Source organism: Medicago sativa, chromosome 3 (genome assembly GCF_051527215.1).
Source record: "Medicago sativa cultivar Bolivia chromosome 3, Bolivia_mono, whole genome shotgun sequence".
Classification (NCBI taxonomy): domain Eukaryota; kingdom Viridiplantae; phylum Streptophyta; class Magnoliopsida; order Fabales; family Fabaceae; genus Medicago; species Medicago sativa.
The window spans coordinates 91,022,593-91,136,337 of NC_140751.1; the positions used below are offsets into that span (position 1 = coordinate 91,022,593).

A 113,745-nucleotide genomic window follows, 5' to 3' on the forward strand; every position below is an offset into this window, starting at 1 on the left:
TGTTCCAACAATCTCCCCCTTTTTGATGATGACAAACAAAAGTATTTAAAATTGATCAATTGTTGTTAATCTAATTAACAAGTTGACTTTGGGGTTCTGAGGTTTGTAAGCTCAACTCCCCCTGAGTCTGATAGTCTTTAAGGTGAGGTTTGTAAGCTCCCCCTAAGTTCTATCCAGGTTAATTAAATTCATTTTGCGCAATAATTATTATCAGAGCTTAAAAGCAAAATTGAATCATTGAAAGAATTTACTTATAGATAAGAAGAATGGTTCAATTAACTTTACTTGAATTTTGATACTCCTTCGTTCATTCATAGCTTATACCAATAAGGTAAAAAGATAGAAGTTTTTCAAAAATTTCAAATGCCATTAATGGGGCTCAGAGCCTTTAAATACTTGTCACATATACTCCCCCTTTTGTCATTATCAAAAAAAAATTAGAATAAATTTGAGCATAAAAGACAAAAAGATATGAGAAAAACTCAAACAGGAGAGAGTATAAAAGAAAATGAACTAAATAAGTCAGAGCAAAAATCATGTATATTCAATTGTCAGAAGCAGCTAAACAGTCAGAATCAGTAAGCATTCAGAAGCAAAAGAAATAAGACAAGATGATTTCAGAAGCAAGGACTAAGAAAATAAAACAAACAACAAACAAAGAAAAACACAAGGGTGTGCAACTAAGGGTTGGTTTGTTGTTGTTTCTTCATCTCTTCCATTTCTTCAATCTTCTTCTTCAACAATTCTTCAAGTTGTTGTTGCCTCTGAAGAAGAGCTTGTTCCCTTTCTCTAGCTTCTTGCTGCTGCTGTGCCATCTGTTTCTTCAGAAGCTTACACAGCCTTGCTTCTCTGGTCAAGTAATCCGTTTCAAAGAAGAAAGGCTGGTTTGCCAAGAGCAGTGTAGAACTTCTTACTCTAAGACTCTGATTCAGGTTTTCCATTAGCCTTCTGACTGAAGCTTGCTTGACTCTGATGCATTTAGCCTTGATTTCTTCAATAACCTCAGCTGCCCGGTTCTGAAGAGATACCCAGGAGTCTTCATATGCACCTGTGAGATCAATCGTCCTTCTTTGATCCACCAGATTGTGCATCTGACTCAAGATTGTCAGAAGCTCAGAATTGATATATCCAGATTCCAGGATGTTTGTGGGTGGATGTTCAAGGATTTCAAGATCAGAATCACTGATTTCTAAGTCTTGAATAGGGTTAGGAACTGGAATGGTAAGGTGTGTTTGTGTGTTAGAAGATGAGGGCTGGTCAGAATCAATGTGTGTGGTGGAGGTTGAGGCTTGAACATTGACTAGAGAGATGTCAACATCCATAGGAGTTGGTTCAGGAGAGTGTTCAGGTAAAGGTTGAAATTCAGTTTCAGATGGTGGTTGTTGTGGTGAAGTTGTTGTTTGAGTGTTGAGTTGGGGGTCAGTGATGGCTATTGGTGATTGTGGGAGTGTTGTGGGTTTTTGTGGTTCAGGTGTTTGTTGATGAGGGTTTTCTGAAACAACTTTTTCAGAAGCAGCTGCTTCTGGAGTTGTTTCAGAGGCTTTTTCTGAGGTGGACTCAACATTTTCAGGAGGAATCATGTTGAGAGGTTGAATGCAAAGGGGTTGAGGGTTAAGGCGAAAGATAGAATCAATGACTCTTTCTCTCTGCTCAGCCAGTTCAGCTAACTTCTCATTAACTATGTGGCCAACTGGTTCATAAGAAGTTGACGAAGAGGGCTTATCGTTGGTTTTGGTTGATGTTGATTGGCTTTTTACTGGTTTTTGAAAAAGTTGAGCTAAGGGTACATCATCATCAGAATCATCAGAATCTGATAATGATGCGGATGCGGAATCTGAAGATATATTAATTACCTTTTCTGGTTCAGGATCAGAATCCTCTTTAGCAGATTCACTGGACACCTGCAACAGTTGCTTGGCTTCTGAAACTACAGACTCTCGTAGCTCAGCAGCAATTTCCAGAACTTTTTCAGCGGCTGCTTTCTTCTCTTGTAACTCTTTTAACTTCAAATCAGAAGCAGCTTGAGCTCTTAAGGTGATATGAGGAAAATCCTTGGTTCTCCTCAAGGCTGGCTTTCTCTTCCTCTTTGGTATAGCAGGTTGATCAAGAGAAATATCAACACCCATGATCATCCTGGAGTCCATGTCTTCAATGGCTTCTTCAATAGAAGGTACTGATGAACTACCAATTTTGAGCTTGTCAGCAGCAACTTTTGCCTTTTTAGTAGTTTGTTCAACCTCTAGATATTGCTCTGCAGTCATCTTCCTTTTTGACTTTCTGCCTCTGGCTCGTGGCAGAGCACCACCATACATTTCCTCTGGAATATCTTCCAATCTGATTCTCTCATTGGTTGCCTCAAAATGTTCCTTGATATAGTACAATTGCACTTCAATGGGATCCTTCTTGCAGATGGGTGGAAAGTCCTTCATAAGATCAGACATAACAAGTGATTCACTTAAATCAGTTTGAAGTTTGGTGACTTCACTGATTAGCTTCATATTCAATAGAGTATGAGCATTAATGAATTTTCCAGTTTTTGTGTCAAGTAGCTGATCTGTGAAGCCTTGAGATTGACTGAGACTGTTCAAGATACCTCCTTGATAGAATATCTCTGAGAGGAGTCTTCCATAAGGAACCCAGGGTTTATCCAATAGCTGACTCTGCTTCAAACACTCTACCAAGTACTTGAACACGTATTTGGGCACATTCACCTTTTCCTTCTTGATGAAGTGCTGGAGAAGGACCTTCTGAGCTAGATTTGGCTTCACACAGTCACCACTTGGAAACAGGGTCTCATTCTGAATCTTCAGAAGCATCTTGGTTTCCATGCTCAATTCAGCATATTTCTTCTCCTTCTCAGAATTGTAAATCACCAAGTTGGCTTGCTTTTTCCAAATGCGTTTTTCAGCAGCATCTGAAAGATCTATTCCAGAGTAGTATCCAGAGGCTGCAGTCTTGAGAACATACTCTATGTGCCATTGTGCAATTCTTATTGGAATACCACAGATGCTGGATCTGATTTCATCTTCAACAAATGGCGCAAGACCCATTTCTTCTCTTGTTTTCCCTTCTAATTCAGGATACATTAGCACCATTTGACTTTCCTCAGATAAGGATGCCGCTTTGTTGTAAAATTTTGCTCTTACCCAGAAGTGTCTAACCAGAGCTTCATATGTTGGTCCATTCAACATCCTGAAATAATCCATGAGTCCTTGCTCTTCATAGTAGCTTCTGATAGAACACCTATGAAAATTCAGAGAATCAAAGTCCACTGGATTCTCTATTTGAACTTGCAAATCCCATTCTTCCAATTTCATGCTTCTTCCTTTGTAGTCATATTCAGGGACCATTCTTGAAGTAGATACTGAATCCTTTCGTTGCGAGCTTGATGATGCCATTTGATGATTGACGAAGATTTGAAGAAGATGAAGATTTTTAGGGTTCTAAGGTTGAGAGAATGCGCTTACTTCGCAAGAGGTTTGAGAGCAAATGTGTTTGTTGTGAGTGAGTAGTGTGTGAATTGACAAAGTGTTAAAAGTAAAACGATTGCAATTCAAAAGAGACAAACAAACATAACATTAATGACAAAATTGGGGGCGCGTGAAAAGTACTTTCAAAGCTTTTTAAATCATCATTGCCCTTTTAGTTATACACCAACACATACAGGCCACGTAAGAAGTTCACAGAGTAACTACCAAGTTAGTGGGCCAGAAGTTATTTTTTTTTTTTTTTTAAAAGGTAACTTCCAACGTTTCCACTAATTCAACTATTCAGAAGCAATAAATCCAGCTTCTGGACTTCAGATGCTGACGTCATCATCAGAAGCGAGTTTTCCTCAGAACCTCAATAAAGAGCTTCTGATGGACTACTGCTTCTGAACTAACTTCAGAACCTAAAATCCTATTCAAGAGCAAGCAAGCATTTAATCAGATACAAAGTGCATGTTCAAATTTTTCTTTATAAAATCAAATCTTTCAACAGTTAAAGGCTTAGTAAATATATCAGCCCATTGATTTTCAGTATCAATGAATTGTATATCTAAAATTCCTTTTTGAACATAATCTCTGATAAAATGGTGTTTGATTTCAATGTGCTTCGCTCTTGAATGCAAAATTGGATTTTTTGACAAACAAATAGCAGCAGTATTATCACAATAAATGGGAATACTGTTAGCAGTTATCTGATAATCTTCCAACTGATGTTTCATCCAAAGTAGTTGTGTACAACAACTTGCAGCTGAAATGTATTCTGCTTCTGCTGTAGACATAGCAATAGTTGTTTGTCTTTTGCTAGCCCAGGATATAAGATTATCGCCCAGAAATTGACAATTGCCACTGGTTGACTTTCTTTCAATCCTATCACCAGCATAATCAGCATCACAGAATCCAATTAGCTTATAATCTAAGGATTTCCTATAAAGGAGTCCAAGATTGGTTGTTCCTTTCAAATACCTGAAGATTCTCTTGACAGCAGTCATATGAGATTCTCTAGGATCTGATTGGAATCTTGCACACAAGCATACACTGAATAAAATATCTGGCCTAGATGCAGTGAGGTATAACAAAGAACCAATCATACCTCTATACAGCTTCTGATCTACTTTAGTTCCTTCATCTTCTTTGCTCAGATTGCACGTAGGATGCATTGGAGTGTTCATCACTTTACAATCTTCAAGTTTGAACTTCTTCAGAAGCTCCTTTGTGTACTTTGATTGATGAACATAGACTCCATCTTTGCATTGATTGATTTGAATGCCAAGGAAGAACTTCAGCTCTCCCATCATGCTCATTTCAAATTCATCCTGCATTAACTCAGAAAATTCCTTGCAAAGAGATGCATTAGTAGAACCAAATATTATATCATCAACATATATTTGCACAACAAGAATATCTTTCCCAAGGGTCCTTCTGAAGAGTGTAGTGTCAACCTGTCCTCTCTTAAAATCATTTTTGATTAAGAAATTACTTAGTCTATCATACCAAGCTCTGGGAGCTTGTTTCAAGCCATATAGTGATTTCTTCAATTTAAAAACATGGTCAGGATATTTAATATCCTCAAATCCAGGAGGTTGCTTAACATACACTTCTTCTTCTATGACACCATTGAGAAATGCACTCTTGACATCCATCTGAAATAATATTATGCCATGATTAACTGCATAGGAAAGAAGTAACCTGATTGCTTCCAATCTTGCAACTGGAGCAAACGTTTCAGTGTAATCAATGCCTTCTTGTTGACTATACCCTTGTGCAACAAGTCTGGCTTTGTTTCTTGTTACTTCACCTTGCTCATTCAGCTTGTTTCTGAATACCCATTTTGTTCCAATAATGTTCTTGTGCTGAGGTTTGGGTACCAGATCCCACACATCATTTCTTTGAAATTGATTCAACTCTTCTTGCATAGCTAGGATCCATCCATCATCTGAAAGTGCTTCATCAACTGTTGTAGGTTCAATCATTGAGATTAGTCCAATCATTGACTCTTCTTGTCTGAAATGTGATCTTGTTCTTCTTGGACTATCTTTGTTTCCAATGATTAGCTCCTCAGGATGTGAAGACTTGTGTTTGAATGTGTTTCTGGGAGGATCTTCTTGATGTGAGCCATCTTGTGCTTCATCAGAAGCAGTTTCATCTTGCGCTTCTGATGTGGGTTCAGCTTCTGGACTATCTTCAGACTCAGCTATCTGATCAGGTTCTGGAGTAGCTTCAGGAACCTGTATCTCTGCAAAACTTTCACCCTGCTTTGAAGTTTTATCTTCAAGCTCCTTGTCATCAAATTTAACGTGCATAGATTCTTCAACACAGAGTGTTTCTGAATTATACACTCTGTATGCCTTTGACCTTTCAGAGTAACCTAAAAAGATTCCTCTTTGGGCCTTGGCATCAAATTTCTTTAGGTAGAGCTTGTTGTTCAGAATGTAACAAGTACATCCAAATTGATGAAAGTAAGAGATATTGGGTTTTCTTCCTTTAAAGAGTTCATATGCTGTTTTCTCCAAAATAGGTCTAATATAGATCCTGTTTTGAACATAGCATGCTGTATTCACTGCTTCTGCCCAAAAATGTTTTGGTAAATTGTTTTCATGAATCATGGTTCTGGCCATTTCTTGTAAAGTTCTATTCTTTCTCTCTACAACTCCATTTTGTTGTGGTGTTCTAGGAGAAGAGAATTCATGGAAAATTCCATGTTTTTCACAAAAAGCTTCAAATGGCTCATTTTCAAATTCTCCACCATGATCACTTCTGACTTTCAAAATTTTTGATTCTTTTTCAGATTGAATTTGAGTGCAGAAGCTACTGAATACATCACACGCAACATCTTTACTCTTTATGAATTTCACCCAAGTCCATCTGCTGTAATCATCAACAATGACTAATCCATATCTACTTCCATATAAGGATGCAGTACTTACTGGTCCAAATAAATCAATATGGAGTAATTCTAAAGGTCTTGAGGTTGAAACAAAATCTTTTGTTTTAAAAGATGATTTCACAATTTTCCCTCTCTGACATGCACCACAGAGTGCATCTGAATGATAGTCAATGTCTGGTAGCCCTTTCACCAGTTGTAACTTACTAAGCTTAGAGATTAACCTCCAGTTAGCATGTCCCAACCTTCTGTGCCACATCCATTTCTTATCATTCACTGATAGTAGGCAAATCACCTTCTGATCAGCCAGTTCAGAAAAATTGATTTTATAGACATTGTCAACTCTCTTTCCTTTGAACACAATGGATTTGTCTTCCTTGTTGATTACTGTACAGTTGGGTTTTTCAAAAAACACATCATAACCATTATCACAAAATTGACTAATGCTCAAAAGGTTATGTTCAAGACCATCTACCAACCATACATTATTAATCGAGGTAGAGGAGTTACCAATAGTTCCTGTACCTATGATCTTGCCTGACTGGTTGCCTCCAAATTTCACATTTCCTCCCTCTTTCATTGTTAGGCTGAGGAACATGGACTTGTCTCCTGTCATGTGTCTTGAGCAACCACTGTCTAGGTACCATGATCTTTGCTTTGGCACTGCTCTTAGACATACCTGCATCATTGACATTTTTAGATTTAGGTACCCATTGTTCTATGGGTCCTGGAAGGTTAGTACATAAGGCTTTACTCTTCACTTCTTGTACCTTGTGCTGTGAGTTGGATTGCTTCTGATTAACCATCACCTTAGGTTTTGGTACTTCAGAAGTAGTAACTGTCTTCTTCTGAAACTTAGACTTCAGAACCCCAGATTTTGGTTTCACCAGACTCTGAGGAATAGGTTCTGATCTTTTCAGGATCCTAACCTTTGAAGTTTTGGAATCAGATTTGATCATAGCCTTTGACTTAGAGTTCTTTGGCTTTGAAGTAATCTTAGCCTTAGAACTAGAAGCTTCAGGTTCTGATTGAACAACAGTTTCCAACTCAGCCCCTTCTGGTACAAAGAATGTTTTCAGACCTTCCTTGATGCATTCACAACAAGACTTTAGATTGGTTTTCTCCAGTTTCACTTCTGGAAAGCCAATTCCTCTGCCATTGTTCTTGTAAATGCTATAAATCATAGAAGCCACTCTGCTTCTGTCAATGCCAGATATAATAAAATCTTCAAGAGCAATTTCATGGTTACTTAAAGATTTTTCATTACACTTTTCTTGTAGCTTCTGACATAAGAACCTGAGCTGATCTTCATATGTTTTACACATGAAGTCAAAGCCCCTAAGTCCTTGTTCAGAAGCTTTCAGATCCAATAAAGTTGATTTTTGCTGTTGTACCAAATCAGCATATTTTTCTTTTAAATCCTTCAACTCATTGGTTCTTACTTCAAAATGTGTAAGAAGTTCTTTAAGTGACTCAACAAGTTCATCTCTGGGAATTTTGGAATATACCTCATTTTCATCTTCTGAGTCTGAATTTGACCCAGCTTCTGAAGTTGCTGTTGCTACCAACCCAACGGCTACCTTTGCATCTTCATCAGCTTCCTCTTTATCAGATCCAGATTCACTACCCAACTCATCCCAGGTTGCCATTAAACTCTGCTTAATCTGCTTCTTGAATTTGCTTGGTTTGAATGTAGACCTCTTTGACTTGTCCTTTGACTTTTCTCTTTGAAGATCAGGGCATTCAGCAATGAAGTGACCTGGCTTCTTACAGTTGAAGCATCCCTTCTGATCTTCTTTCCTTGAGCTTCTGGAGTTACCCCTTCTGGAGAGAAACTTTCTGTTCTTCTTGGCCAGATATTGAAGTCTGTTTGAGAGCATGGCCATTTCTGCAGCATCTGGTTCAGAATCTGAACTTGACTGTTCTTCCTCTTCAGATTCAACCACTTTGAGAGCTTTTGATGACTTGCCTTTGGATGGAAGAGCTATTGATTTACTCTTCTTAGTAGACTCATGTTCATTAAGACTTAACTCATGAACTTTGAGAGAACTAACAAGATCTTCGACACTTAAAGTGTTTAAATCTTTAGCTTCCTCAATGGCAGTCACCTTCGGTCTCCATCTGGCAGGTAAGCTTCTGAGAATCTTGCTTACATGATCAGAAGCAACATAGCTCTTCTTTAGAATCTGTAGACCAGAAACTAAGGTTTGAAACCTTGAGTACATCTCCTCAATAGTTTCATCATCCTTCATTTTGAATAACTCATACTGATGTACAAGCAGGAGAGCCTTTGCTTCTTTGACCTTCTTGCTCCCTTCATAATTTGAACAGAGAGAAGCAAACATAGCTTTAGCAGTGGATTTGTCACTCATCTTCATGTATTCTGCTTTGGGTATGGCAGTGACAAGAGCTCCTCTGATAATATGATGCTTCTTGTAAAGTTTCCTCAGTTCTGGAGTATGTTTCTTTCTATCCACAACAGCTCCTTCTTCATCAAGGACTAAACCACCAACGCCGTCTTCCAGAATATCCCACAATTCTTCATCTAGGCTCATGATGTAACTGTAAAAATTGGTCTTCCACCAAGAGAACTCTTCAGCATCTCCATTGAACTTTGGAACTTTTCCAACACTGGTTTTCTTACTATCACTATAATCATGTGAGACATTTTTATAGCTAGTATCACCATCAGGAGGAGGAGTAGTCATGTTTTTCTCAGATCTTTGACTGTTGCACGGTTAAGTGATACACAACAAACCAGGCTCTGATACCAATTGAAGGTGAGAAAAAACACAAGAAGGGGGGTTGAATTGTGTTTTGAAAAATTCTTCGTTTCTCTAAACAACTGAATACACTGATCAGAAGCTAAGTGAGACAGCTTCTGAAGTGATGATCAGAATCTAAATGCAGCGGAATAAAACAGAGAGAGAGAAGAAGAACGACACAAAGCAATTATACTGGTTCCTTCCACAATCCGGAAGTAGTCCAGTCCCCCTTGCACTTCCAAGGAGATTTCACTATGAGTAATATCTGATTACAAATGCTCAAGCACACAAGCAAGAGACTTCCAATGCTCAAGCACACAAGCAAGAGACTTCCAATGCTCAAGCACACAAGCAAGAGACTTCCTTTGCTCAAGAACACAATCAAGAGACTTCCTGCTCAAGCACAACTGCAAGAGACTTCCTAACTAAACAAAATTACACAGAAAATTGTTTAAGGTTGAACACTTGATATACAATCAGAGGTGCTCGCAATACAAATCAGATACAGACTCAATGGACTTAAGAATTTCTAAGATATGACTTTGAGACACAGAAATTCTAAGTGAATGCAGAACAATTTCAGCAGAGGTTTGGTACTTGTGAAAATCTTGTGAGTCTTTCGTTCAGCGTTCTTGCATTACCAAATCTCTAGGTCTTCACTCCTTTATATAGAGGTGTGAAAGAGACGTTGTGAAATTGCCAGCACACCAAAGAGTCGTTGTTGAAGCTTGATCTTTCACCAATGATCTTTTGCCTGATTTGGTTGTTGTCCTATGAAGAACAAATTTGAAATCCATTCCTTATCCAAAGGAACATCTATGCAGGCGAGACCGTATTCTGGAGCTGTTTTCTTGTCTTGAAGTGCAGACATAAAACAGAGTAGTGGAGAACGTGGTTGTACAATTCGTACAAAGTACAATGTCAACGCTTTCGTCCAAATTGCAAACACACACCTTCAAACACCTTTGAAATGACCGTTGCAAGCTCCACTAATCCTTTGTTTGTGTTTTCGAATCCAATAGACAGCTTTTGCATTGATGATTCTTCAATTCTTGATTCTTTGCAAATCCAGTTGATATTCAGCTTCTGGTGAAATGACTTCTGATGAGGCAGCTTCTGATGATGCAGCTTCTGATGATGCAGCTTCTGATGAGATGACTTCTGCAGCTTCTGATGATGCAGCTTCTGATGATGTGACTTCTGGACCTCTTGTCTTCAGGAGCACTATTCTTCAGGAGCAGCTTACTTCAGGAGCGCTATTTCTTCAGGAGCAGCTTGACTTCAGGAGCGTTTTTTCTTCAGGAGCAAGTTGCCTTCAGGAGCGTCCAAGCTTCAAATTTTTGTTGTTTCCATAGCTCTTTATTTGCTCATTCAGAACCAATGATGATGTAACTTTATACTTATGGTCCTGTACACTTGAACAAATATTAGCTAATCCAATTTACAATTTTTAATACCTTGTTATCATCAAAACTCTTTAAGGTTTATTGTTAAACACATTTTGTTCCAACAGTGTTGGATTTTTTCAATACATTTTAAATAAAAATTGTCGAAATTACAAAGGCCTCCGAATTGTCGGAAACGTCCTTGTTTAACCGGATCTCCCCCTACTGGTTTATTGCACAAAATAGTGAATTTTTATTAGATGTCAATGAATAATTAATTATTAGTTTTTGGAAATTTGGTATCCGACACAAGGATTGATTAATTAACGGAACTGATTTCATTATTCATTGAGCGGAGGGCTCAATTGAAGTTAGAGTAAATCTCTGTATTGATTAGCCAAACCACAAATATTATTAGCATCTAGAGGAATCAAAACTTGAGATGTTAAGACGAGTACACTCCGAAATCTCAAATCTCCATCATCAGAACGACCCCTAGATATTTAATGAATAATTAATTTAACAGTGGATTCTCTTTTAAATATTTCTTACCTTTAGTTTAACATTTCATATTTCAAATTCAAACTCTTTTTATTATTTTTAAGGGAAAACTCTTATTATTATTATTATTATTATTATTATTATTATTATTATTATTATTATTATTATTATTATGATTATTATTATTATTATCATCATTATTATTATTATTATTATTATTATTATTATATTTATTTTATAAAAATGATTATTTCAAATTTAATGATTTAGAAAAGTAAGTTTTGATAACCAAGTTGCTTGGGCTCTAGTGGCAATGAGCTCCTTCCAAGGATGTACCTGAGGAATACCGGGTTCGATTTTCAGGGGGAACAACGCTTGGCCAGTGCGCATGCCTCTACGCACGAGTTGATAGGTTGAAAACCGGTGCGAAAGCCAAAAAAAAAAAGAGTAAGTTTTGTTTCCGACTAGGAGAGATATCCACATTTAATGTCTGACACGACGAAAATAGAAATCTATGGAAAAAATAAAAAACCAAAAAACTAGTTAGCATTTTATTATTTGTCAAAATAATTATGACAATACATAAAATAAATATATCTCAATAAAATAAACCTCCTCTAACACATAATAATTGTCAAATTTGAAGAGAAAAAAAACTCAAAAATATTGTCATATTTAGTCTCCTATGTAATTTCAATCAGGTTTTTCAAATTGTATCGTCTAATTGATATTATATGCATCAATCATATTATTCTACAATTTTTAAAATTGTTAAAAGTGACTATCATTGTAGGACGAATATAAACAACTTATATTATATTAATGTGCTCTTCTGTCCACTTTTCAATTGCACTTATTTATTTTTATCATATTTGAGTTAACTTTTTTGGCATGTACAAAAATTAAAACCAAGATGAATTCATTTTCTAACTTTAGATATTGTTTTTATTGTAGCGATATTGTTCTTATTACAATGAAATTTAACTATTTTTTATTAAAATTTAAATAATATTTTAAATGAAATATATGATTAACAAAATTACTATCCAAAAATTAGTACTACGATTGAACTCGTTTATAAATATAAAATGACATAACAATATATGCTTAATTTATATGTAATTTTTTTAAGCAAATTGCCAGAGATCAAATCGAGATAAAAAATGACAAGTTATAAATTAATCGAATTAGTTTATCAAAATAAGTTATAAGCTGGTAGAAAAAAACTATAAATTTGTCAGAATTTTTAATTTATTAAATAATGGCATGTTTGTATTGACTTACTTTAACTCATCTACCGTCATAAGTTTTATGTGACTCGTGGGGAAAACTTATGAAAACAATTTATAAGAGTTTTCATAATCTTTTTTCAACTTATTTACATAAGTTCCCCAATATAGCTTATAAAAATAATTTAAAACAAATACATAAACAATTTAACGTTATTTTATTTTTGCTATAGAAATTGCTTATGCAAACTTAGACACAATTGTTTACTATTAAAATAGCTTATGCAATCTTTATCATGATAAATAAGTTGTTTATCCAAACATGCCCTAAATATGTTTTTGTCATACGAGACTTTAGAGTGACTTACTCGCAACTTGAACACAGCAACCGAAGATTCCTATCGTTTCGTTCACTGTCTTCACTCTCTATCTACTCTTTCATACCTTAACAACCCGGTCAATCCAACTTCAAATTAACACAGCAACCACCACACATCTCGCCGGAGACGGAAGAAAATGGAAGAGGTTCCGCCACCGGAGGTCCAGATAAACGGCGGAGCAACAACTGCAGCAACACTACCCCCTTCCGAACCTCACGGATCGAAGCGGCAACGCCGACCCAGCGTCCGATTAGGCGACATCGGAGACCAACCCTCCGACTCCCACCCTCGCCGCAGTTCAAAATCATGGCGATTTGGCTTCGGCAACGTCTCAGGTAAACCCTCAAAGACTCGTCCTTTGACCAATTTGACTTCCGTTTCCGATTTCGACGAAGACGTAGAAACCAACACCGACGGTGTAATCATTGGTAGCTGGAAAGTGAAAAAGGGTTCCAAAAGACCAAGATCGAATTGGGTTTCTTCACGAATCGAAGAAGGTGAAGATGTTGATAATGATAATGATAATGATGATGATTTGTATCGAGATTTTGAAGGTGATAATTCGGGTAGTCGAATTCGTTCTTCAGAGAATTTAGGTGATTTTGATGTTAGGAATGAAGATGGTGGAAGAGGTAGTTGTGGTGAAGATGGTGTTAGAATTTGGCTTAATGGATTAGGTTTAGGTCGATATGCACCTGTTTTTCAAATTCATGAGGTTGATGATGAAGTTTTGCCTTTGTTAACACTTGAAGATCTTAAAGATATGGGTATTAATGCTGTTGGTTCTAGAAGGAAATTGTATTGTGCTATTCAGAAGCTTGGGAAGGGATTCTCCTAAGCTTCTTTCCTGTTATTGTTGTTGTACCCTTATATTCATATCATGTGGTTTGTGAATTTTTCAACCATTGCAAATTATGATGAATGCAATGCATGTTTCAACTCTTAGTTCCACTTGTTGTAGAGTATCTTCTATTTTCTCACATAACTTGTAGGCTTTTTTTTGGGTATGGTTAGGTTCTTTGATAAGTGCTAATTTTGTTTGAGTATAACTATAGGTGTATGTGACATTAATGAATAATGAGTGAGGGGAATGTATGATGTATCTTATGCGGAAGGAAATGGTGAATTTAAGGATCTGTTATTTGTTTGATTTCTCAATTGGGTAATAAATGATTAATGTATGCTTTTGTGGCTACTCTATGTCTGGCTCTGTTGGTCTCATTTGAATTTGTGGGCATGCTGTTATTCTTCAAGAGTTACCATATAATAGTGCAATCAATACAAGTAGTTTTTGTTTTAACATATAATATGATGTGGTTGGTTAGATTTGTTACTATACCCTTTTCTCTAGCCTCTATTTGGTACTTATCAATGCTGTTAGTGTTTTGTCTGTTATAATCTTGTTGGACGAGTAGTGAAATTCTACTAGTTAATGTGTTTGGGTGTTGACTATTCCATAACATTTTTTTCTTAGTTCTATGGGGAGTGTATTTCCATTGTTGGTAATGTTGGTATTGCAAAAATTTATTCTTTTTAGTTCTTAAAAAATACTTTGTAATTTGTGTACAAAATACTAATGAGGACTAAAAACAATCTATTTTTTAAAATGTGGAGATTAAACAAATAAAATAGTTATAGTCAATTTGTCAAAAATAAAATAAAAATAGTTATAGTCAAATTTTGTCAATCTTAAAGACACATACATACTATGAAATAAAGAACTTCATTCCAGTTCAAGTCTCTCTGACGGTCAAAACACGAAGATATAGACCACAGGACAAAATTTCGTGAAATTAAGAACAGCATTTACTATCATGGTGATTCATCATAGATAGTAGTAAGATTAAGAACCTTGATATGATATGGGAAGAGTGAAGGTCTGGCATGTAAGATAAGAGACAGTCAAAAAGCCTGGGATAACCCGCCTGCCGGAAAACTAAACAAGGGACATACTCATCAGGTCCCATGTAATCGTTTTTAGCCAGGCAAGTCATCCTTGGCTTAGAAGACATGACTCTTCATCTACATGTAAGACCCCTCTCTCCTTTTTAACCAACTCCATGTATCTACTCTCTTCATCTGGTGTTAAACAGTGAAGGCAAACTTCCCCTATTTATAGCCTCCATTATACATGTATCATATCATATAATTCACATAAAAAGAACACTATAGTGGTATATGCTGACATATTCCTAATTATCAGGAATTAAATGTTATACATTGGCCTCATTCATAATTTTTCCTTGCTTCATTGTATCACATGTGCTGCAAAAGAAAGAGATTAAATGAATTAAGAATATGTTCTTAAAACTTGGAGGGACCATGGATCCATTCATTTACATGCTAAGCGTTGCTCTTCTAGGCCATTGTGGTGGCAGTTGACAATATAGCAAGTCAACTGCATGGTCCTGTGATAGTTAGTTTGTGTGTTGATGAACCAATTTGCAATCGAATCTGTTCAGTTTCAAAATCAACATTTCTCAAACTCATCAATTTTTCAATCTTCTATTCTCGATTGTTATGTTTTGTCTTGTAATGATATACATTTTCACTTTCTAAATTACTACTTTCATGCTATCAGAAAGGGATCCATCGATATATCAATAACTCAACATTTTATTTTGAGAAATGATATTTTGACAACCATTTTTTTACAACTTTTAGACAACTTTCTATCTCATACTCACATGAAATTGTTATCTTCTCTCTTCCTTTTTCTCTCTCCATTGTTTTTGACCAATAAAAAGTGTGAAAAACAAGGTTGTCAACAAAGTTGTCATCAAATGGATGTCAAAATATCATTACTCTTTTATTTTAGGTCCCGTGACACTGACAGATAATAATCTATATATGTCCCTTAAAAAAATAATCTATATATGTATTGTGTGTATATAATTTTTTTTGAGGGAATTTAATTTGTAAAAACTAATTTAACCGAACAAAAAAACAAACAAACCAGATATGTAGTATTGTTCACGATTCGGTTCGGGGAAGAAAACCAAACTATATCGGTACAAAAGTTTTTTAAAATTGAATTGAACCGTTAATTACTTTGGCTTGTTGCATAATCCGATTTCTTTAATTTCTCATTGCTTCTTCTGGCTTACTATGAATATTAATTTGAAAGGAAATTAGACTTCCTTATTAAACTTTTCTAGAGGTATTTGCCAACGTAGGTGACCCTCTCTCCTTATTTGTTTGTTGTTTTCATAGAGAGACTTGGTCATTCTATTTGCGATGTAGTGAATTAGAGTAAAATAAAATACGAAGTAATTTGGTCCAATCTGTTATTTGAAAAATGTATTTTGTGTTATCCTCCAATACTTATGGAAAATGGATCTTGGTAACTTAAAGTTCAGTTGTGAGGTAAGTAAAATCTAATCAATAATTGTATCAAATTCATGCTTTTCTGAACAATTCGTCTTTCGTTGAGCTCATTAAACTTAATAGTTTGGTTAAGAGATGTTTTGATACTTAGGCATTAATATATGATGATGATAGTAATAATTTCTTTTGTTAATCAATTAGGTCGTTTACTTAATTGATAAACTATGCTAGATCATGAAAAACCTCTAGTCTATAATCAAATTAGAATGTTATGTTAGAAATATGGCATTTGCGAGTAATTAGGATTAGGATTAGGGAAATGATATTTGTACAATTTGTCAAAAAAAAAATTGATATTTGTACAATTATTGTGTGACAATTTTCTTACATATTGTTTTTAATTTCTCTCTATTGTTTTGGTTTTCATGTCAATACCAATATTTTTTTTTTTTGTTGTAAATTTATGATTTTTCAAAAGTTGTAACACAAATGGTTGTTCAAGTAACACACCTCTTATTTTATCATATTTCAATTATCTTCTGGACCGGCCAAAAGGATCCTTGGCCCATTACTTAGGCCCAATACAATCCTAAGCCCAAACTCCACGTTTGGCAGCATTACTTGCAACACACCTCCTCTCCGCGAGGAGGGTGCACGGAGCGAGCGAGACCGGTTCAAACGAACCCCAACGTCTCTTTGCACGTTCCCGCAATAAACTCTCTGGCGGTTACACTTCCCACGATTTCGTAACCGCCAGAACCAGGTGTGCCATTACAACGGCTCTGCAGCCCTCCACCTCTATAAATAGGGGACTCAATGCAGTCCCCAAGGTAGAATCTCTTCCTCCCTCTAAACCCTCACTCTCTGATCTCTATTGACTTGAGCGTCGGAGTGCCTGCAGGTACACACCCCCCATCCGCTCCAAGAAGCATTCTGACGCATTCCACCACCGTCGTAACCACCGCATTCAAAGCACCGGCAGTCACCTTCTGATCAGGTACGATCAAATTATATATATACAAAGAATTATATTTATGTGTCTATGTGTGTGTCTATATATATATATATATATAACTTATCTTGTATCCATGATAAAAAAAATTAATTAGATAGAATAGATATGATAAGTTTTAGGATTAATTTACATTTTTTTAAAGGTGGATTAACTTATCCGGAGCCGGTCTTGACCAAGTGCAACAAGGGCCTTGGCACATGACCTCAAACTAAGAAAGGCGCCCTCAAAATTTGAAAAAGATAAAAATAAAAATAAAAATTTACCTACGTAAGACAACAAGTAAAAGTCTATTTATCTGCAAGTAAAAGTCACGTTTGAATCATTGCTCATATATTTAATTACAACTTAGTTTTTTGTCCTATAAGCGGTGTTAAATTTATTTTCTTCAATTGTTTTTAAATAAAACTTGTCAAGATTATAGCAGGGCCTCTTAATTGTCGGGAACGGCCCTAAAACTTATCATATTATGTTGTTTAATTTCATCAAACTTGAGAAATAATATGATTCAATTATTTTATTTTGTCTCTTATCCTAGCCACAAACGGACCATACATTAATAATTATTAGTGGATTGATAGGAAAAAAATAAATAACCATTCATTGAAATTGTTAAATTACAATTTTTTTTTTTGTTAAATTACAAATAAAATGAGTCATGAAATGCTATCCATGACAAAAATATTGGAAGATATTCATCAATCTGATGGCTTGGTTTGAAATCAACAACATCCTAGTTCAACTGTCCTTGAAACTCAATCAATTCAAGAAAAAAAATCCTGAAATATAAACTTCATATATTATCTTAGTGTGTTCAATGGTCATCCATGATACTATAGAATAGTAATTGATATGATATGAGAAGAGTGAAGGTCTAGCATGTAAGACAAGAGACAGTCAACCATCCATAGATACCTGCCTACCAATAAACCAAACAAGAGACTTCATTTAATTCATCAGAATTTATACAAATGAAGTTCCAAGTAATTGGTTTTAGCTAGGCAAGTCATCCTTGGCTATCAAACATGACTCTTCATCTACATACAAGGCCCCTCTCTTCCTCTTAACTAACTCCATCTCTACCTGATCTCTGCATCTGATACTAAACCGTGAATGCCAACTTCTATTATTTATAGCATCCATCAGTTCACATAAAAATGGCACTTTATTGGTATATGCTGACATATTCCTCGTTATAACGAATTAAATGTTATATACTGGCCTCATTCATGATTTGTCCCTTGCTGCATTAACATATTTGCCGCATTCAGAATAAGTTCTAAGAACTTGCAGGGACCAGTCATTCATTAACATGCCAGTGTTGCTCTTCTAGGCCAATGTGGTTGCAGTTGACAATATTGCAAGTAACTGCATGGTCCTGTATGAGTTAATTTGTGTGCTGATGAACCAATTTGCAATCGAATATGTTTGGTTTGAAATTCACCTTTTCTCAAAATCATATCAAACAATCACTTTCTGAGTTATTTTCATGCCATCGGAAAGGGATCCATTTTTATCTATAATTCAGAACATTTAATTTAGGTCGTGAGATATAATGATTTTTATACATTTATTTGTGAGTACATTTTATTTAAAATTGATTTAAAAAAAAACTAATTTAAAATTGTTAAATAATTGATTACCAAATTACTGTGAAAGCTATTTATCACCCCAAAAAAAAAAAAGTGTGTACAGTGTACTAACAACCGAGTGAATACATCAGTCTATCTCTATACGTTCAGCCCATTTAAACTACCTCCACAATAACATTATAAATTTCTAGAAAATATGACATGTATTTAAAATTATAAATTTGGAAGTGAAAAAGAAGTATATTTTTATAAGATGACATAGGGTGCGTTTGTTTCAAGTCATATTTGGAGATTCATGTGAATATGATAGCAACAAAGATATATTCCTATGTTTGTTTCAAATTTTTAAAATTTTATTTCTGGGAATGTTGTTTTGTTCCTAAGGAAATTGAGAGGAATAAAATTCCCACAAAGGTGGGAAAAATCATTCATTATTATCCATAAATACCACTTTATCAATCATTCTCATCAATACTTTAAATACTAACCAAACACATTTTCTCGGTAAGAGAAATGCTAGCAACACATATTTTAACACACAATTTGCAACACACTCTTTTTGATTGGTTAAAATTCATATAAGATCCACAAAATCTATATGGAACCCACATGATTTGGTGGGATCCATATAAATTTTAACCAATCAAATAGAGTGTGTTGGAAAGTGTGTGTTAAAATGCGCGTTACTAGCATTTCTCTTCTGAGTAAATCTGGGAATAAAATTCTCATCCTTATATTCCTTAAAAAATTATTCCGAGGATTATATTTTGCAAACTTGAAACAAGCCCCCATATTTTATTCAAAAATGTAAAAAAAGAAAAAAAAATCAATATGTTGTTGTTTATGACTTATGAGAATTGTATATATTCTGCTTAGTAGTGTTCCCCGTGGCCGTGGGTAATTAGGTTGTTTTGTCTTTGAGCAGTTCCATATTGTCCCCAAAACAAATGTGGTACCAAAAAGAAAATGTGGTACCAAACTTACTTTTTTAATGATTCAAATTCTTATTTTTATCTGAAAAAATCGAGGAATATATCCTTTGTAAATTCATAAAGATTAGATTGGTGATAAAGAGTTTATTTTTTTTTTATTGTTTATAAAAAACTTATTTATAGAAAATAATTAATTTTATTACCCTACAAATTTAATACATCAAAGAATGATCTTTTTTGTACTTTCATTAGTAAAGTATAATTTTCTTTACATAAAAAATATTATAAGAGCTTCTTCACTCTCACACAGCTCTAACTATATATATTCATGATTCATCGTAACTATATATATTCATTCTCACACAGAATAGCTTCTAGGATATATCATAGTCCATTCATGAGTCATTGCTTAAAACAGTGTTGGTTAGACATAATATGATTTTAATAGATTTGAGGTTTATGACTCACGGATCGATCACACCCACCCAATAGACTCGCCCTTGAAACAAAATGTCAATGCTTTGAAAGTCCAAATTTTAACAAAAAAAATGACTTCCTTCAAAAAAAAAAAACAAAAAAAATGACTTAATATAACTAACAGGGATAAATTAATCAGTCAAATTAACACATTAATCAGTCACATTTTGCAATATATGAAGAAAAGCATTAATTCCTGAGTTTGACCTTCAATAAGTCATAATTTATTCCCCAACTATTCAGAATAGAAGAATTTCATATAAAAAGTATATAATATTTTATATAGAAGTCAACCAGTTAGTTGGAGTTGCTTCATATATATTGTGGTCACTCACACAATTTTCAACTGTTGGATTGCAAAGCACGGAAATGTTATTAGAAACATGCATGTTTATATTGTTCCAAGCTTCCCCGTTAAGAAAGCATATAGTAGTTGGAATCGACTATGATCTTCACGTTGGTTGATGTCAAATAGTAATACTTTGTCTTATAATTTAGATCGAGTCTAACTAATCCTGACAAAGGGTCACTTTGGTAAGTATGTGTTAGACTTAATATAAAAATTCAAAATGGTATCGGAATGAATTTAGGGTCCGTTTGATGGTCAGGATATGATAGAGGTAGGATATGATATAAAGCTGGATAGAGATAGAATATGATAAGGATATGATAAACATTAATCCTATCATGTGTTTGATGCGCACATGATAAAGAGGATATCATTATAATTAAATGAAAAAATTGCTCTCGTAATTAATTAAATATTGTAAAAATGGCATGTTATTAATTATAATAGAAAATACATGCTATCATTATTTTAAAAATGACAATATTTTAAAAATGGCAGAATATCAAGATAATAAATAAGAAATGATCTTCTAATCCCATCAGGATAATTTCTAACCCAGCCTATACTCAGGATAGAAATTACAAAGGAAAGTCATGATAGGATAGAGAAATGGTTTATTTTATCATATCCCTTTGGTGCATCAAACATGATATTTAAGCAGGATATGATTAATGTATCATATCCTGTCTCCCTATCCTGACCATCAAACGGACCCTTATAGTTGGATTACAAGTTATTAGATATTGGACCACTCGGGTCATGCCTCAAATGTCGAATCTTTAATTTGAAGAGTGTGTTGAATCTCACATTTAAGAAGATAAAATTTAAAAATGTGTTTATAAATGAGAGCGGTCCTGGTAAGAATTTAGTTAAGCTGAACACAAATTCTAAAAATCCGACTAACGTAGGTAAAGAATATTGGAGTACTTCCTCGTGGCTCATAATTGCCCCCACTTTTCCCATTAATATGTTCTGGCATATATCTTCATGAAGTATGAGTGTGTATGACCTGTAATTATAAATTTAGGTGGATCTAATTATCTAAAGATTATCAACCGTTCAAAAGATAACAATCGAGTATTAATGTTGGATGGATAGTTTGACGAGTACTTTGCGAAATGTTGAATTTGAAACCCAACAGATTCGATTTGCAAATTAAGTTGGGTTCATCAACACACAAAGTAACTCTTTGCAGGACCATGCAGTTGACTTGCCATATTGTCAAAGTGGCCTAGAAGAGCAACACTTAGCATGTAAATGAATGGATCGATGGTCCCATCAATTAAGTTCTTATACGAACATATTCTTAACTCATTATCTCTTTCTCTAGCAGCAGATATGATATAATGTAGCCAAGGAGAAATCATGAATCAATGAACCAAATGTATAACATTTAATTCGTGACGAAGAATATGTCAGCATATGCCAATAAAGTGCTAGTTTTACGTGAATGATATATGATACATATATTATGTAATATGAATGCTATAAATAAGAGAAGTTGGCATTCACTGTTGAGCATCAGATGAAGAAAGTAGAGATGTGGAGTTAATTAAAAAGGAGAGAGGGGTCTTGTATGTAGATGAAGAGTCATGTCTATAAGCCAAGGATGACTTGCCTAGCTAAAAACAATTTACATGGGACTTAATTTGTATATGTTCTCTGTCTGATAAGTATGTCCCTTGTTTAGTTTACTAGCAGGCAGGTATCCTAGGCTTTTTGACTGTCTCTTATCTTACATGCTAGACCTTCACTCTTCACATATCATATCAATTATTATTTACTATTTATCCCTATATCATACACACACACACACACACACATTGTTTTGATGTTGAAGTCGAACCACATATATATTCTAATGGAACATGTTTTGATGTTGGAGTATATGCTCTATTAAATTGAATAATTTGGACTTAACAGTTTGAAGAATGCAACAAGATGGTATACCCTGAATTGCAAGAGTAAGTCATCCATGACATATTTCTTGTATCCAATTTCATAGCACTCTTTTGTGTGTTAGTTCTTGATACGATATCAAACTATGTTTAAGCGAGTGGTCAAGGATTAGTGCTATTGCATATTTTGATGGATTAATTTCACGTTTAGATTAGCATATGAAAAGGAGAGTGTACCGAAAGAAAATATCTCAGCTATAGATACGTAATTAAATGTTTTGAAATGCTTTGTAAAGATATAACAAATTTGTTTGCATCAAATCTTTGATATATTAGCTTTTAGCTTTAATCGTATATAAGTAATAATCGTGTATCAAGAATGGACTAATCCAAGTGGTAAGAAATTTGAGCTCATTAAACATGTGGTCAGGAATTCAAACTTATGTAAAAAAATTGGTTGGCAGGAGAGAATACATCTTATATGTCTCACATGTTTTCTTCAGAGATTAGTCACCGCTCAACAACAATGAAAACTTCATATCAAACGTAAAAAAAAAAAAAAAAAAAAATTAGTAATCTTGTGGAATTTGTACTCGCATGCTATGAGATTAATGTTGATGTTGAGCTATTGATATGAAAACTTCATATAAGAAATCTTGTGGACTTCGACCCCACATTTTTCCACTTAATTATATTGATGATGATGATTGTCTCAAGTTTTTAAATAACTAGGGATATTTTTGTAGAAAATATATCTAGTAAATTTGTAAACGAGTTAGTTAATAAAAAGGGACAAATTTTGAAAACGTGCTTATATTTAAGTGATGTAGTTATAATGTTTTTTTTTTTTTGAAGGAGTAGTTATAATAAATATACGAGCTTATATTTAAATGATGTAGTTATAATGTTTTTTTTTGAAGGAGTAGTTATAATAAATATATTTGTAATTAATAGTTTTTTTAACAAAATTTTTAATTAGTAGTTAATAATATTTAATTACACATTAAATGAGTTTGAAATAGAAACTGAAAATGATGAATTGCTCCCACAAAAAAAAAATGATGAATTGCAATTTTATTAAACAAAAGGGGCGATTTTTTTATCTAGTGCTTCACCCCCGATTACTTTTCGAATTTTGATAGGTACCTCAAGACCTTTTTATTAAGGAATACCGCAAGAGCTGAGAGCTGAGATCTTTTTCCCAAGAGCTAATGAGTTTTTTTTCCAATATTTTTTTTTTTATAAAAATAAAAATTCAAACTACCATTACTTATTGTAAATTGATCTATTTATGTCCCTTAACTCAGTTGGTAATGACATTGCATAATATATGAAAGATCGGAGTTCAAACCACGAACACGTTACTTATTCACCTTAAAAAAATGAATTTCTATCCATTAGACTACTTTAAAAAAAAAAATTGATCCATTTACCCTAGATATTTGTAAAAAGCACACATTAAACAAACGGTAGATATTTGTATAAAGCACACATTAAACAAAATATAATAATTTTGTACACGATAAATAGTCATTAATGGTCACAAAAAATAATAATTTAAAGTTGAACTCTTGAACAATTCGTTTCCTCTATTTATTTATTTTTTAAAAATTAGATTGATAAAACGATTTAGTTTTAGACATTTTTTAATAAATAATATGGTCTATATTCATGCAGGATGGGATTGTCCGGACATGAACACTCAAATTCGATCTAGTATATGGTTGATGTTCTATTTTTTAACTAGTTGAAATCAAAGACGGGTACGGGATACTCTAGCTCCATCGGATTCGTCGATAGGAAAAGCAAAACTTATCTCCCTCCCGTTGCAACTCAATTCTCTCAACTCATGAGAATAGAAGTTTTACCATTCAAAGAGACTCATATTTATAGGGAAGTCAAGTGACCGGTTTCTAATTTAGTTAATCATTGTCGTATTTTAACTTGTTTCGTGCAAGGTTTCTAATTTTTCCGGAGCTTTTTTAACCCGTTCACATTCAGTAAAAAAAAAAAGGTTTAAATATGCAAACCGTCTCTGTAATTTAGGCGTGTTTTGATTTCCGTCCTTGTAAAAAAAAAATTTAAAAACATCCCTGTAAAAAAAAAATTGTTTTAAGAGGTCCCTGGCCCCACTATTCAGGTGAAGTGGCATGGTTTTGACCACGTGGCAGTTGCTGACTGTCCAACTTTTGCCACGTGGCGATGATGTGGCATGCCACATAATTAATTTTTGTTTATTTTTTTTCAATATTCTAAAAATTCTTTTTTTAAATTAAAAAATCCGAAAAAAAAATTTAAAATTAAATTTTCGATATTTAATTAAAAAAAGTTTTTTTCGAAATTCTGAAAATTCTTTTTTTAAGTTTAAAAAATCTGAAAATAAATTTAAAAATCATAAAAAAAACAGGAAAAAAACTGAAATTGGAATTTTTTATGATTGTTTAATATTTTTTTTTATTTTCCATTTTTTTAATTTTAAAAAATAATTTTCAGATTTTTTAAAAAAAATTTAAATTTTTAATGACTTGGACTGCCACGTCAGACCACGTGGTAAAAGTTGCACAGTCAGCAACTGCCACGTGGCCAAAGCCATCCCATGTCAGCAAAAGAGTGGGGTCAGGGACCTTTTTAAAACAAATTTTTTTTTACAGGGATGTTTTTAAATTTTTTTTTTACAAGGACGAAAATCAAAACACGCCCAAATTACAGGGACGGTTTGCATATTTAAGCCAAAAAAAATTATAAAAGTAACATTACTATTTTAGAGACAAAAATAATTTTGGTAAACTAGTAACAAAATCCATTAAAAACGTGTGAAGTAGCCGCTACGCATGAAGTGCATAGGGGTGGCGCGTGTGAGTTGTGAAACTGAGTGTGAGAACACGAGAAAGTCAACGAACGAGGAAGGAAAAGAAACCAAAAAGGATGACTGCATCTGCATGGGATTCGTATTTCGGAATACAAGAGTGAGTGAAGACTCGACCTGGGAAACTTCGCTGTCTTTATGTCACGCTCATATTTCTTCCTACTTCTACCTGTTCCTCCTCTCTTGCTCTTTTCTTCATAATTGACTTCAATATAACAACTAGTAATAACCATCAAAGAAGGCTTCCCTCCAAAAAAAAAAAAACACCAAAGAAGGCATGTGTTGTGCACAATTGAGTTGCAAAGTTTGAGACCCTATATTTGTATACTTAGCTATTAAGATTAGATTAGGATGAACATGTTGTAAGTGTCTCCATATATTACTGCAGCTTTATGAATTACTTAGCACATAAGGATTTTTTTTGTCTCATTGTGTGAATCGGTGCCTAATGCCTATATTGTTGATCAAATTAAAGAATGAATCAATTAGTTTTTAGTCGAAGGAAAATGCTCTTAAACATATTGTTTAAATAATCAAGAGTTTTTTTTATAAAAAATTGTGTAATTTTTTATTTTATTTTTTATGTTTAACTTGTATTTTCGAGGTAGAGTTTCTTATTATGTGTTCCCTAAACAATGTCCTTTAACATTTGTTAGCATAATCTATAATTGAAACACTAAAGAAGAAAAAAAACATCTCTTCCTCTATTTCTTTTGTTGTTAATTACATTTTGTTAGTTTGTATGAAAAATTTCTATTGTAATGACTATCATTGGTGTTGAGTGTGCTACCAATAGTTTTAGTAGCACGTTGATGAGACATGATATCTTTCTATTTAATGAACGTTTTTATGTAGAGAAACATAAACACAATAAATATAACAGTATTTCTTTTAGAATGGACCAATACTGAATCTGACTAGGAAATATCGTCCAATCGACAAATAGTTTGCTATTTGATTACACGGGTCATATGATAGCTATCAACATAGGAGATTAAACCCTAGGATTGAATCACGACCCTCTCATGACAATAGTTATATGCGATTTGCAAGTGATATCTCTCAAATGCATAAACTTTTTTGACCTAGAGTCTCTTACACTACACATCATCTAAATTCAAAGGGACACGCATGCAAACGAAAGTACATTGTCTATTCAGTTAAACTTCTAATTTCTCTTTAAACCCTCATCAACACGAACGTTGAAGTCTTTGCAAATACATCACCCCTCAGATCAATAGTCGCAATCCTCCGCCGCATCTCAACAACTCTAGTTTGAATTAATATAAAACATAGTAATATCATTATATTCGTTAAGATACCCTATGAAGCTCTTAATTATTGAAACAACAAAGTGGATTATAACACGGTGAATAGCGCAGCTGTAGACCAAACACAAACGGCTGGCTTGGCGGTAAGAAGAAACAGGCAAGTGGCGCCAGCGGGAATTAACAAGTCCCCAAACGCGAGTGTGTCCCACGCTCCACATCATCGCTTCGCTTTGTATTGCTGTCAAGTCTCACTCTTCACACACTCTCTCTCTCTCATCCCAATCTCAATCACAGTCCCACACCCTCCTAACTTTCCCATCGAAGAACACACAACCTACTCAAACCGTTTCTTCCTATCCTATTTCACCATTTCTATTCCTAACTTCCTATACTATACAAGTCAGTTCTCAATTGAACCATAGAAATTCATTTCATGATGAAGGAATCAACAACAGAAGCAGACCCTATCAGCGTTTGTCTGAACCTCACCAATTCACTCATAGAAAACGAAATCCCCACCGTCCATCACTTAAAAACCAAATGGTCAATCTTCGGAGTCAAACTAACCCAACTCCAAAACCACCTCACCGATTTCTCCACTGAATATTCCAAATCCTCCACCACCAACTCACTCTCCCTTCACCTCCTCCACTCCATCCTCCAAACCCTCAACGACGCCGTTTCACTCTCTCACCACTGTCAATCCCAAATTTTACCCCACGGTAAACTCCAAACTCAAAGCCAAATCGATTCACTTATCGCCACTCTCCACCGCCACGTCACCGACTGCGATGTTCTCTTCCGTAGCGGCCTCCTCCTCGAAACCCCCGCTTTCTCCAAACGTGAAGCCGTTCGATCTCTAACGAGAAATCTCATCGCACGGTTGCAAATCGGCTCACCAGAATCACGCGCCACTGCAATCGACTCACTCTTATCTCTTCTCAATGAAGATGATAAAAACGTTACAATAGCCGTCGCGCAAGGTGTAGTTCCGGTGCTGGTTCGGTTACTCGATTCCAGCTCCTCTGATATGAAGGAGAAAACAGTTGCTGCTATTTCGAGAGTTTCCACGGTGGAGAGTGGGAAGAATAATTTACTTGCGGAGGGGTTGTTGTTGTTGAATCATTTGGTTAGGGTTTTGGATTCGGGAAGTGGTTTAGCTATAGAGAAAGCTTGTATTGCGCTTCAGGCGTTGAGTTTGACTAGGGACAATGCTAGAGCGATTGGATCTAGAGGTGGAATTTCGTCTCTGTTAGGGATTTGTCAAGGCGGAACACCAGGTTCACAAGGTTATGCAGCAGCGGTTTTGAGGAATCTGGCTAAGTTTAATGAAATTAAGGAGAATTTCGTGGAGGAGAATGCGGTTATTGTTTTGTTAGGGTTGGCTTCGTCTGGAACGGGGTTGGCACGAGAAAATGCGATTGGTTGTGTGGCAAATTTGATTTCGGAGGATGAGAGTATGAGGGTTTTGGCTGTGAAGGAAGGTGGTGTTGAGTGTTTGAAGAATTATTGGGATTCGGTTACGATGATTCAGAGTCTTGAAGTAGGGGTTGAAATGTTGAGGTATTTGGCTATGACTGGTCCAATTGATGAGGTTTTAGTTGGTGAAGGGTTTGTTGGGAGGGTGATTGGAGTGTTGAACCGTGATGTTTTAACGGTGAGGATTGCGGCTGCGAGGGCTGTTTATGCTATGGGTTTGAATGGCGGAAATAAGACGAGAAAGGAAATGGGGGAATGTGGGTGTGTTCCTTCTTTGATTAAGATGTTGGATGGGAAAGGCGTGGAGGAGAAAGAATCTGCTGCAATGGCGTTGTCGGTGTTGTTGCAGCACCCTTTCAATAGAAGGATCTTTAGGAAGGATGAGAGGGGAATAGTGAGTGCAGTTCACCTATTGAACCCTGCTTTGGTTAATTTGGATAAGAAATACCCTGTTTCGGTTCTGGTTTCACTTTTGCATTCGAAGACTTGTCGGAAACAAATGGTGGCTGCTGGGGCTTGTGTATATACGCAGAAGCTTGTTGAGTTGGATATTCCGGGTTCAAAGAAATTGTTAGATGGACTTGGTCGTGGTAAGATTTGGGGAGTTTTTGCAAGACCCTAGAGATCAGATTGATCCACATTGAGCTAAATCATGGTACAGGAACAATAACAATCGATGATTTTTCACTGAATCTGTATGTATGATATTATAGGTGTGTTCAGTTTTTTGTTTTCTTTATTTTTCCCTTTTTTTCCTGTAATTACTAATAATTTATGCTTATTTCTCCTGTATGTGGAGGTGAGTTTTGTCAAATTATTTAATGGGAATTTGTGTTTATGTTTAGGAACATCATAAAGTACATGATTTTGCATTGTACTAGACTAGTATAGTTCATAGTCAATTCATTGCAAAGATGATTTTGATATGGTGCTTTTAACTGTGCAATTCAATATCAATGAATGCTAGTATTTTCAATGTAGCTTTCCAGCATTATCTTCAGATTCAGATACATCTAACATGCCGCTAGAACAGAACCGAATAGGGTAGGATAGATTTTCAATCCACATGGTCAAGAACAAATATGGTAGTAGGAAAGAATTGTGAAAAGAATAGCAATAGTAAAATTTATCAAAGATGTAATGAATGAAATGGACTGATAAAGTTTTATTCCCTTTTTTTATTTATTTAAAAAACACATGGTAATAACTAATGCTAAATTCTATTTCATTTTTCTCCATTTTATATTTCACCATCAATCAATTAAAGCATAAAATAGAAGATAACGCCTTGTGTTTGTTCATACTCCATAGGATTGATTCTGTTGTAGCCGACAATGGCTATGAACCTATCTTTGACTTCTGTTTGTAACTGTATATTGATGCACTACAGAGTAATTCCAATCCCTGTTTTCAGATGAGTTCCAAATAACTTGCCTGATCTACCATCAACAAATCATAACTTCTTTTACACAGGTGGTTAACATGTTAGTGGAAATCCCAGGATTCAGATCACCATTGATAGGTTACTACTCATCCTACTCTCACGTGTTTGGCTGAACCATGTGTGACCGATCCTATTAATAAATATTTCCTCTTTGCTATATTAGGAATGGAAAATGCTATTTCTCTAGAAAAATAGCATCAAGAATTTTTCAAGACACAGCTGGCAAGTTTTAATTGCATGATTTATTTGTTCATTTCCTATTTTTCAGCCACACCTCCTTGAATTGTGGCAAATAGTGCATTGTGATTGGCTGCTCTTTATTCTTGAAGAATTCTTGATGTTATTTTTCTTGACATATAACATTGCTCATTAGGAATTGCTTTCTTGGTCACTTCTTTATCATAATTTACATTTCTTTGATGTCTACATAATACTTAAAACTGATTTCACAAATAAATAATTAAATGTTTCTTTGCCTTTGCCTCATTAGTATATGATTACATTAGTAGAAGTGTTTGATACCATGGGATTTTCCTAAATGTCTTTTTGGTGGATGGTGACATAATTGCCTGCGAGTGCCATGTGCTATTGTTCTTGAGCATGTGCATATGGTTTATTGATTGCCCAAATTGCAGTGTTGTTGTTGTCTGTTGCTCTAACACATTAGGACCTACCTACCTTAATATTTTTCCCACGACTCTCTTCACTCCTGGGCTGGGCATGTCCTTTTAGTCTTTAAACAATTTTCTGTTGAAGACCCCTGCGATTGAAATGCTGAATTAAATTTCTTTTGCTGCGTTGTCATTATTATCTCAATATATCAAAAACCAGTACTTATATGTTCGATGACAGCTGTACATGGGGAATCTTCACATCCTGAGAACAGTTCTTTAATACAGAAAATATAGATACTTCTTCAGCCAGCCAAAAATGTACAGGTCTCTAGAATTTCAGCCTTTTTGCATGCCATTTGTATGACTCAAATGAAATAAGAAAACCCTGATCTCCTTTCTATAATGGAAGTTGGTTTTCCCTCTTGGAAATAAATTTTTAAATTAAATTTTAGATACTCCTCCTTAACCATAGTATTGATCTGTTGGGTATCTATCTACGTTTTAATGACTAAATTCAATTGGAGAACTAGGTTGGCCATCCTTCAAGAGTCGTTTCTCCAACCACATTTCACTATCCACAATAAGGCAAGTCTCGTGCCCGAGACATTGTTTAAGGAACTGAGTTTAGTTTCACGCAAATCATGGTAATAGCGGTTTTAGGAAAAGTTTGTAATGTGAGACGTGGACATTTATGGAACAATTTATCCTTGATGATAAATATGATTTGATTCTCGAACAAATGAGATGGATATCATATGTAGAATGAAGAAGATGAAAAAGTTTGGTATTTTTGAGATGAAAATTGTAGTCACTCTAAGAAAAATCCCTATCAGCGAGATCTACATTATTCCATGAAGAATTTGTAGGAATTTACCTCTAATGGCAAGTAGGATTCGATTTTGTAACGAATGAGGTGAAGATCACATATTGAATATAGGAGATAAAAAAGTTTGATGTTCTTAATATCAAAATGATAACCGATTGTAATAATAAAGATGAAGAAAACGAGATTTTTCTTTGATAAGAGTAATTACCTCCGATTCATCAAAGGGGTAATCTAAAGTCTTTGGTAATGTAAAAAGAAAAAAAACTTCATTTCCCTTTATTTTATGAAATGAATATTACTAAATAAATAAACTTTTAAATATTTTAGGAAATAAGAAACTTCAATTTTCCTTAAAAAAAAAGAAAGAAACTTCAATTAAAACGTGTCAATTATAATTATAAGTATTAGAAAGAGACATACCGACAGACCCAATTGTATATGATGATCATAATTTCATATTAAAATAAAATAGTTTGTTAGGTAAGATAGTCTATAGATTATTTCTAGAAATTTACACGTGAAGCTGATTTTTTATTTTTTTTTAAGAACGTGAAGCTGAAATTGATCTGTCTAATTGACCTTTTTAACTTAATCTCTTACATACTCGTTAATATCATAGGAGTATTTTTTTTATAGAAACAAAATTATATATTTCATGCATGAAAGTAGTGAAAATACAATATGGTCTTTTTTTGAAGGAAATACAATATGGTCTTGATGAAACACTTTTTTTAATGACGAATGTTGGTAATTATTTATTAAATTAGTTTTTTTTCTCCTTCATCTAAGTTTGAATATAAAACATCTAATTTATTAACCTATATTAGTTGAACTATTTTTTTTTGAAGACATAAAAATGGAATATATTAACAACGAGAGTGAATCACCTAAGTACAAGATGTACTAAAAGTGTCACCCCTATACACAGTCAGTCATACAATGAAGGAACAAAAGCGGGTGTCAGTCGATACCCAAACATAATAAAGGGTCCGACCACCATCTTTGAGTACCGTGCACAAAAGTGGCGTTATTGGCTTTAAGCCACCATAAGAGTGAAATTTTACTTTTTCTACTAGTTGGTCAATGGTAATTTGGATATTATTATGAAGTCTGTTGTTACGATCATTCCAAACCAACAAGACACAAAGTAACCAAATAAGTTGAAGGACGGATTGACGAGCCTTAGAGCGACCTGTAGAGTGAATAAACTGAATGAAATAATCATCAACATTTAGGGGGTCAACACCTGACATTCCGATCCAAGACATGATATGATGCCACAATGTACCAAAAGTGGCGCAGTGAATAAATAAGTGTGGCGCCGTCTCTTCCATGCCGCAAACTGTAACACACATGACTGCTTCAGCATCGATCACGCCTCGCCTAAGAAGATTATTCTTAGTCGGCAACCTGTTCCTCAACAACCGCCAAGCAAAGATGGAGACCTTTAGCGGCACCTGTTTATGCCAGATAAGATCTCCCATAGTAACATCTGGAGGTTCCTGAGTTGTCAGTTGTTGGTAGACACCTCTCACAGTGTAGCCACCATCAGAATCAGAGTCCCATTGCCACCTGTCAGAAATATCAGACTGCAAAACAACACTATTAAGTAATTGTCTACACTCCTCTAACATCTCCTCCTCCCATACTCTCAACCTTCTCTTCCACCCCCACGCCTCTCCGTCAACCTCCCCACCAAGAGTAACCATATCAGCCACCGTACTCAGTTTATTAGACGCTAAGTCAAATAAACGACCGAACCTAGTACAAAAAGGAACATCTCCAAGCCACCTGTCATACCAAAAGAAAGTACTAGTGCCATCACCCACCTTTTTCGACACCCTCTCAGCAAACCAACCCCCATCTGCGTCGCCTACCCCATCCCTAATCTTCGCTACTTCCCGCCACCAAGATGAATCACTCCGGCCCCCAACCTCCAACCTCCCAGCCTTTTCACTATACCGCGCTACTAGAACCCTATACCATAACCCACCTCTATCCACCAACATCCGCCAACACCATTGAACTATTGATCAATCCCCAATCAAATATTTGGTGATTAACATATAAAGTTGAGCAATAACATTTGTTTGTCTCGTAACTAAAACTAATCTTAAAGTTTGAATAATTGGTAAAGGAGCATTTTACAATCGAACAAGATATTACCATACGTTTTGATTTTTAGAGTTATCAACCATGCCGTCAGCCACTAGTTTAGAAGCTAGTTCAATAAACACTCTCGTAACCCCATTTCACCGAGCCAAATAATAGCTTCCCATAATCCTAATGCTTCCACTTCCATAGTTTCATTGGTGTAGGTACTCCATCATAAATCATCTTTGGTGTTCCCGGTGCTCGTGCACTTTCACCTCCACTTGCAGCTTGATCCATTTGTGATGAATTCACGGGCCAAAACATTCCCTGAGAACAAGTATGTCAAGTTCCTTGCTGATGGTTCAGCAACATACATGCTCTTCGGATGCAAATATTGAAGGTGGAGGAGAATTCACCATCTCAAGTGTTGAAGATCTTCGTATCGTAGCGGAAAGAAGAAGAAAGCAAGAGATCAAGGAAAATAATCATGGTTCAATATTGGGCATGAATAGTGCCGTAATGAAAACACACTGATACAAGGACTACAGTAGTTGGTATTTATACAATAAGAAGAAACTATTTAACTAGTGAGTAACCAAGGTTAAGCTAACTAACTAGATTAGTTAAATAATAACTATACAGTGGGTAATACTCCCCCTCAAGTTGGACTATGTAAGTTACAAAGACCTAACTTGGAGATAAATGATTGAAAAGAAGTAACATATAAAGGTTTGGTAAACACGTCTGCAAGTTGTGAGGAAGATGGAACCGGTAGAAGATGAATGATACCACGTTGAATCTTCTCACGTATGACATGACAATCAATTTCGATGTGCTTCGTTCTTTCATGAAAGGTGGGATTGTGAGCAAGATAAATGGCTGAAGCACTGTCACAATATACAGCAGATGGAGCATCTATGGGAATATGAAGATTAGCAAGGAGATAATGCAACCATTGTATCTCACAGGAAAGACTAGCTAAAGCTCGGTATTCGGCCTCAGATGAGGACCTAGAGACGGTATTTTGCTTCTTAGATTTCCATGACACAAGAGAAGACCCAAGGAACACGCAATATCCTGTAATAGACTTGCGAGAATCCAAACAACAAGCCCAATCTGAGTCAGCAAACCCAGACAGGTGGAGGGGACTAGAGCTGGAGAAGAAAAGACCTTGTGCTGGAGCAGACTTGAGATAACGCAAAACCCTTGTGGCAGCTTGAAAATGAGAGACAAGAGGCTTTGCAACGAATTAGCTTAGTTGCTGAACAGAGAATGCAATGTTAGGACGAGTGGTGGTGAGGTAAAGTAATCTACCTATAAGTCGTCGATAGGCCGACACATCAGAATAAATAGAGGTACCCTCACTGCTAAGTTTGATAGAAGGATTGGAAGGAGTTGCAGCAGGTTGTGCAGCCAATAAACCACTATCATCAAGAAGTTCCAAGGTGTATTTTCGTTGATTAATGGTGATGCCTTCCTTTGATCTAGCCACTTCAAGGCCTAGAAAGAAACGTAAGGCTCCAAGGTCTTTAATTTTGAATCTATTGTCCAAGATGGTTTTGACAGAATTAATTTCTGTCATGTTATCTCCAGCCAATACGATGTCGTCAACATATACTAACAATGCAGTAAAAGAGGATTCAGAAGTTTTCACAAAGAGGGAGTGACCAGCTTGGGATTGAGTGTACCCAAGAGAGAGAAGTGTAGTTGTGAGTTTGTGATTCCATTCTCTGCTGGCTTGTTTAAGCCCATAAAGAGATTTGTGAAGTTTGCAGACTTTGTTGGGACCATCAGAGACAGAGAGTGAAAAACCATGAGGAAGAGACATGCACACTTCCTCATTCAGATCCCCATGTAAAAAGGCGTTGTTAACATCCAGGTCTATGGAAATGTTCTGGTGAAATTACAGGTCAAAACTGGCCTAAAAACGGCTTGGTAAGGGTTAGCATTAATGTAGAACCTGCTGTCTGCATAAATGCTTTCCTCGGCAGTTAACTGCAGCCGTATTTTGAATTCCTCGGCAGTTAACTGCCGAGGGGGCAAAAAGGTATTTTACATGTGTGTCCCAGCCTTCTCTAATGTGTCAACAGCAATTTTCATCAATCAGTAGTGTTTTGGAGGGATATCTTCATTCTTCTTATTGGGTAGAAAATAAATTTTAATAGATATATATACAAAAATTATAGTATGATGTTATATTATATATTTTATGTTGCGCTAGAAATAACAATCCTGCAGCATGTTCCAGCGGTTAGGCAATGGTTTTGGCTGCTTCATGTCTCAATGTGCATACTGCTGCACTTTAATAATTCTTTTCCACCAAGATAACAACCTTTCATTTCTTGATCTTGCTTTTAATAATATGTATTAACAAAGCACAATTTATTTTACAATAAAAATTAATAGCCACTAAATTAACTAATAAGAAATATAAATTTACACACATTATAAAAATTGGTCCACCCTGAAAAATTATTTCTAGCTCCGCCATTAGCAACACCCATCACTGTCAAATTCAAATTCATCCATGAGATCTCTTCAACACTGTACATATAAAATTAGAGCTCGTAATAAAAATAGGTCCTTAGTAAAATAAAAACACAATTTTTTCAAGAACAATTTTTTATTCGTAAACATTAAAAATAATCATCATGTAAGTAAAACAAGAATAAATCTATATTCTAATCAATAACATGAAAATGCAACATAAAATGAATGAATATTTTTATAAACCTTTCAACTATTATATATATTGCTATTTTGACAACACATCACATGAACTTAACATAAACCTGAAATATGAATAGGTGACCTTGAATGTGTGAAAATCGCGTAACAGCGGCTGGGTCACTAATGCTTAGTGATCATGTTTCTACAATTATTTTTTCTATCATATAAATTTTACAAAAATGCACATTGATTTCGAATTATAAAATTCGAACACATTCAAACTGTGTTCGGATTTTATAATCCGAATTATGTCTATGTATAATCAGCAATCAGAAAGAAAATATAATATTTTGAGGCCTCTATAAATTGGTAAGGCCCATCTCCATAGAGTTGTTTGCACTACTATGACACCTCTAGATCTCCTTATTTGTCAAAATTATTGTGCTTCCTCGCCACTACCTCTCCACAACAAACATAACATGATATGCTCCATTATCTTAAATTGATGACATAGCCCTTATGTCTCCCCCATATTTGTTGTTGACGGTCACATTTTAGCTATCTATCCTCGCACCTCTATTTCTTCTTCTCCACCACCATGACACATGTCTCAGTTTCACTATGACGCACAACATATGCCACCGCAACCCACCTTTGTTTCACATCCTCTCACAGGCATACTCATATTTTTTAACATTTGTATCAAAGTCAATTTTTTTTCTTCTTTATGGCGTTGTTTAATGAAGCATAAGAAAGACACACAATGATGATGAATGAGAAGAAACGTAGGTGTTGGCCCTCAGATGATGAAAGGCGTCATAGATTGATTGGAGATTACTTAGTTGGGAGTTTACTAGTGTGTTTTGGAAACAGGTATAGGGTTTAGCAGTGAGATGAACATGCATTGTTTGTTATAGAAATAGTTTTAGGACTACAAGTGTCGCTCCGAAAAAACACAAGTGCAATTATATAATGAGTAGTTAAAATAGAAACAATTTACAATAGAATAAACGATCCAATAAAATATGAACAATATTAGACACTTTTTTTTTAGAACAACGTTGGACACTACGTAAAAAAATCTTGATTTGATCTTGTATAAAAAAATATTATATTTTGGTATGACATTTTTCCTTCTAATTTTACCACTCACTTAATTACTTTTTACCATCTTATTATTATTTGTCAACAAAACGAAAAAAACAAGCACACTAGAACCCGTATTGACGCTAGTATATAATGTATGTATAGATATATAGATGGAACTAAAGTTTTTATTATCATATATGTTAATAGTTAGAGTAATAACATTTTTTTTTACTAGTGGGCTAACAAAAATGTTTTTTTTTTTTTTTACGAATCTATGCAAAAAGAAGAAAATACAAAACAATAAATGAACACAAATTAGAGACCAAATCAATTATTAACAAAGTTGATGTTCTTTGTCTAATTCTAAAGTGGTAAATAATGTAATTTATAATTTTTTCATAAAATAATAGGACGCTAAAAAAATTTATGCAATTATTTATAAAAAAAATCAATTATTTGATAGATAATAGATACATGAATATAACATGGATTAAATATACAATCACTTTGCAAGATATACACTATAAATGTAAGATGAGATTCCTTAAAAAAATGTAAGATGATATATATATTTAATACATGTAGGAATAGAAAGATGTGTATTATTTGCAAGATATATCGCCGATTCATGCATATAGTTGGTGACGGTGTTTATGATTGAAATGAAGGACTTCGAAAGTCATATTTAATACATGAAACATGAGAGAATATGTATTATTTGCAAGATGTATTGATAGCTCATGCATGTAGTGGGTGTTGTTTGTGATTGAAATGTATGACTTTAAAAGTCATGTTTAATTCATGAGAATTAGAGAAAATGAATTGTATGTGATTTATCAAATATTCAAAAAAAATAATTCAAAATTAATGATATATTAATTTTGTTTTTATCTTTTTTTAATTAATAAAACATGCATTAACCACCAATGTTTAGTAGGTTTCTAAAATGTTTTTTCTTCAAAAAAGGTTTCTAAAATGTTTCTCTTTGTTAATTGATTCAAGTATGTTGAAAATCAATTCAGAACAACATCAAATGATGCAATGACTAGTTTCTAAGAAGAATTTAAGATGTTTAATTTATAGATCATTTCATATCAACAAAAAGAATAAATTTAGTGTTTTATTGCGACTAAGACTTTTCAGTTTTTGGAAAAATAGTTGGTGGTCACGTTTTTTGTGTGTGAAAGAAATGGTAATGTTTTTTGTGATGTTTAAATCGTTGTACTTTTTTTAGAGGATTGGTTGGACATGTGAAAGGTTGGGTAGTTCAACTATTTTAAGTTTAGGGATGAGGAGTTAGAGATTGTGAGTTTATACCAGAACGAAGGGAAAAACAACTAATCTAACAAATAATTACTAACATTTGTCATTCAAAAAAATGGTTGTGCAAGTAGCTCTATTAATGTTATTATATACTAACAGAAAAATGGTAATGTTCCCGTTTATTTATTGCGATAACGCTTGTAAATTAAGAACGGTGATTTTTATAAATTTTGATTTTGATTAAAAGTATAAAGATGAGATGTTTGTGAATTTTAAATTATAACAAACTCAACAAACCATATTTATTTTTTTCAAAAACACCAACAATCTAACAAATATAATATAAATTCTTATCATTCTTGATGAAACTAACAATATAACATTAGTTTAAGAAAATTTGTTCGGAAGTATAATTTGAATAATGAATGAAAAACCCAACCTAAGATCCCCTATTTTCTTTACATACAGTATTATAGATTAATGAATTTGTATTTTTTTTTTCCGTGAACTATGTGGATTTGTGAATGGTAAAGTTCAACTAAGCTTGTGAAGTTCCCTTAATTAGCACTACAAGAAAAACTGCATTTTGCGACTTTTAAAATTGCATTTTGCGACTGTTAGAAGGGTCGCAAATGTACATTTGCGACTGTTCCCCAACAGTCACATTTGTTGGGGTCGCAACTGTCTTTTGCGACCCTTCATAGAACAGTCACACCAACTGCCGCAGAAGGTGTTGCGACCCTTCATCAACAGTCGCAAATGTTAAGTTTTTTTAAAAAAAGGGGCTTGCGACCCTTCACCAAAAGTCGCAAATGTTAAGCTTTTTTTTTTTAAAAAAAAGGGCTTGCGACCCTTCACCAACAGTCGCAAATGTTATGTTTTTTTAAAAAAAAAATAAAATTGAATGGGGCAGTTTTTGTTGCCAATTTAAATAAATATATTATTAAATACTTAAAATACATAAATATATAACTAAAAATATCAAAATCTCATTCATATAATTCTTTCAAGAGTAGCAATCAAAACAATAGATAAAGTACATAGTTTAAACATTGAAAAACCAATACACTAGTGGGTAATCATTCAAAATAATATTACCAAACAAACAATCAACCTTGACAGTATCATGTCTAATAGCTCTCCCCCTTCCAAACAAACAATCCTCAACAGCATATCCTTAAACACAAGTAACCAGAAAACAACCTATCAGACAATCCTAAAGTACAAAAGACATAATGTATAGTTTGTTCTTCAGAGACAAAGTTCTTACTTATTCTAAAGGAACATCTCCAACCATGAACAAATCCCCTTCTTCATCTCCATAAGTTAACACGTGTCAAACTTCTAATTGGCTATTGGACCTATAATGAATCATGTTGAGTGTGAGTTTAAAAAAGCGTGTTAAAGTGAGTGTTTCTATCATTACTTTCAAAGTTAAGACATACGCCTAACCTATATTATGCAGGTGATATTTTTTTTTCAGATGAGAGGTAACTCTACAACTGACCCAAGTCCTATGATTCAAATAAATGATACACGAAGGTTTGTGAAGCTTACAGTTAATTGTCCTAAAGCTGTGGGACTTGACTGTTTTTCAGCCTCTCTGCACAACTTCTCTCCTAACCAAACAAGAGAAGTTATCAATCGCAACCATTTTCCATGACTAGAACGCAATTTTTCTCGTCTGAAGCATTTATGGAAGATGAATTATCAAGCATGTTAACAGTGGTCTCTCCATCCTGATTATCACCATGTAACTCCCTCTTGTCTTGCTCAAGGTGCTTGTGTCAATTTCATAATGGCAGCAAGGCTATCAGAGTTCAATTTCATTTCAGCAATATGAGATGACACATTTACCTAAAAAGCCAATTACAAAAGAAACACGTTTTATTTTTCTCATAAAATAGTTGTATGCATTCAGAGACACAAAGCAAAAAAAAATAAAAATTGAAGCACAGACAAAGAATTGACCATGAAAGACAATGCATCTGATCATAGTATACATTGATTACAACTTTCTAATCCAAAGGCAATGATCATATTTCAAGTCCGATAAATGCCTTATATAATGATGCAACTAATCATCAAAAGAATGAATTTTTGATGCAACTTTCTAATCCTCGTATAGCTCACAACAACACACTCCTCTCGCCATATATGCTTCACTCAATTCGTTATAGTAGTGTGCATAACTCAGGTCTATGCATTTCACTCAATTCATTTCATGTATCAAACTAAATTTACACTTACTTACAAAACTATTTTTCAAGGCATGTAGCAGTTCCTGTCTTTCAGCATAAAGTATATTCATAGAAATTGTGATAATCATGTTTCTATGCAAGAGTATAGTAAATCTTTATCACAGTATACAAACTTCACACCATAAAGAAATAGTTATGTAGTGCATTATCTTCCAAATTAATATACTCCTATGCAAGAGAACTCATTAAGTTCAGCCTTCAATATCATTCCACCATGTGATCCTGTAAAACTCTTTGGATGTGCATTCGATAAGTGCATCTAATTTTGATGCAAATCCACTTAGACAATGTTAAAAGTTGAATTGTTACAAGAATGCACTAACCTTCATTAGTGGGCTTGCTTCTTATGATTCTGAAGCGTGAGCTGCTTCTTATGATTCTGAAGCGTGAGCAGAAAAATCCAGAGAATCGTATAAAAATATGGTGAAGTTCAGTCTTTGAAATTGATGAATCGTATAAAAATACTTCGAGTGTTCCTTGATTCACACCTTTTTTGGAAGGACCATCCTGAGAAATTTGTAAGACAAATAGGAATTATTGGAAAACTCTATACAAACATTACTCAAGTGTTAATGATGTATCAGAGTCTTTGCACAGTTCAATGTACTATTATCAAAGTCCGTTATGTCTTTGTTTGGATAAACAACTTAATTAAACACTTATAGCATAATAGCTTATCATATAAGTGTTTATGTATAAGCTATTTCTACAACAAAAGATAAAACAAATTCAAACTGTTTTCTTATAGGCTATAGCTGTTTTCATAACTATAATGCAGAATTTATAAAATTAAGTTGAAAACATCTTATGGACATGTCGTATGTTGTTTTCATAACGTTCTCGCAAACAATCTACAAATACATATTTCAGTAGATAAATTCAAATAAATAAATTGAAACAATCTCTAACTATTAGTAGTTACTATCACAACTGATTCATGCAGACATATAAAAAATAACTAAGAGTAAGTTTCATCGAGGAATTAAAAATGCGGCATCCAACCTTTGGAATAGAATAATGAATATCGAATTTCTTGTGGCCGAAGAGTCTATTATGGAGTGCTCTCATTGCATTTTGGGCAGCTCTAATATCATAGCATTCCCTTGATGCTTGCAAGCTCTATCAAAAGTGTGAATATCTCCAAATTGCTTCAAATCCATATCAATATTCAAATACAAGAAGAAAATAAGTTAGTATCAAAGTCCACAATATTAAGTACTAAATGAAGAATATGTCTATACAAACTAAAGAACAAAGAAATCAGAAAAAACATACCTCAAAAAGTGCTTTCAATACAGAATCTTTAACATCACTATCAATATTTCTCACAAATAATGTTCTAGAAGGGTGTTCGCCATAAGGGTTTTCTCCAGCGATTGAGCTATTACGAACTCCACTAATGAATTCAGAAATCCTTTCAATAGAGGGTGAATTTTCAACATCTCCAAGATCAATACCTCCATTACTACTGAAAAGGTCTAATTCATCTATGTCATTGCCATTGCTATCACAGATGATGTAGTTGTTCCCATCGGTCACTCCAGAAAGTAAATCATCCTCGTCCGGGAGTAGATTCCCAATAATTTGAGCCTCAAGTTCTTCAAGAGAGTCAGAAAGCTTCTCTTCCTCATAATATGATGCAATTGTATCCACTGAATGTCCATATAAAGCATTATTTGCAGATAATCGCACTACACAAACAGAAGCATACAAAGAATAGCAGATTAGCCAACAATTTTCACAGTAAACTTTAGCATACAATTTTGCAAAGAAAACTCACATTTCTTGCTGAACAAATCTGACAGAGAACTTGAGAAAAGGCTGCTTTCGTGCCGAGAGGCAACTATATCATCTTCTTTACTATCTTCAAAGGGTTTTATTCCTTGATCAGAATCTACATGACATAACAAAGTCAGAGAATAATTGGATGTGTTATTTTTACCAACAAAGTATTGCATCAATTCATGTCTATGACTTTATTTCTGCACAATCATAACAAGAATTTATATCTATATCATGATACAAAGGAAAACAAAAGCAAAAAATCCACTAAAATTGGCATTAGTGCCTAGAAAATCAACAAAAAGACCCTTTTTAAAATATAGTCTTTGAAAAAACAAAAGCAAAACTAACTTTTGGTATCAGTATCAGATCTGTTTCCATTCTTACTAAATATCAGGTTCCATTCAAAAAGAACAAAGATTGAGGGTTTCTCCTTGAGAACCTGAATTCACCTTGAGCTGCAATCAGTCCACGCATCTGTGAAGTGAAATAAGGCAATTCAATGTGAACAATGTTTTAAGCTGTTTTCACAAAACTTACACTAAATGACAAATAAACTCAAATAAGGCAATTCAATGTGATAACCTATATCAATAAGTCCTCTCAAAGTGCTTATAGAAGTAGATAAGCTCAGATAAGGCAGTATAATATGATAAGTTGCTTTCAAAAGTTCTCTCAAGAGTGCTTATGCCAGTAATTAACCTCAAATAAGTCAATAAAATGCAAACAATAATACTCTAGCATACCTTTGATGTTGCTTTAACCTCGAGAACAATTTCTACAAACTGCAGAGAAAGATAATAATAAAAAAATGAACTTTTTGATTTGGGGGTGAATGAATTATTGAAAATTACGAAATTGAGATAAAGGGTGATCGAAAATTGAAGGAAAAATGAATAACCAACCTGATCATAGGAAACATCAGCGGTTCTGGGTTTGAGGGATAAATGGAAGTGAGGAGGAATGGAATGAAGAATGACACAATCGGTTTCATAAACAGCTTTCATAGCTTCAACTTCTTCACCAACTTCTTCTTCTTCATCTTCTTCGTAATCCATTCTTCTCTATTGTTCATAAGCTATTTTTAGCTAACTTCAGGTTTGAGAGGATTCGACCGTGGGTTTCAGCGGATGAACAGAAAGGGTTTGCATTGAAACATCGGCGCTTTTGTGATTAGTGTGATGCAGATCGACGATTTCAACGACGGATGGGTTGGACGGAAGGACGGCATCATGGTGGAACAAAATAAAGGGTTTGAGGGTTCGATGCGGTACGATGGGTTCGAGTGAAGGAAGGGTTTGGGGTCTCTAGGTTTGAAGAAGAAAAGGAATGGTTCTTGATTTGTTCAAGAAGAAAGGGTTGGATGCAGGGAAGAAAGGGTTCGTGAAGAAGAAAAGGGTTCATCTCTGGGTTTGTAAAGCAGTACAAAAAAAGAATTAATTGAAAAAGGGGGAGTGAATAAATTGGGAAAGAGTGTGAATGTGGTATAACTCAAAACCTGCGGCTGTTTGGTAAGGGTCGCAATATTTATCAAACCTGCGGCAGTTGGGCTTAAGGGTCGCAGAAACTGTCGCAAATGCATACTTTGAGGCAGTTTTAAGGTAAGGGTCGCAGATGAAGTGTCGCAAATTGAAGATTTTCTTGTAGTGTAGTTTCTATTATAATTTTCATGCCCTCTTCTAGGGTTACATTTCAAGCTCAATGCAACTATGGAGAAGGAGTTTGTGGGCTGCATATACTGTATAAGAAGATGCAAACATGATTACCATTTTGACTTTGGACTAATATAGTTGTTCCAGTGTTAAATGTGATCATTATCTTCCTTCCAAGCATAATATTATTTAATTTATATTGGAAGCAGAACCACTCTTGAAGCAAGTAATAAGAATTTAGCATGGACAACAACTAACTTGCAAGCTAAAAGCTGAAAAATAGGAGCAGTTGGCCCCAAAACTCAGAAGAAATGAATTGTATAGATACAATATTTACAATTATATGTACAAAAACCACTGACAGAGATGCATTGACATTTTAGCTGCTGATGTCAAAGTATTTCGGATTAGATGGGAAATGATATTCCACATGCAATTGCAAGTGCAACATGAAATAATCATTAAGTAACATAAAAACTGAGGCACCAAGAAGTGCAAAACTTAATCAGTCTATGGATGCATTAAAACCACTTTCGTGTATATATTTGCATACCTTGCCCTCGTCAGAATCCGAGTGACGCTGAGGAAACACTACTCTCATATCATCATACAAGTAGAAACTTCTTTCATGTTCATTGTGCATAACATTTCTTGCTTCCGAAGGTAGAGGGTCAGAATTGCGAATAGGAACAGACCTTGAACGTTTCTTAGGCAAGGGGCACATGAAGCGAAGGTGAAGAGCATAAAGCATGATGCAATTGTTGTTGATCTTTGAAGAACAATTTAGAAATGTGTCACAGTCTTCGTCAATAAGGCATCTTCTAGAGGATTTAGCATCAGCATCAGAATCTGTTCGGATTTTTTTTCCGTTCGTAGACATCGATCTAGACGAGGTTATAGTGATCTTTTGCCGCAAAAACGTCTACTTAGATACACAAGTAAAGCACATTAAGCATGATCTTGTAAGAAGTGATGATTAAACACCTATATACGCAGCGTGACTTAACTCACGCAGGGGTATATTTGGAAATCATGTTGGGCGAGCAAAATGTGCTGGGGGAAGAGCAGAAATCATTTTAGTTTTGAGTAAATAGGCAATTAGCCCCTCGAAATTGTAAGTTTCGTCAATTACCCCCCTGAAATTAACAAAACTTCAATTACCCCCCTGAAATTACACAACGTTAATCAATTTATCCCCTCTATCAAATTCTTCTGTTAGTCAACATGACGTTTTGCAAATACCCCCTAAAGTTTTGCACTTATGAGCAAAATGCCCCTTGAACTTAAAAAATTATATTTTTTCTTCTTCTTATACTTACTCAAAAGATGGCAGCATCCTTCAAAATGGAAATGAAGGCTCCTTAGCAGATGCTTGTGACACGAACAACTACCAATTTGTAAACATAGCTTTTCTATCCACTTTGGCAATGGCCAAAATCCACAACTAAACCTTGCAGGCCATTGTAATCCATATCCATCCACAAATGGCTGCACAAACTTTAGTAAAGATATCCAAACTTGTCAAAGCAAAGGCATCAACTCGTTTTTTATATTGAAGCTGGTGATGGTCAATATTGGGATGAACTTGCAAGAGCACTTGATGGGTTTAGTTCACAGAAGAAAGTTTATTTGTCTGCAGCACCATAATGTCCTTACCCTGATGCTTATTTGAATTCAGCTATTAATACTGGTTTATTTGATTATGTTTGGGTTCAGTTTTATAATAATCTTCAATGTCAATACTCAAATGGAAACACTAACAATCTTGTTAATGCTTGGAATCAATGGACTTCAAAGTCAAGCTAAACAAGTGTTTTTATGTGTTCTTGCAAATGCTGCTTCTACTCCAAGTGGTGGTTTTATTCCAAGTGGTATTTTGAGTCGAGGATAAAAAAAAATATAAATTTTTAAATTTGGGGGGCATTTTGGACATAAGTGCAAAAGTTCAGGAAGATATTTGCAAAACGTTATGTTGACTAATAGAAGAATTTGATAGAGGTGGTAAATTGATTAACGTTGTGCAATTTCAAGGGTAATTGAAGTTTTGTTAATTTGATAATTCACGAAACTTACAATTTCGAGGGTAATTAATTTCCTATTTACTCTTTTAGTTTTAGTCCTTGTTCCATTTTCTCGTCCAATTTAGATGATATGACATGCCGACATTACCCTCTATAGCAAGAGAGCACAAAGCTTACACAAACGACGACAATAACAGTTTTGTTACAGTGACATAGAAATACAAGAATTCGAAGCTTCGTCAATGGCGGAAGGATTCTTCTCCTTCTTCATCCTCCTCCCTCCCCCCCTCCTCCCCCTCCTCTACTTCCTCGTTCGCCCCCGCCCCATCAACATCCCAATCACCAACCGTCACGTCTTCATCACCGGCGGCTCAAGCGGCATCGGCCTCGCCTTCGCCCACCGTGCCGCCGCCGATGGCGCACGTGTCTCCATCATGGCACGATCCCTCACCAAACTCGAAGAAGCTAAGAACTCTGTCAAACACGCCACCGGCGTTGAAGTAGGGATATTTGATGCGGATGTAAGACATGTAGACGGGATATGATTAGAAATGACACCATTAGAGAGGGAGAGAGGGAGAGGGGGAGAGGGAGAGGGAGAGGGGGAGGGAGGGAGGGAGGGAGGGAGGGAGGGAGGGAGAGAGAGAGAGAGAGAGAGAGAGAGAGAGAGAGAGAGAGAGAGACTTTGGTTTGAGCATGTAGAGAGAAGACATGTAGATTCTATGGTCAGGAGAGTAGATGAGATTGAGGATAGTCAGATCAAAAGAGGTAGGGGAGAATCTATTAGGAAAGATTTAAAGATTAATGAGTTGGATTCAAATATGGTTTATGATAAAACATTATGGTGTAATTTCATAAGCTATCTTGGAGAAGTTATCAAAATAAGTTGGAAATAGTTTATGAAGATGTCATAAGGTGTTTCCGTAAGTTATCCGGAACAGTCTGACAAAACTTATGTCGGTAGGTAAGCTCAAATAGGTTGATCCAAACTGGCCTTATGTTTTGTTTTACTACTAACTAGTTCATGTGGTTGTTGGTGTTTTGTGTTGTGATTTTTAGTGTGGGATTGATTGATTCTGAAGTTAGCTTGTGTATTTCCAATTATGCCACGACATTGTTTTGGGCCTTCTAAAATTATGCTAATTTAATTATGCCACTCTAGATTGGGCTAAATTTATTCTTAAGATATTTGTTAGAAAGCCCCAATGGAGTTATGTTTTTTTTTTTTGGAAAACACAGGGAGTGTAGTGACTTATGAAACTGACTCCATTTTCTATACCTTCCCTATATATCGATTGGCTGCTAACTAATGAGTTAATTAGACAATTTTGAGAGCACTTATAGTGGAATTGTGTCTGCACAAGCCAAACTATCTATAATTTGATAACACTCAAGACCGATTCTCATTTTCTCTGTCATTAACCATGTTTGGAAGAAGTTAATAGATCATTTCTCAGGCTATAGAAGTTGATTTGACACCCATTTGGTTTCTGCACAAAATGTGTGTCATATTACTAATGAGCTGGTAGACTTTACTATTTAGAGTTGACTCGATAAAGTGGATGGAGAGTGCCCCTACATTGCATGATCAATATGATTGTATTGTCTTTATATCAGCAAATAATTGAAGCTTATTTTCCATAAAATATAAAACTCAACGGTTTCATATTTGCCCTTGCGGTGGCAATTGCAACTATTGAAATGGAAAATGCTTTCACCAACACGCTCTACAACATCTCAACGGCAATTTTGGTATGTGGATATACACCCACTATTTGAAATCCACTTGGTTTGGTGACAGACCCACATGAACTGTGTTCAATAATATAGAGAGCATGATAGAAAGATGGTGTTGCCAGCGTCGTTGTTTCAAATATCCACTTCCTTGGGGTAAAACATTGCTTCCAGTGGTGTTGCCTGTTATGTTGGTAACCATCAACACCGTTCTTTTCAATATGAACTTAAAATATGGCTCTAGGTAATCTATGATGTCTTAAACCCTTGGGGACGTTTTGGAGAAATTGATCTCCATGGAGCCATTTGTGCATGGAGGATAAAGTAAGCTTTTTAAGTAAACCTTCCTATTTTAGAGTTTTGTGGAGGGGGAAGCAAATCAGGGATTTTCACATGATCCTCCAAAATCCTCATTCAAGTGAATGAAAATCACCATTTTATCCATTGTCGTCTTCTGATAGAAACCAGAAGATAAAGGTAAGAACCGAGTACTATTTCTGCAAATGGTTGAGCTTAAAGCTCTTACAATAGGCTCCTAAACCAAAGTACACCAGAGTTCTATGAACTCCTACCAGAGCTAGGCTCCTAAACCAGAGAGAACTTTCCTAACTGACTCCTGACAACTTTCTTGAATGAATCACTCACTCACTAACCTTCCCTCTCTTTATAATAGAAACTCGACTAGATTTCAGGGAATATCCTAATAACCTTTATTCTCTCACTTTCTACAACCTTCTAGAAACTGCACTAGTGTGAATTGGGCCCAATGATTGGGCTCTCACACGAACTGGACCCTGGTGCCCTATCATCTTCCCTTCTCTTTTTCTTTTAATTTCCTCCCTTCACTTCCTTTGCATTCCAACATCCAAAACGTATCATCTGAATCATTAGCCTATAGGCAGTGCTATCGAAGAGATAATCTAGTGATGTGGTTTTTTATTTATTTTTTTAATGCGGAGTTTAGGTGGGAATTTATGGTTATGTAGCTTATTCAGCCAGTAAATTTGGCCTCCGTGGTTTAGCAGAAGCATTGCAACAAGAGGTTATAGGAGATAATATTCATGTCTCTCTGATATTCCCTCCAGACACGGATACTCCTGGACTTGTGGAAGGTAATAAATTGGATACTCGAGCTTATTTCATCAACCATATTAGTATTACTTTTGATAATTGATCTAGGTTCATTTTACATTGAAAATGAGGTAAGTAACCTTGGCTTAACAACAACCTCAATATGGATGTGGAATCAGGGCCTGCTATGGAAGTGCTTGAATGTACAACTTCTCTGAAATTATTTAATCTGTGAAACAAATTCTGCATCAGTTGACAGATGATTTGTTAGCATTTCAATATATATTGTCTTTTTATTAAATCTAGCTTCCATATTATGAGTGTGTCTTTGGGTATATAGTATATTGTCATGTAGGATATTGTTAGCTCAGTCCTAAATGTTCTGATTTTGTCAGCCAAGTACCATTTTGTGCCATCTCTTGGGAAATTTATGTATACTGTAATGTAATCCAAGTGTAAGTACAAACTGAAAGGTTCTTTTTGCAGAAAATAAGAGAAAACCAGAGCTCACCAAAATCATTGCCGCCTCTTCTGGTTTTATGAAAGCCGATGAAGTTGCTCAGAAAGCTTTTGATGGCATAAGACGTGGCAGTTTTATCATTTCTTGCAATTTGGAGGGTATTGCGTTATCCCTAGCAACTTCAGGTTTATCCCCTCAGAGGTCATTCTTAATGGCATTTGTTGAGGTTATTGCTGCTGGAATAATGCGTATTGCAGCACTATGTTTCCAGTGGAACTGGTATGGAAGTATAGAGAAGTGGCACAAGCAAAGGAAGTGTAAGTGTCTGTTTACTTTTTAAAAAAATATTTTGTTTTCATTGTCTAAAATTTGTTGTCAGTTTAAGTTGATAAAAATAAGATGGAAGACTCCTGTAATTGTAATGAATAATCAGGCTGGTTATAGATAGGGTAGTAAATATCCAGTTTGCTCCCTTATTTTTATAGGGTGTATCAATTTGGTCCCCTGCTTTTATAAAATGTCACGTCAGTCCCTCACTTAGTTGTCACTGGAGTTACATACTGAGTATCAAGTTGTCCCTGAAATTTCATATTCTTGGTCCATGAAATTACATACTTAATGTCTATGAAATCCAAGTGATGAGCAAATACATGACAAATGGACTAATTTGACAAACTTTGTGCAAAGTGAGAGACCAGCTTAACATTTTATGATAGTAGGAAACTGAATTGACACATCATAGAAAAGTGAGGAACTAAGTTGGGAACTTACTCTTAAATAACGGAATCAGTTTTTTGGCTAAATTAAAAGCGTTTTCTAATTATAAGGTTCCACATGGAAACTGTCAAACAAAAGTGGCAAATTTTAAATTTGGTTACAGAATAAACTTTGGACATGACTACTTTAGTGTAAGTGTACATTGGATGTTAGTCCTTGACAATTTGGTTTGCACGGTACCTTTGATTTAGGAAACAATACTTTTATATCAAAGGCATTTTTTCTAACTCTCTTAAGAATGGCATTATAAATTTTGGCTTTGGTTACAGTTTAAGAATGGTTCAATCACATTTAAATGAAGAACTGGTTATTTATGTTCTTATTTACTTTTGCTTTAATGTTTGTCTCCACAAATTTCATGTATTCAGTATTCTGGAGATTGTTCAGAACTTCTGTTATCACTCCAATTTATGAATGTGAAGTAGACTGTCTAGAATGATTAATAGTATTAGTATCTGTAGTTTTCTTCCGTAAAATAATGATTGTGGTCCGTCCATGCTGTAAATAAATAAACACGCACGTAATAGAAAGTGACATTTTTATTGCAAAATGAATTAGTGCTTTGTAGAAGGTTAATTGGGTGTTACTTTCTTCATGCTGGGTATTGTTTGTGAATTTGATGACTTTTTTTTCTTCATACAGGTACACCTCAAAGCACTTGATGCACTCTGAGCTTTATACTCTATACTCTGTTAAATGCAAAACAAATGTAGTCTTCGTCCACTCTGCTCTACGATGAAATTAGTTTAGCGAAACTTAAATGATTGTTGACAAATGAGAACTCCATACACATTGAGTTCTTCAACTGTGGTTTCTGATTTTCATCTCCAGGTATGAGATAGAGAGTATGTGGTATATCTCGCTGACTAGTTTTCATTTCTTGTTCCTCACAGACTTTGTAAGTAAATGATTATTATTTGCAATTTAGCATCCTAAATTTTGAATTAGTCATTTTACACTGTCTACTTTTAACTGTATCAATCAAGTTGGCCTCGTGTGTTTTCTGTTAGTAAAAGGTGTATGCTTTCTAATTCTAAAATGTGTAATGCTGTTTGGCTTTCGATGATTGATTCATTAGTAGTTATTATATGTTTAAATCATGTACTATTTATTTGAAGCATGAATGAAGATTTTCTATTGTGTGTGATTTTGTTCATTTATATGTTTGAAGACCCAGAGTATGTGTTCCTTACATCAAAGATATCATATTCCTGTTTGTAACAAATAGAATCTAGGTTTAGCCGAAGATCTTCGACAGGGACTGTGCATATTGGCTGGGGACTGTGCCCTTTTTAAGCTAGCAATCAGTGTAATTTTTAGGCACCAGAGATATGAATACGATTTAGTTGATGATTTTAGCACTCTTTTAGATGAAAGTTCACTATAATGTATCAAATTCAAATTATTGATGAGAAAAATATTGGTTAAAATCATATTTGCATAACAAATCTTGTTTATATATTCCTATTGAAAAGGTATTAGCCTAACTCCGAAGCAGCTTTGTAAATAAATTGATTCCCTTCAACTGAAAGAAAGTAGATGATACTATTAATCAGAAATCACAGCAAAATCATACAACTATTTTAGTTACATCTAAAATCTGCACCATTTAGTCCTTAGCTTGTCACATTACATATTCGTTTTCAAGTAATAAATTGCTAAAGAAGTTGAACCATATATGAATGGTTCAGATTAAAGACACCTATATGAATGAGTATGGAGTATGATTAAAAACACCCTTCCACAAAATCTCACATGATTAAATTTCTATAAACCTTGCAACCAATTTCAAAGGTGAAAAATCACTACTAGTCCAAGAGTTATTTCCATTTTAAAATAATAAATTGTGAAGCACATCATTGTTGTTTTTATCTCTTAAAACCCAACAACCAAAACATAAAATGTGCAAATGCAGCACCCTCCTATTGATGAAAAATACTCACCAGAGGTTTTATTTCAAACGCTAATACATAAGAATGCTTAAAATTCAATCTTGCCTCTACAATTCACCATTAAAAAGAATAAACTTTATATTGTATCATCAAGGAATTTTTATGTTGTGTTATCTATGGAAAGTGTTACCATATCTTGGTTTCTTAGGGTGCTGGATTGAATGGATGATGATAATGATTGGTATAAAAAAGATTCTAAAAGCAAAGAATTTATGTGGGACATGGAATATTTTGGCTGCCTGATTCTATTTTGTTGTTTGAATTGAAAACCACAATTTGCAAAATGGAAATCAACACAACTTGTGTTGTGTGTTTGTTTTTGAGTCCAACAAGTTGCGGTTCTATTTTTCTTTCCATGACATATGTCTAGCCATGTTTTTTTTTTTTTTGAAGGAATATGTCTAGCCATGTTGGCATGCCTTTTTTTAATTATGATGGCAATTTCATGTTGACATTTTAGGACATTCTTATATTTGTAGAAATATTATAGAATCTTTTGCACTTTTTATAATATCTTCTTAGTCTAATTTATTCCATTTCACCGTGTACCATCAATCTAATTATCAATGTGTAATAAATAGACCAGAAAAAGAATACGGTTCAGTCCTTTCAACTCAACCACGGTTGACCTCCCTTAATATATACGACCATGTTACCAAATTACAAGAATTAAAAAAACTGATGATAATGTATGATCATTTTTCTTCTTCAAAAATAATATATGCTATTTTTAATTTTTCTTAAAAATAAAAAATGAAATAATAGATGATAATGTTACCAAATTACACGTGAGAGCGAATGAAATCTCTAATTAGGTTTTGAAACTTTTTGGCATAATTTTTGTGTTTTTAGTTTTTATTTAAGGGTTGTTTGTGTTTTTGGCCCTTAACATTTGGGCATATTTTAGTTTTAGTCTTTGTTCCATTTTCTCGTCCAATTTAGATGATATGACATGTTGACATTACGTTCCATGTCATATTTTGGATGAGCACTAAGAGCATCAATATCGTATGTATATTGTCGTGGCTACACAATATCCAATGTCTTTGTGTTAGAATGTCTTAGATAACTGGCATTGAAGAATGATAGTCAAACTCTTCATCGTTGCTCTACACGGCAACGTATCTTACCTGCAATTGTCATTTTTTTTTTTACTTTTGAGTTTTTTTTTAATTAATAGGTTCATATTTGTGCAAAGGTTGTATTATATTAATGTAAGATATAAATTTGTAATATATTGTGAGATTAGTGATACCATTATAATATTATAAAATTTTGGACAAGTGGTATAGATATAGATATTTGAAAAATATAGTTAAGTGGTTTAAATAATTGGAAAGTGTGAAATAATATATTTCATCCGTCCCATAATAAGTGAGCCTTTTGTAAAAAAAAGAAATTATCATAACATAACTAACTCATTTCACTTTTCAATGCAATATTGATTACTTTTTTTCAATTATAACTATAATTAATACTCCCTCCGTCTCACAATATTAGTCGTTTAAGGTTTGTGCACGATAATTAAGGAAATGATTAGTTATGTTGATTTCAATGGTAAAATTAGTGGCATTTACTAAAATACCCTTATTAAATGTAGTTAGTGGAGTAGTTAAGTTGGATGAAATTCAATAAATAAGGGTATAATAGTGGAAAAACATAATAAATGCTGCATTGGTATTGTAATGTGACAATTATTTTGAGAAAAATAAAAAATGCTAAAGAGACAATTATTGTGAGACGGAGCGAGTACTACTTTCATCACTCTTAGTTCAATATATTCTACTTTGCATTTACATTGATGGTAAATGCACAAATACTTGACAAGAGCACTTAAAACCATTTTTCTCTCTTCTTCACTAATATATTTTTCTTAATAAGTGTGAAATGAGAAAAAACTCACTTAAATTGGGACGGAGCAAGTAATATATTAAGTGTGATCTATTTATACCACCTAATTAAGTGTCGTGACTGTCATGTGGTAGGGATGAAAAACAAAACTACACATAATTACAAGGATAAAAAAAAAAAAAAACTATAAACTACAGAGCTTTTCTAGTTTCTAACTTAAACCATTGCATATGCAAGTTTTTACGTGACCGTCGAATAATAAATTTTTGATCTATCATCTCTTTTTTTTCTCTCTTTTATCTATGTAAGTTACCTTTTAAGCTGTTATCTTTATTTTAAGAAAATTGTTGTTCTGACTTCATAATCTTCCTAATAACACATGGAAATTTCTAAAAAGCCTTCAGCTGTAGTTAACTACCGTTCAGCAATTCGACAGCAGTTAACTACCGCTGGTGCCAACGGTAGTTAATTGTTGTTGATTTGTTTTGGAAACTCTTATGTCTGTTATGTTCTTATAACAGATCAACGACAGTTAACTACTGTTGGTTTTTTTTAGAAATTTTCATATGTTATTAGAAAAATATGTATGTCAAAAAAGCAATTTTCTTATTTTAATTGTCAATACTACTCACAAAAGTATGTTACTCTAATATTTGCTTTTAAAAGTAGTGGTGAGATATGAGTTTTATCCACAACCAGTTGAGATTAATTCATGTTCATATGTGAGAGAAGACTAAATAATGCAACAAAGATAGGATCTTGTAGAAACTTGTGACATTGTAATTGAGTTTTTTAATTTAGGACATTAATTTTGATCCAATCGCTAAATGGTGTGTTGGTACATTTCATTGTGTTATTTGGGGGATTGCTTTAAATGCTACATCACTACCAATGAAATACGGGTAGGTTCGGAGGATTGGTTTAACTTAAAGACTGAAAAAAATTCAAAAACTCTACTTATTGACATGTTGCATCTAGAATTACTATAACATATTTGACTTGATTTTACTAGGTTTGTTTTGAACATGTTGGATCATTTTTGTTTAGAATATGTGTCCCTTGCATATCTTACTGGTTTTGTTTTGAACATGTTGGATCATACTTGAGTTTTACTAGTTTTGTTATTTGGGGAAATCTTAAGTTTAGTTTAGGATAGACAAATACCCTCATAAAAAAACATATACACTACTATATATTCCACGTCACATGTGAAAGTGGAGAAGGTCTTGTTCTACGATTCCTAAAACATACTACTATTCACAAGACTGGTCTGAGATAATTACCAAGACTCGTGGTCGGAAGTGAGGACTATATCATGGAAGATGGGTGCACAGTATTAAATTAGGGGTATGAAGCTTTCAATAGAAACATATGTGTATGAAACAGAGGGTGGAAAACGAAGATTTAATAGAACGAAGTGCAAGTATGATCACATTTAAGAAAATAATACAAATTTTATGATTTGGTTCAACAGACAAGAGTTGTGAAACTGCATATAATTTTGTCCTTTTCGTCAAGGTTACCAAGGCTTTAGTGAAAAGAAAAACTGATAAAAAATGAAACATTAAACGTGAGAGCACTTTAAAAAAATAAACATTTTCTTGCTAAATGGAAGAACATTTCCAAGGTCATGACGAATTAGTGCTCCCAAAAACTGTACAGCAGTGGATTTGATCCTAAGATATACAAATATATGGATCCCCGTTGTAGATGATTATACAACAACAACTTTATGCAAATGAAATACCAAAAAATATGAGAAACACAGGGAAAAAAAAATTGAAAACCAAGCCAAAAAGATGTATCAAGGCCTAAATCATTCTTTATCTCATTATAGGATGGCAAAATCAAATGAAACTGATTATTTGCTCCTAAATAATAAATCCATTGAAAGTCCAATAGTTGATGGCTTAAATGGACGCATAAATTTCCATGATGAAGCCATCTGAGACTCTTCTTTTTTAGTTTTTGTACCTTTGTGAAGTCCTGTACCATCATGGCTTCTAGTAGGTCCAGATGGTTTTACATTGAATATCCCTGAATTAAAGGATGTGTCCGGGGCACCAAATGAAACAGGTCCTTTACTTGATTCATCTTGTGGATATCCAACAGCTCCATCTTGATGAGGTGGTGGAAATTTCTCACTCTTGCTTTTTGCATTTGCATGGGTCACAACTCTCCACCTCTGAAATTCAGTGAGATACACATGTAATGTTTGCTCAATCAAGGCATAATATAAGACACTACATCCTCCGGTCATTATTATAAGCAAAAATCTACTTTTTAGGTTCATTCAATAAATAATGTATGTGATCCATTAAATAGACCACATACATCATTTATTAAATGAATCTAAAAATAAAATTTTGCTTATAATAGTGACCGGATGGTGTATTTTAGTGGAAAGCTCGATTCACCATGAGAGCATCATCAAGTCAAACAAAATTTCTCACAAAGTTCAATGTCTTTATATCAGAAGAAAACAAAAAACTAATCACAAAAATAATATTTTATATGTCAGGGTAGACATGATCAGAGAATCCCGAGTAAACAAATGCTGAAGAATCTAGGTCTCAAGTTCCAGGTGACATTATGATTTATAAATATTAAATACCAAATAGTGAGATTTCATGAAAAGGTACTTAAATTAGTCATGAGTGTATGTCGGTAGATTCATACAAGGTCAAAGACATTCATTATTCACAAAAGTATGTGACATGCTAGAACTTTGGTTGAAGGAACAGAAATTTAAAATTAAAATGAACTGCAGCCAAATTGTGTACATATGCGGCACATTAAATAAAAATTAAGTGTCAAGTATGTGTATAACAGACAAATATAACTATATGTTTGACTTACATCTAAGTTTGTTTGGATCTCTGCATTGGCTTCTGGGGCCGGAATGGCTCGACCACGCTCACGTGCTCTGAATCTTTTGGCACCATCGACTGCATTAGCTTTTCCATTTAGTGCCTTTTGCCTGAGAATGAAATGAAAAAACATCTGAGCAAATAGACAGAGTGATGAGTGAGGCAAGAAGTTAAACAAGAAAAAAGAATAAGACGACCTTCTAGCTTCTTCATCTCTCATTTTAACATCCAATTCTTTGCTGGGAGGATACTTTGGCAAACTTGACGGTTCACAAGCATGGGGCTCGGTGGTAAAAAACTGCAAATAGAAAACAGATGTGAAATATGTTACATCTAAGTTTTCAAATATAAGGTTAATCCACAGGGATCACTTACTTCATGATTTAGGGCAGCAGAGGCAGTTCCACGGCGATCGGGTTCTATTGCAAGAAGACTGTCAATTAGAGGTAGTGATGATGGAGGAAAATCCTTGAATGTTTCTGAGATGCAACGTTTATATGGCTGTTGCGGCTTAAAGATTGTAGCATTTGGCAATTTATGCTTCCGCCAATATTCCTCAGCTGGAGAGCCACACAACTTAAATATTTTGTGCAGTTGTTCAACCTAACCCCAAGCAACCCAAAAATCAGTCATACATTGTCCAGAAAATACGCATTTCAAGAGCAAAAATAAAAGACATCTTATAGCAGATAAAGGAAATTTGAGAAGGCTAAACTGCTAACCAAAAATATTTGTGACAAAAGAAACTAAGTATCATAGCAACTGCCCTAAACAAAATGGTTCTTGTTTTCTGTTATTTCTTTTTAATCTATCTCTCTTTAACATGTTTTGTTTATTTTAGTCAATAAACAAGCTCTTGCCTTACCCAACTTGGTTGGCATCGAAGAGAATTTTCCAATTAAATGGTAGGGAAAAAAATGTTGCTTAAGGAACAAGATGAACCACAAGCAAACTACCGAGTTAATTACTCGAAATATTTGAAAATAGATCTAACGCATCCCAATTAGGATTGATAAACAAGATGAAGAGCAATACCTCTGTTCGGCCAGGCATGATTGGCTTCCCAGCAAGCAGCTCTGCCAAAATGCAACCGGCACTCCAAAGGTCAATACCTACACCATAAAATGTAGCTCCAAGAAGAAGCTCGGGGGGTCGATACCAAAGTGTCACAACTCTGCTTGTCATGCTCTGTTTTTTATTAGGATTATAGAAAGTTGCCAGCCCAAAATCTGCAATTTTTAGGATTCCTTCATTATCAATAAGCAGATTTGAACCCTTGATATCACGATGCAATACGCCTCGACTGTGGCAATGCTCAAGACCAGAAAGTAATTGCTTCATAAAGCATTTAACCTGTCATAGAGAAAATACTGAGAGACAATTTAGCCTTTCAGTATGTGTTTTCTTTCAACATTTTATCATAACATGACCAAGTCTTTCTTCCATCTAGTCTAACTGATAATTGAAAAAGCAGAGCTGCTTCACAAGACTCCGCCAATTACTAAATGTGAAAATCTCCATGAATAAGCCTCGTGGTTAAATTTTGGATGAAATAAACCTTATATGATTTGATTTAAGATTAACAATTAATTGCAGTTGTATAACATGTAAAGTGACCCTTCCTATATTATGTGCAAACTCTGTTTTCCATTTAAAGTAGGGGTTGACTAAAAATGAAAAAACGTTTTCATAACAACCAAATAATCTACCCTAATAATCTACTAGGCTTCTCAACACCCACAAAATATTAATATTGTTTGAAATATAGCACTTTACTTAAAGTCAAATTCTTTCCATATAAGAGCAGAAAGCAAAAACATTTCCAATTTTGGGTAATAAACTCCTAATCTGCAGAAATAATTATAAAGGAAATTCAAAGCAGTGGCATAAGAGAGAATATGTAATTGAAAAATATAGCATAAAATACAAGGATATTTTTAAGCCGGCTATGATATGAGAAGTTTGGACGATTTTGATTCATGAATATCAAGAAATAAATGGAAAACCAAATATGGTTAGAATAGTAAAAGGGGACCCAACTTCCCCTAGAAAGACCTAGGAGCAAGATCAAAAGCCTAAACTATACAAACAAAATTAATGCAAATCAAATGAAACAACTTTATGTAATTAAACCCAATAAAAGGAGACAAAAACAGTTAATTATAACTTAAGCATACCAAAATGAGGTTAAAATTATAGTACCTGAGGTTCAGTGAACTTAACACCTTGACCAGCAGAAAGACCAGCAAGATCATGTTCCATATATTCAAATACCAAATAAAGACTACATGACATTCTAGAAGTAACCAATCCTTCAAGCTTTACAACATTTGGATGATCAAGTTTCCTTAAAACAAGTATCTCTCTTGCCATAAACTTCACACTCTCTGGCTCCAAATTATCAAATCTCACTTTTTTTAATGCTACTATCTTCCCTGTAACCAAGTCTTTTGCTTTATACACATTACTATATGTCCCTTGCCCAATCTGAACAAATCAAACACAATTACAAAGTAAACACCACCGATTCAAAAAGATCTTCTTTTTTTTTTCGTTTTTATATTAAATTTTTCATTTTTTTTAACTACACAAAAAAAAAAAGTATTATTTCACCTTAGCAAGCTTTTCAAACGAGTTGGCGCGACGAGGTGTCCAATCTCCGATGGCTTCACCGGCGACGGCCATCAACCAAGACGGCCAACCTTGTTGATTTACTGATAGTGGATCGAGCATAGGCTTCCGGCGCTCCAGCGCCGGGAGATTCACCGGAAAATCTCCGGTATGGCGAGTTTTTTGCTTCTCCCGAACTCTAACGACATTATTACTTACTTCAGAAGAACCGTTACGCTGCTGAGTTCTTCGTTGACGGCGTTGATCTCTGTCTCTGTCACTGGCCGACGTACCAAGCACGCAACCCATCCGTCAGATGAGGCAACGTACTGTTAGGGATGCAGAGTATGAAAATGGAAATCACATGGAATCAGAAGAAAAAATAAGTTAGTTTACAATACAAAATCGCCGTCGTGTGCGGCGGAGTAGAGGCGGAGTAACGGTGGTGAGTTGAAAGAGGGAAAAGAAAAGAAAAAGGCTATGAACTTTTAGTTGAAAGTTTTGTGAGTGAGAAAGTGTAATGAGTAGAATGAGTTAAGAAACGACACGGGAAGAAGAGAGAATTACGGAAATGCCACTGTGTCTGAAAGTCTGAGCTGGTGTTGTCAGTTAAATGGTTATGAGAGAGAAAGTCCAAAACGACATGACGTAATTTGATTTTGTGAACGAAAGAAAAGGTCAAGGTACCAAAAAAGTAAAACAGATGAAAAGAAAAAACAAAATTCTACTAAAAATTCTTGATATTTGACTTTATGGTTGATTATTATTATTATTATGGCGTGGCGTGGTGTTTGAATTGAATTTTGATAATTCTTTTCATGAATTTAGGTGCAACTATTGAAGAAAGGATTTAATGGGACTACGAACCAATGGTGAACGTAGTTAATGGTTTCAATTCAAGATTGAAATATCTGACACATGAACTTGTTACTTCTACCTACCGTCTTCTGCGTATTAAATATTGCTTCTACCATTTGGAGTAAATACTTGCTTTGCATTCATTGCTCTAAAACAAGGAGAAGGAGGACTTGGAAACTTTGAGAATAAAATCACCAATTTTATTTTATTTTATTGAATCAGTGAATTACTCTTTCACTTACTCCTGTAGTACTTTTTTTTCCCAACTGAAACAAAGTACTTATCAAAAAAAAAACTCCAATAATACTCTTGCGTATTTTTTTGTCAAGCGTATTTTTTTGTCAAGTGTAGTTTAGTGATTAGAGCTCATACGTTTTAATATGGAAAAGTAGGTGTCCGAAGTTCAAACTTCAACCCTTACATATAATATGCAATATCCCTCATTGCGTATTTTATTATTATCGTTTTGATATTTTTACATATTAAAAAATATAGTTAGTTTATTAGTTACTTTTACTGTTAATTCTACTAAACTCTAAGTGTTTTCCTATTTTATGCAATATTGCATAGGTAAAGAAATTAAAAATAATACTAATTTTTTTATTAAAATAACAACTATTTACTACCTTACAAAAAAACACAACAAATTTTAAGATAAATTTATTATGTTTGACTTTTCATTCAATGCAAATTTGCATATGGTAGAAAAAAATCTTAAAATTCACATAATTGTTAAATGTTCATATGCTATAAACTAATTTATCAATTATCCTTTTTTTTTCTACCAACTAATTTATCAATTTTTTTATTTTTCATAAATACAACTTACTATGCATTTTGTTCTTGACAATAAACCCATAGTATGTTGATTTGCGGATTCATACCTACCCTATATTTATAGGTTAAAAAATAAATAAATTACTCCCTCCGTCCTGTTTTAAATTATCTAGTTGACAAAGTGCATTATTGATATGATACTTTGATCATATTTTCCTACTAATATACAAAACTAAACAATATCATATAAAATGTTGTTGGATTCGTCTCAATAAATATTTTCAAAATATTAAATTTTTATAATTTTTTCTAATAGATAATTAAAGATAAAAATTATGCGTTGGTATGTGTGACAGAGTGAACCGTGTCACTTAATATGAGACGAAGGAAGTACGTCATGGGTAGTCTATTTGTCATCTATTTGTATCTAATCTTTTTTTAGGAATCGTATTTAATCTTATATACATATTTCTTTTTTCTTTAATAAGTGGAACTTGAGACCTTGATTAGGAGCACACTCCAAAGTTCTCAAACCAATACCACATGTGTAATCCTCTCTCTCTTAATGCGAGTTATTCATATTTTTATGGGACTTAACTAAATTTTTATTGATAATTTAATTAAAACGATAAAAATAATAAAATGATTTCGATTTAATTAAAATGATAATTTTCATTGATAATTTAATTAAAACGATAAAAATAATAAAATGGTTTCGATTTAATTAAAATGATAAAAATAATTAAATAGTTTCAATGTAGGGTAAAGATGAAAGAAAAATTCCAACTCAAAAAGGTGTATTTTTTATTTTTTTTTTATATTGTTATAGATTCCATCTATTATCTTGTCGTGCTTTGTTTCTTCTTGTTTTTAAGAGAATCGGTTACATGTTTCAATAAACCAACTTGCTATTATAATAAGGGTCATGTTAACTTGTGTTCTTAGGGTACATGTTAAGCAACCCAAAAATGGAAACATTTTCTTAAATTTTGTACATTCAATTATTGAAAAGTAAAAAAGTTAAAGTCAAATGCATTAATCACAATAGAATATTTCTATTTTGAATCATTAACTTGTGCCTTGAGGGCACAAGTTACCATTTCCCTTATAATAATAATCGGAGAGTAAAATTGACCAATAAAAATTAAAAAAAATGATGCCTTGCCTTCCTTTATATAAATATAAATATATATATATATATATATATATATATATATATATATATATACTCCCTCCGGTCACTATTATAAGCAAAATTTCACTTTTTAGATGCACTGAATAATTAATGTATCTAGTTTATAATAAGGACTAGATACATCAATTATTGAATGTATCTAAAAAATGAAATTTTGCTTATAATAGTGACCGGAGGGAGTATATACTAGAGTGTTTTTTTTATGGGTCATGTTAACTAATGCCCTCCCAGGGCATTAGTTAAGGACACTAAAAAAAGAAATTTTAAAATAAAAATAATATTTTTTATGCTTTTGAAGAGTTGACAACACAAGTTTCAATGTAATATTTTCTATATTTGATTCCTTAACAAGTGTTCAGGGGGCACCGGTTAACATTTCATTTTTTTTTATTGGTCAAACAACCTAGACTCTGTTTGGTAAAATTAGTTGATAGCTTTTAGCTGATAAGTTAGCTGATAGCTTTTAGCTGATAAGCTAGTTGAAGTGTTTGGTAAAATTAGCTGATAGCTTTTGCTTTGAATAATAAGGGTAAATATGGAAGAAAAAATGAGAAGCTAAAAGCTATAAGCTCAAAAGCTACTTGAAGCAGCTTCTGAAAAATAGCTTATAAGCTCCTGAAATAAGCTATAAGCTCGTTGTACCAAACAGAGCTAAAGTGTTACCAACAGAGCTTTTTTTGTCAAATGAACTTATAAGCTAAAAGCTAAGAGCTAAAAGCTCTTTTTTTGGGTTTACCAAATGTAGGGTTGGGAATAGGCCAGGCCGGCCTACAGGGGCCTACGGCCTGGCCTGTTTTGGCCTGGCCTGGCCTGGCCTGTTTCGTAGATAGGCCTAGGCTTAGGCTTTTTAAAAAGCCTGTTTAGTTAAATAGGCCAGGCTTAGGCTTCCAGAAAAGCCTGTTAAGCCTAATAGGCTGGCCTATTAATACTATTTATTAAAAAATGTTTTTTTATATTAAAATAATTGCATATATTAAAAATATAAATATCTTTTTCTCTATCTATTAGTCCCTTAATAGGCTTTGTTGTTATAGGCTTTTAAGTAGGCTTTAATCTAGTTAAAATTTACTTGTAGTTAAATAGGCTTTTAAGTAGGCTTTAAGGCCTGTTTAGCTTATTTAGTAGGCTAAATGAACTATTTGATGACCTTAATATAAAGTAGGCCTGTAAGTAGGCTTTCAGGCCAGTCCAGGCTTTTAAATAGGCCAGGCCAGGCCCAGAAAAACGGCCTATGATAGGCCATAGGCCAGGCTCAGACCTGTAAATTTTTTCGTAGGCCAGGCTCAGGCCTATCAAAGCCTGGCCTGGCCTGGCCTATTCCCACCCCTAACCAAATGTCTAGAATTCACCTTTTAAGATAAATAAGCGGGGTGTCAAGAGTTCAAACTTCAACCTATATATATTACTACAATGCATTGTTCATTGTTCCTACCGGCTGAACTATGATCATCGAGAACAGTCTAATGTTGTTGGATCATGGGACAAGGCATTAAATGTTATCTCATTTATTTTATTGGAGATGTGTATTTTTAATTCAAATATACTATGGTAAAAAAATGTAATTTACCTACGCTCTTTGCTTTAAAATTAAATTATTATTATTTTAAGGGAAAATCAATAATTTGTTGCATCTTACTCGTTTTTTTAAGGAATCTTAGTTTTTATTTACATACACATTTTGAATATCTAGAATAATAAACATTTAGTAAAAAATAAGGTGCCTGCTACGTTTGGACTTTGGAGCTCACAGACTTACAATTTTTTAAAGGATGTAATCGTTGAGGCGAAGCTTTTGTTATTTTCATTCTCTTTAAAAAGTACTCCTCTCCGTTCCTTTTTAAGTGTCACTTTTAGAGAATTTTTTGTTCCTATTTAAGTGTTACTTTACATAGTTCAATGCAACATTGAATGTTATTTTACTAATATTACCCTTATTTATTACTCCCTCCGTTCCTTTTTAAGTGTCACTTTTAGAGAAATTTTTTGTTAATATTTACTCCCTCCGTTCCTTTTTAAGTGTCACTTTTGGAGAAAAATTTTGTTTCAATTTAACTGTCACTTTCAAAGTTCAATGCAACATTAAATGTTGTTTTACCAATATTATCCTTAGTTATTTATTGCGGACAGAGAAATATATGAAATGAGATATTAAATGAATAAGGCTATTATAGTAAAAGTATCAATTATTGTATCAAAAGTAGTAATATTTATTGATTGTCTTGGTTTGTGTAAAATGTCACAAAGTGACAATTAAAAAGGAACGGAGGTAGTAACTGTCACTTTCAAAGTTCAATGCAACAATAAATGTTGTTTTACCAACATTACCCTTAGTTATTTATTGATGAGAGAGAAATATTTGAAATAAGATATTAAATGACTAAGGCTATTATAGTAAAAGTATGCATTATTGTATAAGAAAAAGTAACATTTATTAAGTGTCTTGGTTTGTGTAAAATGTCAAAAAGTGACACTTAAAAAGGAACGGAGGTAGTATTGTGAAGAGAGAAATATATGTAATGAGATATTAAATAAATAAGGTTATTATAGTAAAAATAGAAATTATTATATCAAAAGTAGCAACATTTATTGATTGTCTTGATTTGTGTAAAATGTCAAAATGTGACAATTAAAAAGGAACGGAGGTAGTACTTCTAGACTTAAAAGGCATCTGATAAAATATTTTCTTCAAAGTCTTAATTTTATCATAATATATTTAATATTACTATAATGCATATGCAAATAAAAAAATGCAAAAATAATCCAAAACTCTGATGAAAAAATCAAAAACTCCTTTCCGAAACAAAGGTGTCCATAACTAATTTGAAGAGGGAGGGTCAACCAAGTTTAAAAGCAGGAGGTAAAAAGTAAATTGTACAGGATTGGAAGGCTGGTGTTGTACTTGTGGTGCAGACTAAAAACTCTACAAAAGGCATATTAAAGTTGCTTTTGATCAAAAATTTGTTCATTTAAAACAGTACTCCGTAAAAGAAGTTCCTTTTATTTTTAGAGCTTCTCCCAAAATTTGTTTAGGGCCTGTTTGGTTCAGCTTCTGCCCAGCCAAAAGCAATTTTCTACAGTGCCAAAAACAATTCTAGCCAAAAACGTGTTTGGTTTGGCTTTTCAGAATTGCTTTTATCCTCCAAAAGCAATTCTCCATGAAGCTACAAATCCTAGCTTCTAGCTTTTCTAGAATCAATTATAAACAGTAAATATTATATTTTATTATTACAACCTATTATTTTCCTTTATTGTCCTTTATCAATTCTCCTTCTTTATCAATTCTCCTTTAGCTATGTCTATTTTAGTAATTATACATTCAAAAGCAATTCTACATAATTGTATCCAAACATAAATCAGTTTGTTTAATCAATTCTACATAATTGTATCCAAACATAAATCAATTCTCTCAGAATCAATTCTGTCAGAATCAATTCTATCAGAATCAATTCTGTCAGAATCAATTATATTCAAAGCTGAACCAAACACACACTTAGTCTAACTTTTTCTTAAAGGAGAATAAAAGTTGACATGAAAATAAACTTACCGTGGAGTGGAAGTATTAACTAATGAAAATAAAACTTATAACAGAATATGTTTTTAATACTATTTTCGTTCGTAGTTGTAAACTTCATCAATTTGCTCAAAAAACTTTAACAATACGATCAAGTAAAATTGCTTGCCGTGACAGTCGGAAATCTAATTTGTGGTATTATTAGCATATTTTGAGGGACCCCTGGTACCCTGACTGTTCTAATTTGCAGAACACACGAGGCTTGACCTAACTTTTGCACGTTACGTTTTGCGTAAACCAAGTCAATTCATCTTCTTTTATTTTTAAGTTGAGTAAAAGTTGTTCTCAAAAAAAAAAAAAAATTGAGTAAAAGTTTAATTTATTATTCTCTGTTTAATTTAGGGCCCGTTTGTTACGGATTAAAATAAAAGTGATTTTGATATAAAATAATTTAGAGATTATATTTTAGAGATTATGAGCCCGTTTGTTATAGCTTTTTTAAGAAAAAAATCACTTATTTTAAAAAAATAATCACTTTTAAGAGTATTGTATCCGTTTGTTACAGATTTTAAAAAAAATCAGAATCTAAAAATAATCTAAAAACAGCATCAAATGAGAAGCTGTTAGGAGCAGCTTAAAATAAAATAGATTTTTTTTAGAGGAGAGAGAAAATATAATTTAAAAGATTGAACTAATTTTGTAACAAAAAAAATCCTTTTTATATAGTTGTATCCAAACAAACTAGATTATTTGTTTAAAAAAAGTGATTTTTATTACGGTAAACAAACGCAAAATAGATTATGATTTTTCATATAATCTCTAAAATATAATCTCTAAATTATTTTATATCAAAATCACTTTTATTTTAATCCGTAACAAACGGGCCCTATATGAAAAATCAGAATCTATTTTGCGTTTGTTTACTGTAATAAAAATCACTTTTTTTAAACAAATAATCTAGTTTGTTTGGATACAACTATATAAAAGGGATTTTTTGTTACAAAATTAGTTCAATATTTTAAATTATATTTTCTCTCTCCTCTAAAAAAAATCTATTTTATTTTAAGCTGCTCCTAACAACTTTTCATTTGAAGCTGTTTTTAGATTATTTTTAGATTCTGATTTTTTTTAAAAATCTGTAACAAACGGATGCAAAACTCTTAAAAGTGATTATTTTTTAAAAATAAGTGATTTTTTTCTTAAAAAAGCTATAACAAACGGGCTCTTATTATACGTTTGGGTATTATGGATACTTAATGTTTGTTGCGAAATTGAATCAATTTTCGTTTGGGTAGTTTTATGTATACCTCATTTTTCCACTTGATTATAGGATGATCCAAGATGTTGTGGATACTTTTGAGAGGGATGAATTGAGATTTTAGGATTTAAGGATTTACGGATTTAAACTTATAATTTTGAATTGCTTAATGTCACTTTGGTCCCTAGATACAACATACATCCTTGTCAGCCAAAACAAATTGTAAGCTCAGCTTTAGCGATCAATTTTAACGTCAATGACCAAACAGGCTATGGAGTTACACATCCAGAGATTATTTTGCATTTTATCATGAGTCAAGGACCAAAATCTTGAATTGACTATTGTCACTTTGGTCCCTAAATCCACGTCATACATCCTTGTTAGCCAAAACAATTGTCAACTCAGCTTTTAACGTCAAGGACTAAAATGACCAACAAAGGTACACATTCAGAAACTATTTTGCATTTTATCCTGAGTCAGAGACAATTGTGACAATGAAGTGCAAAGTCAGAGTGAATATTTTTCAATAAAAACTTTAAATAGTTTAGAGACCTACAAATTAATTAAAATAAACCTAAACATAAACCTAATAAATATTAATGAAAATATATCTAATACAAGTCTCTTGATAATCCGTCTAATGCGACAAAATATTTATACAAAAGCAATTTATTTTTTGAATAAACAAAAGAAATATAAATATTATTACTGCCTTTTTATAATAAAATATTGTACATCTTCTACTATTATTATATATTAAAATGAAATAACACAACATTTTAATAAGGACACCAAATAAAGAAAATATATATAGTACAACAAAATAAGAAAAAAAAAATATAGTAGAATAACGTAATAATAATATAATGAGAAGAACATAACTTTGCACTCATAACTTTGTACTAAAAGAAAAGAACATAATTGTGGAAAACTATTGGAGAGGCAAACAAACAAATTTTTTCAAAACATTAGCTCCACTCCCCAACCAAACAAACGGCAAGGGAAAGTTTAGGACTAGAATTATATTTTGGAACAAAGTCAATAAATCCAACAACTTATCCGTGAAGTAGAAACCTTGCCAATAATGATGTATTCAATCAATTTCATAGTACTTTTTTTTTTCATACCTGCTACTATGAAATTAGGACAATGTCGAGTACAATGTTTCGAACGAGCAAAGATGTCGAGTACAATGTTTCGAACGAGCAAAGAAAAGGCAGAATTAACCAAAAAGACTATACGATATATCTTCAATAGGTTATAACTTATCTTTATATCCAATTAACCCTTTTTGTCTATGTGCTTCCAACATCTTACATCAACATGTGAAATAAGCTTCACAATGATCAAGACATTTCAGTCAATATCTCATACATAAGCTACAGCAGCCTTTCAAGAGCCAAGTTTTCATCACCACCAACAGCTTCCAGAATGCTCCTTACTTGAGCTTCAGGAAATCCCATCTCAACCAGTTTCTGTACCTGAAACAAAATTAGAGTTTGTGTTGTGAAACTACATCAAACAAACGTCATCATAATTGTACATTAGCAATGGAAATAAAATAATGAGTGCCCCACTCTTTAAGCATTTCTAATGAAGAAATTATTCTTTAAAATAATTAAAGACTTCAATTTCCAATGCAATAAATGCACAAACTTTTACAAAATCTTACCACTTTTGGGGCTTAAAGAGTGCCCCAGGGCACTCGTTAACATTTCCCATAAAAATAATTAGTGACGTAGCTTAACTTTCACAATTTTATGCAAACCAAATAATAAGTGCAACATCAATGCTCTGAAACTGGATATGCATGCCACAATGCAAGACTCATATTCAAAAACAATTATGGTATAAAGTTATAGTATGATACAAAATCAACAGTGATGAATGAAACTTGCACGTTTATTGCTTTCTTATAAAATTGTCATAAAAGCACATTGTAATACAATATTATTAACTGGATCTTAATCAAATTTTCTTTAGTGAAATGTTTAACAACAAAAACACATTAGAAAGACAATGAATGAATATACCATTTGGTCATTAATATGTCAAATTTCACAAATATATTCTCTTTTGTTTTCACAAACTCATTTTTTTTTCCATCAACTACAGTTAAGGTGTAACGTAATAGTTGACATAGCACAGAAGTGCCACATGTTGCCTGCCTTACAAAAGAATGGATTTGTAAAGAAGTTGGCATATTTGGAGACTAATTTGTATAAACAGACTTTCAAAGACCTAAGTAATATACAACTTACTACTTTTAGGGATCAAAATATTCATTGACTCTAAAACAAGACGTTTGTGCAAAACAAACCCCCATAAAATAATAAAAACTGAGCACTGTGAAATATTAAAAAGAGGTAATCAGCTGGTGAGACCAATTAAAATATGCTTAATGACGTGCATCCACATTCAGAAACTTAAGTGCAACAAGTTTATTACCTTATCTTCAACCCCACGAGATGATGTCTTGGCAAAACTTTCTGTCCAGTAGCGAGCAGTATTGACAAATGTCTGATAATCTTTCAGATACTGCATTGCCCATAAATACACACTGGTTTAAATAGAATGACCTAATCGATAAAAATATGCACTACCAATAGAAGTTCATCTAGCAGAAACTTGGACAAGCATGAAATTCTTAGGTGTAATGTCTTTGTTAGTTCAACACACAAAACATGAGAAGAAGCATTTCATAAGAATGAATCAGACCTGCTGTGCCACAACAGCATCTTGAGGATCATCAGGCTGAGGAGCAGAAAGAAGTGCTTGCACGGAAAGTAGTGCAGTCTTCAGAGTAAGTGCCGGGCTCCACTGATCTTTCAAGATGTCCAGGCAAATAGCACCATTTTGGCTGCTGATATTTGGGTGCCTACAATGGTCCAAATGCATCACAAAATTAATCGACCGAATAGATATTTGATGAACAGTAATGTATTTAAATGCCATATTTGCTATGCATAAGTAATTGCTCATACTATAAAGGCTAGAATAGAAAATAGACTCAATAATCATACGCTTCTTAACAAGCTTGAACACCAAATGATGAGGCAAATGAAACAAGCACAAGAAACATAACCGGCGAATTTGGTAATCAACGAGAGATGGTGAAAGGGAAGATTAAGAAAAATGACATACAAAACTCAGTATCAATATCTGGAGACCAAAAGCACATACACGACAACGACAACAACAACAAAAAACGCTTTATGAAAAAGATGGGCATATCATGTTACTCTAATAGGTTTAGAACTTGCACTCATATTCAGTAATTAAACATCTAGCATAAAATGTCACTACAATTGTCTATATCATCTGCAAATAAAGGGTGACATTATTGGTCTTAGATGAGCTTATCTTTCAAATCAAACCCAAACTATATATTCTTGGATTACACTATAAATTTCCACAAAAGTAACAGCATGTCAAGCAACAAATTGCAATGAGTTTTAAACACTAAAAAATTATAAGGGTGAGCTTGGTTTGTTTATATAGCTACATGTTACGCTAACGCTGTTAATTACAACAATAACCAAAAAAAAAACATTTTTCATCTCATTTCATGTTTTCAACAAGAGAACTGCTATATATCACGACAAGCTGTCTCACAAAAGGTTCACGGTTTCTCGGCAACCAATCAACATCTCTTTTGGCTGGAAAACACGTTGGGGGAAGCACTACTATTTAGCATTAATATTTTGCCACGTTTCACTTATGCCTTCGTGATTCATTCCACGATCACATTTGTTGTTATAAATATCATTTCCCTTTCAACGAGTGGAGTTTTTGTTGTTATTGGTAAAAACATTTCAACTAAAAAAGGAAAACAAAGAATAAACCATAGTAGACATCAATTAAATACAAAGATAAATATTACAATAGATCAACATAATTACAGAGATCTCAATAGGGTGTGGTGGCGGATTTCAGCTAGCCGCCGCTTCACTGAATTGCATAGATAACAGTGCCCATCAAACACTCCATTGTCACACTTATATAAAACTTAACCACTATGAGCCTGTTTGAATTGGCTTATTTGAGATTACTTACTGACAGAAGTTTAGTGAGACTGGTTGAAAGAACTTATGAAAACAACTTACGACATTGTTCATAAAGGTGAGACTGTTTTCACCTTATTTTCACCAATTCTCCAAGAGAGCCTATAAAAATAGCTTATAGCTTATAAAAAAAAATATATAACTTTTTTATTTTATCTTTTGATATAGAAATAGCTTATAAATAAACACTTATCATGGTATGCTATAAGATGCAAATAAGTTGTTTATACAAACCGGGACTCTGCTCAATAACCCAACAAGGTTTATTAATTAATGAGAAAAGAGAAAGTAAGAGACATTTTCATACCAGACTTTAGTTGAAAACTTCATCTTTGGAGGTTCAAATGGGTATCCATCTGCAACAACAAAAGTAACGTGCACGAATCTCATTAATAATTAATCGTATTAGAAGCAATAATTAACGATCCATCCAGGTAAAGAAATGAAAAACCCTAGCTAACCCTGATTAAAAAAATATTTGAATACCGGGTAATGTGATATCAATCTGAAAAACACCACCATCATATGGAGTTCCGGTGGGACCAGGAATGGTTCCGATCAAGTTAACAAGATTATCGCCTTTGAGGGCAACACGAATACCGGATCCCTCAGCGTCTTTGCGGCAATCGACAAGCTCCTTCTGTACGCGAGCAAAGTCCACCATCTTCAATTCAATCTGAAACCCTAGAAATTCCTCGCAATTCAAAGAGGGTTCAAGAAATGTGAATGTGAATGAGAAGAAGCGGTTTGTGACTCACCTTTGTGCGGGTGCGGTACAGAAGAAGCTAAGAATAAAAACCCCGTTTCGTTGCTACTTTTCACTTTTTAGTAGTAGTAATAATAGGAGTGGTAGTGAGTGCTTCATGTATTTTTTTTTTTTTTTGTTTAGAGATCTTTTTCTTTGTGACTAATCTGGTAAAACAACAAAATAAGTTTAAGAAAATTGTTGAATGGAATTTCCTCAAAATAGAAAAAAAGTTATGGAATTAAAATCATGCATGGCTAATGAACCTCGTCTTATTTTTTTCCTTCCTATGTTTAGACACACTTATTTTTGTTAAATTCATGCAATCTACTATTTTTTTTATGAAGAGGAAAACAAAATAAATGTTCAATTACTTTAGCAACATCCACACACAGCTCTAGAGAAATTTGATGAGCAAGAGAGTTGCACAACGTTAGAAGATGATCCACATTGACTTCATGTTTAGCAAGCTAGCGAGTGCATGTTAGTTTTGGGTGACATTGAGTTCAGCGACATTGGTAATATTAGTGTATTTTGATGAAAGATGATATTTTATAAATAAATTAATTTTAATGAGAGAGAATGATTGATTACAAGGTTTTTTTTTTTGAAGAAGATTGATTACGAGAGATAGACACAATGTTACCAATGCACACACCTTTCAATTTTTTTTTACCGTATTTGATTCCTTAACTAGTGCCCTTACGACACTAGTTATTCCTCCGTCCCATGTTAACCGAGTCTTTTGTTCATTTCACACATATTAAAAAAATGTATAAGTGAAAGAGGGAGAAAAATAGTTTTGAGTGTCTTGTCAAGTATTGGTTCATAGTATCTTTTTATCATAAATGCAAAGTATAATATATTGAATTGAGAGGGATGAAAGTAGTATTAATTAAAGTTATAATTGAAGGAAAAAAAATTACTTGTATTGAAAAGTGAAATTAGTCAATTTTTGTAAATGACTCAGTTATTATGGAACGGAGGAGTAGCATTTTCCTACCAACAATTCAAATTAAGTCATGAATGACATTGATCTTCTTTGCCTTAAATCTGTCCAAAAAAAAAGGAATACTCCATCCGTTCCAAAATGAGTGTCGATTTAGCAAAAATAATTTGTTTCAAAATGAATGTCGTTCTCACTTTTCAATGTATTATTAATTACTTTTTTCCAATAGTACATTTAGTTATTATTATCCACACAACTTCCAAAGTATCATTTTGTACTTTAATTTATAATGATGACAAATGCACCAATAACTAGCGAGACTATTTTAGTAAAAGTATCATATCTTTGGACAACCTTATTCCATTCCTTAATATGTGTGTAATTGGTTAAAGCGACACTCATTTTGAAACGGATGGAGTATTAGAAATCATTTAATCACTTTTAATGTGACTTTCGGTTACTTGTTCCAACTTCCTAGAAGCCTTGAGCTTTGGTTTGCAGAAAAGAGTAGTAAGGGTAGTACAGGCTACTCAAGAGTTTACGAATCAATCTCAAATTTCAACTGCTACCACAAAATAAAAAAGAGTGCCACGCTCCTCACTCGGTCTCCCTAACATGGAATGTGAAAAGCCATAGTTTAGTATTCCTCTTTGCTTTTATTGCTAATGTAAACTTCATTACAGACAGTACTCACTACTCAGTCATTCATAAGGTTTTATACTTTTATGTTAAGCTACTTCTTCATGGCTAACGAAATTCTTCAAGTGAAGCCAGTTCACTTCTTCAAGATCATACTTACTCAAAACCTTCATCAAGGAAAGCTTGTAAGCCAATTTGAGTTATAGATTGTTCATGTAGTTTTTGTTTTTATATATCTTATAACATAATGATGATGTAACTTCGTATCTTGCTCGAAGAGATTTTTTTTTTTTTTGACAGAAGCTTGAAGAGAACTTAATGCAACCTTTTTATGTTTTTTAATATACTTTCAATTTAGTGTGTCTAAACTATCACAATTTCTCTAATTTAGCTCATAAATTATTTAAATATAATAAGTATTTCCTAAAGCATGTAAAATTCATCAATTTAGTCTGTTGCTGTTAGAGACTAAATTGATGAATTTTCATCTACTAAGTTTACAGATTTTATATACTCTAAAGAGTACTGCTTATCTTATCAACAATATTACCAACTTTTAGTATGTCACAAGAAAACCGAGATAGTAGCATGTACCATCATATTGATATAAATGTCATCTAGAAGATTTTACTTGTATATATGCATTCTCTATTACTTTAACTTGCTCTGGAAGAATGGCCATATTGCAGCTGACTACATCATGTAGAAAACACAGTGCCTAAATAATTTATATTACAGATGAGCTTTTCTAGATGGAGTCTATAAACTATGGGCTTTTCTTAATAATTTTCTTAAGCTTTTCTTGTGGACTGTGAAAGTTATGGGCTTGCCCGGCCTGTTTACTCAATTCAGCCTTCTTTGTTTAGGGCAATTCGAGCTGGGCGGGCTGATTTGACAACTCGATGAAATTGGTAGATGTTGTCTAAAGTAGTGGTACATAATTTTATGAGCACTATCATACATATTAATCTGGTTTAATTAATTGGCAGATGATGCCAAGAAAGCTTGTGGAGAAATATGGAGAATGCTTACCGAAAACTACATGTGTAAAGACTCCAAATGGTGTAAATTGGAAATTAAATTTGGTAAAAAGTGATGGCAAAATATGGTTTCAAAAGGGATGGAAAGAATTTGCAGAGTATCATTCTCTAGCTCATGGCCATCTCCTGCTTTTTAAATATGAAAGAACTTCCCTTTTTCATGTGCACATCTTTGATAAGAGTGCCTTGGAGATAAATAGCCCTTTGACAAGAGTTGAAGCTAAAAAGGTCTTCAACTGTCAAGGTAGAGCAAGTCAAAAGAGAAAAGCTAACTCCTCCTTTGAAATTGGAAGCAGTAGTTGTGTTAATGTTCGGAAATTTCAAAAGGCAGCCGTACATCATATTGACAGAAAGGGAAAAGGTATGAGATTTTGTGTCTTCATTGTCTTGTGAATGCTTCACATAAGTTATTCGTTTTGTTCTCTTCAATTCATGTTATCATTTTTAAATGGCATGTACCTCATGTTAACTCTAGGTATAACCGTGTGGAAAATGACTGGCATTTTTATTGTGTGTTTGGTTTCACAGTGGGGAGAGTCAAAAGTGGTTTTAAACTCAAAGTTGATTTTAACATTTTTTGGTCATGTCAATTGGAATTGATTTTGTTTCTATAGTTGGTTGTAGCTTATAGCTACGATTTGTAGTTTTTTAATCCAAAGATGATTTTTGCACTCAACTTTATTATTCAACTCATTTTTAGGCGAATGTATCTACACATAAACCATTTCACGTTCAACTCAGCGGTGTTGATTGAAATTGACTTTGTCTCAAGAATTGGTTGTAACTTAAGCAAGAATTTCTAGCTTTTTAATCCAAGAGTGAATTTTACACTCAAATTTACCGTTCAACTCACTTATACGTGAATATATCCAAACATAAACACTTCACAATCAATCCACTTTTAACTAAAACCATCTTTACTAAATCAATTCATTCAAAACCAATTTTTATAAACATAAAAAATGACAACTAAATATCTACTTTATGGTGTTCCATTTCGATTTTGCAGGAAAACCAATGATTGTTGATGCTGATAAAGTTACAACACTTGAAAGAGCAAAATCTTTCAAAACATGTAATCCATCCTTTGTTGTTGTCATGGGTGCATCATACGTTGAGCACCATTTTCTTCTGGTAAGTTGCAAAGATAAATTTGGCTCTTAAAGCATAATTAAGTTGACAGCCAACAACATCAATAACCAAATCTTTCTCCATTAAGAAATATATATTGGTCATTTAAGAATAATTTAAAGAGTATGTATACAATAACATGTCAGTGTTTTACAAAGTTATTCAATCAGATGTCACAACATAGATGTTTATTGAAATAGTATAAGAAATAATGTAACTAAATGACATCTTCATAAAATATGATTAGAAAACTATGTAAAAAATGTATACTGTTCAGTGTCAATACACAGTCATTAAACTCATTTACATAACTGCACTTTTCAACAAGAAGTTTTTGTATTTTATTCTTTAACATTTGCCTTTTCTTTTGCTTGGCAGACTATACCGTCTATGTTCGGTAAGAGACACTTTAATTTGAATAAGAAGCGAGGAGATATTCATTTTCAAGTGTCAAATGGCAGAGTTTGGCCTGCAAAGTACCGAATCAGGATGTCCCACACAGGACTAAGATTTGAACTCTCAGGTGGATGGAAGACATTCGCAGAAGACAATAACTTGAAAGTTGGTGATGCTTGCAACTTTGAGCTCATTCTTAGAACTAATATGACTTTCCAAGTTCATATATTCAGGGAGACAGATAAAGACAACGCAGATTGTTTAACATATCAAAGTAAGATTAATTGGTGTTTAATTTTCTTTTCAAATCTTTTTCTCATATGACAAATAAATTTATTCTTCCACTTTATGCAGAATTTTCCCAAATGAAAGAAGCTACTCAATGATACAGAAAGGGAATGAGAATCATCACTACAATCAAATTACCACCACCACCAAAGAGTTGTAGTTCTTTTGAATGCTGGTTAAGTCATGAAGCAGTTCACTTTTCAATCTAATTTTTCGCATTTCTAGACATTACTTGTTGATGATATATGCCTTTTTCAATGAATTGTTAAACTTCTTCGTCTAATATTAACCCCTTGAGTATTTTTTTAGTCTTAGTTATAATTAAATATAATAATTGGTCATACACTCTTGCATATAACTGTTTTGGTTTCTTCCGAAAAAAACTGTTTTGGTTTCATAATTTCAGTCAAAAAAATGTTTGACATAGATTGGTAGACCTTATACTCTGCAAGAGGGCACCTTCTTCTGATCTTGCATGCCTACATTTTCTAAACTCTCCGATAGGATGTCAAAGAATAGGACGAAGTCTTGCAAACAATAAAATTTTATAGGCGCGAAAAAGTGCCACCTTTTTTCTATGGGGACGAAAAATAAAAGTTGGTAATTTATAGAGACGAAAAGCATATCAAATCAATATAATTTTTTTGGGTAAGAATGATTTCCCCATCCAAATCTGCCTAGCTATTTTCTAATTTAGAAAGAAAAAAAAAATCTATCTATTTGGAATAAAAGCATATTGGTTAGCTGTAATCATACAGCCCATATAATTATTTCAAAGATATATATTGATCAATTCTTTTCTTTTTCATACTTTTTTCATTTATGTGTGTATGCCTAAATGAATTTTATTTAGGCTTGTGACCAAGCAAGTGTATCTCATAAGAATAAGATAAACTATTTTGAAGTTTGTTATAAAGGCAATCTGGTTGCATTATTCTAAATATGATCAAATAGTATTACATACATTTAGCTACCAATATATTTGGATTCAGAATTCCATACATTTAGCTACCAGTATATGTGGATTCAGAAGAAATTGAACAAAAAAATACCTAGAAATTCCCAAACAAAGAAACACTTATTTCTAAGTTATTATAATTAACGTGTCTTCAACATTCGTTCTAGCAGCAACTAATGTATTAATCAATGATCCGCAAGAAGTTTTCTTCTATCATTGCCAGCGCAGGCCATCATTTTGTTCATGCTATTCTTCTGTAGATTCTTAACATTAAGTAGATTCTTCTTCATCGCCACCAATTTCCTTCTCTTATGATGTCCTTTTTTCTTAGGAGCTGTTTCCGTTTCAACTACCTGAATAATAAAAAATAGAGACTAATTGAGATCAAAATTTTGATCATGTGTATTATTGTTTTGAATATTTAGAATTGCGTCTAACCCAATCACACAAAACTGGTTTATAAGGTGAAATGTCTTTTACTTATGCATCACATTGCCTCACGCTTATAAGTTATAACTAAACATATAGATTATAGGGTAGGGAAATCAATCAAGTGAACTGAAAACAATTTAATTACCTCGTTTGAGTTGTCAGTGTTCTCTGATGCAGATGTCGCACTTTCATCACTTTCACAACTGTGTGACTTATAGTGCCCGGCAATAGGTTCATCCTCTTTCTCACCTTGTTGTTTGTCACTTACACGTGTGTCACGTAATTCTTGCTCTTTTCTCTCCGTGGCCTCAATGTAATATATTCTAAAACTTGGCGATCCAGGACCTATAAGTCTTCCAATTTCATTCTCGTCTTCCTCTTCGTCTTCCTCCTCCTCCTCTTCCTCCTCCTTCTTGTCCTCATCATCATGTTTTTCATTAGATTCTTCATATTTATTTTCTTGTAATGATGCTGCAATCTTTACCTCAGCTACATTCCTTTCAATTTCTTTACATTTTTCTAGGTTGTGATCTTTGCTTCCTTTATGCTCCTCCTCCTCAATTCCACATTCAGAAACAGGCAATGGAGCGACTTGAGAGAGTTTTTCTACGGTCACAGCATGTACTGTTGTTTTCTCCTCTTCATGCTGTCGAGTTTCTTCCAAAACTTCATTTACATTAGAAGACCGATCATCATTATTTCCGGCATCATCTTTTAGAAGCTCCTTCTTGGAGACAGCGTCATCTCTTCGTGCATTCCTACGTTTTCTAAACTCTTCAATACGTTGTCGAAGAAGAGGACGAAGTCTTGCAGGCAATACATCTTCTCCATTTGGATTAACCGATCTAGAATTGTTGCCTCCCATTATTAAGGGATCAAGATACAATTAATGATGTTGAAATTATGAATATAAGTGGATGAATGAATTAATTATATATAAGCTGTATACCCTGCAATGTTGAAGAGGGTGCAGGGTGGGAAAATAATATGAAAAATAGTAGCAATAAAATAAAATTCTTTGGATTGGTTTACAAGGTTGAATTGAAGGTAAAAAAGATGGGGGGTTATGAAGAGGTTTTGAGAATGTGACAGTTGAAGATTAAGATAAGTAACTAGATACAGTCTGTGTTTACAGGTGTTGATGCTCAATTATAGATTAAGATAAGTGATTGATCCATTTATATGTTGCTTGTCTGTCACGTTATCTTTATTGTTGGAATTTGGAAGGTGTCAACTTTAGATAAAGCACCAACACAACATGTCCTGTACAAGTTAACAGTAAACTGTAACATAAAGCCACAGCCTCAAACTCGGTTCTATTACTTATCTGTCAATTTTCTCTAAATAAGGCTTACTCCGCACACAAATAGAATATACCAAATCTTGTTATTTTTAGTCTTCATAAAATTAAAGACTCTTATGACAGGGAAATTTAGGACAGATATTTTTCTTCAAAGGAGTTATATAGGGATTTATTTTTTGAGCCAATATATTATCACTTTAATGTAAATGAGTTTGGTGATATAAGTTTTCGGTGTAAATTAAATTTACATTCATTTTTTTTTAACAGAAGTTTAACCTTGACATTTAATTGGAGACTTTTTTTTTCCATGTCATATTATCATTTTTAAAATACAACAACAAAAGATGAATAATATACCCCTCAAAATTTAGATGAATAATGTAGCAAAATAATAAATTTTCATAATGCATATCCTTTTTTTTGTAATAATATTTTAACATTTTTTAATTACCACAAATTAAGCGTCTTATTATCATAAATACTCTAGTAAATTACCCTTACCTTGCCATATAAGTTAACCATGTATAATGACTTTTGACTATTCTATATACTATTGTTAGTGCATATTAGATTGTGAATTACGACCAAGGGTTCATATGAATGAGATTTACCAAATTTGGATCACGCTATAATCAGAAAAATATTATGCTTTTTAGGGAGAAGTTATTATGTTAAAAATATATATTTATGAGATGGAAGCGGGCTAGCACGGTTGGATTGATTTCGGTTGCATCATTGTTTGAACCGTGACTCAAGGATGTCACTAGTTCGATGTCCGATCCAATTTTTAAAGCATTTGTTCAAACATATAGACACTAGTTCAGATGCTTACAATTCCATGTTCAAACATATAGACACTAGTTCAGATGCTTACAATTCCATTTTAGCCCTTTAAGTTATATTCGATATCGAACTTAGTTTTTCAACATTTTCCCTTGAGCACAATTGAATTAATATTTTAGTCGGTCCATCAAAACTGTTAATTAAGCATTAAGCTCTAATATCATGTTGGAACACTTTACCCAATTTGTGCAGTGTTTACAGATTAGACTTTATTAAATTTAAGAATTCATGATCTAAAAGATCAGAATAGAACCAATAGTTTATAGACTCTCCCTCCATCCTGTATTTCAGAAATCTATATAATATGTATACAGTACAGAACTAATTTATGTAAATTATATAGTAGTACTATACCATAGACAAACTTAAAAATCTGCTGGTCAAAATTAATGTTGTATATGGAACAAGTATGGAGTGGATCCTCTTGCGAGGCAATCCAATAACTTCTTTATAGAAGCAAATCAGAGTAACAATTCTCAAGCATGTGATCTATTTTCCTCAATAGACATAAACAATTAACTTTGCAGATAAAAGGAATATTGTAATTAAAAATCAGTATATATATCGCCGCATCTTTCTTCTGATGAAGAGACCTCACTCGAACTTGAACAAGACGATGATCTAGAAAAATGAGCAGTAGGGTCCGGAGCTGAGTTGTGTACCCTCATAAAATCAAAGAATCTTGGCTGAGCTACCTCAACATTAGTATTCATCACCGTATTGGTCTTCATCATGTAACCGATTTCTATATTACTTCTTTTCTTCGTGAATATACGACACAAAACCCAGTTCCCTATCTCGTTTCCATAGTTTTGCATCTGCACCCAACATTTAACAGTTAAGGCATTATAAGTGATAGAGTGACTTTGCTGCCACGATCTACTCCAATTCGGTCATTGTCACTTTGGTTGTAAAAAGGACTATATATATGATTAATGGAATATTAATTACCTGATTGCAAGCAGTAGTTTCTAAGCTAACTAGGCGATATTCATGCATGATCCAATGAGTTCGAGATCCAATTGGAGATTTTCCTTGATAAAATACAAGACTTTTTCTTATTCCCGCGATTCCATTACTTAGTGATGAAGAAACACTAACTTTCTTGTCTGATCCTGTTGCCTTCCAATAACCAGAGTTGGTTGTTCTGTTCATGCGAGTGCTGTTTCGATACTTGGCTTCCTTGCTGCTGAAGAAATACTTATCTTGCTCACCACAATTTCCTAATTACACACACACATAAAATATTTAACCAAATTATTTATATATGGCTATATATTAAATCATTTTTGTATTAACATCTATGATCTATCACATTATATTATAGAGCACAAAAGTAACATGATTGTGTTGAGCCTAGTTTGCTAAGTACCTGGCAAATCCCAGGGATCATACTTGCAGACATTGATCTCAGGAATAATTGAAGCAGGCAATTGATAGGAGAAGATCTTGCATTTCAAGTAATGAAAGACGAGCTCTTCGTCCGTTGGCTGAAAACAAAAACCAGGAGGCAATCTGCTTACACCATTTTTGACAAAGTTCAGCTTTTCCATTTGCTTAAAACTTTCTCTTCAAACTCTTGATTTTGACCAGTTTGAGGTATGAGGCTGAAGATAGGCACATTAACGAATATGTATATACGTGCATGGGTGTATTTATATATAACAGGTTGAGAATGAGAAACATATAAAGGGGACAATGCTTACTGGTCTAAATTTTTATGATTAACAAATTAATATTAAAGAATATCCACACATTTACTGCATTTTAAGATACCTTTGTGACTTGGTGGATTTGGTACTCTATTAAATTAATTTGGCTTTCTCCTATATATTATTTTTTTGACAAAGGCTTTCTCTCCTATATATATATATTTTTATTTATGAATTTCAATTATTAATGGATAGATGACTCAGCCGTTTACATACATGTCTCCTGCAGGTGTTTCTAAAGATGAAGCTTTTTTTTTTTTTTTTCTTTTCTTTTTGATATAAGCCATATTAACAAAAATAAATTGTCCCATTTTATTAGTGTGCTAAGTGGTGCAGCGGCTGTTAACGTTTTGATTTACTGGTTGGTCGCAAAAGTTCGAGTTCCAAAGTTGATACAATTTAGGTTGGATAACTCAATTGATTTGACTTAAATGTTAACGAGTTGGAGGTCTGATCAAACTAAAGAGATTAATATTTGCAATTGCATTTGCAAAAATCATGGACTATTTTGATTGATACCGCCAAATTTTAGGGATGAATTTGCCTAATCACTTTTTTCTTTTTTTTTAAAGTTGACAGAATTAATTATTTTTAATTTTGTTTCATTTTTTATAGTTATTTTTAATGACTTTTTAATAATTTTGTGTCATTTGTTAACGTAACTTATATATTTTGTAAGATGAAGAGAGCAGTTATGTTATGTTACCTCCCGCCATGTAGACTTTTTTTTTGTTTGAATAAATGTAGAAATTTATTTTCCTGTTTTGTAAAGTATATGGAGAATCGAATTTGGACTAACAGAGAATGGAATATCAATAGAGTCCATTCTTTCATAAATAAAAGCTAAACCAATAGGCACTGTCAACAACAGATTCTTTTCTGTGGATGTAAGGAAAAAAAACTTAAGTTTGGTCCTTTACTTCACCAAGAAGATGTTGCTTACTGGAACTTGCTTTCAACAGTTTTCCTTTTATTCCCACTTAACTAAAGATTTTAGAAAGATTCACTCCCTCACTAGAAAATTGAAAAGAATATAAAAGTCTCCATATATATGTATATCTTATACAAGGTTGAATCCATTGCTTAACAGCAGCAACAAAAGCAATGCACTTTGTAGGTGGTAATCCTTTAAATGGGTGTCTTGTAGTTCTATACATGGGTCTCACCTCTCTTTCTTAATGCATCTAACCAATCAATATTCTCATTTTATCTGGTTTTTGACCTTATCTCTTTTAATTTGTGTCACATGATCTTTTATTCTTAATTTGCCAAAGTTTGATGTGCTTTTTTTTTGTTGTTGACGAGTTTGATGTGCTTTCTTTACCTAATCAGAAAAGGCAATTTATGCTTAATGCATAAGAAACTTGGTCAATGACTGTGACTTTGAAGAATACTTTGAAATTACTGTTCTTAACTCCCATATGCCAAAGAATATAAAAACGTACTGTTTGAAATAGACTTGTGTTAATAGGAAAATAATCTACAATTGTCAAAAAATAAAGAAAAATAATATACATGTTTCGAAATTTCATTGTTTCGAAATGTATAATACAAGCAACAACAAAAATAAATAAATAATGAGAATAATATATTTTTTGAAATTATGAAAATAATATAATTATTTAATATCGAATGTGTTTATTAAGATAATCAAAACAAATTTAAATCTCGATATGAATCAAATATCTTTTTTTTAATGATATATTTTCTTAATAATTTTTAGTCAAATTTTACTTATCTTTCGATCGATCTTCAGATTAACAATTACTTTTTCATAAAAATTGCAAAGTTAAGACAATTTTTTTCCTTATATGCCTATCCAAAAATAAATACCCATTAACCCTACAGATATTCCACATATTCCCACAATTTTTTTTTTAAATTTTCTAAAACATAAATTGTTCGAAAAAACTTTATCTTTTTTCAATTTTTAAAACTTAGTCACATTTGACTGTGCATGTACCACTGTTGACTTTTGGTAAATCCTTATTTTAAAAAAAGAATTTTGAAATTTCAGAAACTCATATTTGAATTTGTCAAAAAAAAAATTAATTCTCACAAATTCAAGATTTTATTTATATGGAATTTCATTAAACACAATTGTCAAGAACAATTTTAATCTTATCCTTAAAAAAAACAATTCTAACTTATTTTTTAATTTAGAAATCATGACTAAACTATTGGGAGTGGTTATGGTGCATAAGGAAATCCTTATGCACCGTGCATAAATCCCAACATAATTGCATCCTACACCCCCAAACTCGAAAACAAACTGAATCATCGTCGTCGTTCATCATCATCACCACTGGAATCTTCAATCTCATCATCAACACTGTTGTTCATCATCATCACCGTACCGGATTGCCAAAACCATTTTGCTGTGGAAATGGTTTCTGTGAGTTGTACTCCAAACCCATTTTGCTGTGGAAATGGTTTCCAGAATTTTCAATCTCATCATCAACACCGTCGTTCATCATCATCATCATCATCGTCATCACCATACCGGAATGCCAAAACCATTTTGCTGTGGAAAACCATTAGATGTACTTAATGGTTTTCTTTGATCGAGCAAGGTGCAATTGAAAACAAAACCGCTCATGTCTCTCTCCTCCGCCTCCACTCCTACACTGATCCAGTGTTGTTCACAGACCTTCTTTCACCTGAAACAAATCCGGATCCGCCAAGGTCGTGGCCGGTGAGATGTGAAAACGCCGGCGAATCCATGGCCATCTGGTTAAGGTGGGTTGTGAGAACGCCGACAAATGGTCTTTCCGGCGGAGTGAGATGGTGTCAGGAGAGAATGGCGGCGAGGGAGAGAAGTGAATCAGAGGGAGGCAGAGGACAAGGACGCAGGTGACGGCGGTGGGGAACGGAGTTGATGGCGGTGGAGGAACGGAAGTGACAGCGATGGGGTGGACGGATGATGGAGGGTGTGGTGGAGGTGGTCGGTTGAGAGAGGAATGCAGAGAGAGATGGGGTGGACCATGATGTTGTTGTCTGATTCTTTGGATGAAATCTGATGGTTGTGAAGTGTTTATGCACGGTGCATAAGAAAATGACTTATGCACCATAACTTTTGCCTAAACTATTGTTCGACCTTGACTTACACTTCTATAAAAAAGAAAAGTCAAAATTCATAAGACAGAAGGGCAAATATGCCAAAATAAAAATACGTTTTAGAAAATGTAAATTTTGAGTTTTTTCAAATTCCAAAAGATTCAGTTGTATATTTTATTTTATTTCAATTTTGTTTGAATTCGACCTTCTAAATTGTCTAATATGTAAAGTAAAAAAAAGACGGAGTCTTCTCCCACCCTCCACATATGGTTCAAATTATATAATTGAAATTATTACAGGGTATCAGAGTGTACTTTAACGTATTTATATAGCTTTCAGATTATAAAATTCGAAAAGTCGTAGGAAGCGACAATTAGGTGGGATAAAAAAATAAGTCTTATTTTTTTTTTAAATGTTTTTTAAGTTAGGTGATGATTTGGGCCATGTTTAACACCCAAGCAATCGGCCCATTAAAAATTGAGACCCGCTGAACAAGCCATCTTTTCTCTTTTTCTTCTTTTTCCTTAAGTTTAGGGTTTTCTATAGTCATTGTGTTTCGCTTGTGCTGTGTTCGTTCATTAGGGTTTTTGCGAGATTTATCACTAGAATCCCCCTCTCTCTCTCTCTCCTCTCAATCGCTCTCTCTCAATGGATCTTTCCGACCTCAATTCTGCTGAAATGCAGAGGTTTTACTCTGTAAGTTCTATTTCTTCTCCTTCTTACGATTAACAGATACTCCCTTTTTCAATTCGATTCGATTACATTTGTACTGTTTTTCGCTTTGTTACTTGTTCATCAATTCAGTAAATAAGTCTGTATAATGTATTCTTTATTGTTATTGCACTTCGATTAAGCTTGAAATACAATATTTCATGTTCACCTTGTCTTAGTGATAACTGTTATGTATATGCTTTCTAGATTTGATTTTTCATGCTGAGGCTATCAATTTTATGGTGGCTAAGGTTGATTCTGTTACTATAGGTTTAAAATTGCAAAACAACACATACTGTTCTGTTAGTGCTAAGGCCAGTTGGTTTTTGGAGGGGACGGCTAAGGATATGTATTTGATATTTAAAAGTGATTTGGTTCACTTCAGCTGCTGGTGATTAGCTATTTCTTTCTGTGAATTATGTTTGACTACATTTCCGTTGGTTAGACTTGGTCGATTCCAAAAAGAAGACCCCTTTATCTTATGGAAAAAAATAGTATGACAGCAAATATCAATCTAACTGATCTAATAATAGTTGTAACTATGGAATTGGTACCCAAACACGGAGGGAAGATAATATTTGTTCTATTTCCACTGTTTGCCATGTCTCTCTTAAAAACCTATAGTCTACTGTAGCTTTGTCTATTCTTGTGCATATAATGTGAAGATCATGATGTTTAAGTTTCATTGTTTGACCACTGCCATTATCATTATTATGGCTTAGGGGATCTAAATGGTATTCCGATATATACCACTTATATGTGGCATATTCCGATATATGCCACTTATATGGTATTTCAATCTAAATAAACTTTTCCTATTGTTCCCCTGTAATGAAATATAACAACCCTAATTTTGCCCTCCAAATGCAGGAAGAACAACAAAGAGCCATGATTAATGAAATGGTGGCAAAGATGACTAGTCAATGCTGGGACAAATGCATCACAGGCACGCCTGGGAATAAGTTCAGTTCCGGTGAGACTAATTGCCTAACACACTGTGCACAGCGTTACATGGAGATGAGCATGCTTATCATGAAACGGTTTCAGAGTATGCAATGAAGATCAACGGCCTTGATGTGCTTTCTTAATTAACAAACAAAGTCTTAAATTTGTCGTTAATATTTAGCAAATTTTGGATTCTTTTTATATTTTGTCGAGACGTGGTGTCAGGATATTTAATTTACTTTTCAGCATTGATGATGAAAAGCTCAGTGCATGTGGTTAATAACTTACAGCTTGTTTGACTGAAGGGTTCATGTATCAGTTTTAAATTGTCAAGCAAGAACAAAAATTATTAATGTGGGAAAGTTGTTATAATAGCACTGATATATTATCAGCTTACCAAGGGTCTTGCCATGTTCTTGCTTTCAAATTTCAACTACTTTCATTTTGCACTTGAAATCAATATTTCTTGTTCGTGTGCCGAAGGTTCTGATTGCTATTTTCTTTTATTCCATTAGATAATGCTTGATGGAATTTATTGATTTGTCAGTCAATCATCTAGTGTTTGGCAGTTTAATCAAAATGCTAAATTGTATACACTTTTGAATTGAACTAATGAATTGTAGATTACAATTATCGACCTAAGCAACTAATCACTTTCTTGAATAAAAAAAACCATTGCTATATTTTTTGTCCTGAATCCCTCTGAAAATTTCCATACAAATGATTGAGTTACTGTGTTTGTACCCTGAGTTTCAAGAGGGCAAAGATTCTCTTACCGTGAATTTTCTACCTTTCTTTCTCATCATACTTGCTCCATTCTGAACATCATTTTCACTCCTATTTTATCCAAGTTTTACCTGAATCACCAATTTTTATTGCCACCAAAAGGTTGAGATTCTAAATATGTTTCAAGCTGCCGTGATGTTGGCCTGTCGCATTAATGTGGCATTAGCCATTCATTTCCGTTCTGATACCATTTGGTCCCATCTCGTAGTATTTAAGCATGGATTTGGTCCTTTGACGGAGCCTAGCGTTGTAACTCGAATGGAAATTAATCTGGGGAACCTGTGTATACTTATGGAACCCATTCTTGTCCAATCTTTGATCATGTTCCTTGTTGATCAAGGTAAAACCTATTCGGTTCGTCAACTTACGTTGGTAATACACCATAGCACAAAGGCGAGGGAGTCTTAGTTTTTGTGCCCAATAGGTTGTTTGAAACAAGGGGCTTTTAATCATTTCATTAGATTGTTTGTTAAGGATGCTGAGACGTGGAAGCACTTCGGGAGGGAGGCGTAGAAAGATTTCAAATAGAATGTCATTGCACAATTCCACTGGTGGAGAAGGAGGGGAAGAAGGAGGAAAAGTGTGAAAGAAGGATTGCATGAAGTCCATAATCCATTTCCAGTATCTGGATAATTGCATTTCTTTGTACTTTTAAGATTTGCTATTTTATTGCCTTAGCCAATTGGAGGATTCTGTTATGCCTAGAGAAATTTGGACATGAATCTAGGCATTATCGAAACGGTGGCTTTTAATTTAGTATGTGCAATGTGGTCAAACGTTAAGTAAGGAGACAAACACGGCATACCAGAATCAGTACCAATTTCATTCTAGTAACTTATTTATCCTTGTCGTAGTAAATAGATAGCATTTTTTGACAAAAACAAAATGATATTCATTCATTCAAATCGAGAGATTACATCATTCAATTGACCAAGTTAATAGCATATAGACATAATGCCTACAAAAATATATGATAAAACTAAAGTGATCGGAATATCCATGCCTCCGGATCTGCAAAGTTGACGCACAAGAAGACGGAAAATCAAACAACGCCGCACAAGACGACGTACAACAAACCACCACACCTAGATGATGAAATCACGAAGAAAAAAGCTAGATATTTCAGGTCAAAAATTGACCCAAAACCACCCCCTCAATGAAGAAATTGGAAGAAAAAACTTAGAGAAAAACTAGGGCCTGCTTGTTGGAGATGGAGAGAGTTGATAGATAGATTCATTATAAGGTATTTTAGTAAACAGATAGCATTGTATACGAAAAAAAGAAGGCTAGATTCACCATTTTTTTTCTATAATAAATTTAGGAGGAATGAGAAGCAAGGCAAAACAAAAGACTATAGGACTCAAACCCAGAACCTATGGGTAGAAGGAATGAGAAGGGAAATAATCTTTTGACCGCATGTGCGTTTATCATCCTTTCATCTACCATTTTCTTAGACTTCTACAAACCTAAGACGATATATTGCCTGGACTCACAGCCTTGCCATTCTCAATGATTTTCTTACTTTTGTCTCTTATAAGATAAAAGATGTAAGTTGATTCTCCTCTATAATGTTTATAGTTTTGTTGCTTTGGATTGAAATATTAAGACATCATTTAAATTAGTCATTAGTCAAACTATATTTATCTCTCACTCAAACTCCAGATTACCAGGACTCCCTACTACTGAGAATTGCAGGTTAAGACAAAAAAAAAAAACTAACTACTAATAATGAAGATTATCCATTCCAAACTAGCCACACATATAACGGATAAAATAGTAATTACAAATCAAATTTAGGGTGCGTTTGTTTCAGCTTTAAAAAAAATAGATTTTGTGTCAAAAGAATCTAGAGATTTTTTTTTAGAGATTTTAAAAAAAATCTGAAGTTATTTGTGTTTGCCCACTATCCATAAAAATCCATTTTGTTAAAAAAATGAGTTCTAACATGCACATGTGTTATCTCCTTGTTGTTGAAAAAAATAGATTTTGAGAAAAGCTAATCCTAATAGCTTTTCATTTTAGGGTCAAAATAGATTTTTTTGATAAAATGATTTTTCTAAAAATCCTAAACAAACACTTAAAAATGAAAAAAATGATTTTTTTAAGGGAAAAAATAGATTTTTTTTGAAAAAATCTGAAACAAACAGGCTCTTAGTTCACTTTGTGGAAATGTCTTTCGTAATATCAAGTGTTTCCCTTGTTGAAAATTTATGGAGTTAACATCAATGTTATATAAATAAGTATTTGTTGAAACACAGTAAATACTATCTACTGCCTACTAGTACACATTTTATTCGTTAAAGACTTGTAAATGCTTTAGTTTGACAATTGGATCTGTAGTTAGTTAGTTGGTCATATTCTACTTTCCCTGCACCAATATCACGGCACAATCCCCTTTGGCAAGTTATTATCAATGAGCCCCCCAACCAAAATTCAAACCGTCGTTTCAAAGGAAAAACAAGTACAAATGTTATGGCTATGGAGTGTTTACCTTACTCTCTGACTATCCTATTCATTCATTGGAGAAAATGATATCGATGTAATAAAGTTTATCCTCCTGTTTTTTCCCTCTCTATAATAAATAAAACAAAATAAAATACACAGCAAACATAAAAACAATGCCGCGGCAATTATATTCTCAGAGCAACAGTATAAGGACAAAAACAAAAGAAATGAAGGGAAAAAAGTAAATGAACATAATGGAAGGATCACTTTCCACAATTTCTATTCATCATCTTCTACTTCTTTACACGAGTGCCACTTTTAAAAGAACTATATCACCACAGAATAACTAAAAAAAAAATAAAACTCAGTAATCAATGAACAAGATCCAATGCCATTTTTTGACCAAAACAATGAAACACAAGCCGTACTTCCCTATCAAATCCGAACATAACAAACTCTGCCCCCCACCTATTTTTCTTTGTAATTTTAATTTACATCTTTGAATTTTTCTGAAATTATAGAGGCGTTTTTGTTGAGTTGCCACCAGGTTCATTACCACTATCACTGGTGATCCGCTTTGATTCGTCGTCTTCGTGTACCTCGTCAAGAACATCAGAAGCTGTTTCCCATTTTCTGCTGCTTTGTTCCCACAAGGACTGCCTTAGAAAGGAAGCAACTTGTCTCTGTCCCCTTTCTGTGTGAAGCATACTGCCTAAATCCTCAGATGTATCACTTAAATCACTACTCTTGCCATATTCCTCGTCTTTATAATCTTTTTCCACCTCATCAGCCTCATTGTAAACTGGCATCATAAGGGTATCAACACCTCTTTGTCTAGATGATTCTGTTGGTTCTTTTGGAACCTTGGACCTGAAATTGTTTTTGGATATGGGAATGGAAGAGCAGAATACTTCTTTGAAGTTCTCAATTAGCCCTTTGTTATAAGGGTTGACTTGTCGGTCATACCGGTATCTAAAATTTTCATATGTAGACTGCACATAGAACAAAAGGAACAATCATTAACGGATGTAAGAAAAACGAACTAGAAAGGAATGAGTGTTTTACAAATGAAATAGTAAGTAGTCTCATTTAAGGTCAAGGGATTATGAGTTAAGTAGTGTTCAAACCTGGTTTGTGCTGATTAGATATGTATGGAAACAAGTGAGTCCTCCAACAAACCAGACAGCAATGAATGTGTATATTATTAGTGCAATGGAAGCAGGGGTTTTGATCATTGCTTTCCAGATCGATATCTCCTCTGAGTTCTTGATCCTCATGATGTAAACCCAGCAAAAGGCATGAACATAAAGGCAAAGCAGGGTTGCAGAGAAAACAAACATGTAGTAGAACCGGTAATTGCGCTGTCGCCGTGTACATATAAAGCAAAGAGGCAAAAAGAAGCAGAAAATTCTAACTTAGCAACTTCATGATCATATCTTCTGCAAATATAATTATGTATTGTTATTAATTGTGTTTGTTCTTGTGCTTGACCAATGAGTGTGATGTTTGGGAATATAGCAGAAAATACCAATATACATGCAAAGAAACAACCATTACTATTTTTTATTATATTATTCCATTTCTAATTAGGAGGTAAATGTAACCATTTGATCACAGTAAATTGACAGCTTAGTCAATAAGGGAAGCCCGGTGCACTAAAGCTCCTGCATACGCAGGGTCCGGGACGAGGTTCAACCATTTTGGTGTATTGTACGCAGTCTTACCCTGTTTTTTTACACAGGAGGCTGTTTCCAGGACTAGAATCTGTGACCTTTCAATCACATGACAACAACTTTACTGTTGCGCCAAGACTCCCCTTTGACAACTTAGTCAATGTTCCACTAAAATTGTTTGTTCAGGATTTCATAATTGCGCAAGAAGATTTTATCATTAAGTTGTAATCTAAAACATAACACAGATGACAAATTAAAATGATAGCACAAATTGGAACACATAGTACTGATATTGTATTTAATTAACGAGCATTACCAGTCCAATACACTGACCAACCCATGGGCAGTGATGATCAAATCGCTCCACACAGTTATCACATACTGAGCAATGAGAGCAGCGGGGAGGTCTATACAGCATGCAAGTATCGCAATATTTTACTCTCACAGCTATTCCATTGACAATTACTTCCTTGGATCGTGGTAAATGTGGTGGTGGATTTTGTTCACTGTTGTTACTGTCACTTCCATCATAATTATCTGGGAGTGGAGGATAAGAATTGCGAGGCACTATGCCAGGATCTCTTCCTGAGGTCAGTATAAGAGCAATCAGAACCTGGCAATACATGTAACGTGTTTAGGATTAAAGTGGCAAACACTAAACATTGTGCTGTAACAGATTTTCATATGTACTGAAAAAGTAAAAGTAATCAACACTCAACTTTCAGATTCATGTATTTTTAAGCATCATTTTTTGTTTTAGTACGAAGAGTAAACATAATTACCCTCTAAAAGTTGGATATAGCTATGAACGTGTAAGAGCTGCAAACAAGTGACTATAACTCCATTCACCAAGAAAATATTTCATTACAAAAATCAAATTCTAGAGTTGAGATAACTTCTTGCATGGCTTATTTAGAAAGAGACACACTAGATTTTTTTTACCTGATTACTATGGTCAAAACCTGACACATTTCGCTTCATTTTAAAGTGATCCTCCCTAGCTCCATTTCTTAACACAAGTAGTCCATAGAGTTTACAACAACAATATCCCACCAAGTGGGGCCGGCTACATGGATCAAATTACGCATCATAAACCATATTTGGATCCAACTCATTAATATCTAAATCTTTCCAAATAGTTTCTCTTATAGTTTTCATAGGTCTTCCTCTATCTCTTGTAATCTAACTATCCTCCATCTGATCTACTCTTCTTACTACAAAATCTACAAGTGTTCGCTATGCGTGCCCAAACCACCTAAGCCTATTTTCCACTATCTGTTCTACTATATAGGTGCTATACCAACTCTCTCTCTCTCTCTCTCTAATGTGTCATTTCTATTTTATCCCGTCTAGTCTTATCAGTTATCACACATCTAAGTAGTTCATAGAGTTTATGACAACATTTAAGAATCTTAGCAACATCCACAAGCAATATCCAGAAATCTTATTTATATCTAGCTAAGTATACTTGGTCCAAAATAATATCTAGCTATACAAAGTATCAGAATCCATAAATTTGTCCAAATGCTAAACTTCTTCTATTCTAAATAGGAAAAAAAATTCAAATTTGAAACTATGATGATTTCCTCAAGTCCTTTTCAACTAACCGATTGTATAAAATTTTTGAAGTAGGAAAAGATAAAATGTCCCATGATGAGTTAAGAATAACTAACAGGCAGGTCATAGGAAAAATCTGCCTACTTAAAGCACTACCCTAATGGATTCAAGTTATGAAGCACGGACACAGACATAACACCGACACATCGACAACAATAATAATTTGAAAAAAAATATATAATTCAATGTGTCAGCGTCGGACACAAACACACTTTCAATCAGAAGCAACTGAGTTGATAATAAAGCTTGACTTTTGAGTAACTATATGAATAAAAATGACTTACAAAGGTTGTGAGAAGAATAACAAGAATCAAAATTGAATATCCAGAGTGAATAGGAAAATCATCAAAGAATTTTCTAGCTACAAAAGCACAGAAAACAGCAACAGGGGCAATCACAAGAAAGAGCGTTGTAAATATAGATTTCACATCAGGTCCAAATATAAACCTCCCTCCAAGAAAAAACACCTGAAAAAGAAAAAGTAGCATTAGTAACGATGATAATTAAACAACAGAAAAGCTTAATTAATCCTTATATAATTAAGGTTTAACTTACGTTATTTCCTTTCCAAGCGCGATAGGTTCTGATGAGCGAAGGATCAACGGTATTTCCGGCTACTGAGTTCGCCGGCGCCGGAGGATGCATTTGTGTTTGATCTTCTGGTTTGAATAAGGGCTTCAAAGTCTTAGTTTGATCTTTTATTTATTTTTATTTAAATTAAGTAAATAAAGAAAAATAATAATTGTGATAAAATAAATGGAGGAGTTTATGTTTGACTTTTGTAATAGTTGAAACGTCAAATATAGTATGAAGTGTGATTTCATAGATTCCTTTTTCATGAGATGATGTGGCAACAGCCTCGTTGTTGTTGTTTGTTGAGCCGCCAGTCAACTAGTATAATAAATAATTGCACATAAACTTAGTCAAAGCAATTACTCCCTCCGTCTTTTTTTATAAGCAAAAAACACTAATTCACACTTATTAAGAAAACCAATACTTAGTGATTTGAGGTATAATTTTTTGTGTTCTCCTTGGAATAAGTTTCATGGAAAGATGTAAAAATAATTCTCATTGGTTAAAAATTATGGAGAAAATAAAAAGAGAAACAAATTGAATGCAACATGCATTTAATTTTATATTGGAAAAGATGATTTGTTTGAAAAAACACAATAATAACATAAAAGTTGGTGTTTTTTGCTTATATTTTGATACAAAGAAAATGAGAATTTTTTGCTTATATTTTAGGACGGAGGGAGTACTTCTCTCTCAAATGATAAATTGTTTACATCATTTCACATAAATTAAAAAATGTAACTAATGTTGTATGAGACAAAGAAATCATAAGTAACTTTACAAATTAATCGTTCATGTAGGTACACGAAAGAGAAAATTTAAAGAATTTAAATAAAAAAGGGCAAATTTTATGGTAAACTAAATCCTTAAATTAATAATTAAATGAGTTATTTTTTGAAGAAAAAAAATTATTTTCTATCACCTAGAATTATAATAACTAAATCTTATTTACCAAAAACATCAACGAAATAAAATTTAATTTTTCTGAATTTTTATTACTCATAATAGAAAATTTTGATTATTTTTTACAATTAAATGTTAAAAAATTTAGTATGATTTTTATAAACAATAAAATGATGTTTTTTCTTATGAAATGATATTTTCTAAAATATAAATATCAAAATGATAGTTAATTTATAGATTTTAGAAGCAAGAGTATCGGCACACCTTAATTTGCAAATGTACCGTAGAAGTTTTTAAAAAAAAGTATTACATAAAACGGCTTATAATTTGAGACAATTATTTCCAAAACACCTCATAATTTGAGACGGAGGGAGTATTACATAAAATAATAGTTATAGTGTTTATAATGCGTGAGAGTGGAACGGCCCAAACACTAGAGTGTCTGTACCCGCGCCCATACATGTTCAAATTTGCGGGTAATTACCCAAACTCAAGTGCAAACCCAACATTACGGGTATTTATCCGCTCTTCATGGGTATTTATTACATAAAATAATAGTTATAGTGTATATAATGTGTGAGAGTGGAACGGGCCAAACACTAGAGTTTCTGTACCCGCGCCCATACCTGTTCAAATTTGCGGGTAATTACCTAAACTCAAGTGCAAACCCAACATTACGGGTATTTATCCGCTCTTCATGGGTATTTTTTTTACAGGTGTCCATTAGGCTTGAGTCCAATTGTCATCCTTATAATAGTAATTTTATTTTATTTTTGAAATAAAGAATGGAATAGTAATGTTGGCCTATAATTTTGGATAAAAAATTAATTAATTGAGTCAAAGAAAATTTAAATCATATTGCATCTATTATATAGCACACTACGACAACGTGCAAAACATCACAATTCTTCATTTCAATTTTGAGTAGAATTTGTATTTGTAGCAGAATCTTGTTGAATGTTACTGATAGATCAATACATTGATCTATCAACATGATTTAACCATTTTTTTCCCAGTGTATGTGTATTATAATTTCATGTATTTCCTGCATATTGTTTTGTCTAAAGAAGGATAACACTAATACATTCAATGTATATATCTTCACATTGATTTGATTTTTAATAACCCCCTTCATAAAATAGCTACACTACAGGTAATATGACGATTTTTCCTCCGAATGATTTTTTTAAAATTTAGTGGTTAGAAATTCACCTCTGCATATATTATAGAATGCTCCTGCCAAGTGTCAACTGAATTAAACTCATAGAGACGATGATTTAACTATGTATGATGAGAACTAGAGAGATCGAACCAGAGGCTTTCATAATAATGTCAAGGAATCGTTTGATATGACGACTCTATATTTGTAACACAATAGATATTTGTAATAAAATGGAATAGATTATTCTTTAGTATGGTGAAATGAGGTTTTAGGTAGTACATTTGCCTTTGATGCTTGAATCACTTTTGTATGATTCATAATTGATGTGTCATATCGCCTGATTTAGTTTTTGTATGGTACATTGGTACATGTGAAAATAATGAAAAACGATATATAGGAAAAAAAGTTTAATTAATCCGTCGGTCACTAAATTAATTGTGAATTTTTAAATAGGTTCTTGAACTAAAAAAAGTTGTAATCAAGTCCTTAAACTATTTTATTTTTTTAATCAAGTCCTTCCGTTAGAGAACCGTTAGTCAACGGTTAGTCAGCAATTATATACATCCAATTAGTAGATCCCTAAACTAATTTTCTATTTGTAAATAGGTCCCTGAACAATTAAATATAATAATTATTATTTATAGTGTATTATTCATTATATTTATTAAATCATTTCAAATTATGTTTGACCTATAACCTTAATGGACAAAATAAAAATATCATATAGAATACCTATAAAATATCATATACAACACCTACAAAATTATCATCTTTGTTAATATTTTTATTAGGAGATCTTTATTAATAATTCTTTCTTCCACGTTTGTTTTTTTTTAAATATAATAATATAAGATATGTCATGTATCAAAATATTATATGTGTGCGCGCGCATGTACGCTCAGATCCATCCATTCACAAAAACTAACTTATTACAAATATAAAACAAATTAATTTTCAAAAAAATGCATATCATACATTTAATATAATAATTAAATTTCCCATTTAGTTTTAAGGGAAAATTGCACTCACCTCCCTTGAGGTTTCATTGAATATCACATACATCCCCTCTAGTTTTAAACTCAACACTTACCTCCCCTTAATTAATTTTTCAATTGACACATACCCTCTCTAGTTTAACGGCGCTTGCCCTCTGTTAAAAAACAATATTACTCACGTTATAATCCTTCACAATTAAATATTCCCTTCACAATTGGTTCAAAAGCTTATAAATGTTTTGAGATTGAAATAGTTGATGTTTATCATCTTCATGTTACATTTCTTTGATTTCAATTCCTTTTCTAAATTATATGTTTGATAGTTATCATCTTCCTTTCTTTGCTTCAAATTCGATATATTATCAATTCATTTCGTTTATTCATTTTCTTATTTCATTTTCTTATTTCCTCTGTCACTAGCATTGTAAACATTTGGTTTCAATTTCCATTTTCTGTGCTTATTGTTCAAAATGTATCTTTAACATTTCTTTAGAAGCCCCAAATATGCTTCAGTTTATTAATGGAAGATAACAAATCGATTGGAACCACAATGATAGAAATCTAATGCAAAACTGCCTTTCTCTGATTTTTTGATGAAGCTTCTGTGGTTGATTTGGATTTTTTTAACGATGTTGATATGATAATGGTGTTAACGTCAAGGGAGGTAGGTGTTGAGTTTAAAACTAGAGAGAATGTATGTGATATTCAATAAAACCTTAAGGGAGGTGAATGTAATTTACGCTTGTTTTAATTAATTATGTTATCCATTTTTAAGTAAGCATTTGTAGAATTCAGAGACAGATTGAGAAAGTTTCAATAAGATCATAACTAACCTTCTCTCCCTTTATCTCTCTCTCTCTCTCTATCTCTCTCTCTTGCCTAGTTCAATATATTGTAATAAAAACCTTCCTTCTCTCCCTGTAATATAACTAACCAATAACCATGTCGTCCCACCACCACCACAGTCATGTATCTTTCGCCTTTGGAGTTCTAGGCAACATTACATCATTTCTTTGCTTTCTGGCACCACTGTAAGTAGAAACAATATGTTTTCAATCCACTTTACTTAATTGTATGTTTTTAATATATGATGATTATATGTTCGCAGGCCAACATTTTACAGAGTGTATAAGAGGAAATCAACTGAAAATTTCCAATCTATTCCGTACATTGCAGCCCTCTTTAGTGCAATGCTATGCCTATGAGAAGACTGGTGAAACTCTCCTCATCACCATCAACACATTCGGTTGTGTGATAGAGACATTTTATCTAGCATTTATGTCACTTATTGCTCTACTAAAGCAAGGGTAAGTATATAAGACTGATGCTCATGCATGCTACTTGTATATTAGAATGTTTCTTGAAGTTAGCCAATTAGAGAGCCCTTTGGTTAGACCTTAGAAATGGAGTTGGTTTAGAATTTCACCTCCAACTATCCTTTGTTCAAAACATTGCAAGAAATCATTCCAACAAATTTTGGTTATGTTGAGACAGCAACATCAAATTTCTGAGATTGTTTATGAATTCAATTTTGCAAATAAAATGACATCTGACTCAGGTTAATGACTTTTCTTTTATTATATATATATATATTCTTTTTACATTATTTTCTTATTAATAATTAAATTTGTGCTGAAGTTAAAATGGGACATTTTGGAATGAATACAATTTTTACAAGTCATATGAGAAGCCTTTACCATTAAATCATATGTGTGTGCGCGCGCGAGCGCGTGCACGAGCGTACGAGCGCGTGCACGCGCGTGCGTGTATTACTTAATATTTCATATAGTTTCATTTCTTTTTGATATATTTCATATACTTTCATAACTTCATCTTCCTTCCATCCTAAATTTTAAAAACAATTATTTTCTTTGTCTTAAAATTATAAGCAAAAAAAAAGAGACAATTTTTACCCTATTTAATCATGTTGTTTAAAAAAAACACCTTTCTCAATTGTTTTTTTACTTGTTATGATAAAATTAAATGCAAATTGTATTCAATTTACACCCCCTAGCTCTGTACCAAAAAAAAAAAAATCAATTAAAATTGTTCATACTTTCTTCAAAAAAATAAAAATTGTTTATACTTCTTTCTGTGAAACTTATTCAGAGAAGAACACGAAAAGTTGTACCCAAATTATTATTTTTTTTTAATAAGTGTGAATTGATTGTTTTTTTTTTATATAATTTAGAACGAAGGGAGTATGTCATTCTCCATCTTCCTTTCTATTTTTTTTTCTTCTTCACTATAACTATGATCACTTTGACTAAATAAAAACTATGATCGCTAATTTCTTATTATTTATGGTATTCATCTTTAAAGTTCTAACTTTCATGTGATATATATTGTAATTAGTTATTTGATTGAAAACAATGATAAAATTAAATGAAAAAATAACCACAAAAAACTTTGGTATCTCTAGTGAAGTTAAAAAGTCTGATGCCCCTGACCTAGGATCTTGGCTACGCCACTTAATATACTTTATGTTGATGATGTACTCTAAAGACTTCAGTTTTTTTAAGGATCTAATGACTTCGATCGAAAAAGTTTATTCGAGTATCATTCATGCAATCAATCACATTGATAATTGTTTGATTGAGATCAGACGCTATAAATTTCAAACTATATTTTTAAGTTTTTATAAGAAAAATAATATGCTTAAAATATACATCAATTAAAAAAAATTGTTTAAAAGGGAGAAAACGGAAGAATGAAAAAATCAGCCCAAACTCCCATATTCCCTTTATATATAATATTCCTCGCATGGAGCCCAAAACCCCAAACTACTACCAAGATCAAAATACACAAGTGTGTGTAACACACATTGAAAGTAAAATTGTAAGAAAAGTTGCACACACAATTGGTATCTCCTTAGACTATTACTTTTTCTATCTTATAAGTTTTTCGCACGCTTTAATTTTATCTGAAAATACCCTTTGTTCGAATTATGTAATACGAACAATTATTCGGATTTCATAATCTGAAATGTGCCAGAGTTTAACAAACTTTTTGAAATGATTTCATATTTTTGTGGATTCAACAAATTTTTGTTATATAAAAGACAATGAGCTTATAATTATATTAACAAATCATTATATAAAAAAATCATTATGTAGTTGTTGAGATATACATTTCAACTAATCCGCCCTAAGATCTATACTACAATTGTAACAGCCCGATTTTCGTTAGTTTTATTTTATTATTTATTTATGTGTGTTATATGTGCTCTTATGTGATTATTTGCCTCTGTGTGTATTTTTGGTTGGGAATCGTAGAATTCGGTGTTAGAAGGGTATTTTAGTCATTTTGGACTTAGGGGCATTTTGGTCATTTTGAGGGCAGTGGCAATTTTGTAATTTTGCAGAAAGTTATTTTTTTAGTGTTTAGTGGAAGTTATTATTTTACCAAGTTAGTAGAGAGGGTGTAGTAATTATTTTAATTACCGTTAAGTGACCGTTAGTGTTATATTTTACCGGTAAGTGAGTAGTAACATTTTTGAGGTTGAATTAGAAATGGGTTAGGCCCATTAAGGTTTGTGAGATAAGCCCATTAAGTGAGCCTTTATAAACTAATGTTAGTGAGGAGAGATAGGGTTACAGCATTTTCATTTCATTTTTCATTTGAGAAGATAAGAGATAGAGGATAGAGAGAAGAAAGGGTTTGAAGAGATTGAAGAGGAAGGTTAGAGCTAGAAGAGGGATTCATCATCTAGGAGCTAAATTGAAGCTTGGGTTAGAGAATCTTGGTGCTAGAGGTAAGAGGGTTAGAATTCAACCATAATTCATAATTTTTCCTTTTTACCCATTTTGTGAAATTGATGAATTGAATCTAATTGTTGTAAATTCGTGCATAATTGTTGTTGTTATGTTTGTTAACATGATTTGTGGGATAATTGTGTGTTAGTATGTGAATTAACATGTTGAAATGTAAAAATATGGGTATATTGTGTTCTTGAGTAAATTTGTTGAAAAATGAAGTTGTGGTGTTAAATTGTGCATGAATTCATGTTCATTAGTTGTTGTTATTGATTTGAAACATGTGGTTGTTGGATTGATGCTTTGGGTATCAAAATTGATAATATGAGATGTTGTTGTTGATGAATTGTGATGAATTCATGATTGGTTGTTGTTGTTGAAGTTGTGAGGTGTTCTTGTTGATGTTAGAAACCTTGGGTAATCATAATCTTTGATGTTGTTATGAATTTGTGTTGTTCTTGAGGTTTTTATAAAAATGGGTTGATAATGAAGAAGTTTGATTTTGATGATGTTGAATGAATTAAGAAGCTTGTTTTGGAGGGGAATCATTTTGGGAAGAAAATGAGTTTTGAGTAAAAGTCATTTTAAGAACTTTTACAAAATAAGTCATCTTGGGATGAGTTTGATTAAGTTGTTTTAATGTTGAAATGTCAAGTTTTCAAGTGTGGTTTGTATGGTCTAAGTGTTAGGAATGCATTGGTGAAAACGGAACTGAAATCGGATTCGAAAACAAGATTTTATGCACGAAAACGTAAAATTTCATTTTTGCTGTACTGGTGGAATGACACGACCGTGTGTCTGGATGACACGACCGTGTCAGAGTCCCCTGTAAGGGATCACACGACCGTGTGTCCTGACGACGCGACCGTGTCAGTTCTGCAGAATCCCAAAACCTTGTTTTTTCGTATTTTTGTGTACTTTTAAGCATACCAATGGATTCCAAACACCTAACCTTATTCAATCAGTTTATAATTAAGCTTCTAAGAGTATCATAGCTTGGGTCTAACTTGGTTTTGTTTTGGAAATGAATTGGTTTTGCAAAATGATGCCAAGAGACGAACTTCGTGATTTTTGGGAATTCTTCATGTGTGGCCGATGAAATGCTTTTGTAACCTCTACTACACACATATGTGACTTGTGAGAATACATGGCATAGGCAATTGAACTTGTTTACTTGGTTTTGGTTAGATGACTCAATTATTTTCAATGTTGTGATTTTTGGAGACGAACTTGGTAGAAAATGATTTTTGAGAGCCAATTGCTTGTGAACCCTTTATGAATAGATTAATATGATGACGAGATGATGTATGAATGGTTGTTGAGTGATGAATATGATGTTTGTGATCATATGTTATAATTGTTCCTTTATTTGGATTGTAAGGAATTATGTGGAAATGTGGCAACTATATGTTGATTTATGTGGAGATGATTGATGATGTGTATGTGTGACAACTATATGTTGATTGAATTGTGGATGTTGTTGGTGATTGTATATTTGTCAAGTGGTGGTGAATTGTTGTCGATGCATATATATTAATTGAATGGTGATGAACATGTTTATGTTATGTTGTTTGTTGAACATGTTAAATGTTGATTGTTGGTGGTGAGTTTATACATGCTAGTTTTGATGTGATTGGTGATGAATGCGTGTATATACATATAGCCGTTGATCATAGCCGTTGATTATAGCCGTTGATTATAGCCGTTGAATTGTTGTGAACATATGCATTGTGGATTGAGTCATATGTTCATGCATCATATGTCGTTTCGGATGTTATATCCATATTGCCGTTGACCGGATACTTGTATCCATATTGCCGTTGATTATAGCCGTTGATAATGATGTTTTTGTTGCATCATAAGGTGACGACCTTGGAGGAGTTTGGTACCACATGCATCTAGAAGAGTCTAGAACATTGCATGCATTTGATTAGTTGATGAGTTGTGACATATTTGAATATGTGACTTGGTGAATTGTGCATGGGTGAAATTTGGTGAACGTTGTGATTATGTGGATTGATGTATATGTACATTGGTGGATTTTGTTGACGGTTGTGAATAATTGAACTATGTTCTAATTGCATATCTTAATTGTTTGTGCTTATACACTTGGTGAACCCACTTGATGATGATTAATTTGATAATAATGATGAAGTGAGAATTGTATATGTATATACATATGATGTGGTGATTTCTTTGATAATGATGATTGCTTTGAAATGATGAATTGTATTTTGTTGAGATCTGGAGATGTTTTATGATTTTTAAGTATGTCCGCTGCTATGTTGTGTAACATGATCTTTATGCATGTATTGTATTGTGGTTTATTCGGAGACGTAGCATCTATTTCTAGAACATGTCTGATGTATTCGCGCGTTTTACCGCTTATTAGAAATAGGGTGTTACAAGTTGGTATCAGAGCCTGGTTGGTCTTGTCCAGACCAAAACCTGTTGAATTCCCTGTTGTATGCGACATGTACGGGAGTACTGTCGGTACTTGTTGTGTTGTTCTGTTCTTTCAAGTGGGTTTGAGCGTAGTGGGGGAGTAGCAGTTTGTTTCAGGTTCGTTGGGTCTGGCAAGGGAAGGTATCTTTGGCTGCAGAGGCTCAGTTGGTTGTGGTTTGTGTTAAGGTTCTTGTTGATTTTGAGTTGGATCTTGTGTGTCTTCCATTGAAGCATATGGACGTAATTTTCGGTATGGATTGGATGTTGACTTTTGGTGTTAACATTAATTGTTTGACCAAGAGTGTAACGTTTTCTAAGCCGGTGGCTGAGGAAGGTGGGAAGTTCTTGACCGCGGAGCAAGTGAAGAAGTCCTTGGATGGCGAAGCTAGTGTGTTCATGATGTTCGCTTCATTGAAGGAGAGTAGTGAGAAAGGAGTTGGTGATTTGCCGGTAGTGCAAGAATTTCCAGAAGTTTTTCCGGACGACATTACCGAATTACCGCCGGAGAGGGAAGTTGAGTTTGCAATTGATTTGGTTCCGGGAACGAGTCCTATTTCGATTACGCCGTATCGGATGTCTGCATTAGAGTTGGGTGAGTTGAAGAAGCAGTTGGAAGAGTTGCTTGAGAAACAGTTTATCAGGCCAAGTGTTTCGCCGTGGGGAGCTCCTGTGTTGTTGGTTAAGAAGAAGGATGGTAGCATGAGGTTGTGTGTGGATTATCGGCAGTTGAATAAAGTGACGATTAAGAATCGGTATCCACTTCCGAGGATCGATGATTTGATGGATCAGTTGGTTGGCGCGGAGGTGTTCAGCAAGATTGATTTGAGATCAGGATATCATCAGATTAGAGTGAAGGCGGAAGATATATCCAAAACTGCGTTCAGAACGAGGTATGGACACTATGAGTATTCTGTGATGCCATTTGGAGTGTCTAATGCGCCAGGTGTCTTCATGGAGTATATGAATAGAATATTTCATCCTTTTCTGGACCGTTTTGTGGTGGTGTTTATAGATGATATTTTGGTTTATTCCAAGTCGGAGGAAGAGCATGCCGAGCATTTGAGGATTGTGTTGGGAGTGTTGAAGGAGAAGAGGTTGTTTGCTAAGTTGTCGAAGTGTGAGTTCTGGTTGCGGGAAGTGAGTTTCCTTGGTCATGTGATTTCTAAAGGTGGTATTGCCGTAGATCCGTCGAAGGTTGATGCAGTGTTGCGGTGGGAATCACCTAAGTCTGTTTTTGAGGTTAGAAGCTTCCTTGGATTGGCAGGTTATTATCGGAGGTTCATTGAGGGATTCTCTAAGTTGGCGTTGCCATTGACGCAGTTGACTCGGAAAGGACAAGCTTATGTTTGGGATGCTAAGTGTGAGAAGAGTTTCCAAGAGTTGAAGAAGAGGTTGACGTCAGCCCCAGTGTTGATTTTGCCGAATCCGAAGGAATCGTTTGTGGTGTATTGTGATGCTTCTAAGATGGGTCTTGGTGGTGTGCTTATGCAGAATCGTCAGGTTGTGGCTTATGCTTCGAGGCAGTTGAAAGTGCATGAGAAGAATTATCCGACTCATGATTTGGAATTGGCGGCAGTTGTGTTTGTGTTGAAGATTTGGAGGCACTATTTGTATGGTTCTAAGTTTGAAGTGTTCAGTGACCACAAGAGTTTGAAATACTTGTTTGATCAGAAAGAGTTGAATATGAGGCAGAGAAGATGGTTGGAATATCTTAAGGATTTTGATTTTCAGTTGAGCTATCATCCTGGAAAGGCCAATGTTGTTGCTGATGCTTTGAGTAGGAAGTCGTTGCATGTGTCTGCTTTGATGGTGAAAGAGTTGGAGTTGATTGAGCAATTTCGAGACTTGAGTTTGGTTAGTGAGTTAACACCAGATGGTGTGAGGTTGGGAATGTTGAAGCTGACAAGTAATATTCTGGAGGAGATCAAGAATGGTCAGAAGGAAGATTTGGAACTTGTAGATCGAGTGGTGTTGGTTAATCAAGGCAAAGGTGGAGACTTTAGATTGGATGAGAACGGTGTTTTGATGTTTCGTGATCGTGTTTGTGTGCCAAGTGTACTTGAGCTTAAGAAGCAGATTTTGGAAGAAGGTCACAGAAGTAGTTTGTGTATGCTTGTTTGGTGTGTCAGAAGTCTAAGATTGAACATCAGAAGCCGTCAGGTTTGATGCAGCCGTTGTTCGTGCCAGAGTGGAAGTGGGATATTATATCAATGGACTTTGTTGGAGCGTTGCCGAAGACTGTTAAGGGTTTTGATTCTATTTGGGTGATTGTTGACCGGTTGACGAAGTCGGCACATTTTGTTCCTATTAAGACTGGTATGTCTGTGGCGAAGTTGGCTGAGATCTACATTGAGCAGATTGTTAGATTGCATGGTGTTCCTTCTAGTATTGTGTCGGATCGGGATCCGAGGTTTACTTCTAAGTTTTGGGAGAGTTTGCAAGATGCTTTGGGAACTAAGTTGAGGTTGAGTTCTGCGTATCATCCCCAGACTGATGGTCAGTCGGAGAGGACTATTCAGAGTTTGGAAGATTTGTTGAGAGCTTGTGTGTTGGAGCAAGGTGTCAGTTGGATTGAATGTTTACCGTTGATTGAGTTTACTTACAACAACAGTTTTCATTCTAGTATCGGGATGGCACCGTTTGAGGCTTTGTATGGTCGGAGGTGTAGAACTCCTTTGTGTTGGTATGAGTCAGGAGAGAGTGCTTTGTTAGGACCGGAAGTTGTGCAAGAGACGACCGAGAAAGTTAAGATGATTCAAGAGAAGATGAGAGCGTCTCAGAGTAGGCAGAAGAGTTATCATGATAAGAGGAGGAAAGACCTTGAGTTTTAGGTTGGTGATCATGTGTTCTTGAGAGTGAATCCTGTAACCGGTGTTGGTCGTGCTTTGAAGTGTCGGAAGTTGACTCCTCGTTTTGTTGGACCGTTTGAGATTATTGAGAAGGTTGGGGTTGTAGCGTATCGGATTGCGTTACCACCATCCTTGTCGAATCTTCATGATGTGTTTCATGTATCTCAGTTGAGGAAGTATGTGTATGACGCGTCTCATGTGATTCAAGTGGATGATTTGAAAGTAAAAGATAATTTGACTGTCGAGACTTGGCCAATTAGGATTGATGATCGTGAAGTGAAGCGTTTGCGTGGCAAGGAGATCGTTTTGGTTAAAGTGATTTGGGTTGAACCAACCGGTGAGAGTGCCACTTGGGAATCAGAGAGTAGGATGAGGGTTGCGTATCCAGAGTTGTTTCCTTCAGGTAATTTTCGAGGGCGAAAATTCTTTTTAGTGGGGGAGAGTTGTAACAGCCCGATTTTCGTTAGTTTTATTTTATTATTTATTTATGTGTGTTATATGTGCTCTTATGTGATTATTTGCCTCTGTGTGTATTTTTGGTTGGGAATCGTAGAATTCGGTGTTAGAAGGGTATTTTAGTCATTTTGGACTTAGGGGCATTTTGGTCATTTTGAGGGCAGTGGCAATTTTGTAATTTTGCAGAAAGTTATTTTTTTAGTGTTTAGTGGAAGTTATTATTTTACCAAGTTAGTAGAGAGGGTGTAGTAATTATTTTAATTACCGTTAAGTGACCGTTAGTGTTATATTTTACCGGTAAGTGAGTAGTAACATTTTTGAGGTTGAATTAGAAATGGGTTAGGCCCATTAAGGTTTGTGAGATAAGCCCATTAAGTGAGCCTTTATAAACTAATGTTAGTGAGGAGAGATAGGGTTACAGCATTTTCATTTCATTTTTCATTTGAGAAGATAAGAGATAGAGGATAGAGAGAAGAAAGGGTTTGAAGAGATTGAAGAGGAAGGTTAGAGCTAGAAGAGGGATTCATCATCTAGGAGCTAAATTGAAGCTTGGGTTAGAGAATCTTGGTGCTAGAGGTAAGAGGGTTAGAATTCAACCATAATTCATAATTTTTCCTTTTTACCCATTTTGTGAAATTGATGAATTGAATCTAATTGTTGTAAATTCGTGCATAATTGTTGTTGTTATGTTTGTTAACATGATTTGTGGGATAATTGTGTGTTAGTATGTGAATTAACATGTTGAAATGTAAAAATATGGGTATATTGTGTTCTTGAGTAAATTTGTTGAAAAATGAAGTTGTGGTGTTAAATTGTGCATGAATTCATGTTCATTAGTTGTTGTTATTGATTTGAAACATGTGGTTGTTGGATTGATGCTTTGGGTATCAAAATTGATAATATGAGATGTTGTTGTTGATGAATTGTGATGAATTCATGATTGGTTGTTGTTGTTGAAGTTGTGAGGTGTTCTTGTTGATGTTAGAAACCTTGGGTAATCATAATCTTTGATGTTGTTATGAATTTGTGTTGTTCTTGAGGTTTTTATAAAAATGGGTTGATAATGAAGAAGTTTGATTTTGATGATGTTGAATGAATTAAGAAGCTTGTTTTGGAGGGGAATCATTTTGGGAAGAAAATGAGTTTTGAGTAAAAGTCATTTTAAGAACTTTTACAAAATAAGTCATCTTGGGATGAGTTTGATTAAGTTGTTTTAATGTTGAAATGTCAAGTTTTCAAGTGTGGTTTGTATGGTCTAAGTGTTAGGAATGCATTGGTGAAAACGGAACTGAAATCGGATTCGAAAACAAGATTTTATGCACGAAAACGTAAAATTTCATTTTTGCTGTACTGGTGGAATGACACGACCGTGTGTCTGGATGACACGACCGTGTCAGAGTCCCCTGTAAGGGATCACACGACCGTGTGTCCTGACGACGCGACCGTGTCAGTTCTGCAGAATCCCAAAACCTTGTTTTTTCGTATTTTTGTGTACTTTTAAGCATACCAATGGATTCCAAACACCTAACCTTATTCAATCAGTTTATAATTAAGCTTCTAAGAGTATCATAGCTTGGGTCTAACTTGGTTTTGTTTTGGAAATGAATTGGTTTTGCAAAATGATGCCAAGAGACGAACTTCGTGATTTTTGGGAATTCTTCATGTGTGGCCGATGAAATGCTTTTGTAACCTCTACTACACACATATGTGACTTGTGAGAATACATGGCATAGGCAATTGAACTTGTTTACTTGGTTTTGGTTAGATGACTCAATTATTTTCAATGTTGTGATTTTTGGAGACGAACTTGGTAGAAAATGATTTTTGAGAGCCAATTGCTTGTGAACCCTTTATGAATAGATTAATATGATGACGAGATGATGTATGAATGGTTGTTGAGTGATGAATATGATGTTTGTGATCATATGTTATAATTGTTCCTTTATTTGGATTGTAAGGAATTATGTGGAAATGTGGCAACTATATGTTGATTTATGTGGAGATGATTGATGATGTGTATGTGTGACAACTATATGTTGATTGAATTGTGGATGTTGTTGGTGATTGTATATTTGTCAAGTGGTGGTGAATTGTTGTCGATGCATATATACTAATTGAATGGTGATGAACATGTTTATGTTATGTTGTTTGTTGAACATGTTAAATGTTGATTGTTGGTGGTGAGTTTATACATGCTAGTTTTGATGTGATTGGTGATGAATGCGTGTATATACATATAGCCGTTGATCATAGCCGTTGATTATAGCCGTTGATTATAGCCGTTGAATTGTTGTGAACATATGCATTGTGGATTGAGTCATATGTTCATGCATCATATGTCGTTTCGGATGTTATATCCATATTGCCGTTGACCGGATACTTGTATCCATATTGCCGTTGATTATAGCCGTTGATAATGATGTTTTTGTTGCATCATAAGGTGACGACCTTGGAGGAGTTTGGTACCACATGCATCTAGAAGAGTCTAGAACATTGCATGCATTTGATTAGTTGATGAGTTGTGACATATTTGAATATGTGACTTGGTGAATTGTGCATGGGTGAAATTTGGTGAACGTTGTGATTATGTGGATTGATGTATATGTACATTGGTGGATTTTGTTGACGGTTGTGAATAATTGAACTATGTTCTAATTGCATATCTTAATTGTTTGTGCTTATACACTTGGTGAACCCACTTGATGATGATTAATTTGATAATAATGATGAAGTGAGAATTGTATATGTATATACATATGATGTGGTGATTTCTTTGATAATGATGATTGCTTTGAAATGATGAATTGTATTTTGTTGAGATCTGGAGATGTTTTATGATTTTTAAGTATGTCCGCTGCTATGTTGTGTAACATGATCTTTATGCATGTATTGTATTGTGGTTTATTCGGAGACGTAGCATCTATTTCTAGAACATGTCTGATGTATTCGCGCGTTTTACCGCTTATTAGAAATAGGGTGTTACAACAATCATCAAGTTCCAGGCTTTCATCCTTTTCAATCTTGACTCCATCTTCAACATTCTTGTCATCGTCAACATTCTCTTCAGGGTCAAGGTTTTCAACAAGGTACAAATCATCATCTCCTATTACCTCATAACATGCCGCGCAACATAGTTCATTACAGGCAATCATCCTCTTGATATATATTTCATCCCATGACTTTACATCTTCTCGAATTTGTTGTTTCCATAGCAGGGAAGTGGAAGGAATTTGACAACAATCCTTCAAATATATCATCATAAAATGGTTGTCATTCACATATCCTAGACACATCATTCAATCTATATGCGAAGGCGCACCGAGTAGAGGGAAAAAAAGTTTATGATTGCCCTTTCTTGATGAAGAGTGGAACCACCACACGTTTGTATCTCTCCAACAAGGAAACTCATATCTGACATGATCATCCATTTATTCAGTGTAATAAGTGAAAAACTTATTTTAAACCTAAAAACAGAGGGAAAACTCATTTCAGATTCTATAATCTGAAAACAGAGGGTCAGACCGGTCTACAAGGGCCTACAACTTGGCCTATTTATTAAAAAGACTATGCTTAGACTTTTGAAAAAGCCTATTGAAGTAAATAAGTTAGGATTAGACTATAAAAAAAGCTTAGGAAGCGTGATATGCCGACCTACTTATGCATATGATTAAAAATTATTTTTTATTTATATTAAAATATAATTTATATTAAACATAAAAATAAAGAAGCAACTCAAATAATGTATTATTTAAATAGGCTTTATGGTTTTGCAGTGAAAAAGGCCTTTAAGGCCTTAATGTGATAGGAAAGCATTATACTAAAATAGACTTTTAGGCATGTTGAGCCTATTTACAAGTAGATAAAGTAGACAATTTAATGGTTTTATTATGAAATAGGCATGCAAAAAGGATTTCAGGGCCAGACCAAGCCAACAAAAAGGCCTACGAAAGGCCATTGACTAGGTTCAGGGTTGCAATTTTTTCGTAGGCCAGGCTCAGGCTATCAAAGACCGGTCTGGCCTATTCCCATCCCTACGGGTAAGTCCTTGTCATCATAAGGGGTTGAAAAAAATCGTGAACATAAGGGGTTGAAAAAGAAATTTTTTTTTCCTTTGAAAAAGGCCCGTCTACATTGTGTTATACTAGGATTGAAATACTACAATGTGAATATGACACCAAAATAAGGCCCCATAAAAAATAGGGTTAATACGTTTTTACCCCCCTGTAATATGGGCGAGTTCTGGTTTTCCCCCTGTAAAAAAGATTCTTTCGATTCCAACCCTGAAATATGAAGATTCTTTCGAAAACACCCCTGATCCCATTTGACACACTCCCTTCCTGACGTGGCAATGACGTGGCACGCTGACTCACCTTTTCTGATGACGTGGCGTGCTGACTGTATAATTAATTTTATTTTTTATAGGGTACACGTGGCATTTTTTTTATTTAAAAAATATATAAAAAACTAAAAAAAATCTTAAAAAATACCGAAAAAATTGGAAAAATTATTAAAAATGAAAACAAAAATCCGGAAAATTTTAAAAATAAAAAATAAAATCTGGAAAATTTTAAAAATATAAAAAAAATTAAAAAAATTCTGGAAAATTAATTAAAATTGAATTTAAAAGATTATGGAAAATCTAAAAAAATTAAAAAAAATTCTGGAAAATTTTAACTTCAGATATTTTTAGTTTAATTTCAGAAAATTTTTCAGAATTAAAAAAAATTAAAATTCTTTTTCGAATCCGATTGAAAATAATTAAAAATTAAAAAATAACATCATATTAAATGATTTTTTTCGACGAGCTTAAATAATTAGATGTTGAATACTATATTTAACAAAACTTTATACGTTCTTTGTTAAAAAAAAAAAACTTTATGCGTTCACATTCTTTTTTATTTTATTTTGTATAGTTAAGAAATAATTGCAATAAAAAAACATAATTTCAAAAGAACTTATAAAATATTTTAACTTCGAAATTTTTTTTTTTAACTTCAGAATTAAAAAAATTAAAATTCAATTTTATTTTAATTATTAAAATCTTAACTTCAGATATTTTTCGAAAATTTTATTCCTAAATTTTTATAAAATCTTTTTCGAATCGATTTCTAATTATATGTATGAATCTGTATGATTCAAGTGGATGTTTAGAATTTAATCAAAATTCACTTATTTTGCTTAATCGTTATCATTCATTATATGTATGTATGGCTATATTTTTCATGAGCCAAATTCTCATCTAAAACTTCTTGCCTATGTAATTAGCATTTAAATTTTTAGGTAAATGCAACTTATTATATTTCCTAACTAGTTTAAATATAAAATTCACAGAGAAATCCCAATGGCAGACGCATTGAGGCAACAAATTGAAGTTCAAAAGAGATTGGAAGAGCAACTTGAGGTACTCACTTTTTAAATTTTAATGCCTCTTAAATAAGACACTTTTTAAAATTTTACACGCATTAATAATTCTTTTTACAAAAATATTCCTATGTAATTCAAGCTTCTCAGATTTTTTTCCTAAATTTTTAATTAAACTAAATCAATTTTTTTCTTCAGATTATATGATTTTTAAAATTTAATTTTCTTATTGTAATTGGATTTTAAAAAAATATATATCCATATTTTTAAAATTTTAAATATTTTCCAGTTTTTTTATTTCGCAAAAAAATCTAAACTTTTTTATTTTGAAAATTAAATTCCAGTATTTTTAAATATCTTCTAAATTTCGAAGAAAATTTCCAGAATTTTTTTAATTTTTTAATTTTCCAGAATCTTTTAAATTCAAATTTTATTAATTTTCCAGAATTTTTTTAAATTTTCCAGATTTTATTTTTTATTTTTAAAATTTTTCAGATTTTTTTTTCATTTTTATTAATTTTTCCAATTTTTTTAAAAAAATTCGGTATTTTTTAAGATTTTTTTTAGTTTTTTATATTTATTTTTTTAAAAATGCCGCGTGTACCCTATAAAAAAATAAAATTAATTATATAGTCAGCACGCCACGTCATCAGAAAAGGTGAGTCAGCGTGCCACGTCATTGCCACGTCAGCAAGGGAGTGTGTCAAATGGGATCAGGGGTGTTTTCGAAAGAATCTTCATATTTCAGGGTTGGAATCGAAAGAATCTTTTTTACAGGGGGAAAAACCAGAACTCGTCCATATTACAGGGGGTAAAAACGTATTAACCCTAAAAAATAAGAATCATAAATTAACAACATAATAACTCAAGTACATCATGCCTATAAAGTTTTGTTCATGTTCCAAACTGGGCCGAAGCTCAATCCAACAAGGCATCGGGTCACCCTAAGTTACTAGCTCATATGTGGAGATATGTGTCTATTATACAATAAGACATTTGCTATCTAAGCTTCTATTGTCATTGGGAGTATTAAGGTAATATTTGGGTGCGTGAGAGTAATTTTAGATGTTGAAAGAGCAACACTCATACAATAATGGGTCCTAACACCTAAGTCATTTGAACTCCAATAAGGTAAATGCTAACAAGGCCCAAATACTATTCACTTGGCCTATATAAGGCAACTAAGGAATATTGCTCATCCCACTTCTAAAATTGCTCTCTGACACCCCCTCCCTCCAAGTACTAAAATACCCCCAACGACTTTAACTGTTGTTCGCCTCCAACAGAAGTTAACCAATGCTTGCTAAATGAACCAACATGTTTTTGATATTTGGTCGACATAACATTGAAGGACCGATCGAGTTAGAGCTTCATTGGTTAAATCTTTTGAATCAGTTCAAAACCTACAAATAAATCAGGGCTTGCATGAAGGAACCAAATAAAGATGTTAGGTTGCATGATCCATGATCTATTATGTTGTGTTTTATTATGTTGATTTATGTTTTATTTAGATGATGTTGTATCATTATGATGTAGATTTTTGTTTAATTCATTGAAGTTTCTGAAAATGTTGGCATTGAAGTGGCAACAAAAGGGAATGTGTTCCAAGATGTTGTGTTAAGATTAATTATGCTTCTCAGACAATTGAAACATGTTAGTTGTCAGGATAGTATGATAAAGTTCAAAAGAATATATTGGAACACTTTCCTTGTTGTCACTACTTATTTTATATGAAAGGATTTGATTTGATAACTTATGTAGCTCACTAGGTAGAATACAAAATATGTTATCTCCATTCTTTTGAATTTTCGAAGAGACTAGCAAATCATTACACTAAGTATTAGACACTTCAATGCCAACATTTTCTGATACATCCATGAATTAAATAAATTTTTACATCGTAAAGATACAACATCCTTAGGGAGAATGTCATGTAAGGCTTCCTTAATTATGTTTATGTATTATAATTGCCCGATTTAAACGAAGATGAAATAAAACTATAAATTATCATATGTGTTATTCTATTGTTTTATATGCATATATCAAGTAGTGTGAACAAAAGTTTCATGTGTTAGTTGTCGCATATCATGGTAAAACATCATATCTTTAGGAACAATTAAATGTCACATATACATTGTTAAAAAAAAAAAAAAAAAAAAACCTAACCACCATACGTAAGTAAATGACTTGTTAAGTAAATGGAAAGAGGTTGATTTGTGTTCAGGAGCACTATTGGAGGTGGTATATTGTTGTTATGGAATAAACCAGAATGCAACAACAGTTATTAACAGTCATTGAAAGTGAACTAGTTAACTGTCGTTAGGGGTATTTTGGTATTTTCAAGGTGTTAAAGAGCTAATTTAGAACTTAGTAGAGAAAAATCCACAACCAAGACCTCACAAAGTATCTCTCATCTAACCCTAGCATGTCCCTTTGTTACTTGGGCATCGGAACACATGCAGGTACAAAACCCCCCTCCATTCCTCTAGGGGCTAGGCCAACCACCATGAAGATCACCGTCTCTCCTCCAATGGCCCGTCGTCATCAAGGTCTGGCCAAATCCGATATCATCATTGTTCATGTATATCTTAAAAGTCTTGCATTGTTGGGAAGTTGAAGTCAATGATAATTTATATACAAACACACACACTTCTCCACCAACAAGGTGCCTTTAAAATAAAAATAAAAAACAGCTCCTGTTTTTTTGAAGGAACGGTTCCTGTTTTTGTTTTTAATTAGAAAATGGATGATATAATGGAAGTATTGTCCTATCGTGGTCACTCCTAAATCCTATTGAAGACCGAAGAAAATTGAAAACAACAGTTCGAAAGAAATTCGTGAAAGAAAAAAAAACCCTATCTAACAATTGTCTTGTATTTTATTATGAAACATTTGTCTTCAATGAATAATTTTCTGATTGAAATCGTCTAAATCCATATATAAAAGCGCCATTAAATATTTTTCTCTAAATTTTCAAGGCTGTCCACGAATGCAAAGAATTTATGTGGACTTCATTGTAATATTTGGAGTTATCATATCT

The 113,745-nt window shown here is 33.6% G+C and overlaps 11 protein-coding genes, 1 long non-coding RNA gene and 1 pseudogene across 16 annotated transcripts; 7 read left to right on the forward strand and 6 right to left on the reverse strand.

Moving 5' to 3' along the window:
* Window positions 1-12,453: 12,453 nt before the first annotated feature.
* Window positions 12,454-13,824, forward strand: LOC146941860 (uncharacterized). Its single transcript, XM_085755705.1, has one exon. The coding sequence runs from the start codon at window positions 12,766-12,768 to the stop codon at window positions 13,465-13,467; it is 702 nt and encodes a 233-aa protein (XP_085611831.1). The 5' UTR covers window positions 12,454-12,765; the 3' UTR covers window positions 13,468-13,824.
* Window positions 13,825-26,603: 12,779 nt separating this feature from the next.
* Window positions 26,604-28,812, forward strand: LOC146941861 (ARM repeat superfamily protein). Its single transcript, XM_085755706.1, has one exon. The coding sequence runs from the start codon at window positions 26,787-26,789 to the stop codon at window positions 28,452-28,454; it is 1,668 nt and encodes a 555-aa protein (XP_085611832.1). The 5' UTR covers window positions 26,604-26,786; the 3' UTR covers window positions 28,455-28,812.
* Window positions 28,813-29,238: 426 nt separating this feature from the next.
* Window positions 29,239-29,762, forward strand: LOC146941862 (uncharacterized). The gene is made up of 2 exons (XR_015032499.1): window positions 29,239-29,354; window positions 29,440-29,762. It is a non-coding gene; the product is annotated as an uncharacterized LOC146941862 (long non-coding RNA).
* A 9,039-nt stretch (window positions 29,763-38,801) lies between these two features.
* Window positions 38,802-43,331, reverse strand: LOC146941863 (protein MEI2-like 4). Of its 3 annotated transcripts, XM_085755709.1 has the most exons (10): window positions 42,781-43,331; window positions 42,622-42,660; window positions 42,328-42,352; window positions 41,874-41,987; window positions 41,369-41,784; window positions 41,096-41,241; window positions 40,417-40,600; window positions 39,390-39,689; window positions 39,103-39,193; window positions 38,802-39,008 (listed from the first exon to the last, which is right to left on the reverse strand). In XM_085755709.1, the coding sequence occupies exons 1-6, from the start codon at window positions 42,931-42,933 to the stop codon at window positions 41,158-41,160; spliced, it is 831 nt and encodes a 276-aa protein (XP_085611835.1). In that variant the 5' UTR covers window positions 42,934-43,331; the 3' UTR covers window positions 38,802-39,008; window positions 39,103-39,193; window positions 39,390-39,689; window positions 40,417-40,600; window positions 41,096-41,157. The 3 variants fall into 3 exon arrangements, with proteins under 3 accessions (XP_085611835.1, XP_085611833.1, XP_085611834.1); XM_085755707.1 differs by having other exon boundaries at window positions 38,802-39,193; XM_085755708.1 differs by having other exon boundaries at window positions 38,802-39,689.
* A 1,150-nt stretch (window positions 43,332-44,481) lies between these two features.
* On the forward strand, window positions 44,482-45,548 carry LOC146941864 (acidic endochitinase-like; annotated as a pseudogene).
* A 127-nt stretch (window positions 45,549-45,675) lies between these two features.
* On the forward strand, window positions 45,676-50,737 carry LOC146941865 (3-dehydrosphinganine reductase TSC10A-like). Its single transcript, XM_085749992.1, has 4 exons — window positions 45,676-46,090; window positions 48,247-48,394; window positions 48,840-49,130; window positions 50,233-50,737. The coding sequence occupies exons 1-4, from the start codon at window positions 45,791-45,793 to the stop codon at window positions 50,250-50,252; spliced, it is 759 nt and encodes a 252-aa protein (XP_085606118.1). The 5' UTR covers window positions 45,676-45,790; the 3' UTR covers window positions 50,253-50,737.
* Window positions 50,738-54,973: 4,236 nt separating this feature from the next.
* LOC146941866 (Protein kinase superfamily protein) lies at window positions 54,974-59,382 on the reverse strand. The gene is made up of 7 exons (XM_085755693.1): window positions 58,877-59,382; window positions 58,466-58,750; window positions 57,299-57,616; window positions 56,639-56,866; window positions 56,461-56,561; window positions 56,253-56,373; window positions 54,974-55,578 (listed from the first exon to the last, which is right to left on the reverse strand). The coding sequence occupies exons 1-7, from the start codon at window positions 59,180-59,182 to the stop codon at window positions 55,255-55,257; spliced, it is 1,683 nt and encodes a 560-aa protein (XP_085611819.1). The 5' UTR covers window positions 59,183-59,382; the 3' UTR covers window positions 54,974-55,254.
* Window positions 59,383-67,534: 8,152 nt separating this feature from the next.
* Window positions 67,535-71,346, reverse strand: UBC27 (ubiquitin-conjugating enzyme 27). 2 transcript variants are annotated; one of them, XM_085755711.1, is made up of 6 exons: window positions 71,295-71,346; window positions 71,023-71,212; window positions 70,844-70,892; window positions 69,191-69,350; window positions 68,921-69,010; window positions 67,535-67,953 (listed from the first exon to the last, which is right to left on the reverse strand). In XM_085755711.1, the coding sequence occupies exons 2-6, from the start codon at window positions 71,198-71,200 to the stop codon at window positions 67,852-67,854; spliced, it is 579 nt and encodes a 192-aa protein (XP_085611837.1). In that variant the 5' UTR covers window positions 71,201-71,212; window positions 71,295-71,346; the 3' UTR covers window positions 67,535-67,851. The 2 variants fall into 2 exon arrangements, with proteins under 2 accessions (XP_085611837.1, XP_085611836.1); XM_085755710.1 differs by having other exon boundaries at window positions 71,023-71,220.
* Window positions 71,347-72,697: 1,351 nt separating this feature from the next.
* Window positions 72,698-76,014, forward strand: LOC146941868 (B3 domain-containing transcription factor VRN1-like). 2 transcript variants are annotated; one of them, XM_085755716.1, is made up of 4 exons: window positions 72,698-73,054; window positions 73,859-74,270; window positions 74,919-75,043; window positions 75,419-75,760. In XM_085755716.1, exons 1-4 carry the CDS (start codon window positions 72,956-72,958, stop codon window positions 75,758-75,760), a joined length of 978 nt encoding a protein of 325 aa, XP_085611842.1. In that variant the 5' UTR covers window positions 72,698-72,955. The 2 variants fall into 2 exon arrangements, with proteins under 2 accessions (XP_085611842.1, XP_085611841.1); XM_085755715.1 differs by lacking the exon at window positions 72,698-73,054 and adding an exon at window positions 75,791-76,014 and having other exon boundaries at window positions 73,359-74,270; window positions 75,419-75,710.
* Window positions 76,015-76,629: 615 nt separating this feature from the next.
* Window positions 76,630-78,152, reverse strand: LOC146941869 (nuclear polyadenylated RNA-binding protein). Its single transcript, XM_085755712.1, has 2 exons — window positions 77,260-78,152; window positions 76,630-77,035 (listed from the first exon to the last, which is right to left on the reverse strand). The coding sequence occupies exons 1-2, from the start codon at window positions 77,977-77,979 to the stop codon at window positions 76,868-76,870; spliced, it is 888 nt and encodes a 295-aa protein (XP_085611838.1). The 5' UTR covers window positions 77,980-78,152; the 3' UTR covers window positions 76,630-76,867.
* Window positions 78,153-79,670: 1,518 nt separating this feature from the next.
* Window positions 79,671-81,100, reverse strand: LOC146941870 (NAC domain-containing protein 83-like). Its single transcript, XM_085755713.1, has 3 exons — window positions 80,633-81,100; window positions 80,212-80,483; window positions 79,671-80,078 (listed from the first exon to the last, which is right to left on the reverse strand). The coding sequence occupies exons 1-3, from the start codon at window positions 80,811-80,813 to the stop codon at window positions 79,806-79,808; spliced, it is 726 nt and encodes a 241-aa protein (XP_085611839.1). The 5' UTR covers window positions 80,814-81,100; the 3' UTR covers window positions 79,671-79,805.
* A 3,483-nt stretch (window positions 81,101-84,583) lies between these two features.
* Window positions 84,584-86,085, forward strand: TIM8 (translocase inner membrane subunit 8). Its single transcript, XM_085755718.1, has 2 exons — window positions 84,584-84,725; window positions 85,611-86,085. Exons 1-2 carry the CDS (start codon window positions 84,678-84,680, stop codon window positions 85,797-85,799), a joined length of 237 nt encoding a protein of 78 aa, XP_085611844.1. The 5' UTR covers window positions 84,584-84,677; the 3' UTR covers window positions 85,800-86,085.
* Window positions 86,086-89,162: 3,077 nt separating this feature from the next.
* LOC146941872 (putative protein S-acyltransferase 5) lies at window positions 89,163-92,876 on the reverse strand. Its single transcript, XM_085755717.1, has 5 exons — window positions 92,762-92,876; window positions 92,491-92,673; window positions 90,906-91,202; window positions 90,044-90,277; window positions 89,163-89,908 (listed from the first exon to the last, which is right to left on the reverse strand). The coding sequence occupies exons 1-5, from the start codon at window positions 92,849-92,851 to the stop codon at window positions 89,432-89,434; spliced, it is 1,281 nt and encodes a 426-aa protein (XP_085611843.1). The 5' UTR covers window positions 92,852-92,876; the 3' UTR covers window positions 89,163-89,431.
* Window positions 92,877-113,745: the final 20,869 nt, after the last annotated feature.

Bases quoted from the DNA above. Each gene is read 5' to 3' on its own strand.
- LOC146941863 (XM_085755709.1), bottom strand. From the start codon at position 42,933: ATGGATTACGAAGAAGATGAAGAAGAAGAAGTTGGTGAAGAAGTTGAA. The intron at 42,661-42,780 runs GTTGGTTATTCA...CTTTCTCTGCAG, and splicing joins CTGATGTTTCCTATGATCAG to TTTGTAGAAATTGTTCTCGA. The intron at 41,785-41,873 runs GTGAGTTTTCTT...CTGTTTGTGTAG, and splicing joins AGATTTGTTCAGCAAGAAAT to TGCGATTATCTGCAAATAAT.
- LOC146941872 (XM_085755717.1), bottom strand. From the start codon at position 92,851: ATGCATCCTCCGGCGCCGGCGAACTCAGTAGCCGGAAATACCGTTGAT. The intron at 92,674-92,761 runs GTAAGTTAAACC...TTTCTTTTTCAG, and splicing joins GCGCTTGGAAAGGAAATAAC to GTGTTTTTTCTTGGAGGGAG. The intron at 91,203-92,490 runs GTAAGTCATTTT...ATGTATTGCCAG, and splicing joins TTATTCTTCTCACAACCTTT to GTTCTGATTGCTCTTATACT.
- LOC146941869 (XM_085755712.1), bottom strand. From the start codon at position 77,979: ATGGGAGGCAACAATTCTAGATCGGTTAATCCAAATGGAGAAGATGTA. The intron at 77,036-77,259 runs GTAATTAAATTG...TTTATTATTCAG, and splicing joins ACACTGACAACTCAAACGAG to GTAGTTGAAACGGAAACAGC.
- LOC146941870 (XM_085755713.1), bottom strand. From the start codon at position 80,813: ATGGAAAAGCTGAACTTTGTCAAAAATGGTGTAAGCAGATTGCCTCCT. The intron at 80,484-80,632 runs GTACTTAGCAAA...GTGTGTAATTAG, and splicing joins TGATCCCTGGGATTTGCCAG to GAAATTGTGGTGAGCAAGAT. The intron at 80,079-80,211 runs GTAATTAATATT...TGTTGGGTGCAG, and splicing joins AAACTACTGCTTGCAATCAG to ATGCAAAACTATGGAAACGA.
- LOC146941866 (XM_085755693.1), bottom strand. From the start codon at position 59,182: ATGGGTTGCGTGCTTGGTACGTCGGCCAGTGACAGAGACAGAGATCAA. The intron at 56,562-56,638 runs GTAAGTGATCCC...TTCTATTTGCAG, and splicing joins CTGCTGCCCTAAATCATGAA to TTTTTTACCACCGAGCCCCA. The intron at 56,374-56,460 runs GTCGTCTTATTC...TTTCATTCTCAG, and splicing joins AGAGATGAAGAAGCTAGAAG to GCAAAAGGCACTAAATGGAA.
- UBC27 (XM_085755711.1), bottom strand. From the start codon at position 71,200: ATGGTGGACTTTGCTCGCGTACAGAAGGAGCTTGTCGATTGCCGCAAA. The intron at 70,893-71,022 runs GTATTCAAATAT...TTGTTGTTGCAG, and splicing joins GATTGATATCACATTACCCG to ATGGATACCCATTTGAACCT. The intron at 69,011-69,190 runs GTCTGATTCATT...TGGGCAATGCAG, and splicing joins ATGCTGTTGTGGCACAGCAG to TATCTGAAAGATTATCAGAC.
- LOC146941865 (XM_085749992.1), top strand. From the start codon at position 45,791: ATGGCGGAAGGATTCTTCTCCTTCTTCATCCTCCTCCCTCCCCCCCTC. The intron at 46,091-48,246 runs TGATTAGAAATG...TGCGGAGTTTAG, and splicing joins TAAGACATGTAGACGGGATA to GTGGGAATTTATGGTTATGT. The intron at 48,395-48,839 runs GTAATAAATTGG...TTCTTTTTGCAG, and splicing joins TACTCCTGGACTTGTGGAAG to AAAATAAGAGAAAACCAGAG.
- TIM8 (XM_085755718.1), top strand. From the start codon at position 84,678: ATGGATCTTTCCGACCTCAATTCTGCTGAAATGCAGAGGTTTTACTCT. The intron at 84,726-85,610 runs GTAAGTTCTATT...CTCCAAATGCAG, and splicing joins AAATGCAGAGGTTTTACTCT to GAAGAACAACAAAGAGCCAT.
- LOC146941861 (XM_085755706.1), top strand. From the start codon at position 26,787: ATGATGAAGGAATCAACAACAGAAGCAGACCCTATCAGCGTTTGTCTG.
- LOC146941860 (XM_085755705.1), top strand. From the start codon at position 12,766: ATGGAAGAGGTTCCGCCACCGGAGGTCCAGATAAACGGCGGAGCAACA.
- LOC146941868 (XM_085755716.1), top strand. From the start codon at position 72,956: ATGTTAAGCTACTTCTTCATGGCTAACGAAATTCTTCAAGTGAAGCCA. The intron at 74,271-74,918 runs GTATGAGATTTT...TCGATTTTGCAG, and splicing joins TATTGACAGAAAGGGAAAAG to GAAAACCAATGATTGTTGAT. The intron at 75,044-75,418 runs GTAAGTTGCAAA...TTTGCTTGGCAG, and splicing joins TTGAGCACCATTTTCTTCTG to ACTATACCGTCTATGTTCGG.